This window comes from Vigna umbellata, chromosome 4 (assembly GCF_029865625.1).
Source record: "Vigna umbellata cultivar VRB3 chromosome 4, Vumbellata_1.0, whole genome shotgun sequence".
NCBI classification, from domain to species: Eukaryota; Viridiplantae; Streptophyta; class Magnoliopsida; order Fabales; family Fabaceae; genus Vigna; species Vigna umbellata.
Window position 1 is genome coordinate 16,201,109 of NC_142168.1, and position 144,179 is coordinate 16,345,287.

A 144,179-nucleotide genomic window follows, 5' to 3' on the forward strand; every position below is an offset into this window, starting at 1 on the left:
CACAGTGAAAGAAGGTATATTATTTACGTGAAAAGGGGACTTTACAAGAAGAATATTGACATGAAGAAGAAGATGACCAACATCATGCTCGTCGGACATGGTATAGGCCAAACCATTATCACCAGCAACTGGAATTTCATGCAGGGATGTACCACTTTTCGAACGGTCACGCTTGGTAAGTAATTAACTAACAAATGAACACATAATCCTGTCGAACATCCGTCATAATCCTGTTGAACACATAATTCGTTTTAGAATTGGCCTAATGAATCTTTTATTTAAAATGGATATCAACGTCTGTTAAATGAGGAGGTGTAGGAAATAGTCCATGGTGGTGTAGGGAGAAACGCTCTGCTATCCATAATGCAAATGTGCTATTTCTATTTAAACTCTCCCTGTTTGTGATATAGGGATTTAAATAAAAGGCACGTGGTTCCACGTGGCAAAATACTTTAATTACTTCTGTTGCAATTCTGTTAGAAGGTAGTAGAATTTGTTATCCCTTTTGGTTTTCAAATAAATACTCTTCTCAGAGGGAGAGGAGAGGCACGATTCTTGCCACAGAAACAACTTCTTCTTTTCAAATTCTCTGGTTCGGATTCAATTGAATCCCTAAATTCTTGAAGTTCTTCGAATAATCTCTATTCCTAGACTTCCTATATCAGTGGTATCAGCTTGGACCTTCCATCGGCACTTATGGCAGAGGCAACTCGTCTTCAAGCAGCAATGCGCGAACAAGAGGAGCGATTAGAGAACAAAATTATTTCGAAACTCGACGAACGTTTAATTGAGCTTACAGCTTCAATTCGGCAAGCAATTGAAGCATCGGTTGATCGGCGCATTTTGGAGACCTTACACCAGACCTCTGACTCTGGGAATGATGCTTCAGGGCGCAATACTAATTCTAGAGGTGCCCGCAACTCGAACTCCACCTATTCTTGTGGCACCCGTTTGGCTCGAATCGATTTTCCACGCTTTGGCGGTGATGCAATCCAACAGTGGATTTATCAGTGTGAAACGTTCTTTGCGATTGACGGCACTCCGGAAGATTTTCGTGTGAAATTAGCGGTAATCCATTTTGAAGGAAAGGCACTGCAGTGGCATACTTCTTTTATTAAGACTCTTCCAGGCGGTCACCTTCCAACTTGGACCGACTTTACTCGTATATTGATAGATCGTTTTGGTGAGATCGATGATGACCCGATGTCAGACCTTATGAAATTAAGGCAAACTGGTTCTGTGGTTGAATATCATGATCATTTTGATGTTATAACTTCTCGATTGGATCTCAGTGACAACCATTTGTTGAGTTGTTTCTTAGGCGGTTTGAAGAAGGATATTCAACTGACTGTCAAAATGTTTCAACCCCAGGATTTAAGAAAGGCATTCCATTTGGCTAAATTGTATGAGTCCGCTTCTGCTTCAAGCATGCCGCCCAAATTTTCTCTTAAATCCCCGAGTGCATATACGAATACAAAGGCCATTTTGCCTACACCGAAACCTCTGAACAAACCACCTGACTCACAGACAAACCAACGACACTCTAATAAGAAACTCACTCCTGCTTTTATGACTGAGAGGAGATCAAAGGGCCTTTGCTATTTTTGTGAGGAACCTTACAGCCCTGCCCATGCTTTGACACATAAGAAATTGGAGATTCATGTTCTAGAGGTAAGTGACAATGAGGAGGAACTTGTCGATCAGCTTGATGATACACACGAAGATGATAATCCTTCCTTGGACCCTCACATATCAGTTAATGCCTTGACTGGTATCGCAACCTTCAACACTATGAGGGTGACTGGTTACTTTAAGAAGAAACCCCTGCATATACTCATTGACAGCGGCAGTACCCATAATTTCTTGGATGAGTCAGTAGCTAAACAATTGGGCTATCCGCTGACTGCTATTTCCCCTTTAAGTGTAGCAGTGGCTGATGGGGCTCGAGTAAACATCACTGCTATTGCTAAACATTTTCCTTGGACAATGCACAATAGGGAATTTACCTCAGATATGCTTCTAATTCCTTTAGGATGCTGTGATGTGGTATTAGGAATTGAATGGTTGGTTACCCTTGGAGACATTACTTGGAATTTTGATAAGTTGACTATGCAATTTTTTGTCCAGGGCAAGAGGATGGTTTTGAGAGGTACTACTGACAGTGGGCTGAAAACTGCTAGAAAAAGACAGTTGCAGAAAACAATTACTGGTGGTGTTCATTTATCCCTATTGCAATTGTGTGACCAGGATAACGATGTTCTCTTCCACTCCTTGACTACACATGCGGACTGCCAGCCCATTCCTAACTCTATAGAGGCATTATTGTTGCAATTTGATGATATTTTTCAAGAACCTACCACTCTGCCTCCTACACGACCTGGTCATGATCACAAAATTCCCTTGGTTACAGGCGCCAATCCTATCAACAAGCGGCCCTATAGGTATGCTAAACAGCAGAAGGATATTATTGATAAATTGGTGCAAGACTCTCTTAAATCTGGTATCATACAGCAAAGTAGCAGCCCTTTTGCTAGCCCTGTTGTTTTGGTTGGAAAAAAAGATGGCTCTTGGAGACTTTGTGTAGATTACCGAGACCTTAATAAACAAACCATTAAGGATAGATTTCCTATTCCTTTAGTGGATGATCTGTTAGATGAGTTACATGGTTCTATGGTGTTTTCTAAAATTGATTTACGGTCCGGATATAATCAAGTACGAATGGAGGATGGTGATATTCATAAAACTGCATTTAAGACCCACGGAGGTCACTTTGAGTATTTAGTTATGCCATTTGGCTTAACTAATGCTCCAGCCACCTTCCAAGGTCTCATGAATGATGTTTTCAAGGATTATTTGCGACACTTTCTTTTGGTGTTCTTTGATGATATATTAATATACAGCAAGGATCTTCCACATCACCTTTCGCATTTGCATAGCGTATTATTGACTATGCGCCAAAATTCTTTGTATGCTAAGAAATCCAAATGCTACTTTGGTGTAGAACGAGTTGAGTATTTAGGCCATTTTATCACAAAGGAGGGTGTATCCACCGACCCTGCAAAAATCTTGGCTGTCCAGAATTGGCCTATTCCAACGTCCTTGAAACAGTTGAGAGGATTTTTGGGACTTGCCGGATACTATCGACGCTTTGTTCGGGGGTATGGTAGTATTGCACGACCATTGACTAATATGTTGAAGAAAGATAGTTTCTATTGGTCTGAGGAGGCCAAGGCTGCATTTCAATCTCTCAAGGATTGTTTGACCCAATCTCCAGTATTAGCATTACCTAATTTTTCTAAGGTGTTTGTGGTTGAGGTGGATGCTTCAGGTTCGGGAATTGGTGCTGTCCTGATGCAAGATCACCACCCAATTGCTTTTATTAGCCGGATTCTCAATATCCAACAACAATCACTTTCCACCTATGAAAAAGAATTGCTAGCAGTGGTTTTCGCAGTCCAAAAATGGAGGCATTATTTGTTGAATAGACACTTTGTTATCCGCACAGACCATAGAAGCTTGCAGTATATATTGAGTCAAAGATTGACTACAGCATTCCAACAGAAATGGCTGGTGAAGTTAATGGAATTTGATTTTACAATTGAATTCAAACAAGGCAGGGAAAATGTAGCAGCCGATGCTTTATCTAGACAAGAAATTGTGGACTGCCAAGCTATCACAAATCTCATCCCTGAAAGCAACATGTTGACTAGAATTATAGCTTCTTGGCATAATGATGTGAGCATTCAAAAACTGCTCCAGGAATTACAAAAAGATACTTCCTCACATAAACATTATACTTGGACTCAAAATGAACTTAGAAGGAAAGGCAGATTGGTTGTAGGGAAAGATGGTGCCTTGAGAAATGAGTTATTGCATTGGGTACTTGCAGGTTCTACTAGTGGCCACTCTGGTAGGGATGCTACATTAAAACGGTTGAAATCAGTAGTATATTGGCGGGGTATGACCAAAGATGTTAGTCGGTTTGTACTAACATGTGAGATCTGTCAAAAATGCAAATATGACACATCTGCTTCTCCAGGTTTGCTGCAACCCTTACCAATACCAGAGAGGATATGGCAGCATATCACCATGGATTTTATTGAAGGTTTACCACCATCCAACGGTAAACAAGTTATATATGTGGTGGTGGACAGATTAAGTAAAGCTGCTCACTTCATGTCCTTAAAACATCCTTATAGTGCTACTGAAGTTGCTCAATCCTTCTTGGACAACGTGTTCAAATTGCATGGTTTTCCAGATTCTATCACCAGTGACCGAGACCCCATCTTTGTTAGTCAATTTTGGAAGGATTTGATGTCACTACAGGGAGTTCAATTGCACCTTTCATCCTCTTATCATCCCCAAACCGATGGCCAATCTGAAGTTGTGAATCGATGTTTGGAGACGTTCTTACGTTGTATGTGTTGTGATACTTCCCATGAGTGGGCTAAATGGCTTCCTTTAGCCGAATGGTGGTACAATACCACTCATCATACGGCCATAAAGTGCAGTCCTTATGAGGTGATGTTTGGACAACCCCCTCCACTTTACCTTCCTTATTTACCAGGGGAGTCAAAGGTGGAAATCATTGACAGAAGTTTGCAGAAAAGAGAGGAGGCCTTAAAACTAGTCAAATTTCACATGAAAAGGGCGCAAGATAGAATGAAGCAATTGGCTGATAAGAAGAGGAGTGACCGATCCTATGATATTGGTGATTTTGTGTATGTGAAGCTCCATCCATACCGCCAAATTTCTGTGGCATTTAGATCTAACGCCAAATTAGCACCTAAATATTTTGGCCCATTTCAAATAGTGGATCAGATTGGAGCAGTGGCTTATAAGCTCAGGCTTCCGCAGGGGTCAAAAATTCATGATGTTTTTCACATTTCGCAGCTTAGAAGAAAGGTGGGTCACGCACCTAGTTCCAACTCCCTTCCTGCAGAATTTGACGGTGTTATGGGGGGTAAAGAACCTGAGGAAATTCTGGATCGAACAACTGTGAAGCGGGGCAACAAAGCTGTAACCAAAGTCTTAGTGAAGTGGAAGCACCAATTGTTAGAAGATGCCACTTGGGAATACTTCTTTGATTTGAAGAAGAAATATCCGAATTTTAATCCTTGAGGTCAAGGATTTTTTTGAAGGCAGGGGAATTGATATAGGGATTTAAATAAAAGGCATGTGGTTCCACGTGGCAAAATACTTTAATTACTTCTGTTGCAATTCTGTTAGAAGGTAGTAGAATTTGTTATCCCTTTTGGTTTTCAAATAAATACTCTTCTCAGAGGGAGAGGAGAGGCACGATTCTTGCCACAGAAACAACTTCTTCTTTTCAAATTCTCTGGTTCGGATTCAATTGAATCCCTAAATTCTTGAAGTTCTTCGAATAATCTCTATTCCTAGACTTCCTATATCAGTTTGCTATTACATTCACTTATATCCCCTTTTCTAACTTAATTTACTTAAATAACTTTTAGTTTCCTTTCTAAAAAACTTCGGAATATTCACCACCTCGAATATCTTTTATAATATGGTATTTCATGTTCCAACAAAATGGTTAAATAACTAATTTAGTCTATGTCACTTTTACTTATAGGGGTAAAAAGTTATATAATTACGTTTTACTGTTAAGTTATCTTAGCTATTTTTCCATTAAAATATATTTTTATGGATCAATTTAACAATAAATCAAATTCTATTTTTTTATTAAAAAATATAATTAATATTAAAGAGCAATATAATTTTTTTACGTATTTAAAAACCAAATTTTATTTTTGGATATTTTAACAATTGAATTAACAAACTATAAAATACACAAAAGTTATGAAGTATATAATGTTTGGGGTTTAAATTTTTTGAATAAAAATATATATTTGCTAATAAAAAATAAAGGGTAAGAAAGTGTAAATTTTGCTGTCTTTTTCATATTTCTAAAATATACCTCTATCACTCATGTTTTCACCTTTTTATTTTTTATTTTGTCTATAACAACTCATGAACTTCAAGATCTATTTCTGTCCCAATAGATCTAACTCCACCTTAAAGAAGAAAAAACATGTTTTGTATGTGAAAAATCAGGTCTTCATGCACTTTAGTGTAAATATAGAGGTCCTCATGCACCTTAGTGCAGAGATAAAGTAAGAAACGATGATTATCTTACCGCAAATATAGCTAAAGGGAAAGATACCATTGTTGCGGTCATTTCACAAAAAAATCTTGTGATCAATGTGAGCAAAATGAGTGGTAGACTCTGATGCTACTAGACACATATGTTTAAACAAAAGTATTTTTACCTCCTACATTATTGCGGGAGATCGAGAAGAACATGTGTATCTCAATTATTCTAAGACAGCTCTTGTCTTTGGAAAATGAAAAGTTATTCTAAATCTCCCATGAGAAGACTATGAACTTGAGTGATTACATGTGCCATTAATCGGAGTTAATCTAATCGTTGTAGTACTATTGGGAAAAGTTGGGGTTAAAGTGCCATTTGAATCTGGCAAAATTGTTCTGACAAAGAATAACGTGTTTTTGGGGAATGGATATTGTGATGAAGGTGTATATGTACTCAACATTTATGAAATTGTTAACGAATATTGTTCTTCTACTTATATTGTTTATTCATATAATTGTCGCATGCTAAATTAAGACATGTAAATTTCTAATATGTTATGAAATTGCAACGACTAGGATTAATTAGTTTGCATGATAAACAAAGTAGTAAATGTGATATATGTGTGGAATCTAAAATAATAAAGAAAAATTGTCATTTTGTAAAACGTGAAACTGAACTTCTAGGACTAATTCATATTGATCTAGCTGGTTTAAAACAAATCATATCTAGAGGTGGTAGAAATTATGATGGAAACCTTATTCATGCAAGTTAAAGGAGACTCCATGGATATGATGTACTAGATGCAAAAGCATATAAAGATGAAGGAAATGGAGTTTGATGAGTAGTTTGAATGTGTATCTTGGAGGAGCTTGGGCCAACCATAAAAAAAGGTTAGGAGAGTCAAGAAGAAAACTATCCTAATGAACATCGAAAGGGAAAGCTACAATATTGAAAAAAATTCTCTATATAATTTTCAAGTTGAATTTACAAAGCTTGGGTACTCCTATTTATAAAATGGAGGAGTTAACCCAAGTAAAGAAAGGTCAATGAATCTAAAAGCTTCAAGAACCTTATTCAAGAAAGAAGATGCATGCACCTTTGAAGGTTTCTTAGCCTCTAAGAAATGTTCTAGGGGTTAGTTAAGGCCCAAGCAAGATCAAGAACACCTTAGTTTGCATAGTCATTTAAGAATCAAGTTAAAAAAGTCAAAACTGTAGATTATGCAGAAAGCTATATGTTTTAATCGATTATGTAAATCACATTATTAAATAAATCATAAAATTATTCTTTTTTCAGGATGTTGTCTGTTGTAGTCAATTATAGAATTTACATAATCGATTAAATCAGAGACTGATCAACAAAATGGCTAAAATAAAAGCCCAAATGAAATGTAAGTTTGGCCTAAATACAAGACCTAAAGAAAAGACTTATTTACACATTTACAAAGCTTAAGAAAAGGGAAGAAAAACTAATACACTATCTTCCACAAAAGAAGAGTTATTTGAAATTCTTCTTTCTCTTCCATTCTCCTAGCCCTAGCTCATGTTGTGGCTCTTTGGATGAGATTCGATCAAATTATTTTCTAGTGTTTATAGATGATTATTCTAGATACACCAAACTGTACTTAATTGAACACAAGGATAAAACCTTTTATGTGTTTTTAACTTACAAAGTGGAAGTAGAAAATCAATTGAATTTAGATAAAGGTGACGAATATGTATTATTCAATGACTATTGCATTAAAGAATGCATTATTCATGAAGTAACGTCACCATATTCACACACAAGTATAATGGAGTAGCTGAAGGAGAAAACATAACACTTAAAAAAATTATGAATGCAATGCTTATTAATTTTAATGCACCTGATAATCTTTGTTGATAAGCCTTCTTACTACAAGTTTTTTGTAGAATAGGATAACTCATAAGAAAACTTGTAAAACTCCCTATGAGTTTTGGAAATATTATCAACCTAATCTTAAATATCTAAGAGTGTGGAAATGCCTAATTAAGGAAATTTTACCCAATCCTAAGAAAAGGAAAATAGGTTCTAAAACTTCATATTCTATGTTCTTAGGAAATGCATAACATAGTGTTTCCTATAGGTTTATTATTCTTAAAAGTGGTGTAATTGAGCATAATGGAGACAAAAAATTTTGAGTTCTTAGGACATATGTTTCCTTTAAAGGTTAGTAAGACACCTGAACAACTTGTAAATATTAATAGTGATCCTATGTGTAAAAATTTGAGAAGAAGTAAAAGAGAGAAGAAGAAAACTTCCTTGGGAGATGATTTTTATACTTATCTAGTTTAAAATGATCCAACAAGTTTTTAAGAAGCAACCAATGTTTTTGATGCAACACATTAAGATAAGATCATTAGGACTGAAATTGATCAATTAAGAAAAATAATACTTAGACCTTAGTAGATTTGCCTATAAAGGATCAAAATTCATTGGTTTCAAGTGGATCTTTAAGAAAATCTTGATGGTTCAATAGAGAAATATAAGGTAAGATTAGTAGCAAAGGGCTTTACTAAACAACTTAACATGGATTATTTTATTACTTTTGTCCTTGTGACTAGGATTTCCTTTATTTGAGTATTGTTGGCTTTAGTAGCTATCCATAAGTTAGTGATATACCAAATGAATGATAAAACCACTTTTTTAAATGGTGAATTATAGGAGAAAAAAATTATATGACTCAACTTCAAGGATGTGTTTTACTAAGTCAAGAGAATAAGGTCTACAAACTTTTAAAATCTTTGTATTGGTTGAAATAAACACAAATAATGACATGAAAAATTTATTATGTGTTAATTTGTGATGGTTTTTCACCTAATGATGTTGATAAATGTGTGTAATCTAAGTTTGAAAATGGTAAATGTGTCGTTATCTGTTTCTATGTGGATGACATGTTAATCTTTGGTACATGCATTGATATAATCTCTAGAATTAAATTGTTTCTAGGGTCTGAATTTGAAATGAAAGACAAGGGTGAAACCAATGTGATTTTAAGAGTTAGAATCAGAAGGAAGGGAGATGGTATATTATTATTCGAAGTACACTATATTGAGAAAATTCTCAAGAAGTTTAGATATTATGACTTCAAACCAGTGAGTAGCCATCATGATTCTAATTCTAAATTAAAGAAAATATAGGAGAATATATTTCTCAACCTCAATATGCCAGATAATTGATAACTTACTATATTTAATTAGTTTTTCTAAACCTGATATTGCTTGTGCAGTAGGTAGAATGAGTAGGTACACTTAATGATTTATGAGATTCTTAAGAGGTTCATTAGACTATGTCATCGAATATAGTGGATTTCTCATTGTACTAGAAGGATACAATGATGCTAACAGGATCTCAGATGAAACAAAATCAACTAGTGGTTGTGTATTCACACTTAGGGGTGGTGTGATTACATGGATATCAGTTAGACAAACAATTATTGCAAGATCGATAGTGTAATCTAAGTTTGTTGCTCTCGAAATGGTTGGTAGTGAAGATGAGCGATTGAAAACCTCCTTAGCTAACATTCCAATAGAAATGAAACCAACCACATATGTGTCAATATACTGTGATTTCCAATTGAAAATAATTATATCTAAAAATAAGAACTACAATGGCAAGAAGAACAGACATATTCAATTGAGACATACAATTTTACCATCATGCCACTTCCTATACTGGTTTTGGATCCAACTAGTATAGAAAAGCTTCTCATATTTATAAAATTGTCATCGCGTCACTTTCTATACTTGGTAAATTATAATTGGTATAAAAAAGATTTTCTACACTAGTTGCAAAACTCTCTTCCTTACATGTGTGGTTTGTTCCTTCATTATCGGTGAAGATATTTGCAAGCAAAGCTTCACTATCGAGCAATTTCCATTGGTAATGATTATCTTCTCCAAACTATGCAAATTTGTTGCACACGTCTCGGAGGCTTTAGCTGCAAGATTCGATTTTAGTTTTTCACAAATGATGGGTTGTTGCAAATGTTTCTCTTGTATTAAGGGAAATGTTGTAACCCTCTAGCTTGTGACCATGCAAAACAAGTTTTACCTTCTCTATAAATTGATCTTTTTTTTTTTCTCTTTCAGAAAAACAACTTTGCACTTTCAATCTCTCTCTCACGTTTTCTCTTAATCTCTTTTTTCTTTTCTTTCTTTCTTTATTATCTTGGGTTTATTTATTTACTCTTTTATGAGTTCCTTGATAATTTTTTAGCTCCTAAAAAAATTGGAAAATTCTTGTTATATAATGGGAGGCTTGAGTACCACACCTAGATAAGCCCTTAAGGGCAGTGAGTAAACCTGTCTCGCGAAACCCTTTTATTCTTGATTTCGTCAACTATAATAATATGTAATATAGTAAGGTAAGGAATGAAAGAAATTAATCAAAATATCTTTATACTACTTCATCTCATGTAACATACTACATCTATTAACTTATTGAGTTTTACTTTACAGATTACCACCGTAAGATACAAAAGAGTATTATTTTGGCTCATAGCTCCTCACTCACTAGTGCAGAAATAACGTTTAACGTCATGCGTTTAATGTCTAGCAAAAGAAAATCCAACTTAAAAAATGACCGATAACAATTTTGTAAATAAAACGACATTATAGAAGTTTGTTAGAGAGGTCTCTGACGTCAAATAAGGTATAGACATCGGCTCCCCCAGGGTCAGACGTCAAATGGTCTGCATACATAACTGAAATACTTTCATAAGTGGGCTTCCCCTCCACGGACATAAAAAAGGTTCAAGAATACCTCATTTTAAGCGCCAATATTAATTTTTTTACAACATAGACGTAGCCCCCAGATCAAATGTCAAATCCTCTGTCAGAAGCTGCAAAATCAGAATTGAAAGGTCATTTTTTCAGACTAAACATTGGACACAGAAGGGACCGACGTCTAATACACATTAAATGTCGAATCCCCTTCCTCGGACGTCAAGAAGCTACGAAAACACCCCAAAAGTGGCGTCAAAACGGACATTCTTAGCAATTAGACGACAATGGTAAATGGGAACTGACGTCAAATGCCCTCTTAAACCCCCGAAACTTAGATGAAAACCACACTTTCTTTCACGTTTTCATTTCGTTCGCATTGGCCATTGTTGCTACAAGGTATGTTTGATTGATTTCTTCTAAATAATTTATTTTGCATCGATTAACTTTAGTTTGCATCAATTAAATTTCATTTGCACAAATTTAATTTCATTTACCCCGATTAAATTTCGTTTGCCTTGATTAATTTTGGCTTATGATGCAGTTTTGTGCACGAGTTGACGGATCTCAGCGGCGACATTTAGTTCCTAATCCCCATTGCTTGAAACTCATAGTATATACAATTTTGTGGTGTGCTAGAATCGTTTTCTGTATTTCAGCTGTGGTAATATTATAAAAACAAATTAATTTTTTTTAAATGGACGTCGGTTTAGAGAGGTCTGACGTCAAAATTGACGTCCGGGAAAGGGGATCTGACGTCAAAATTGACGGCTCCCAATAAGATGTTGGATCTGAATTAAACGTTGAATGTAAAAAATAACATACGTTAAAAGCATTTTTTTACAGTAGTGGCTAACCCATACAAGTATTTTTTTTGTAAAATATCCACTCTTGGCTATCCCAACAAATATTATTTAATAAGTATTCACTTTTGGTTAAAAATCGAGTATTATTTACCAATAAATCACTCCTAGCTAAAACAAAAATTGTTTGAGTTGTTATAAATAAACTAAGATAGGATTACAACAGAATGAGATAAGATTTTCACATTTTTAGACCCATCCTTGATGTCAAAATTCACCCTCATCCTAAATGGAACAAATATGAAATTTTTATCTCATCCTCATCATCAACCTCGTCCTCATCCTCACAAGTGAATACATATGTACTTGTGCTTGTACCTATCCATTAACGTTCCAAATATTTCTTAAATGTTTTTTTCTTATGCAAAAAAAATAATACAAAAAAGGTACATGATATTATCAAGTATTCAATGTTAAAATGATACATATTTTCTTTTCTTCAATGTCAACCTATCAAGAAAAAATTATAATTGTGTAAAGATAAAATAAGAGTATCGAATAACAATTGGATAATTATAAAATAATTATATAAAAGAGTCAAAATTATCAAATGTGTATCTTATAAATAAGTTATGAAACTAAGAACCAAAGAAAATTTGATATAAATATTCTAGTTTTCTTAATAAATTAAAGGTATTTAAATAATTTAAAACATGGACAAGTATGAGAAAGAGGATGAGTATTAGAATGCAAGTTTTAATAATTCTTCCCCATCTCCTCTTTCTCCTTCTCCACATTCTTCTGTTTTTTTATTATTTTCTTCTTCTCTTTTTCTTCTTCTTTTCTTTTTACTTATTTCCCAAAACATTTTGGCACCATTTTATTGACAAATTTATCGAAGTACCAATGAATTTTAAAAAATACAATATCATCATATTTACCAACAGATTTTAGAAAAGTCAATTACAAACAGATTTTTAAAAAATTTATCAACAAACTTACCAATGAATTTTAAAAAAATCCGTTAGTAACAAATTTATTGATAAATTTTACCACAATATGATGAAGCCTAAAGCGAGAACTTTGACGCTAATTTTTTAAATTACCGAGAGATTTTACCAATGGTTCAATTAACAATAGATATTTTTATTGTAATTAAAATTCTAAAATTTGATAGTAAAATTTTCAATAAATTTTGTTTTACTAACAAATTTTTTAGTTAATAAAATTTATCGGTAGATGTTCTACTAACAATTGTTTTTTTGTTAGTAAAATTTCATCGATAGTATGATTTTTTTTATAGTGTGTGTTCTAGTAATATTGTGTCACTTAAGCAATATTATGTCTCTATCAAGTGACTTTTACATGAAATTGATATGATCTTTTTAGTGTATATATGTTGTGTATATGTGTAAATAATATATTATTAAATAAGGATGATTGACCTGTATATGGATTTGAAAGGATAAATTTTATTGGATTAACAATGTTGAATTATAATTGATTAAGTCACTTTTTCTTGTTTTGCATTGATAACTACAAAGTAAATGAACAAATATGTCTTCCTTCAACAATAGTTTAAGTCAATTAGAATAATATATTAAGTGATGCAAGAAAAATTTCTAACCATGAACCTAGTCGGTCTACAAATATGACTGGTGTATTTATAGAGTTGAATGTACCCTGAAAGACTCTTCTACTCCACAAGCGTATATACCTGATACTTGTCCTCTAAACCTTCTTTGTCTTCTCAAAACTCGTCTTCTGAAGGATGTCCGGGCGGAGTGCCTGCAGAATATTCTCTGACACTCAAGTCAATACTCTAGTATGAGATTCTAGTCAAAAGTATGAATAATAAGAAAAGTGAACTCAAAGCTTGAATAAAAAAATATTTACAAGAATACTTTACCAATCATGGGCCCTATCTTGGTGGGCCTCAATCTTACTTGCAACCATTTTTGGCAAAGTTATGCGATTTGCTAACATCTTCAACAAGCAGGGATAAGTACTGGTAGTTGGCACTTGGCTCTAGCGAAGAGCGTGTTTAGACTTTGATTGAGGAAACACATTATTCGGTATTCGACCATCAACATCTGTTATATGACATTGAACTTACTCCTTTGGGATGCAAGCCTTAATTAGTATTTAATAAACAACTTAACTTTTACAAAATATTTGGTATTAGATATGTGAACTCCACTAACTACAATGTACCAGTACTTAATACTCGATATAAAAGATCTTATTTATGTCTAGTTAATCAATTGTATTAAGATAGTAATTGATAAGGTTTAAGGATTTTTTAGTCAAGTACAAATGACATTCAACTCATTGTAATCCTTAATTTTAAAAATTTGACAATGATGATCCAAATCTTAGATTGAATTATTTTAGTGCTAATATTTGATAGATCATAATTAATATAATTCCATTAGAAAATATTTGTTTATTATTGTTTATCCATTGTGTAATTGTACTTAGATTCATTATAAATTTGTTGTACTTGAAATTTAATTATTATGTTTGATATGATTGGACTAAACCATAATAAATATAATTATTATAAAATTGTAAATTTATCTAATTCTAATTAATTTAATTTTTTTATGATTGTTTTAGTTGTTTATTATTATTATTTTAATATACATAGAGTTGTCAATTTAACCCATGATATGGATTAGTCCTAACCCACTATTAAAAAAGTTGTATTTTAGGAAGTCCTTCAAGTAGGTAAAAAAAAGTCTCAACCTCTAAAATTCTCTCTTAAGTGGATTAGGGTCAGAATTAAGGTGTGTTTAACCCACTATAAAACTTTAATTAACTTTTAAAAATAATATCATTTAGGAAAATTCTTTTTCACCTCTTATACCTATATTCCTATAATTATGAAAATTTTTGTTCTGTCTTTTTTGGATTATATAATTTTAAAGTAATAAATGATTTTCAGATTATATATTTTCAAAATTATTTATTTTTCATAAAAAAATATTTTGAATTGCATAAAGTAAGAAACGATTTACGGATGACACAATTTATAAACTATATTTTTAACCTTATTCAATTTCTGGAAGTTACTTAAAGTTTTCGAATTGTATAATCATGCATTCCATAAGCTTTTTGAATCATGCTATCTGGACTCTATTCAAAAGCTTTTTGCACAATCCGAAATCATTTTCAAGCATGGGAAATTAAATATTCAAGAGGGTGCCGGACGAAAATATACAGGTGTAGAAAGAATTTATATTCAATTATTTATTTTATCAGATTAATCAAATTTAGATTATTCAGATGACAAGTTAATTAAGTCAGGTTTTTCAAATTACGAATTTATATTAAATTAAATTATTTTATCATAAAAACTATTTTTATTTTGGATAAATGACATAAATATAGTTAACTTTTAAGTAAATAAATAATATGAATAATTTTTGTAATTATTATTATAACAGATTATAATTTTATATTACTTATTATTAAATTTTATCGTAACAATATTATATTAAAAATTAAATTTTAAATACATTTATAAATATTAAAATATATTTCAATTTAAATTAAATATCTATATAATGTTAATTATACGACCATAATTTTCTGTCTTACTCCTTTTTACTTATTCAATTTATTTCAATTTATTAGTATATTTAAATTTACCTCTTGGATCAAAGTTCAGATACTTTTTTTTTCTAACTCCTACCATAAAGTCATGGTTGTGATTTTTTTTACCAACTTTAAAATTGTCCACAATCTTTCTTTTCAACTCACGAATAAATAACTCAATTTTTTTAACCTGTATAAGTCATTCTCGTAACTTAAAGAAAAAGTAAAATCTTTTACATAGAATTACAATGTATTTACAAATTAAAAACACTTAAATTTATAATAAATTAGGAGTTAATTATATTTTTTATTTAAAAATGAATATCTTTTTTTTTAAAATGCTTATAGATGGCCTAGCTTATAGGACTTTTGTAGATATTTTGGTTTTGTGAACTTTTTTTATAGGAGACTTTTTGGTCCTGTAGATTTTTCTGGCCCCAATCCATTGAGTCAAAGCCAAACCATGTAGATGATTACTCCCTCCACCAGCATAGGTTGCTCCCTACACCTCCCAATTCCCATTTTGCCCTACAGTAAAAAGTTTTTTAGAGTTTATGTAAATCAAGATCCAACCCCCTCACTTTTTTAAAACCCTAATTTTGCAGCCTCCACTCCCTCACTTTTCTCTTTCCACGATTTGTTTTATTTTTAACAATTTTTTTATACATAAAAAATATTACAAAAATTATTAAATTATGTAAAATCTACACAAATAAACATTTACAATGTTCAGAAATTAAAATCTAAAAAAAAATTAATAAACTAAAGAAAAAGTTGAAACGAGGAGGCTTGAACGGATGTGAGAAATATGTTCAGCCTTCAACGGATCTCGACATCTGCGGACGGATCTCAAGATTCGTTGAAGGCTGAATGGATTTTCCACATCCGTTCAAGCCTTCGCGAAATATGTTCAATCCTTCGTGTTTCTCTTCTTCCTCTTATACAACACACCACATACATCAGCACATATACAAGAAGAAAAAAAAAAGAAGTTTTAACCACAAAAATGTGCAAGAGAAGAAAAAATAAAGAGAAAAAGGGAGGGGTGGGGGCTCTGTGTGTACGAAGAAGAGAAGAAGAGAAAAAGTGAGGGGTGGAATTTGAGTGTAATTAAAGAAAGAAAAAAGTGAGGAGGTGGAACTGCAGAATTAGGGTTTTAAAAAGGTAAATAAAAGTTAAAAAATTTTAACATAAGATATTTTTTAAATAAGAAAAAAAATCTAAGGAGGTGTAAGGATTGGGATGGTGGGAAAGTAATTCTCAACCATGTGAAGGAGAAGATGAAGATGGTAACAAGTTTTGGTGATAATTCTATACAGATTTAGGATTTACTTATTAGTTTTTGTTAAATTTTTTAGACGTTTATTTTAATTAAATATAATTATATTTTGGATAAAATATATTTTATAAACTCTTCGTTGAGTAAATTCTTCTTTTATACAAACTTATATACTATCGTATTTATTTTAGTCAGTGTAGTTTATATAGGGTTTTATATCTATTTTGTCTTATATTTTTATCATAATAACGTTGTTTAATATTATCAGTCCCTATTCAACAAATTTGAACATAAAAGTTTGTTTCACATTAGATTGATTGAGTCTAACGTTTAAAAAGAATGACTTTAAAGTCAACTTCATCTCTTTAAAGTTTAAACAGAGACATTCAAACATGCTATTACACATTCTAGAAGAGACGGAAGGTATCAAATAACATATGCTGTTAAACGTGGTGCAAATTGCTTTCTGAATGTTAAAAAAATGTTAGAAAATATGAGGAAAAGTAATGTATTTATAGAAAAACTGTTTTATTTTAGTAGAATTGAAAAAAATATTATTTATTTTTAATATGCGTACAATAATCTTAACCTGTCACCATCATGGAGTGGAAAAATAATTTTTCAACATGTATAGAAATTAAAAGTATAGTTAACTTTTCTGTAGGTTATAACAACATTTTTATAAGCACTAACATAGCACAAAACTAAATGGTAGATTTCTGCGCACATGCTACATTGATGAGCAAGATCTTCTTTTCTTTTCAAACCTTTGCCAACCAAATAATAGACCTAACTTTTCTTTAATTATGTACACTTCAGCTTTGTATTATCTTGCATATATTTATGTTGTGTTTTTTTTTCTTTTACTTTAGTGATGATATTGAATCAAAGAAGATAATATGAATTTGAGTATGTCGCATGTTAGTTTGTATATTAATACCTGAAATGTGAAAATCATAACTAACTTGAATTATTGGATTAAAATTGTTGATTTTAAATAATAGAAGACTAAATTACATGAAAAAAGTGAAATATAAAGTTGTATTGTATTCTATTCCTTTTATCTGTTAAAAGAGTATAACTAATATCTTATCTTAGTTACTGACACACACAGAGTATCTCACTAACACCTTATGCAAATAATCGCAAATATCAGTGATATGTATTGCCCAAATGCCCTCTCATTATTTTTATCAATAAATCTGATAGAAAGTTCAGCAGTGTCCAAGAAGAGAACAACCACACATGACTTCATCATCAAATATTATATATATTATTAAAATATGATTCTTAAACTTTTTAAAAAGACTTTCAGGTCACCCTCTTAATTATTTTTATATTAGTGATACTCAAAATTGATGGCTAACATAGTCAGAGGACTTTGAATAAAACCGAATGAAGTAGGTATTTTTTACAACATTTTTTTTAATCCACATTTTTGTTTGTGTAGTTAAGAATAAATATAAAAGAAAAATGATTGAAAAAAAAAAGTAAATCTTTAAAGCAATACGTTGATTTGAAAATTATGCATTATTAATTGATTTAGTATTTGGGATTTTAACCGATATGAGTACAAATAAAAAGATAAAACAATTTTTTAAAATGATTTATTGTTATTAATATTATAATTATTATTATTATTATTACATGTGTTCGTGATTTATCTTAAATCTCGCTGAATTAGTTAATAAGACAATCGATGCATGTTAACGACACAGTCATGTAAAAAAGCCATATCAATTAAACATTTTCCAAATAGTTTTGGTAGACATATATATTATAATTCAAAATCATTGATTAAACAACTTTTTTTATATATTGATTGATTTACGTGCTTGATTTTTTTTTAATAAATATAAAAGAAACATTTTTAAACATAATTGATGTATAATCATTAACATCTAAAAGGAAGAAGTTGTTACTTTAAGTATTTCATATTAGTCAATAACTATTCTTCATCGTTGTATCACATGGCTAGCATTTTTTTTTGGCTGAAGCAAGAACTTTATTAGCAGAATTATTAAAAAAAAATTTCCTGAAGTGTATGGACATGACAACTATAATTAGGCATGACTAAAACTGTGTCTTCATAAATGTCTGTAACTTTCCGTGCGCCTTCTGTTTGGTTTCTCATAATGTTTTTTTAGTTTTTCCTTGCACATGCAATGTACTTGTGAAACGAGTTTTTAATTTTATTTTTATGTTTAATTGTTATTCTCACCGCTGTCTTCTTTTGAAAAGTTACCCAAATTTAAACACTAAAAAAAAAACACGTTTTAAATATTACGTAAACTACTGGTGGGTGGGAAACATGTCTAAGTAAGCATATACTTGATGAGTCTATAAATAACTTGAACTTCTGCTTATCTGAACTCAACTCACTCATAGTTATAAAAAATCAAAGAAAAACATGGCTAGGGTTTGTTCTTTGTTTCACACATTGGTGTTTGTTTGTTTCCTTTTATTTGCTTCTGAAAGCCTTGTCTTCTCTAGGACATTGGAAAAAAGACCCCCCCTTGTCCCAGGACTATCGTGGAATTACTATTTTCCTTTAGCATGTCCGACTCTTGAATGGATTGTAAGTAACAATTTGGAGAAAGCATTCAAGAAGGACAGTGGATTAGCTCCTGGCATACTTCGACTCTTCTTCCATGACTGCTTTGCCAATGTAAGACTTTAGATTTTTATAAAGTTTCATCAAATATTTGATAAAGAAACTATTCAATTGATGCTTGAATTTGGACTGAACCAGGGTTGTGACGCGTCCATATTGTTGAATGCACCTGATGGAAACGATGAAAAGAGTCACCCTGCTAACATTGGTATAAGGCAAGAGGCTCTTCTCGCCATTGAAGAGCTTCGACGTGTCATTTACAAGCAGTGTCTGCCAGTTGTTTCTTGTTCAGACATCCTTGTCGTTGCAGCACGTGAAGCTGTTCGCCAAGTAATTTTCATTCACTGTTTCTTAAACTTTTTTTCATTTAGTTTTATTTATTCGATTTCTTTCGATATTAATGTCTATATTAGTAGTTTTGCACCATGTTTTCTTTCTTTTTCTGTTTTGTACCTCTTTCGCAATGAACAAGTCCTTCTGTTTGGTTCATTTTGGTTGCTTTCGATTTGATACAGATGGGAGGCCCAGATTTTGATGTGCCTCTGGGAAGGAAAGACAGCCTCACGTTCGACCTAGACGGACCCAACAACCTCCCGCCGCCATTCTTCCGAACCGAACAGCTGCTGGGAGTCTTCGGCCAGCGAAACTTCGACGCCACCGACGTTGTTGCCCTCTCTGGAGCCCACACGTACGGCAGGGCTCACTGCTCCTCTCTGGTCAACAGAACCATCGAATCTGACCCACCCATCGACCCGGACTTCAAGAACAAGTTGGTGGCAACGTGTCCCACTTCCCAGTCCTCGAACATTGTGAACCTGGACGCGCGCACCCCGACCAAGTTCGACAACATGTACTTCATCAACCTGCTGAACCGGCAGGGTGTGTTCACCTCGGACCAGGACCTCGCGAGCCACCCCCAGACGAAGGAGATCGTGAACCTGTTCGCCTCCAACCAGAAGGAGTTCTTCGATAGTTTCGCGGACGCGTTTGTGAAGGTGAGCCAGATCGACGTCATCACCAGCCGTCAAGGGAAAGGAGAGATTCGCGACAGGTGCTTCGTCGCCAATAAGAAGGTTTCGCTGGAGGCTGTGGCGGAGGAAATGGTGGAGCTGGTGGAGGCCATCTGAGAGAACTTGTTCTTGTCGTGTTGAGTTTTCCAAGGTTACGTTGGATTGTGTAATAAAATGTTGATGATGCTTTTATTTTTTTCTATCTTCTTCTTTCCTTTGCTGTTTCAATGCAAATTAGTCACATAACATAACAGTGCACAAGTAGAAGAATAAGAAAAAGAAAAATGTTACACTGGTACGTCATTCTTTATCACTGTAACATGTAACAATATTTTATAATAATTTGGTCCCTTTCAAATAGAACTTAAAAAAACAGTGACAACATAATCTATTATAAAAAAGATATTATAAAAAGTTGTTAAAAATATCTAGATTTTAATTTTTTTGATAACAAGATCTATATAACGATTTTGTTAACCTATTTGAATTTGAAAAATGTATTTTTAACAACTTTTTTATAACAGTCTATGTGGTAACTTGTGATTGGTCCGTTTCAAATGTACTGACCAATAGAAACGTGACACATAAAAGTTGTCAAAAAAGGTTGTTAACATATCAGGGTCCTTTGAATTTATTTTTAGAAACAAACCAATCGCGAATCACTATATAGACGTTGTAAAAAAGTTGTAAAAAAAATTGTTAAAAAACATTTTTCTTTCGATAATGACAGATGTTGATATGCGATTGGGACATTTATAATAAATTTTCAAAAAGTAAAATTTGATTTGGTTCGGAAAGGAAAAATTGTTTCCCAATTTTTCAAAAGGCATTTCAAAAAAGCAGGTCTTCTTCTTCCTCTCGTGATTTAAAAGCTCTCTCTTTCTTGCTCTTCTCTCTCAGTCGTTTCTCTCTCTTGTTTGTCTCTCTCTCTCTCTCTTTTATCTTTCTTTCTTACATGCCACTGTCACGTCCACTCTTGCTTCTCCATCATCACTGCATTTCGTCATGCGTCGAAGGTTGTCGTCTACTCATCTCTCTCTCGTCATTTCCCTCCTTTCTTCCTCTTGCAATTTCCTATTGGTTTTTCACCATCATCTACCTTGTTGCATTTTGCTTCTCTCGTGTTCTCGACCAATGATGTTTTTGGGTGAAAAAAAAGGGTCTTCTATAGTGTTGAGGTGATGGGTTATATTTTCTGTTAGATGAATGGGTTTTCTAAGAACTTATTAGATGATTTTGTACATGTTGTTTTACTCTATTTTATGTTGGTTTGTAAAGGTTGTTGGTGATGAATTTTTTGTATATATTATTGTAGGAGATTTTGTTGGCATTGGTGAAAGTTGTGATTTTGTTCTTTACTCGAGTGTTGTTATTGTCAATATAAATAAATGGAGCCATCTGATAACAATGTAAGTGCAAATAGAGTAATTTTAGTTTTGTGTATTATTGACAATATCAATGTTCAAGTAGGACACTAGAGGAACAAATTAAAGCTTGAGTAAGAGACCTAGAGGAACAAATGGATTATATACATAGTCGCTTCGACCAACAAGGATCGTCTTAGATTTGATAGTATTGTCTTTCTTATTGTGTAATGTTTTTTTATTAATAAATGAAGTACTTTTTTATTATTGTAATGATTTTTTAATATTGTAATGTTTTTTTACTAATGAATGAATTACGTTTTTCGATTTGGTATCCATTATGTTAAATTCTTCAACTAGGAATGAATGATTTATAACATAATATTGAGCTAATTGAATTGAACCACCTTTTGGGCTTTGGCCTCTACAATTGAATGAAATAAGGTGTCTTTTAATGCACTAAACACCACTAATGATGAGGCAACTCACTCATCCAAGGAAAAAATTCAAAAAAATCACTTAAAAACAAAGTCTAGGCACCCTATGGAGCCCAATTATCTGGCTAAGGAGTCATGTTCAACTTTTTATACAACTCCCTAAAATGTCTCTGGTAATCGATTACCAAGACCCTGTAATTGATTACTTGAGACATTTTGGAGAGTTATACAGAAAGTTAAACATGGCTCCCCAGCCAATATATCTAGGCTCCCTAGGATTGCTTGGACTTTGTTTTGAGTGATTTTTCAATTTTTTTCACATTACACATTAACTTTTTACTCAATAACATGTTGATTAGAAATATATGGATTTGTATTAACATTGTCAATAATTATTGCAATCAATTTTCATTGAGTTAACTTTACAATGATCTTCATTTAGTATTGTCAACCTCATTTAAAAAAAACATTTAATACACACTAGTACAAAAACAGTGTATAACGTCACGTGTTCAACGTTCGACCACTGAATAACCAACGTTAAAAATGAGCGATGACATTTTTGTAAATAAATGCAATTATTAAACGTTGTTTAGAATTGTAATTTGACGTAAAATGATATAAAACGTCGAATGACTTTTAAATTCGACGTCAAAAGGTTAGTGAATTCAATAAAAATTTGAGCGGGAGATTGAAAGTTCATTCACTTTATCTTAGCGCGCGATACCCTCTTCTCTACTCAAACTTTTGTCGAACAAAGTTTGACGAACATCATATGTAATCTTTCTTTCATTTGATACAAATGCATGTTAATTAATTATTTTATGTATGATTTTTGTTTGTTTTAACCGATTATTTTCGTGCTCTTGTCCTTCATAGGCGCATTCTACTTTCTCTCTCACTGTGACGAAACTTTATTCCGACGAACCCACCTTTTGAAGGTTAGTTTTCGTTTTCATTTTTGTTTTGAAGAATTTATTTGTTGAACTTGTTTGTTGTGTTTTTTTGTTGAACTTGTTTATTGTTGTTGTTGTTTAGTTGAACTTGTTTGTTGTTGTTGTTTGATTGAACTTGTTTGTTGTTGGTTATTATTGTTTGTTGTTGATACTACACTATATGTTCATAGTCCATACTTTATAAAATACCAAAAATGTTCATAGTTCATGCTTTATAAAATACCAAAAACTTAAATTTATTGTTTTTCTACTTTTCAGGTTTCGTAGAGTTGTAAAAAAGGATCACAATTAATTAAAAAAAATTATTTTTTTATTAATGTCGAATATTGACAAAATTCGACGTTAATGTCGTATATTAACAAAATTCGATGTTAATGTTGTATATTAACAAAATTCGACGTTAATTTAACATCGATTTTTTTAAATTCGACGTTAATTTAACGTCGAATAAAAATTCGACATAAATTTAATGTCTCCTGATATGACGTCGTTCACAAATTCACCATTAAAAGCCCAAAATATTCGACGTTGTATGCAATTTTTGTACTAGTGACCATATATCACTGTTGTTTGGGACCATATCTAACATAGGAAGTTTTTAGTACACGACTCTTGTAACGTACATGTCGTCCTTCTTTCATGCACTTGTACATCCATTTAAATTCTATAATTTTCTCTCCGAAATAAAACTCACCCCTCGAGTCAACCTATTATCTAACACATAACTCATTCAAGAGACTCCTATCAATCTTAACATTGTCATGCAACTCTAAAATTCAACCAAATGGTGTCTTTTGAATAAAGTTCCTTTGCTCCGGAGTCAATATTCGATTCAAAGTACTAACTAACTTTGCTTTGAAACAATATCACATATACAAATTACATAAAAAATAAATTGATCACGTCATAACAATGCAAAAATGAAATAATAAAAGAGGAAACATGAGGGGAAAGAAAAAACGAGAAAGGGAAAAAAATAATAGGAAAAGGGATAGCAGAAATACCTTGCTTCCATCACTATAGTCACAAAAGGTTTCCATTTCACAACCCATAACCTAAGTAAGTGAAAAAGAGAGAGGTGTTTCAGCTGTGAATGTTGAATAAAAAACAAATCGTCCCAGCGAAGAAGGACAAAGTCTTAATGTTAATGATGGTAGAAGAAATGGGAAATGGGTAACCAGATAAGATAATGGTCTGAGAAAAAAACGAGAGAAAAGAAAAAAAAGAAAAGAAGAAAAACGAAAATTAAAATAGAAGAAAGAACGAAAATTAAAACCCTGAAATCTTATATGCCTTTTCACCATAAGAAATCAAACAAATTAATAGATTTTTGACACATGACCATTATAAAAAAATTGTTAACAAAAAGTTATTAACATATCATTTTGTAAATAAAATATACTAGGGAGTGAGAAATCGTGATTACGTGATTGAAAAAAATTGGAAAGGAAGAGAAAGCCGGAGATGAAAGGGAATCCACTTTTCAAATATAAAGAAAATTGGATGGATGTATTTAAATACAGGGGAGAGTTTTTAAGGAATGAAAATATTAAAGTGAAAATATTTCAAAATAAAGTTTATGTTATTAATGATGGTATAGAAATGAGGAATAAAAAGGTATTTTAATAAAATTATTAAATTCAGTTTTATTCTTATAATTAAAAATAATATAAAATATAATATAATTATTATTAGTATTAATATTATTATTATTAGTTTTAGTATTATTATTATCATTATTATTAATATAATAATAATAAAAAAAAATATTGCTGGTGTTAATTATAGAATTAAATCTATTAAAATAATAATAATAATAATAATAATAATAATTATTATTATTATTACTATTATTATGTTTTTAATAGTGTTAATTCAGTAATAACTTTTTATTTATTATTATTATTATTATTATTATTATTATTATTTCCATCAAATGAAAATAGAAGGGTTAAGAGTGTGGTTGACCAAACACACTTATTTAAATTTTTTCAATTTATGTATTCAATAAAATATAAAATTTTAGTTTAAGTTCGTATTTGTTTATATTCTATCTTTATTACTATATTACTTTGTTAATTGATGTTTGGCATATTACACTTTTTTATTAATTTCTCACCTTGGTTTTTTATCATAATAATTAATATAGCTTTTATTATTAGAAAAAGAAAATAAATAAATATTACTCTTCAATAATTTACATTGTATAACTGGCCCTTGAATTTAATAAAACAATAAATATTTTATTATATGTCAATAGAGAAAAAAGAAAGATATATTTAGCTTTTCAATGATTTAGACTGTGTAACAGGTATTTTAATTTATTAAAAAAAATACGTGAATAGTAAAACTGAAGAAGACAACATCACATAATTAAATTAATTTTTTAATTAAGAAAATACTTTTGTTAAAAATATTAAGAAAAAAAACAGTTTGCAGTAAAAAATGTAAAAGTTCAAGTGACATGTTTTTCCTTCCTAATATCTTTAAAATGAAGGAATGGGAATAATGAAGCCTTTCTCAAATTCATCTTTCGAGATTATTTCAAATCTCTTAAAGGAAACATTAAATAAGCCATCTTAGAACTGTTTATTGGCTTTTCACTAATTGGATTGTTTCAAATATTTTGTCTAAATATTATTATTACTAAGATACTACTTTTATACAATCTACAAAATCAAAATTGAAATTTATATAATCATATTATGAATGTATATAAGTCTGAGATTTAAGACCAAGGGCTCTCATGTGTCATGAGTACAAGTTTGAAATCAAGAATGATTGTGGAGTATATATAAAATAACAACAATATCTCATCGTTTTAGGAAAATTCTTGAAAATAACACTATAATATCAAGCAATTTGGAAGTAATTAAAATTGATATGATTGAAAAAATATATAATACCTTCAAGGTTGAAAAAAGAGATCCCAATTTTCAAACAAACAATCTTCCACTATTTGTTCTAAGTCGTTTGATCACACAAAAGTCAACAAACTCAATTTTTTTCACTAATGTAATATTGAGAACAATCCAAAGAGAATTAGAATGGGACCTAAACACTAATACCGTTAAAATGACCTAAACTAATCAGCATTTTCTTACTTCTACAATCCAATAACAAAACCTACAATAGCTAATTAACTATGCAACAAACTCCAAAATTAAATCTAGATATAAAAGCAACCGAACCTAAATGCTAAATGTCTGGAATATAGAAATGAGCCAAAGAATCCTAATTCTATGCATGATTTGAAAATTACAATGTCAATGCAATGAATATTACGTAACAAATTAAGGTGGAAATAGATTTTTAATAAAATTAGGGTTAATTTCTTCTTTTTAGCTAAATAAATTTGGTTTTTAAAGAATTATTTTTTTACCTTTAAAAAAATTAAGAAAATAAAAATAAAAATTTCATTTCACTTATATAGGTTTTATTTTCGAATATGATATGTTAACGATTTTTTTTAACATTTTTTATAATAGATTATGTGTCACTATTTTATTAGTTCGAATATTTAATGTAAAAAAGTGATAGTTGAGAAAAAATTGTTAAAAAAACATCTAAATTTTATTTTCATCTTTTTGTTATTTACTCCTTTTTCATTTTCTTCTTTTTTCAGTAATGTTCTTGGTCAAAGGAGTAGCTGGTCAACCATTGAGAAGCAGCATGAAACACTGTCGCTTGGGCTTTGAGATTTATTGGGACACTGTCGTTTTGGCTAGTCTGATTCCTTTGGGGGTCATGCTCAAGTGTTCATTTGCAAATTCGAAAACCCATGTGCTAGGGTTTCACGAGAACGAAAGAGGTAGAGAAAGTTCCATGGCTCGTGCGATTCTGGACCCAGAAGCTTAAAGACGAACAAGAGGCACGTGTAGGGTGATGAATCGGCAAAAAGAAAGAAGATGATTGGAGGGCTAATAGGCGTGGTTCGCAAACGGGAGAGAAAAAGCGTTGAATCGTGAAGAGCAAAAGCGTCGAAGGTTTTCCATTCCTTTTACCCCTTTCCGTTTTTCTTTGGTTCTGACCCTATAAAAGGGCTTGTAATAATTTTCTGAACGGTGGAATGGAATGTAGAGAGAGATGTACAGAGTTCGGTATTGTTGGGAGTAGAGTTAGTTTCAGTTTCTGACTTTTGGAGTTAGCATAGCTAGGGTTCGTCCGATTCAATTTCCTTTCGATTCGTCTTTCTCAGTTCCTAGTAGTTGTTTTAGCTTTTGGTAGTGTAGAAACATTATTCTTGGTTGTTGGATTTCGCTGAGGTGCTCGCAGGGTGACAGATCGTGAGATTTCTTTGCTATCACATTTTAATGAATTCTGAGTTTCCTTTTAGTGTTATTGTCCAATTTTACAATTCTGTTATTCGAATTCTTGCATGAGTTTATTTTTCTAGCACTTATATTCTTTGATTCTGGAATTTATTGTTAAAATTTGATGATTACTTTTGTTTCTTGTATCTTTAGTTTGGGTTTCTTACGTTGATTTTGTCCATTTCAGTTTCTTTTATGATTTTTGTCTGTGATGAATTAGGTTTTAGGATTGATTCATGGTTTCTGTCTTGTTGGTTTGAATTATACAGGATAATAATGGTGTTTGTAGAATAGGAAATTACTTTTACTTGTACTCATAATAGATATTAGTATTTGATGCTGGTTAAAAGCATTTGATGCTGGTTAAAAGCATAAATTTGAGTTGGATTTGCCTTGGTTTGTTGAATTAAGTGAGGATTACTAACTTTAAGTTCTGAAAATGAACTAAAAGACCCCAAAGTGGGCTTAATTCCACATAATGTCCTTCTGAATAGTAATCAAGACTCTTTGCACCAATCCTTTGTGAATCTGATTCAGATTTTTGTTTTTATCCTATAATTCTTTGTTTGTTCATTCATTTTAGGTGTTTTTGCTGAATTGATCTTAATTTTAGATTGTGATTCTTATATTTTCAACTTTTAGGTCCTGTTACTAGCTTATGCCCTAGTTGATGGTTACTAAGGTTCTTCCCACTGCAACAGTCCACAACAAAAGGGAGTATATGGGTCCAGCTATGTATATGGGTTTAGAAATATCAGTTCTTTCGCCTCTAACTTACCAATTTATATTGTGACTTAATTTTTACATTTTTTATATTTGAAGTTATGCAGCGGGGTATATAATAAAGGGAAGCTTCAAGACATAGTCAAACATAGATTAGGATAAAAGCAAAGCACCAATAATTGAACGAAATTTTTTCCTTTTGTCCGTTGGAAGAATTTGATCCGTGTATGAGCTATAATATATGCTTTTAATAAGTTCTGCTACTAGCTACCATTAATGTCTCTAAGTGTTTTTGTTCTCCGACACATGATGAATAAAAACTTTGTTCGGTGTGCATGGCTATCATCCATCATGATAGCATATATTGGAAGAGAGAGAGGGCTGAATAGAAAATGGAAAAGTAATGAAAAAAATTGTAGTGTGTGATTGTAAATAGAAAATACAGTTTGTACACTAAAAGGATTATGTGTTGCCTTTATGAATGTTACAGATTCTAGATTGCATAACCTGTCGAGGACATATTATACTCAGATTATATTGTCTGTAGTTGAAGCAAAGATGAGGATTATGATAAAGGGCGGTGTTTGGAAAAACACCGAAGATGAAATCCTGAAAGCGGCTGTTATGAAATATGGTAAGAATCAGTGGGCTCGAATCTCTTCGCTCCTTGTTCGCAAATCTGCCAAGCAATGCAAAGCTCGCTGGTACGAGTGGCTTGATCCCTCCATAAAGAAGGTACCTCTCATCTCAATTTCCTACTTCTTTTTGTATATTATATCCAAAGTTTAGGAGAAGTTTAATTCAAGTTTATCCTTTTTTGTTACTCTGTAAAAAATGGGTAGTGGTTGTAATATTTTGCTCAGTGGTATTACTCTTACACTTTTAAGCTTTCTTATATGATGTGAAACCTACATCCTACTAATTTTCCATTATGTTAGTTACAAGCTATTTTTAATTGATTTTTTCCATCTACAGCTTTTGTCTTCCACATTTTAGATTTTACTATCTGGCTTTTCGCTAATAAGGAGTGATTTTTTCAATTTGATGCTTTGTGTGTAGACTGAGTGGACTAGAGAAGAGGATGAGAAGTTACTTCATCTTGCTAAGCTCATGCCCACTCAGTGGAGAACAATTGCTCCAATTGTAGGTCGTACACCTTCTCAGTGTCTTGAGCGGTATGAGAAGCTCCTTGATGCAGCCTGTGTAAAAGATGAGAACTATGAGCCTGGTGATGATCCTCGAAAATTGCGTCCTGGGGAGATTGATCCAAACCCTGAGTCAAAACCTGCACGGCCTGATCCTGTTGATATGGATGAGGATGAAAAGGAGATGCTTTCTGAAGCACGAGCCCGATTAGCCAACACAAAGGGAAAGAAAGCAAAAAGGAAAGCTAGGGAGAAACAGCTTGAGGAAGCAAGGAGGCTTGCTTCCCTACAAAAGAAGAGGGAATTGAAGGCGGCTGGAATTGATATCAGGCAGCGAAAGAGAAAAAGGAAAGGAATAGACTACAATGCAGAAATTCCATTTGAGAAAAGGCCTCCTCCAGGATTTTTCGATGTTGCAGATGAAGATAGACCAGTGGAACAGCCCAAGTTCCCTACTACGATTGAAGAACTTGAGGGGAAAAGGAGGGTTGATATTGAGGCACAATTAAGAAAGCAGGACATTGCAAAAAATAAAATTGCACAAAGGCAAGATGCCCCATCTGCCATATTGCATGCCAACAAATTGAATGATCCAGAGACAGTAAGAAAGAGGTTAAAATTGATGCTTCCACCACCCCAGATATCTGATCAAGAATTGGATGAAATTGCTAAGTTGGGTTATGCTAGTGACCTTGCAGGGAGTCAGGAACTTACTGAAGGTAGTGGTGCTACACGTGCTCTTCTGGCTAATTATGCACAGACACCCGGTCAAGGAGTGACTCCTTTGCGAACCCCTCAGAGAACACCATCTGGTAAAGGAGATGCTATTATGATGGAAGCTGAAAATCTTGCCAGGTTGAGGGAGTCTCAAACACCATTGTTGGGAGGAGAGAATCCGGAGTTGCATCCTTCAGATTTTTCTGGTGTCACTCCTAAGAAAAAAGACATTCAGACTCCAAATCCAATGCTGACCCCATCTGCAACTCCTGGAGGTGCAGGTCTCACTCCAAGAATTGGTATGACACCAACAAGAGATGGCTTTTCTTTTAGCATGACACCAAAGGGGACTCCTTTGAGGGATGAACTACGTATTAATGAGGACATGAATATGCATGAAAGCACTAAACGTGAGCTGCAGAGACAGGCTGATATGAGAAGAAGTCTGCGTTCTGGTTTAGGAAGCCTTCCTCAGCCCAAGAATGAGTACCAAATAGTGATGGAACCAGTCACAGAAGATGCCGAAGAGCCTGAGGAGAAGATTGAAGAGGATATGTCTGACAGGATAGCTAGAGAAAAAGCAGAAGAAGAGGCAAGACAGCAGGCATTACTTAGAAAACGATCAAAGGTCCTTCAACGGGAACTTCCTAGGCCCCCTGCTGCTTCATTGGAGCTTATAAGAAATTCCTTAATTAGATCTGATGGGGACAAGAGTTCCTTTGTTCCACCAACCTCTATTGAGCAGGCTGATGAGATGATTAGAAAGGAGCTTCTAACTTTACTGGAGCATGACAATGCTAAGTATCCGCTTGATGATAAAGTGAATAAGGAGAAAAAGAAAGGAGTCAAGCGATCTGCAGATTTGTCTGCGGTCCCTGTGATAGAAGATTTTGAGGAAGATGAAATGAAAGATGTATGTCCTGACTTGTTTCTTTTTCCTTTCCCTTTTTGATGACATCTCATTTTCTTCTGTTGATGGGAAGTAACTTGCTCAACTTACACTCTTTATTACGCACAAGATTTGACTTCTGTGTTGAAAATTACCTCCTTTTTTATTAAGATTCAGTGACTATAATGACTTTATATTTTTATTACTCAATTTTTTAATTATGTTTCCCCTTCCATCATAAACCTCCCAAAATATTCCACTGACTAATGAAATAGAAATAATTTAGATCTGTCAATGTTCCATCACTTTTTTAATTTTCCATTTTGATCAATTCATATGTCTTAATTCTTCTTATTGTGATAGTTATCACTGAGTTGATAATTATTTAGAGGAAGGTATAGTAATTGAAAACATAATACTATGAAACCCCAGTGAATATTTTGAAACAAACAATTCCACACGATTGTTGTAATGTATTCTTTTTTTATTCTGTAATGTCATTGTATAAGAAAAGAGCTTGTGAATTGGATCTTAAATGTTCAGATTTTTGTTACAATCCTTCCTTTACTTAAGTTGGATTTAGTGCATTTTTATCTGAATTTTTGTTCATGTTTTCAGATATTGTCAGATCAGATTCATTGAGTCATATGTAATTGTCCAAGTTCTGCCCTTGCATTTTACCACAATTGGCACTGCAATAAAATTTATCATGTAATGCATATTGTGTTTTATTTTGATAAAGCATTGGCTATGTCTAATGAGCTGTAAATTTTCCTGCTCCTATATAATTATGATTATGATATCATTGGAAAAAGTATTTATTTGTCTTTCTGTTTATTTATGGTAGGCTGATAAGTTGATAAAGGAAGAAGTCCAATATCTTTGTGCCGCAATGGGACATGAAAATGAGCCCCTTGAAGAATTTATTGAAGCACATCGAACCTGCCTCAATGATCTTATGTACTTTCCTACCCGTAATGCATATGGTCTCTCCAGTGTTGCTGGGAACATGGAAAAACTAGCTGCTTTGCAAAATGAATTTGAGAATGTGAGAAAGAAATTGGATGATGATAAGGAGAAGATGGTACGGCTTGAGAAGAAGGTGACTGTTATCACACAAGGCTACGAGGTATGTGATGCTACATTTCTGTTTCTTGCTGAGCTGCTACATTAAACATGAAGTCTCGTGTTTTGCTTTCAAAGCTTGTATTAATTGTATCACTAATTTTTTAGAATCTTATTGGTTTTATTACCTCTGGAAAGTTAGTTTTTTGAATTTCTCATTTGTGTTTTGGCCATAAATAAGCCAAACTGAAAAGTGTTTCATAACGATAGTGGGAAATCAACTCGTTAGTGGAATACTCCTACGTTTCACAATGGTGGGAATTGAGAGAGAACACGAAGAAAGCAGGATTCTGTGCTTTGGTTTTTGCTATTGGACAAAATAAATGTTTTTTTTATATGTAATTCTAGATACACGTTACCTGAGTGTTTGCACATTCAATCTTGTATATATTTTAATTTGGCTATTGCATTTTCAGATGAGAGCAAAGAAAAGTATCTGGCCGCAAATTGAGGCCACTTTCAAGCATATGGATATAGCTGCAACCGAGTTAGAATGCTTTAAAGCTTTGCAAAATCAGGAGCAGTTAGCAGCATCCCACAGGATAAACAATTTGTGGAGTGAAGTACAGAAGCAAAAGGAACTTGAAAAAACTTTGCAAAACAGGTACGGGAGTCTAATTGAAGAGCTGGAGAAGATGCAAAATATCATAAACCAATGCAGATTAAAGGCAGAGCAGCAAAAAGAAATTGAAGCAAACAATGCTCATGCTGAGACTAATGAGACCAAAGTCGATGAAACTGATGTGCAGGATACAGGGAGTATTGTACCTCACTCAGCAGAGGATGGAAATGCTCAAGCAAAAACAGTCGAGTCATCACATGATGGAACTTCTGACCAGCAAGTTGGGATTATGCAAGACCAGTCGACTTCTAGCCCCAGCCATGACATGAATGTGGATTCTGATAACATGCATACAATACATGACAGTGATGCTAAATTAGCAAATGCTTCACCAGCTGCTGAGAATGTTGTTGAAAAAGTGGAAGGTAGTAGCCCTACTGATGGTTATACTGAGAATGGGGAGAACGTGTCAGAAATGGGTGCTTCAATGGAAATAAATAGCCCCAATCAAGATGTAGTTGCGAATGCTGTAACCACAGGTGAGAGCAGCATGGAAGAAACCAATGCTGTCACGGAGGAGGCAAATTAGGCTGGACACTTTGTAGCTGTTCTGAAAGTTAAGAGGGAGAGACATTAGGATGGGTAGTTTTTCGGTTCAGATTTCAGTGGATGTTTAACTGAATAGATTGCATGGAGAGTGAGTCTTGCTACTTTTTTTGAAGGCATATGAAGATATCCATTCCTAGTTGAAGTTTGGAACATGTTATGATTCTGACATAAAGCTATGAGCATTGAGATATTTGCTCTCCCTTTTTTTTGTTCTTTCAATAGTTGTCCCCTTTTTAGTGGATGTCGGCACTTTTATAAGAATGTTAAAGGATTTTATATCAATTAATTAGACCTTAGAGCTAGTTCCTATTGGAACCTGTGTACTGTTAAATTATTCATGGGTATCTGTAGGCAAAAATAATCATATATAATGTTTAAAATATGAATTGAAATGTTTATGGTATAAGCACTAAAATGATGTTAGGAACCTATAGATCCTACATACTCTTTTCCTTTCTGCCTATCAAAGGTAAATTTATCAGTTCCACTAGCCCTTTCCTTTCCCTGTATTTCCTCCCCTTTTTACTAACAACATTGATATCCTTTACCAACACCATTTTCCATTGATACAACCTCTTCTTGATAGTACAATTCCTCCCAGATTGTTTTTTCTTTGAATATAACATGAGTAGTATAGATTTACAATTACCATAGTGTTTGCAACCTTTCCATATAGCCACTATTTCTACAACGATGTTCAACCAAACACCATTTTCTTCCAAGCATGTAACATATTCCTTTCCACAACTTCTAATCTAGTTTCTTATATGCAAAAAATCAATATTCTCACCTACCTCCTCTTGGTTCTCCTTTCTAACCCTCTAATATTATAGTCTAGAGGTTAAAAGTAGTAATTTTTCAAATTTAAAAGATTAAAAAATTGCAAACTAAAATAAAGCTAATTTATTTTATATATGATTCTGAAGATGATTATCACATTAAACACAACATATGTGATAAAAATATGGACTTAGGCTTACATAATAATATAGTCCGTGTATTTGTTGTTTTTATTTAGTTTGTTTGTTTGCTTTAATTAAGTTCTATTTTATGTTAAATTGATTTAATTTGATCATTTGCATGATATTTATATAAAAGACGTTAACAAAATCATTGTAGTGTTTTTTTAACTTTTTTGTACTTTTTTTAACAATAAGATTTTTTCTTCATTCTTGAATTCTATTAGAGATGATTCTTTCATAGATATTTTGCTAATCCGTCTCTATATAAGGAATTTCTATGGAAGGTATGACAGAATAATTAATAACTAATTAACATTCTTGTAGTGACATGTAAAGAACTTTAATTTATAAATTTAACTAAATTATATTTAATTTTGTAATTATAATAATATATCTGTATGAAATTTTAGATATTATTTATAGTTAACTACACAAAAAAATATTTAGCAATACATGTTAAACAATATTTTTTATTATATTGTATAATAAAAGTTTAATATACACACAAAATATAACATAATAATATCTATAATAACTATATAATTAATATTAAAATGACATAATGGATAAAAATATTATGTAGTCAGAAGTTGAATTACGATATTTTGTTTGTCACGTTACTTGGATTATTTTTATATATACCCACAGACTAACTTCTTTTAAGAATATATTTTATCTCTGAGAGTGATTTCTTTCTACACGTGTAAAATTATTCTCAATTTATACGATAAAAGAAATGAATTTTCTCTATGTTAGTTCATTAATGAAATTGTTTTTTTTTATAAAAAGAAAACTAAAAAGACTTCGAATTTCCTTTTCATTATTTCTTTTGCTCTTAAGTAAAGAATAGTTTTATTTTCTTCCCAATACTTCCAATTTGCTTAGAAGAAAATTTGGCCATTTGTGTTATGCAGACTGACTTTGGCTTCCCGTGATCTTTAGGAACCCTATTGAAGACTTTTTTTTTTCTTCAAGAAAAGGGAATGATAGGCATTGCAATCACTGTCAAAACTATATACTTCCAATAAAAAAATAACATAGAAGCGTATCAACATCAATATTCGAATAAACTGTCTGATATAAAAAACTAAAACAGATTTTAAAGATACTTTATTCTTAATAATCATTAAAAAACAATAGGATATCCATAATTATTTTTTCATGAGAAATTAAACATTATATATAAACATTCAATTAGATGAATGACCACAAAACTTTTATTTTATTCTAACAGATTCATCAAATAAATAACCATTATTAATATAAAATTTATTATTATAATAAATTTATCAAATAATAATTATTATAAAAATATTTTTCTTATCAACTTAACTATTTCCTTTGTAAATGTACTTACTACAATTAGATATTACTGTTGAAAAAGATATTTTGATATTATAATTAAAGAATACAATTCCATTATATTTCCTCAAATTATCTGATGGGATGATTATGAGTTGAAATATTCCAAAGGTCTATATATATGTATATTTAACCGATATAAACGCTTGATTATTGTTTTATTATGATTTTATTTATTGGTGTTTTTATAATTATTAAGTGATGTGTGTTCCTACTTCTATAAATAATTCAGATGATTTAATCTCTAAAGGAAAAGAAAGAATATAATGGCTAAGTCCAGTTGTTGCAGTTGTTTAAATTCCATGTTCTTGATTTCTTCCATTCTATTTAGTTCTTACTTGATTTGGTGTGAGGCAGAAGGCAATCCGGCAGTAGTGAATGGATTATCATATTCCTCCTATTCCGAAAGCTGTCCCAAGCTTGAAAGCATTGTCATAAAGCATCTCAGAAATGTGTTCAAGCAAGCTCATTGGCAAGCTCCAGCCTTACTCGTCATTTTCTTCCATGATTGTTTTGTTCAGGTGACTTCTGTTTAGGGTTTAGGCTTCTTACCCTTTTATCATCCTTAACCTTCTAAAACACATCATTTCATTCTATATATATATATATATATATATATATATATATATATATATATATATATATATATATATATATATATATATATATATATATATATGGAGTTTGCTTACGTGCGTGCGTACGCCTGTTTTTAGTTGATACATTTTAGCAATGTGTAGATTATGGATTCTAAGTTTTAAGGTTAAAGGTATTTTAATAATTTTCATTCTCAAAACTAACAAAAAGAAACCCCCAACCCTTACTCACCTCCCTCATTCCTCTCAGCCCTCTTTCTTTAAAATATATCAACTAAAAACAGACGTACCCACGTTAGCAAACCCATATATATATATATATATATATATATATATATATATATATATATATATATATATATATATATAATATTAGAGTTAGAGTTAGAGTTTATTATAGCTAAATTTGTTATTTGTTGGGTCTTTTTATTTTACGTGTTATCAAATCATCTATTAATATATACTTTACATTGAGTATATATAAAATTAATTTAGTAATTTTAGTTTAAAAAGTTAATTTTGTGAGATTAAATTAGGATTAACATTTATTTAAACTAAATCAATTTTTTTTTTCAAACATTTTTTATATTCCAAGAATGATTAAAATTTGTTGATATTTGAAGGGATGTGATGGATCTTTGCTACTGGATGGTAATCCAGGTGAAAGGGATCATCCACTGAATAGAGGCATAAGCTCTAAGGCTGTGCAGACCATTGATGAACTAAGAGAAGTTGTTCACAACCTGTGTGGAAGGATAGTTTCATGTGCAGATATCACTGTCTTGGCAGCTCGTGATGCTGTTTTTCTTGTAATCTCATCATCTCTATTAATTAGTTACTTTTTTTATACCCTTTTTCTTTCCATGATAAAAAAATATGCTACCTTATGATATATTTAGAATTACCCTAAATTTTAATTGCCTCAAATAATATAAGTTCTAGATTGCTTTCAATTTATATTCTTATATTCTTAATAATTTTCAATTGGTTTCTAATGACCCTATATGGACTTTTACTATTTCCTTTCTTTATTTTTTTCTCTTTCTATATAATATTGAAATGGACTTTTTTTACATGACTTCCTATCAATATGAACACTTTTGCCATTCTACTTTTAGTATCTTTAGAAGAGTTTTCTAATAATAAATTTTTAAAAGAAAAGTAAGAAAAAACTTAAAATTAACTTTCTTTATAAATTACAACTATTTTAGAAATATACAATAAAAATATTTACATCACTTATAATTGTCAATACAAAATAATACGATTCCACTTCAACTTAAAATAATTTTCTTACGATTATTTACCTTCATCATTTTTACTTTTAAGGAAAAACTTTCAAACTCTTATATTTAAGTTTTTAAAAACTCATATTTAAATTTTTAATATAAACTATTATTAAAAAATAAATTTTAAGTATAATTTAATCAGTAATTTGTAAGATACTTTTTGTATCAATTTATACATTATATATTATTTTATATATGGTTGATACGATACTTTCAATAATTATTTTATAATTTATTTATAAAAGAATATATATTTTTTTTATTTTTTATATTTAGTAGTCTTACAGAAGAATTCATCTAATCATGTTCGAATTTTTTTACAGCCTGGAGGTCCCTATTTCAATGTGCCACTTGGAAGACAAGACAGTCTAAACTTCAGCATTGAAGAAACAAACAATCTTCCATTACCCTACAACATCACCGATGTCACACTCAAAACATTTGAGTCCAAAAACTTGGATGTTACAGATGTGGTTGCCTTATCAGGTGCACACTATTGGTCGTGCCCACTGTCATACATTCTACAACAGGGTTTCTCCTCAAGATCCACCATGGACAAAACCTTAGCTAAACTCCTTAATTCTACTTGCCCTACCACATACTCACATAACACTTTTCGTTTGGACTTCAGAACCCCCAAAACCTTCGATAACAAATACTACATTAACTTGATGAATCACCAAGGTTTGTTCACTTCCGACCAAGACTTGTTCAAAGACAAGAGGACAAAAGGGTTGGTAGAGGCCTTTGCACTTAATCAAACCTTCTTCTTCCACAAATTCATTCATGCTTTTGTAAAGATGAGCCAATTGGATGTGTTGACTCAAAATTATGCTTTTGTAAAGATGAGCCAATTGGATGTGTTGACTCAAAATCAAGGTGAAATTCGTGCGAAATGTAATCTGATAAATGATGAGAGATCTATGGTGAAGTCTATTGTGGATGAGATTGTACAATTACCCAATTGATTTTATGTTCGTTCCATAGTTTGTTATATATTAGTGTTGTTGTTTGCTTATTGTGTCGGTTATAGGGCTGAGTCATTAAGTACCTTCACAATTTGTCCTTCTTCGCCGTCTAGTCTTGCTCCTTGGGTCTCTTGTCACCTAGTTCGGCTGGGGTGTACCTGTTAAAGATACTCCGATGCCAAAGTCAGTAATTGAACCTTTCGGTTATCTAATACGACAATAACAGTAATAAATGCACATTAATTGCCTCTACCTACCTTTTACCTTTGACTTATATTTATAGTTTTTGGGCATGGGCTTAGGATTGACGATATTTTAATCTGGGCCCAATCCCGATCCAATACCCTTAAACATGATTTACCTTAATCTCCTTAACATTAATCATTTGGGCTTAGGAAGCCGGTCGCCCGGCCGACCACTTTGTCTTCCTTATTGGCCGTCAGGTCATGTGGAGTTTGTGAGCTGTGACGACCGTCCGATCATATGGTACATTAGGCCCCTCAAGCCCTAGTCAACAAAGGTGACGTTGGGTTTTAATAGCCGTCAGGTGTTTCTCGGAGGTCGAACGTTCCTATTGGTTTTGAAAATGGTGTTTGGGCGGGAGAACACGTGTCACAAGTGCACGCGAACACCTTCTTAGGTAGTGGGAACGTCGCTTGATCTAGACCGTTGATCATGGTTGATCTTAACGGCTGTGGTGAAGCGACGATTTTCGAAAATTTGTCTATAAATAGGGATGCCATGGATTGTCATTTTCACTCTTCATTCTTCCTTTCTCCCAACTGTTCGGTGTATTCTTTTTCCAAGGTAACTTAATAATGTCTGCAGTTAGTATTTCTTCGTCTGAGGAGTCGGCGGGCCAAGGTGGCAAGGGTGGGGTAGGTGGCGACGCTCGGTCTTCTACCTCAGTGTCGTCTTCTTTCCTCGAGAAGTCTGAGAGGGAAGTAGATTCAAGACCAGAGTCATCATTCTACGGGGGAGAGAGGTTCATAAATGGAATGTCCCTCTTTCTACTGAAGGGCGACGTTCGTATTGACCAGTGGTTGGCCACGCACCAAAGGGTATGGATGGGCTTCCCACGACGTTGGTACCTTTCGATCTGACTACAGTACTCGGGAGGAGCTTCAGTGGTGGGCCGACCGGTCACATATAGTATGCGACATGGAGGACGCTCGCTTGATCCGCCTTGGGGGTGAGTCATCGGAACGAGCGAGTCTTTCAGGGAAAAAGAACCAGTGAAGAAGATTTCTTCTCTGTGTACACCTACATGTTTAATCGGCTGTTCCTCCGGGTGCCGTTCACAACTTTCCAAGCGGTCGTCCTCCGTGACTTAAACGTTGCCCCCTATCAACTTCATCCAATGGCTGGGCAGCCATTCAAGCCTTTGTAATGATCTGTGCCGCTATGGAAATTACTCCGTTCGTGGCGATTTTCATTCATTATTTCAATGTCCAATCATTAATGAGACGAAGATGAGTGCGCTTTCTGCTGTCCATAGACGAACCCTGCTCAAATCGTATAGTGAATCATTCAAGAATTTTAAGACACGATATTTTAAAGTAATAATAAGAGACGCCGGTCAGTCCGAATTCCATGACGAAGCGGGTCTCCCTTGGTTCCCATTTTATTGGACAAGGGACCCTCGAAAAATAAACTCATGGGCAGTGGGTCGCATGACCCGACAAGAGCTGGAGGCCGTGAGAATCATCAATACCCTACCTGTCACCTTAGTGCCCGTGACTTTGTTGAGTGTCTTGGTCATGAGGATTTTGACCAGATGGCGTTCGGTATGGTGTTCGGTCTTGTTGTTTAACTTAGCTAAATTTTTGTTTTCTTTTCAAGCTACATGTCTCTACCGGTGCCACACAAAACTAGTTTCAGTTCCTCCCACAAATGTCAGGGGGAGAGCAGTTCCAAGGCTCGAGATCCCCGAACGGCTTCATTAAGTCACGTGTCCGCGTTTATCAAGATCCGTTCGGTGGTTCTCTTTACCGAACAAGCGACGGTGGCTATTGCACAACCTACTATGGTAGTTGACCTGGAGCCTTGTACTAGGACCGCTCCGACCGCCATGGCCGTTCCTTCCAAGAGGAACTATCGAGAGGGAAGCTCGCTGCACCCCATTCCCGCTAGTGTTTTCGATCCGAAGTTTCATGTGAGCTCTCACATGAATTTCCTCTCAGCGTGCTGTTGACAAGTTTATGAACATCGAAAAATGGCGCCAAAAACTTGTTTAACCCTCGACAAGTGTGACCGAATCGGATCAAGTAATAAACTCGGTAAGACCAAGTATCGTTTCCCAAGAGACTCAAGGCCTAGACACTTATGTGATTAATTAATTAATTAAGACTTGAGAACAAAATGTTATAGGTTTTAAATGCAAAAGACTGAAAAGTAAATATGGATGCATATGATGATCAATGGCAAGGAGAAACAAAAGCGTGAGTTGAATTATATGGATGAATATGTTGTTGGGGTTTATCAAGTTAATCTTTTCCACTCTCTTGTATTTAGGAATTCATCAATCTTTTCATTAATGTTAATGCTACTTTCTAAATTACTTTAAACCCGATCTCTCGGCGAATAAAGCTTAATCATAATCACTAGTTTACAATCTCTTGTCTCCCTAGCAATTAATCATGCATTATAGTGAACAAAAGCTTAAAGACAACCAACTATCATACTCCTATCTCTAGGTTGGTAATATACTGTTGGGAGAGATTCCCTAGATCTAGACTTCCTCGTACGTCTCAATATCGACAAAATCAATAATCATGACATCGAATGAGTTAAACTATGTATGCTTTGAGCAAAGAAGAAAAACCCTAACTATTAATGAAAGAAAGCATGTATCATATAAATGATCTTGAAGAACAAATTCCATACAAGAGAGTTTCTAAAGATTTACATTGATTCCCTAACAACAAAATAAGCTTAGTTCACCATATTCATGGTGAAACTAGATGAAATACAATGGAAGAATGAAAGATAAAACTCGAGAAAGCTGAGAAAGGAGCCTTAGCATCCAAAATCCTCCTCCAAGAGGGGTGAAAAGAGAGTGATTGTGCTTCGTCCTAGCCAAAGATACTAACCCTAGGACTAGAGCTGTCAATATATTTTTTAGCCCCAAGGCCAGCCCTGGCCTTTCCTATCATTTAGCCCATTTTTTTGACCCATGTATCAGGGGGCTTTTCTAAAGCCCCTGATCCCAAAAGCCCCATAAAATGGGGTTATGATTAAATTAGGGTCGGGTTAGCCCCGTAGCCCCAACAACGTATTTTTTCTTTTGACCCTGAATTATTCTCTGTTCAAACACTTGCTTAAGAGCTAGCAACCGCAACATAGGTAGACAACAGTACAAAGTCGACAGAAGACTGCGACGCATAGTGGACGACAACACAAAGTAGAGTCAACAACAGCTCTTGACGACAACGGTGGTACAGACGACGAAGAAGAATCAAGGTTAGCTTCTTTCAAATACTTTCGTGTTTTTTCTAAAGATTGTTGTGTCCCATTTCATCAATGATTCATAAGCTACCAAATCACTTTTGGAGACCCTTACAGATTCCTTTTCTGAGAATTTCATTTTCCCTTTTTTTATCTAAGCAAGTAACAAAATTGTATGTATAGATATATAAATATATAGTCTCTCCCATCAAAGTGCTAATTGTTGATTATGTTTTGAGAATTTTCAAACAAATGGTGTCAGAAATTGTGGCTTTTAAATAAAAATTGTTAACTGGTTCCCATAAAGTTTTCTTGGATATTGATTTTGTTTGATAACAGAAAATGCTAAGACAAAGGTCAAGGGTTTAATTTTTTTTTGTTGAAGGAAAATATGTAAAAATTTGTTTGTATGCGTAGCATTCTTCATTTGCAACTTTGGTGCATGGATATTAGGAAACCAAGTGTCATACAAAATGGACCCACCATTATCTCAGTTGCCCCTTTAGGATTTTGGTGAAAAAAAATTTCTTCTCAGCTCCCTTCTTTGAGAGGCAGGAATTCAATGTAGTGGATCATAAAATGTATAAATATAATCTCTTAAATGTTCTTATTAATCCTTGTCAGTAAATTGTGTTTGATATGTTATGAGTGTGAAGTGATAAACACTTTTGATATCTTAGGACGGTAATATCTTAGATGATATCCAAATATCATTTTCAGATGGAAAAAAACCAGATTGTGTAATGATATTTACATAACTTTATGAGGGGGTGAGTAGTGGTTAACCTTGAAATTGGCTAGAGAATATAGGTTAAAATGAAAAGTTGATGTGTCATTTTCATTAGGGAAGAGTTATATGACACTACATTATAACCATTTGAGTGAACACTGCATTATAACTTATAATTTATAACATTGACCGGTCTCTTTATTCCATGATATGCATCATATAGATATAGTATTTTCCTTTTTAAGAAGATAACTTTCACAAGAAAACAAATTTAAGCTTCAAGAAGAAGTATTCTTTTTATTCAATGTAACTTTTATCATTTCTCAATTTCAAATTCAATAAATTTAGTAATTTTTTCCTTCATGTTATTATATTGTTAATTTTCTATTGTTCTCCTTTGGTTGGTTTTGTTTTTTAAATATTGTGTTTGTTGATTACCTATAAGTTTTAAACGCGGACAACCAATACACTGCTTGTTTTATTAACAGGTATTGCACATTTGATTGCTACTCCACGTGATAAAAACATAACGGGTAAATGTTACTAATGATCCATTTTGTTTTATCTGCCTTTTGTTTTATTTTTGTTTTTTTGTTTTATTGAACTCCTACAGTCTACATTCTGAGTATTGAATGGGTGGGATCCTCTTTTTTTCTTATTAAGATAACATTCTTTTTTTGTTTGAATTTTCATATTAGGTATTATGCTTTATGTTGTTGTCTTTTCATATATGGATAAATAATTTTAATATCATACTTTAATATGTTGTTGTCTTTTCATATTATGCTTTATGTTGTTAGCTATAATGATATTAATAGTGATTTTGTGACCTTTAAACTTAGTTGGTTCATATTTAATAACAGGATTTGGATCTATTTTGGGATCTTTTGTCTTCCCCTTTTTCTGCCTTAAATTTGCCTCTTAAATATGGACCACTTTAAGAGTAACCCTGTAACTTTGGTTGATGATCTTGCATCTGAAACTCCTGGTCCATCTGGAAGTGCTACCACAAATAAAAAAGAAGTTTCAAATATTTGGAATTTTTTCACAAAAATAGGAAAAGATGAGGATGGCATTGAAAAGGCTGCATGTAAGTATTGTGGAAATAACTACAAAGTTGGAAAACACCCTGTTACTAAAAATAATTATGGAACTTCACATTTAAGTCGACATGTCAATGCGTGTAGAAGTATTGCAAACTTAGATACGAATATGAATCTTTACCAAGAAGGAAAGTTTGGGACACGAAAAATCAATCAAAAGATTCATCGTAAGTTACTTGCAAGAGCCATAATTAAACATAGTCTCCCTTATAACTTTGTTGAATATGAAGGAATCAGGGAGTGGATAAAATACATTAATCCGAATGTTGACATGAAATGTAGGAACACTACTGTATCAGATGTTGAAAAGGAATACACTGAACAAAAGGATAAAGTTAAGCAAATCATGTCTAAGATTCCTAATAGAATTTGTTTAATCTCTGATGTTTGGACTGCAGTTACTTCTGAGGGATATATTTGCCTAACTGCACACTTTGTTGATGAAAACTGGAAATTGACAAGTAAGATTCTTAACTTCTGTCGAATGAAACCACCACATACAGGTGTTGAACTAGAAAGTGTTGTGTTTGATTGCCTAAAGCAATGGGGTATTGATAAGAAAATTTTCTCAATTACCCTGGACAATGCTTCTGCCAATAATAATTTGCAAGACATTTTAAAAAGCCATCTTTGTGTTCATAGAAATTTATTATGTGATGGTGAATTTTTCCATGTACGATGTTGTGCTCACACTCTTAATTTGATAGTTCAAGATGGTTTAAAGGTGATTGACAGAGCACTCCATAGTATTAGAGAGAGTATTAAGTATGTTAAATCATCAGATGGAAGAACTCTCAAATTCAAAGAATGTGTTAGTGATGTTGGCATAAATATGAGTATGGGTTTGAGATTAGATGTGACTACAAGATGGAATTCAACCTATTTAATGCTGGAAAGTGCAATCAAATATAAGAAAGCTTTTGAAATTCTCAAAGTGGTTGGTAGAAATTATAAAAATTGTCCATCTTTTGAGGAATGGAATAGGGGGGAGAAAATATGTCAATTCTTAGAACCATTTTATGAGATTACAAACATGATGTCTGGTTCATCTTACCCCACTTCAAACTTGTATTTTATGCAAATTTGGAAAATTCAGCTTATCATTGAAGAGAATTTGTTGAATGAAGATCTCACCTTAAAGGATATGGCTTGGAATATGAAAGAAAAGTTTCAAAAGTATTGGAAGGAGTATAGTATTGGGTTATCTTTTGGAGCTATTCTTGACCCACGACTAAAAGTTGATTTTATAACATATTGTTATAAAAAATTGGATCCTCTAACCTATGTAGAGAAAACAAAGAAAGTGTTAGAGAAGTTCAAGAGGTTATTTAAAGAATATGTAAAGAATTTTTCTATCCCTGGTGTTTCGCTTTCTCAATCACCTACTGAATCCATCTTGATGTCTCAATCCAATACTGAAGGGAAAAAGTTTAAGAGATCAAGGATTATTTCGGTAAGCATTTTATGTCTAGTGTTCATTTTTTTTTCCAGTTTTTCTAGTTTCGTTTTGATAATTAATATGTAATGCATTGTAGGATTTTAAAATGTATCAAAATGAATCAAAATCTATTGTTGGAAAGAACGAGATAGATGTTTATTTAGATGAACCAACAATAGATGATGATGAAGACAGTGAAGATTTTGATGTGCTCAAATATTGGAAGACTAATGAGAAAAAATTTGCCATATTGTCTATACTGGCTCGAGATGTATTTAGTATTCCCATTACTACAGTGGCATCAGAGTAAGCTTTTAGCAAAGGTGGGCGTGTACTTTCAAAATATAGAAGCTCCATTCTTCCTGAGCATGTGCAAATGTTGATTTGTACTCAAAATTGGCTATATGGATTTTCTGATAATCCTAGCGGTGAGTGTATATGTTATTATTTTTAAAATTACTTTATATTAAAATGATTAATTATATAGACTAGTTGTTTGATTGTATTTCAATTGCTTGTGATAGATGAAATTGTTGAAGATATTTTTGGTCATGAGAGAATTGATGAGTCTAACCTTTTAGAAGATGTTGAAAGTCTTCAACATTGAATAAAGGATGTTTCATTTGACTTTGTCTCAGGTACTTCCCTTTCACTCATTTCCTTTTCTCCATGTTGTCACTGATTTGGGCTTTCCAAAAATCAATGAGTCACTCTATGATTAACTGCGTTTGATTGTTTTTGAAGTGAGAATGGTTTGTGAGGGTTTTGGTTCCTCCTGAAATTCTCTTGCTGTAATGATTTATCTATGCAAATATTTATATTTTATGATGCCCTCATAAAAATATCCAAAGAAGTTGAAAATGCAAAAGAATAAAATTGAAAGTTGGTATAGGGGAAGAGATTAAATGCTCTAAGATATCCCCGCATTTGGTGTAGGATTCAACTTCTATGGATAATGCAAATATTTATATTTTATGACTGCTGGAAGTTCATTTTAAGCTAATCTTGATTTAATATTGCATTATTCTAAAGCTGGAGATGGCTTTTAAAGGAGAGTTTGAAGAAGCCTCAAAAACTTCAAACATCAAGTTCTGTTGCTTGTTGGTTTACCATTTACTTGCATGGATGTGAATATATGTGGTGTTACAGCGCACATACTTCTTAATGGGACTTTATTGATTGAGTTTCTATTAGTTGTTTTCACTAAACTACAATTCATCTATTAATTTTTAATATTGCTCTGTCCTAACAGACAGTATGTTTCAAAATATACCAACACATTCTCACATGGGTAGAAGAGCAAACTTATTGGATAACTTTTCAGTTTCTCAATTTGGGATTTGAACTGGAACTCTACTATGTTCATGATTATTGCATGGTATACTGGTATACTTATGTTGTGTTGATAAAGCTTGCGGAGAAGAGACATCTCTAGATGTCAATGAGCAATGACTCTGGTGTTGTCTTCTACTGAATCTGACAAATGGAACATTGTTTATTTTTATCTTAGTAGTAATTGATGGATGAAACATGGTGATGTTTTTCTCTTGGTACTAACTGGCTGCTCCATGATATCCATGTACCAAGAAAGGATGCAGGATTGATTTGACTAGATTTTTTATTCTTTGGTGCCTGCATAATGCCTTGTGTGAGTGATCTGTTTGGTATAATTTGATATGATGATTTTATATTTTTGTACATAAATTTTTGTAAAAAAAGGCCCATGGGCTGGCCCATACCCATAGGACTTTGGGGGCTTTTAGCCCTGGGGGCTTTTTCAATAAATGATTTTTTTTGGCCCTGTGGGCTTTTTTGGCCCCAACCCACATGGGCTAGGGCTAAATCTTGTTAATGGGGCTGACTTGACAGTTCTACCTAGGACGTCTTAAAACTTATATACTATTGTAAAAAACAAAAAAGTAGGCCCAACCCAAAACAATGCCGCTCAGCGGTAAACTGCCCCTCAGCGGTATCAGTGCATCACGATTCTTCCCCTCAGCTTCTTTGTTGCCCCTCAGCGGTAGTAACGTGTATTCAGAAATGCCGCTCAGCGGTAAAATGACGCTGAGCGTTACTTGCGACTTCACTTCTTTTGCACTGTTTGTGTCCTTTTCTGATTCCATCTCTATCCCTTTTCACTTCTTTCATCAATTTCATCTAAAAACCTGCAAAAATAAGAGAATCAAGCATAAAACCTGTCCAACTCTATTATTTCCAATAATTCAACAAAATCATGACTTCAAGCTAATTTCTAAGGCATAAAGGTTGTAATTGAAGTCAATCTTAAGTATAAAAATAACAGTTTTTCAATTGTTATCACTTGCTGTCGTTGAGCCGATGTTCGAGGAGGACCTGATCGACGCCGCACTAGAGCTAACCGCCCAAGGGGCGATGTTGACTTGGTGCGCTTGCGAGCTTGCCAATCGCAGGGGAGCCCACGAGCTATTGATAACAGTTGAAAAACTGTTATTTCTATTCTTAAAATTGACCTCAATTACAACCTTTATGCTTTAGAAATTAGCTTGAACTCATGATTTTCTTGAAATATTGAAAATAATAGAGTTGGACAGGTTTTATGCTTGATTCTCTTGTTTTTGCAGATTTTTAGATGGAATTGATGAAAGAAGTCAAAAGGGATAGAGAAGGAATCAGAAAAGGACACAAACAGTGCAAAAAGAAGTGACAGCCGCAAACACCGCTCAGGGGAATTTTCCCCCTAAGCGGCATTATTTTGGGGTTGGACCTATTTTTCTGTATTTTTTAGAAAAGTATATAAGCTTTAGGACGACCTAGGGTTTGTATCTTTGGCTGGAGAGTACGCACAACACACTCTTTCCACCCCTTTGGAGGAAGATTTGGATGCTAAGGCTTCCTACTCAACTTTCTAGGGTTTATTCTTTCATTCTTTCATTATTGTTCATCTAGTTTCACCATGAATATGGTGAATTAAACCTTTTATGGTTGTTGGGGAATCAATGTAATCTTGTGCTTCAGAATCTGGGGAAATTCTCCCAACAGCAGTATAAACCTAGACATAGGAGTATGATGGTTGGTTGCCTTTAAGCTTCTGTGCTTCAGAATTAATTATTAGGGATGCTAGGAATTGTATGAACTCGTAATTAAGGATAGACTTTCTTCACCGAGATATCGGGATTTAGGTAATTTAGAGGTGGCATTAGCATTGATGTAAAAGAATGATGAATTCCTAAATATATGAGAGTGCATAAGATGAAATTGATTACCCCAACAACATACTCACCCATATATTCGTTCTAAGTGTTTGTGTTTTCTCTCCATTGATCAAAACTCATGCATACATGTTTACTTTTTGTCTTTTGCATTTGAAACTTAAAACAATTTGTTCACAAGTCTTGAATAATCAACAAATCATATAACTAACTAGGCCGTGAGTCCTTAGGGAAACGATACTTGGTCTTACCGAGTTTATTACTTGATACGATTCGGTCACACTTGCCGAGGGTTAAACAAGTTTTTGGCGCCGTTTTTCGGTGTTCATAAATTTGTTATCAAGTTTTTGGCGCCGTTGCCGGGGACTCGTGGTTTAACTAGTTTATTTGTGTGATTATTGATTATGTTTGACTTGAATTTTGAATTTTGAAATTTGAATTTCTGTTTTTATTTTTCTGGTTTTTATTTTATTTTATTTTATTTTCGGTTTTTATTTTATTTTATTTTATTTTATTTTTCTGTTTTTATTTTTTCTGTTTTTATTTTATGTTATTTTCTGTTTTTATTTTATCTTCTTATCTTTCTATCTTTTATCTTCTTTTATTTTTATATCTTCTTTATTTTTTTCATGCTAGCAAATTTTTTCTAGGGATTTTGTTTTCTTGTGTATGCAAGAAGCAATTCGAGTTAGAAGCAAGAAAACCTCGGAACCTCTTCTTGAAGGCTTAGACGAGAGTAGACAGAGGAGAAGAATCCGTACATCTAGAGAACTTTTTCCTCCTCCGGAAGATCTTTTACAACCTTCACCATAAGGTTCTCACCATAGCATTGAGGAGATGGAGAATAATAATAATGTTAGACGAACTCTTGCAGATTACACCAATGTGGCTGGCCCTCAACATTTTAACACCATAGCAAGACGGAGGGTAAATGCAGCTAACATGGAGGTGAAATCGGCGTTGATCCAGTTGGTTAAGAGTAATCAATTTAATGGGTTGTCACATGAAAGCCCATATGAGCACCTCCCAACTTTTAAACAAATATGCAATACAATAAAGATAAATGGGGTGCATGACGAAGCAATCAAACTTAGCTTGTTTTCTTTCTCATTGGGAGGCAATGCTAAGCCTTGGTTAAACTCTTTTCCAGAAGGAAGCTTTACAGAGTGGGAAGCTGTGGTGGCCAAATTTTTGAATAAATACTTCCCACAATCCAAAGTAAACAAAGGAAAGCAAGAGATATCATCTTTCAGGCAAGGCATGGAGGAATCACTAGGTCATGCATGGGACAGATACAAAAGCCTATTAAGAAAGACTCCCACGCATGAGTTTGACGAAGTGGAAGTAGTCCTATTCTTCCTTGGAGGACTTGGTTCACAAACCAAGTTGATGCTAGATGCCTCAGCTGGAGAAAATATTAAATGGAAAACTCTAGGGGAAGCAACATAAATAATTGAAAATATGGCTACTAATGACAATGAGCTTAACAGTGAAAGAGGAGCTCCTATTCAACAAAAAGGAGTTCTACAGTTGCAATCCAATGATGCCTTGTTAGCTCAGAACAAGTTAATAACTCAACAACTGGAGAATCTCACGAAGACACTTACACAACTACCAAAAGAGTTAAAGACTATTGCACAGGTTCAACAACAGATGTGTGAACTATGTGGAGGTGACCATATCAATGGTCAATGCGCTTTGTCAGTGGAAGCTTTAGAGGATGTTAACTTCATGGCCAATCAGTTTCCATACCGACAGAGAAATTTTAATCAAGGGTGGAAACCACACCCAAGCATTGGTCAAGGACAAAGTGGGCAAGTTGGACAAGTAGGGCAATTTAACAAGCAACAACAACAACCAACCTTATGGCAACAAATGTCTATACTTAATGAAAGATCAATAAGGATGGAATAAACTCTTCATCAATTAATACAGAAAACTGAATCCACTCAAAAGAGCACTGAAGCTGCTATTAAGAACTTGGAGATTCAGGTGGGTCAAATTACCAAGCAGTTGGAAGAAAGGCCTGACAAGAATTTTGGAGCTAATACCAAAGTTAACCCTAGGGAAGAGTGTAAGGTGTTAGAATCAGTTGAGTTAGAAAAAGAGAAAGAAAAAGAAGAGAGAATAGAGAAAGAAAAAGAAAAAAGGAGATAGAAGAGATAGGAGAGATAGAGAGTGAAGACATGCTTCCTTGTCCAACAGATTATGAGAAACAATTTGATCTTACAAAGATATTCAAGATGTTGAACAGTGACGTACCTTTGAAGGAGATATTACAGCAAATTGAAGTTTATACAAAGCCTGAAGAAGAAGTCTCTACAAGGAAAAGATGTAGAGAAGATGAGACAAAAGAGTATAAAGCTGTTAAAAAGAAGCCACTCCCTCCAAAAGCAAAAGACCCAGGAGGCTTCTCCATTCCATGTGTCATAGGGAAGAAAAAGATAAAGCAGGCTTTACTTGATTTAGGATCAAGTGTTAACTTGATGTCTTATTCCTTACTTGAGCAGATTGGTGATCTTAATGTGAAGCCTATAAAGATGAATTTATTAAATAGTGCTTTTTTATAGTAGATAACGCTTAAAAAATACTATATCTATATGAGTGTTATCTATTAATAGATAGCACTTCTAAAAACATTATTTAAAAAAACGATATCCATTGTCAGACATAATAACGCTTATTTTAAAAAATGATATCTATTGTCATATACAATAGATAACGCTTCTTTAAAAAACGGTATCTATTGGTCTAAATAAAAAAAATATTTTTTTAATAAAATATTTCAAAAAACATAAAATATTTTTTCAAAAGAAAATATAAAATATTAGTTTTGTTGCGTACAAACCTACACTATCCATTGGTTTTATTATATTGGAAAATTATAAAATAGGCTTAATACCTGATGGAAGACCATCTAAGACATACATTGGACCTCTTACTAGAGTCATGGCTAAGAGAGTTCAAGAGGAAGAAGGATCACTTAATATTTTGCTTCTATGGAAGGTGAATTATCTTAAACCTTCTTCTCTTAATTAAGCATGTTTACTTTGTTTTGTAGGATTAAATAAATTGGAGGGAGCAGCTGCCAACATGGCATTTGGCACGTGAAAGGAAGGCCTGGTTGGAGAAGCTTGCTGCCAAAGTCATATGCGCCCAGCCAAAACCCCAAAATAGCCCAGCGTTGGATGAGAAGATGCTTCAAACACGTGAGGAGCTGACCTGGAGCAAGGCATGGGATTTGCTGGAAGGATTTGGCGTTGCTGTTAGGCTTCCCATTTGAAATTAGGCGGGATTTCATTTAAGAAAAGAGACCCATCTTCACTTATAAATAGGAGGGTTTCTTCCTTGTATGGGTACTTTAGAGCTATGCCCAAATGCTGAGAAATATATTCCAGTCTTGCATTCTGCTCTTGAGTCAAAATTGCTTGCTAACTCTTCATTTTCTCTGAAGCTTCCTTCCATTATATGAAGGATTTCTGAGCTGAGAGGCTTCACTCATTTTACCTTGCTTCATTCAAACATCTCCATCACCATTTACTCCATCAATTCCGCTGCACACCAACACATCTACCACACCTCTGATCTGGGAGCTTCAGGCCACTGGTTTCCTTTGGAATTTGGCTCCATCAAGTGGTATCCAGAGCTTAGGTTCTCCACACACCAAGGAGCTAAGCATTTCTTCTCATTCTGCAATTTAATTCTGCTAAATTCCATCTCTGTTTCTGTTTCAGTTTTAATTCTGTTTCAGTTTTTGTTCTTTTAATTCTGCTTCTGTAATTTTGTTCCAGCCTTTAATTCTGTGTTCTTATAGTGTTTTATGTCCATTTTTCATTTTAAATGGTGAATCATTTCTTGTTTGAGTCAATTCCAGCTTTGAACTTTAAATTCTGTTTTGTCTAAAGTCTTGTGCAAACTACTGTTGCTGTTTTATCGTTGTCACTGTTTTGAAATTGTTTCTGTTGAGTTCTGTGCTTACCAGTGCTATACAAGCTGTTTGTTACCATTAGAGGCAGTGATGAGTTGATCTAGCCTTGGTAATATAGGCTAACTGGTTTTAAAATTCTGTTTAAATCTGATGCAGAATTTTGTTTGTTGTTCTAAATCATCAAATTTGTTTTCAGCTGGATTTGGTTGATTCTAAAGCTTGATACAACATTGTTTAGTGTTGTTGAATGATGCTAAGAGTGTCTCCAACCATAACAAGCAATGAAATGCAATTTGCATAGCTTGGTTGTGCATAGACACTAGTCATTTGCTATTTCAGATTTAAATTTGGTTTATCACTGTGCCAATTTTCATTGCATAGTTTAATCTGAGTTTGGTCATGCTAATCATCTTTAATTCCAGCTTAGATCTGTGTATTCACATTTCCTAGAGTCTTTTCCTTGCTGATTCAAACTTTGATTCCATAAAACTGAATTTGGTTGGTTATTTTGGTGCCATTTTACTGCATAAGTGGTACAGCAGTGGGGAATTTCGAAAATCTGCTATTTCCTTGCTGTTTTATAGCTTGAGCAAGTTTCAATTGATGGTTCAAAGTTGCTAGTACTGTTCATTTGGTCAAAACATGACTTATATGCAAATTTGCATTTGAAACCATCAATTTTTGAGTGAAAATGGAAGTGAAACAATGATTTCGAATTATAGGCAGTTCCTAAGTTGTTTTAAGGTTTGAACATGTTCAAAATCATCATTAAAAATTGTTGAAACTGTCCAAACAAAGATTGAAACATTTCCATATAGTTTTGGATCTCAAACCACCAAATTCAGTTTAATTTTTCTGGTGCAGTTCTATTTTCCAGCTGCTGTTTGGTAATTTTGATGCAAAAATTCATTACTAGATTGTGAAAAAGCTGGTTCTATGATTAAAAAGGAAATAGATGACTCAAAGAAGTAATATAACTGTGCAATCCAGATTACAGGCCCTGAAAAAAAATCAAAATTCAAAAATCTGAAAGTCATTGGGGCATTTTATCAAACAGTTTTGAAAATTATCAAACAGTTTGCATTTGGAATCATTTCTGAACTGTGTTTGCGTTTTTAATTGCTTTCTTAATCTGTTCTAGCACCTTTGGTAGGTTCCTTTTGTGTACTTGCTGTTTTTTCCATACCTAGTTCATTTGTTTACCACATTTTTGGCTTCCAAAATTGTCAATTATTGCTGGAAATTGGTGTGGAAAACTAGTGCAGAATGGTAAATCTGGCTTGGTTTGTTTGAGTGGATTTAAAGTATTGTGATAGCTGTTGTGAAGCATCCAGTTGCAGAAACCTTTACTTATAATGGTAGCATACTAGGAAGTGAGGGGAAAGCTGAAATGAAAAGTAATTAGGAGCTCTTGAGTAGATGCAACTCTGCTGTCCAGCAGCTGCAGAATACATTACAGCAGCATAATTTGCCACCAGAATTTGTACAACTTGCATACTGTTTTTGAGATACACTTGGCAGCAGCTGAAGATTGAAGTCCACACTGTTTTTACACATTTAATTGAGCTTGTTTGAGTATCACGGAACCTTGTAGTTTTTTTTTTAATTATATTTCTGTTTTTGTGCCAAGTGACTTGGGAAAATGCTTTTGAAGCAATTCCAAGCTCACAATTGAACATTGTAATACTCCAATTTCGTTTTTTTTAGTGTGAAAGTGTGTCAAGGGGCTCCAAGTGTCACTTGCACTTTCACTTAGGGCCGTCTAGCATTTACATTCTTGCATCTTTATTGCTTTCCTTAAATGTCTTGGGTAATCCTTTTGTTTTTAGGTCTCCGTGGTATTTAGGATAGCATAGCATATAGTAAACCTTTCTTTGGTTTGTAGGTTCATAACATTTAAAAAGAATTTGAAGAATTTCTACTTAGAAACTAAAGTAAAAGAACATTCTAAGGAAACTCTGGCTAAGGAAGAACTTGGTTTCTAAGCTTGTCCATTTGTGACTCACCTCTTCTTCCTGGGAGCTACTTAGAAACATCTTTCACTTCTAGAATCTCTTAGAAATTTTTCACCAAAAACAAAGAAAGTTTGTGAAAATTTTTTTTTCATTCATTACTTGTCAAACATTTTGAAAACCTTTTGAAAATTTTCCTTTGACAAGAATGAGTCAATCAAGTGTGCAAGGAAGTTTGAAACCCAATAGTGAAATGTCTTTAAGGGAAGAATTTGAGCAAAGATTTGAACAAAGGGATAAAGAGATTAGTGAGCTCAAAGATATGATTAGTCAACTTTTGATTAATCAAGATAAAAAGAAAGAGAGGTCTTCCCATAGGAGAAGAGAAGAATCATCATCTTCTCCAAGTGAAATTGAGCAAAATAGTAGTCATCACAATGATGACCACTACCAAATGCCTCCTAGAAGACAACATAGAGTTAGAGAGCATTACCCAAGAGAGCCTAAGATTGATCTTCCTTCCTTTCATGGAAAAGATGATGTAGAAGAATACCTAGAGTGGGAAATGAAAGTTGAGCAATTGTTTGAGTGCCACCAAATAGATGATGAACGGAGAGTCACCATGGCTTCTCTAAGCTTTCAAGGTTATGCCTTAATTTGGTGGATAGCCTTAGTCAAGGACCATAGGCTAAGACACTTACCTCCCATTAGGTATTGGAATGAAATGAGAGCTGCCTTGAGGAGGAGGCATGTACCAGCCTACTATGATAGGGAGATAATGGATAAACTCCATAAACTCCAACAAAGGAACATGAGTGTTGAGGAATATAGACAAAAAATGGAATTACTCATGTTGAGGGCTGGGATAAGAGAGGAACCAAGAATCACAATTGCTAGGTTCCAAAGTGGACTCAACTATGACATAAGAGATAGGGTTGAACTTATACCCTACAATGATCTCAATGAGTTAGTCCAACTTTGTGTGAGGGTAGAGCAGCAACTCAAAAGAAAAAGCTCTACTAAGAAAGATTACCCTCATAGTTACAAGAAAGAATATAAGAGGGAGGGTAGTCTAATTAAGCCAAGATATGAAGAATCTAGAGAGAGGGAGAAAGGGAAAGAAAGAGCCAAAGAACCTCCAAAAGATAATAAAAGTAAGGAAACCAAATGCTTTAAATGTGGGGAAAGAGGGCACTATTCATCTGAGTGTCGAAATAGAAGGTCAACTTACATTCTTGAACATGAAAGTGAAAGTGAGGGTTCTTCATGTAGTGAGTCTGAAACATCCACTTCTGAAGAAGAAGAAACTCTACCTTGTGATGGAGATTTACTCATGGTGAGAAGACTCCTTGAGAGCAAACATGTAGAACTAGAACAGTCACAAAGAGAGAACCTATTCCACACAAGATGCAAAGTTTTAGAAAAGACATGTTCAATGATAGTGGATAGTGGCTCTTGTTGCAACTGTTGTAGTTCTAGAATGGTAGAGAAGCTTGGCTTAACCACTACTCCTCATCCTAAACCTTACAAACTTCAATGGATCAAAGAGGATGATGGAATAGTAGTTAAAGAACAAGTAAGTGTACCCATTTCCATTGGCAAATATGAAGATCAAATTGTTTGTGATATAGTACCAATGGAAGCTGGGCACATATTACTTGGAAGACCTTGGCAATATGATAAACAAGCTTTACATGATGGAGTCACCAACAAAATCACCATTCAACACAAGGGAAAAAAAATTATTTTGTGTCCTCTTACACCTTCACAAGTAAGAGAGGACCAAATAATTCTTAAGAAGAAGTTGGATGGAGAAAAGAAAAAAGAAAATAAGAAAGAAAGAAAGAATTTGGTAACCCATGCCTCAGCCCATGAAGTTGTCCAACCTCAAACCTTGAATATTTCCAAAAATCTTTTTCTTGGACAACCTCATTTCCTTCTTTATTGCAAAGAGGCCTTTGTTTCAATCACTCATGAACTTGGTTCTCTACCAAAGGGGTTGCAAAAACTTTTAAAGGAATTTGATGATATATTTCCCAAAGAGGTACCAAGTGGATTACCACCTTTGAGGGGAATAGAACATCAAATAGATTTGGTGCCTGGGGCAAGCCTACCCAATAGGTCAGCCTATAGAACCAACCCTATGGAAACAAAAGAAATAGAGAAACAAGTTAATGACTTGTTGAACAAAGGGTGGATCCAAAAGAGTTTAAGTCCCTGTGCTGTGCCTGTGTTGTTGGTCCCTAAAAAGGATGGGTCTTGGAGAATGTGTACAGATTGTAGGGCCATCAACAACATAACTGTCAAGTATAGGCACCCCATTCCTAGGCTAGATGACATGTTGGATGAATTACATGGAGCAAATCTCTTCACCAAAATTGATCTTAAAAGTGGATACCATCAAATAAGAATTCATGAAGGAGATGAATGGAAAACTGCTTTCAAGACCAAGTTTGGTTTATATGAATGGTTAGTCATGCCCTTTGGCTTGACCAATGCTCCAAGTACATTCATGAGATTAATGAATCATGTGCTTAGGGAATGCATAGGCAGATTTGTAGTGGTCTACTTTGATGACATCTTAATCTCTAGTCAAAGTCTTCAAGAGCATCTTAGACATATCAAGGAAGTCTTGCTTCTTCTTAGAGAACACCACCTCTTTGCCAACTTTGACAAATGTACTTTTTGTCAAGAAAGTGTGATTTTCCTTGGTTTCAAAGTTGGAAAAGAAGGTGTGCATGTTGATCCAGAGAAGATCAAGGCTATACAAGAATGGCCAACCCCTAAAAATATAGGAGAAGTAAGAAGCTTTCATGGGCTAGCTAGTTTTTATAGGAGATTTGTGAAAGACTTTTCCACCATAGCTGCTCCTTTAAATGAGTTAGTCAAGAAAGATGTTCCTTTTCTTTGGGGTGATAAGCAAGAGTTGTCTTTTGAGACTTTGAAACATAAGTTAACTCATGCACCCATTCTCGTTTTACCTGATTTTTCCAAAGCCTTTGAATTATAATGTGATGCATCTGGGATAGGTATAGGAGCTGTTTTAATACAAGGAGGACATCCCGTAGCTTACCTTAGGGGACCTACCTTGAACTATCCTACCTATGACAAAGAGTTGTATGCCCTCATTAGAGCTTGTCAACACCCAATTTCGTCCGGATTGACTAATAGAGTGTAAAATAAAAAATAAAAATAAAACATTAAAAAGAAAAAGAGCGTTCGTCCTCCACCGTTCGTCCTTTGCTTTATTCGACCGTTCGTCCGTCTTTACCACTAGGACGTTCGGTCTTCAGTCTACCGTTCGGTCTTCATTTGAACGTTCGACCTTGGTGAAGTTATTCTCATTTGAACGCTCGGTCATCCATGATCAGCCTTCAGCCATTCTCATTGACGTTCGGCAATCTTTACCATTTAGCGTTCCACCTTTAGATCGCTCGTCCTATACCGTTCGTCCATTCCTGACCATAAGCGATTGTCCTGCACCGTGCGCGTTCGTTTCTACAAGCGTTCGTCCTCTATCCTACGTGAGCGTTCGTCATCGATTGTGAATTCAACCGTTCGTTCTGTATTAACATTCGTCCTATTGGGGAGTGAGCGTCGATAGGTAGCTTTTGGTCTTGATGATGTATATTCTCATAAAGCAATCTCGAGCGTTCGGTCTTGTTGGATTGATGATTGTGGGCGTTCGTCCTTAAATTGGTAACTCTTAAGCGTTCGACCTAGATCAGAACTCTTACCTTGTGAACGTTCGGTCTGAACGTTCGTTCATTTTATGTGAACGGTCGTTCACGGTCGTTCGTTTTCGGCATCGACCGAGCGTCCAAAAGTGGTGGTGGCTGCATTTTTAATTCGTCTGAGCTGTACAGCAAAGATTCCCACCTGCAGATTTTGTCTGAAGTGAAAGCGATTGACAACATGGGTTTCTGAAAAAGAGAATATTTTTGGCTAACACCTTCACCTTTGTCTGCCACGGGTGCCCATGTGGTGCCTGTACAGATTCCATCTGTAAAGTCTGGCGAACACTACAACAGACACAGGGGTCCTCTTGGGGGATTGATCATCTCACATTTTTCGAACTCAACAAGATGATCTCCCATGACCATCATCATACACACACGACCATTCAGGGGCACTGATCCCTCTCTACTATCACCCCTTCTTCATCTTTTTCCTCCCAGCCAACATCATCATTTTCACCTTACCACAACCATCATAATACCACCTTCTACATCAATTTTCATCTCCAACACCATAGATCTCCAACACTGGACCTCCAATACTGCGTGATCACGGCCTAGCCTCAAACTTCCATTATCCATCACCCAATCTTCATCCATTCCAAACAACCCAAACACAGCTATTAGGGACTGCCCATCCTCCATATTCACCCACTACCACAACCATCTTGACACGGCCAAACACCCATCCTCCATATTCACACACAGCCCAGATCATCACCTTCATCTCCAACACACCTCACGGCCACCTTTCTTCATCCTTATACCATTTCATGGCAGCACCTTAATCTTCATCCCTTTCTTCTTCGTATCATCATCCATCCCCTACTACACTTTATCCCTTGGCCAAACAGCCTATCACCTTCATCGTCATTCACACACCCTTCAGCATCCACCCGTAATCGTGAAGATTGAACCGAACCTCCATCACCATCAGCTTCGCGTAACCACGTTCCTATCACCATCACCCCAACCCATCTCAACACCCAAAACATAAAAACACACGGTTCACACACAGAACTTCCATTACCATTATCAAACCATGACCCATTCATGAACACGACTCAGTTCAACATCTTGTTCCACTTTACCCTCCAACCATATTTCGCTTTCACTCCCAATTCCTCACCTCCCACAGCATCCATCATTCACCTCTGACCAAAAACCTCTGCCTCTATCACGTGTTCTAACACAATGATCATTCACACACCCGTAACCACCCCAACATCACCCAGCAAAAATCCCAAGGGCCACTTCCACGCAAGGGCAGAGGCATTCCCGGTCACGGCGTTGTGGTGTGGCGGTGTTGCGGCGGTGAGCGGCAGCACCGGCGAGGAGTCACGATTCGTGGTGGTGAACCTGGGAAAGTGTGAACCCCATTCGAAGGAGGGAGGTAGAGGAGGGAGGGCTTGGCGCGGCAACTGGCAGGATCTAAGGCAGCCATCGGCGCACTGGCGGCTGCCGGTCTTGGCGGAGGTGGCGGCGCACGTGTAGAAGAAGCAAACCCCTCCTTGGGTTGCCGTTTTCGAACGGAGAAGAGGGAGAGAAGGTGGTGGCGCCGCGACCGGCAGTGGATCCAGTGGCGTTTGGTGTCGCCGGCGAGACTATGGGATGAAGTGGGTGTTTGAGTGGTGGAGCGAGTATGTGAGGGAGAGACTTGGATCTTGGAGGTTGAGTGCAAGTGATAAAATGAGAGGAAGGAAGAAGAACCCCTAATGAGTTTCTGAGTAAAGAAGCTTTGGGGCCTAGGCCAAGAATTACGTAGCGCACCCCCACTGCCCACTCGCACCCCTGTTCCGTTTTGGGCTTCAGCCCATTCTGTTTCTGCAAACAAAAATAAAAGAAGAATTGGGCCTGTGCACACTATTTCGGGATGCACCTCCAATTTCATGTTTACACCCCTAGCAGATCCAAAGTTGAAGAAGAAGAGTTTTGGGCTCAAACCAAAGAGCTTCAATTCTTTCCACACCTCTGGTTTTTATCTCTACACTTTTATGCTTATTGGTTGCTTTGTTTTATGCTCTTTAATGTTTTTTTGCTTTTACTTGATTGTTTTCTTTTCATATTATTGTATGTGGCTATGTATGCATCTTATGTTTTGCCGGGTTTGTTCATAAAAAAAAATCTAATAAATATGAAAAAAAATTAAAATTAAAAGACAAAACAAAAAGGAAAATACAAAATAAAAATATAAATTAAAAATTACAAAAATATGTTTTAAAGGGGTTAGGCACATGTGTGATCGCACGCATTGTCCTTGTGCTAAAACCTTTTCTTCTTCTTTTCTCAAATAATAATAAAATATGTTTAAAGGGTTTAGGCACATGTGTGATCGCACGCATCGTCCTTGTGCTAAAAACCTTTTCTCTTTCTTAATTAAAATTACAAAAAAATATGTTTTAAAGGTTTAGGCACATGTGTGATCGCACGCATCGTCCTTGTGCTAAAAACATTTTCTCTTTCTTTATAATAAAATTACAAAAATATGTTTTAAAGGTTTAGGCACATGTGTGATCGCACGCATCGTCCTTATGCTAAAAACCTTTTCTCTTAAATAAATAAAATTACAAAATATGTTTTATAGGTTAAGCACATGTGTGATCGCACGCATTGTCCTTGTGCTAAAAACCTTTTCTCTTTCCTAAATACAAAAAATTCAAAAAAATATAAAATCTTCAAAGACTAAAAAAAAACATGCATATTTTCAAACAACAAACAAATTGCTACCCAGAACTACGTGATCCTTGATTCTCCATCAAGAGTGGAGATACGTAGGAGCAAGGCCAGCCCTTGTCAGGTTCACTTTCCCAAAAATCCAAATTTATCCATAATCATTTCATCAAACAAATCTTTCAATCAATTTCTCAAACAAATCTCTCAAACATTTTTAAAAAGAACTACGTAACCCTGATTTCTCATTCTGAATGAGAATACGTAGGAGCGAGGTCAATCCTCGTCGGGCCCGAAAAGCTAAAAAATATATTTTGTTTATTTAGAATTTTATTTTAGGGGATAGTTAAACATTTTGAAAACCACATCATATTCACGTATTTAGTTAAAGGTACTGCCTTAGGGCAGGCGTTGTGGGGTGCTAACACCTTCCCCACGCGTAACCGACTCCCGAACCCAGAATCTGGTTTTCGTGGACCGTGCTTTATCGTTTTATGGTTTTTCCGTAGTTTTCCATAATAAACTATGGTGGCGACTCCAAAATCTCTTTTCCGTTTTCCTTTTTTGGATCGTCGTCCCGTCGCGATTCCGGTTGCGACAGAGCTTTAAAAACTTGGGAACATTACTTGGTTACTAGAGAATTCATCATCCACACTGACCATAAATCTCTCAAGTACATAAAAGGGCAAGCAAAGCTAAACAAAAGACATGCCAAGTGGGTGGAATATCTAGAGCAATTTCCCTATGTCATCAAACACAAAAAGGGGAGTACTAATGTTGTTGCGGATGCTTTATCTAGAAGACATGCATTATTAGTAACCCTAGGATCCCAAATATTAGGATTTGATGACATAAAAGAGTTGTATGAAAATGATGAAACATTTGCATCCACTTATTCATCATGTCTTAAGAAGCCTTTTGATGGATTCTATCTTTCTGAGGGGTATCTTTTTAATAAAGGAAAACTTTGTATACCCCAAGGATCCATTAGAAAACTTCTTATTAAAGAGAGTCATGGAGGAGGACTTATGGGCCATCATGGAGTTGATAAAACTCTAAACATTTTGAAAAGTAAATTTTATTGGCCACACATGAGAATAGATGTTCAAAGGCATTGTTCTAAATGCATAGCTTGTTTACAAGCTAAGTCAAAGATTATGCCTCATGGACTCTATACACCTCTTCCCATAGCTAATACCCCTTGGGAGGACATAAGCATGGACTTTGTCCTAGGATTACCAAGAACTCAAAGGGGTTATGATTCTATCTTTGTGGTAGTAGATCGTTTTGTAGGGACGCTAGACGCGGGCTGGAGACTCAACTCGAGAGGACGGTAGGAGAGAAAACGAAGATGGTGAGGGAGATCTAAGAATTCACGCTGCCGCCGCGTCCTCGCCGTCGCTGCGTCCTTGCCGTCGCTGTGTCCTCGCCGTCGTCGCGTCCTCGCGGTCGCCGCATCCTCGCGGTCGCCGCGTCCTCGCCGCTACTGCGTCCACCATCGTTTCTCTCTCGCCGCACAGGAGAAGAGGAAAGGTGCTAGGTTTTTGGGAAAAAGCTTTGGAAGAGGAGAGGCGCTACCCAGAGGCTGCACAGGAGAAGAGGAAAGGTGCTAGGTTTTTGGGGAAAAGCTTTGGAAGAGGAGAGGCGCTACCTAGAGGCTAGGTTTATCTGGATTTAAGTTCCCACAGCCCAAGCCCAATATGCCTCGGGTCTAGCTGCCAACTGAGGCAATATCTTTGCTGCATGAGGTTTATGCCTCAGTTCACCTTGGAAATCGAGTCAATATTTTCTTTAGACACCGGTTACTTAACAACCGAGGCATATAGTATTTTTAAAATTACGAGATTGCCACCGTGTTTTGATAAGCTTCGGTTCAATAAAAACCGAGACATAATCTACGAGTTAAAAACGCCTTTTTTTACTAGTGCATACTCTATCTAGAAAGGAAAAAAAAATGTGTTTTGTAAGTTTCTACAAGGAGTTAAAGTTCCAGAGGGGTATTCATCAAACATTAGGAACTTAGTATCTATGAAAGATCTAAAGCTAATATGGTTAAAGTCTCATGACTATCATGCTGTGATGGAGCATTTGTTACCGATAGACATACATTCCATTTTGCCTAAAAAGGTAAGATGAACCATAACTAAACTATGCTATTTCTTTAGAGCCATATGTAGCAAAGTGATTGACACCAGAAAATTGCAAGCACTAGAAAGAGAAATTATTGTAACTTTGTGTGAGCTTGAAATATATTTTCCACCTTCTTTCTTTGACATAATGGTTCATGTTACAATTCACTTAGTTAAGGAGACACAATATTGTGGACCGGCTTATATGAGATGGATGTATCCAATGGAGCGATATATGAAGATATTAAAGGGCTATGTCAAAAATAGAAGTCGACCAGAAGTATAATGGAACAATATATGCTTGAAGAAGCTATTGAATTTTGTATGATTACCTCTCTAATGTTGAATCAATAAGACTTCCAAATTCTCGACACTAAGTGAGAACCACAGGAGAAGGGATTTCTGAAAATACCATAGTGACCATAAACAGGAAAGATTGGGAGCAAGCTCAATTGTATATCCTACACAATGACGATGAAGTTGAGCCATATGTTGAGATACACAAATACATGATTACAAAATTAAATCCAACAAGGACTGACCATTGGATAAGTAGAGAACACAATGCAACTTTTATACAATGGCTAAAAAGTCACATTTTTGCAGAGTTAAATGTGAAATCCTCTTTAATTTCTGACAGATCGAGATTGTTAGCCGATGGTCCAAATTTTCAAGTCTTCTCTTACATTGGTTATATGATTAACGGGTGCACATTTTACACTAAAGACCGAGATGATCAAAGTACTGTGCAAAATAGTGGTGTAACTTTGGTGGCTAAATCTATGCACATCTCAGGTGCTAAAGATAGAAGTCCTATATATGCAAATATGTCGTATTTTGGGGTAATTGAACATATATGGGAGTTGAATCACACCACATTTCAAGTACTTGTATTTGGTTGTAAGTGGGTTGATAACAATAATGGAGTTCGACAAGATGAAACATGATTTATGCAAGTGAATTTTAATAAAGTGGGGTACAAAGATGAGCCATTTATTTTAGCACCACAAGCTCAACAAATTTTTTATGCCACTGATCTAGTTGATGCAATTGGTCAATTGTGTTGTTGACCAATAAAATAAACGATCCTTCCAATGATGATATAGAGGATGAATATACAAATATTGAAGATGATCCTTTGTATCAAATATCATATGATGATGATCCAATAACAGATGATATCTTGTATAGGAGAGATGATCATGACGAAGGAATTTGGATAAATCCATCATTTTGTGTCCATAAGAAACCTAAGTCTTTAAACTTCAAAACAAAGAAGAAAGGGTTGGATTTATAAAGTTTTATTCTTATATTTATCTCGTTTTACTAATGGTATCCCCTTTTTTTATCCGAATCACTTTTATTACAGGTAAATGACAACTCCTACTGAAGATGATATTCCTTCTCCCAACCAAGCTAAATGGAAGAAAGGTATAGTGATTACGAAGAAGATCGTTCAAGCTAGAAGTGAGGGAAAAAAATTAGAGGTAATGGACATTATATATTTTTTGATATATTAGATATGTTACTTTCCTAATTATTGTTCAATATCTACTTATTCATAATATTAGGTTTCATGGAATGCAAAAGGTCAACCCATTGAACCTAGTGGCACAAACTTCATCAGTTATCTTGGATCCATTGTTCGAGCAAATGTGCCTATAACTTATGATTATTAGAAAGATTCAAGTTTGGATGCCTATAAAGAGATCATTTTGAATAATATATAAGTAATGTTTACTACTTATTTTAAATGTATGTGTTATGATTTCCAAACTGTTTTTTTCTAAGTATTTTTTTGGACAACTAACTTTCAACGTAGATACATGTCGCAAGACATTTGTATTAAAAAACGCAGGGTTGTTGCTTAGGAGTTTTAGGACTTCCTTGGCCCATAAATATATAAAGGATGACAATGGACATTATTTAGAGAATCCTCCTAATCAACCTCCTGCGAAGTATGCATCCATTATTAGTGAGGACATTTGGAGACAGTTTATTGCAAAACGTATGGATAAAACTTTCAAGGTAATGTATACTATCTACATATAATATATTTATCCCTTAATTATTGAGCATATGATTTGTTTACTATCTTTCTTTTAGAAAAAAATATACAAAATAAGGAAAAAACATCAAGCTCCAAGTATCCTTATAGGGGCTCTCGTAAGGGGTATGCCCGCATAGAACAAGATATGGTAAGTCAATTCATCATTTCAGATTATGTGATTGAATTGTGAAAGTACTCTATTGGCTATTATCAACAATTAGGTTAGATCAATTGCATCCCACATTCGTGGGTAATTGGCTTGCTTGTTCGAGGTGTATGGTCACATCAACATACCTTAATTTTTATTAAGGTGACATGTATGAATACTGAAATGTATATACTTTTGGTGTAAAATAAGTATGTGATTGAATCTTTCGGGTTGTTCAAATAAGTCATGTTCTAGTGATTATTTTGCATCATCAAGTTTATACTACGTTGTTATAATGATAGGAACCACATAACTATATGGCATTTTAGAATCACTTAGTGCTTGCTGATTATATTGAGAACATAAAAGCAAGACGACCCACTAGTACAGTCAGGGGAAACGATAGCGGTTAATTTTGCCTATAGGCAGCAGTTCCCAAACCGAGGCATATCTAGGCGAGGCAAAAAGTCTAAGACTTTTGGCCTCAGTTGATGACCGAGGCATAAAATGACAGGATTTCGCCTCGGTTTAGCCTTAACCGAAGCAGTAAAATTTTTGGTTTTTTTAATTTTCTTTTTCATAGGACTTTATGCCTCGGTTCAGGGGAACCGAGGCAGTATGTCCCACCCTACGACCTCGGTTGTAGCTGGAATCGAGGCAGTAGACCTTTTTTTTATTTTTTATTTCTTATCCGTAAGACTTTCTGCTTCAGGTGTGGTCATAACCGAGGCCATAAGGGGATTTTCTACTTCGGTTATGACCTGAGCCGAGGCATATATCCTTGTTTTTTTTTAAAATGAGGTCTGTTTCTGCAACATTCCCAACTATAGAAAAATACCTGCATATATTTTTATAGCCAGAATAATCCAGAAACGTATATTTTGAATGAAAATTATATTAAAACATAAGTATATTGAATGGAATCATAAATCAACTTCTTAGAAGCATAAATCAATCCAATGTAATCATAAATCAAGTTTGAAGCATAAGTCAATGCAATGTACAAAGTTAAACTTATAATAATGTAGAAAAGCATAAAAAAACTTAGAACTTACTATATCCTAATATCTACTACATACTATTATATAAATGAATTACATATTTAGCAAGTGTTTTCCTCACAAGTTGAATTGACTTCTCTAGAATTGGAGCAGTCCTATTAAATCTCTGCATAAAACACAATGATATCAATTAGTGTATATGAAATCCAAACTATAGAGAAAATAAAATTCAAACATAAATATTACCGTTTCCCATCCACTGGTGTAATGTGTATGAATTTTGGTCATCATCCAAAACATGACGTAGTAACCACATTCATATGACCCCATTTGTCTATTACACTACAATATATCATCATAATTATAAAATGTTAAGTAACATCATTTGAATGGAACCAATTGTAACAAAGTATGGACTAAAATACCAAACCTTAAGGGCAACCCATGCAAGCTTTTTAGCTGTAGCAGTAGATCTCCCAGATAACATCATATGTGTTGCAAGGGAACTATTAAAAAAATTTGCTTTAGCATACATTTATATAACAAAGAAAGTTGAAACATTGAGGTTCTTACCAATCTACTACATGTCTAAGAGGGTTGGAAGGAGACTTGTGCAATGAACAAAACCAGACAACAATGTTCTCCGGTATGGAGATAACAAGTAGCTGCCAATGACACCTGAAATTGGTAATAACTTAATTCTCATATACCAAAATTAATAAATGAAACTTTAAAGTTAACAAACTTCACTTACCCAAGTATATAAGGGAGAAAATATATCTCCTTTCCCATTCCAAAGCAGGTGGTGATGTATGTTAGATATCATCAAATTTATTTCTTTCATGAGTCATAGAGGGGTTAATGAACCTATATACATCGTTGAACCCCTTCTTGTTACTAACATCAAACATATACCTAAAATGAAGAAATAATCTGATATAAGTAACTTGACAAAAAATAATTATATAAAAAAGTTGTCATAAACTTACATCATCCACAGTTGAATGAGTGTAATATTAATTTCTTCTCTCCCGACGCAAGCTCCCTAACATCTTGCTGATGCAAGTACAATGAGATCTGAGCTTCTCTTCCAAATGTAGTAGAATCCCAGGTATGGTCATCGGTGCATCTAAAATGATTTTAACAAGCTCGTCTAACGCACCAAGAGGGTGATCCTCAGATAAATGAGTCTTCTTCGGTGTAGGACTTCCCTCTTGACCTATCTGTTGTTACATAAAAAAATGTTTATGTTATAACGTCAATTAGAAATAAATATTAAAATTGAGAAGTATATAGTATGAGTGTTTACCGGAGGATCAGATACATCACCAACCAAATGTCTAGGCCAGGCGACAAAGGACTTAAATGCCTCTTCCACAATGAAGAACTCATCTGTAGGCACAGGAAGAACAACATTTGGTACGACAACTTCATCCACCGTGACCTTGACCTTGACCTCATCTTCTACAAGTTGTACACCATGCACTATAGTGGTTGTCTCATAAACTGTACCACGAGCCACTAACATGGTCCCAATATCAAAGAGAATATATAACTAACATGGACGAGTGTCATCCATGTCGTCCCCTAAGGCACCGGTATCTGAGCAACTTCCTTTACCGCTTCTACCTGTCAAATTAAATGTTAGGTTATCCAAAAAGTAAATTAATAAACAAAAATCATTAAGTTTACCTGTAGGGGGCACAACATGTTCCGCTACAGGAGATGGCGGAGGACGATTGCCATAATCCTCATAACGCTGCTGGAATTGGCGCTTAAATTATAATGGGCCAACAACTATGATTGGTACTTAAATTACCAAATGGGTTCATTCCATCAGTAGCTAAGCCAAACCTAAGATTTCTACATTCTCCACCAAATTGGGGGAATTCTTGATCAATATTGATTCATTGCTTTGAATCAGCTAGATGACGAAGCAACCCATCAGTTGTTCTCTCATCTGCATGCCATCTTAGGTTTTTAGCGTCTTTGGGATTAGCAAACAAATGTTTAAGTCTGGCCACGAGTGGAAGGTACCAAACTACTTGTAAAGCAGAACCATTCTTTTCTGTGTGACCACTATCTTCACCGTTGTTTTTTGACTTGTATAGTGATAACCCTCATTTTGAACACTTTATCAAAACTTCATTCTCATTCCTATATAATATGCAATCATTCGGACATACATGTATTCGTTTATACTCCATACCCATCGGACAAAGAATTTTTTTTTGCATCATAATTACGAGTGGGTAACGTATTTTCATCTGGCAGCATTTCATTTAACAACGACAACAATTCTGTAAAACTCTTATCAGTCCATCCATTGGTCGCCTATAAATTCATGAGCCTTAACCCCGCTGAAAACTGTGTGAACTTAGTTGAACCGACATACAAAGGAGTCTCTGCATCAGTACACATCGTTTCATACACATTGGCTTGGGCCAAAGCTTCTGCGCCAACATCGCGAATCATGTCCTCTAAGTTGTCTTCTTTTGGTCGATCTTCCATATCCATGGTGGAATCATATACATTTTCAGTTGGAGAGACAGTTGGAAAGTCTGTTAATTCGCCGTGCCATATCCATGTTGTATAACTTCGTATGAAACCATCACAGATAACATGTTCCCTAATATCAAATGCGTTCAACTTCCTCCCATTCAAATAGTTCACACAGGGACATCTGAACTTGATTTCATCATCACCACTTCTACTCGCATTACGTTGCACAAACTCTATAAATTCTTCTACCCCTCTCTTGTACTCAGTGCCGATGCGTGGTAAATTAATCCACCCTCGATTCATACGCATGTTTACTGAAATTGTTTACACAATTTCAATAATCTTGAATGACCACTTTGATCGTGTTTGTATTCAAGGTGTGACCCTATCCCATTAAAGAAGATTCACCTTTTTTAGTTCATTAAACATATCAATTTTAAACAACATATCTTAAATTTCACGAAATTTTGCCAGCATTTCGCATTGGTCTTCAGGTTACACGAAATGAAAGTGATTATAAATCACAATCAAATATGCACCCGAAGATCAATACAAAACACACAGGCAAATTTTCATGAAATTTAAGACATGTATATTAAAATTGATATGTTATAATAAACTATGAAAAAGTTGTTACTCTTCTTAAACTGTCCAACTGGATAATTCAAGATTCAATACTTGTAAATTATTATTACCATCTCCTATATTTTCATTTGTACAAAGTACGTTTGTTCAAAAAATCTGGAGATAGTAGATAATTTTTGTATTGAATCTTAAATGGGAAACTAAGGCTAATTGTCAACAACAGTATATATTCAAGCAAACAAATAATTACATATACAACATGCAATATATTCAAACAAACAACATATTTGAATGTATATTATATTATCTTGTATGGTAGAATTTCTCTGATATGATTGATGTCTTGAGGAGACAAAAATTTTAATTGCTGGGAAATTGCTCTCAAGGGCCTTGGAGGAGTTCTTTTCATATTTGGCAGTCTTTTGGAGTTCTTCTCATATTTTATACTTGAATAGACTCTTGAACCCAAATGTTCAACTATGCTACCATCCCAACGCAACTTAGTTTTCTTCATTTTTTTTTATCTTTGTAATAACCTATATTGTATTACTTGTGTGTGAGAATTTGATGGAGAGTTCTGTTGTCCGATTAAGTATTATTTTTTGGTTTGATCAATTAGAGAAATTGTATTGGGTAAAAATAACAGTTGAATAGTTTTAGATTTGAATTTCTATCTGTTATAGGAACTAAGTTGTGGTGTGTATGATTAACCGTGTATTTTATGGACATGGTTTTCAATTACATGTTGATAGCATTTCTGCAAAAGATTATAAGGATGATGGGATCCAAATGTGAGAAATGTATACTATAGTATATATTCAAGAATATTTTTTAAGTTAAGATAATTATATTTTAAGTGTATATGTTAATTCAGTAATATATTTATAACTTATTATTCACCTGAATGAAAATTTAAATTTATTAAGATGAACTGATCACTCAAACAATTAGCCTTCCACGTGGGCTCAAGACACCAATTTGCATATACAATCTTCATGTACTATGAGTAGGGCTTTTTCTATAAAAACAAAATATAATAAAATATGTTTGATTATTTTAAAATTAGTAGATATAACATTAAAATTATATGTAATATTGAAATTAATCATTTTTTTCCTTTTCTATCCTTACACAATTAAAAATTAATAAAATAATTGTCTTAAATGTAATTTAAATCCCAGCAAATATTATATATTATTGACCTTTCCTGTTTTTTAATAAATAAATACTTTTGCTTAGAGGAGTTGTTTTTCATCGGTATAAACAACTCCATCCCTAAAAGGCACCACAAGAAGGCACCGAAAAAAAAAACATAGCCAGCTAGAGAAGAAGCCTTCCACACAGTATATATACCAAATTTGTTCCTTTCAATAATTACATGTTTCCATAACAAATTATGAAGCAAAACGCACAGAGCAGGACACTGGAATAGTTTCAACCAACAGACCAACTCAAATTAATATTAAAGACATTTCAAAAACTTACCGTGATGCACAGTGAGGGCGCGGGAAGCAACGACTACGACGGTAGCGACCAAGGCAGCGAAGCGGCGATGATAGAGGCGACACAAATAAAATGACGCACTACAGCGGCCGCGGCGACGAAGCAACAGTGGTGGCGACACAGAAGAAGCAATGGCGTGAGGAAGCAGCAAAGAAGCAATGGCGCGAGGAAGCAACGAAGAAGCAAAAAGCTTATTTCATGTGCAAAGGAAGAAGAAGAAGCAGAATGAATCAGCAGCACAAGAAAAATGAAACACAAGCTGAAACTTTTGAACTTATTAAACGCTACTACCTTGGGAATAGTGACTTGAAGAAACTAATTTAGTAGAATATATATATATATATAAAAAGAAAAAAAATTGAATGGTAATTGAGAGTTACACTTGTGAAAGTTGTGATTACATATTATGAGTAATGTGTCAATGTGATTGATGAGTGTTGGTGTTTGGCACGATAAATATTTTTTACAGAATGCATAGGATATGTTCAATGTATTCCGGTTTACATATATTTGGTATTAAACTATTTTTGGATTGTTCAAATTTATTTGGAATTAGTTTTGACAATTAAATTATTGGTTGATAATACTTGGGTAAAATTGAAATTGGTTAATGAGTGTAATGTTGCAACTAATGTGATTTGGCATTGAAAGATAACTAATGTGCAACTCTGATGGTCTTTTATGGTGTTTCAAAACTGTTGGACTCATTGTATTGGTATACTCTAGGAAGAATGAGCTAACTTTTATATGGATTGCTTAGCTATTTTGATAAATTTTTGTCTTCTCTATTTGCTTAATGATGTTGGATTAATGAATGGTTATTATGGTATCTGATATGATATAGTGCTTAGTGGTAAAATGTGTTGCCATGTTACTTGACTTGAATTCTATTTGGTGTTTTAAGTTTGTATAGACCGCTTGTAATTTGAAATTGAATTTTGTAAATTGGCTTAGCTTAGTACATGGTATAGAATTGGTTTACGTTAGTTACATTAATGATTTGTTATATAGTTTAAAATGAGGATTAGCATAGAACAATTATTTATAAACAAGAAATCTTAGAAAGACAAGCAAAGGTTGATTTTGAAATAAAGTTTTATTTTGCTTGTTTTCTCCTTTCGAAATTTACATATAAGTGATAAATAATTTACCTCGATAACAATTGTTATCCTTCCTGGTCCACCCTACAATTACTCTAGTTTAGAAAATCACTTAAAAAAACTGAATCAATTGCAGCACCAGTAGAAATGTACCACCTGAAATTGCTTTTTTGTCCATGATATTTCCTTCAAAGTTTTATAATAGGCTGATTTCCATTCTGTTGTAACCTGAATATTATCCACATGTTGCAAAAGCCCTAACCTATCTGCAATGACAATTAGTTCCAAGTGAATGGTAGAATATGATAGGCCAACATTTGATTTAGACAGTTATGAATCTCTATTGGTTCTTGTTTAGGTTCAATGATCACAAACTAATTCAGAAGAGATGAGTAATGATCACTCCGACATTCTAAGTCAAGCTTTATGTCTCCTAGAGTATCTAGGTCGTGCTAGGGGAATGAGATTTGGAGTCGGTCATAAATATTATTTCCCGTCCAAAAAGCATCATACACACCATGAGCATGATAAATTAACTACTCAATTGGAAGACATGTCGAAAAGAATTGCACGAATGGAAAATGAGATGCTTCGAAAAAATGGCACACCAAATACTACTAAAGAATTTAATATTAATAGTGGCCAAGGAGTTGCACATTGTCATCAAATAGTTTTCCCGAGGTAAATAACTTATCTACATTACTTTCATTATTACTTTAATTTGCTTACTTTAAACTTTCATAGGAATCACATTGAAGATTGTCTTATAATTATGTTTTATAATGTAGAGGGTCTCAAGTTGAAAATTTTTACATTATCACCATCACTTTGGTTGGTTGCCCATGGAAAATTGCATAATTTTAAAAGTGATACAATACATGGCAGACTTCTACCTAAGGGACATGTCAAAGTTAGTATAAATATTGCTTTGGAGCCAAATGTATCCTTACCTATACCAATTGATGAAGATGATGATGATGACAATAGGACAAGCAATAGGTACATTTGTGGCATGACCAAAGAATTTCATACAGATTAGTGATGAGGTATGTTTATACAATTGTATTCATTCATATTTATGAACATATTTCATCTATTGCCTAACTTGTTTAATTGATGATGTTTTAGGATTCTACTCAACCTAAAAAGAAAAAGATGAATAATAAAAACGAATGTGTCACACCTAAAAAGAAATGTCAAGGGAAAATGACCATTCAATTGAGCACCAACCATCCATTTGTGCTTCTTTGGTGGCAACCTTTTTAAGTTGCATAGACATGGTTCCTCCCTTTTATTAATATTCTACAAAAGCAATGTAAAAGTATTTAGCAAAGAGAAAGAGAACTTAGTAAGTAATACTCCATGAGAGTAAGGTAGTGAGTGCTCCCTCTTCCTCTTGGATTCTCTTGGACATGGCTCTTGTTAAAGGTCCTATGTTAAGCTTAGATGGTCCTCCATCAGTCCCTCCCTCTTGAAAAAGATCTGTCCTCAGATCTTGGGAATCCTGTTGGGCATCTCCTGTGAAAGGAATTAAATCACAAATGTTAAAAGTAGGACTGACGCCATAACTTTCAAGAAGGTCTAATTGATATGCATTATCATTTATTTTCTTGACCACTTTGAAAGGACCATCACCTCTTGGGCTTAATTTGGATTTACGTTGAGAAGGAAATCTTTCCTTTCTCAAGTGAAGCCAAACTAAGTCTCCCTCTTTAAGGATTACTTGTTTTCTCCCTTTGTTGTTGTAGTCAGAATATTTTTGAGTTTGTTTTTCAATATGGGTTTTAACCTTTTCATGTAACTTTTTGATAAATTCCGCTTTAGAAATACCTTCTTTATGAAGAAAAGAAGATGAATCTGGAAGAGGAAGTAAATCAAGAGGTGTGATAGGGTTAAAACCATAAACAACCTCAAAAGGAGAAAGTTTAGTAGTCTTGTGAACTACTCTATTATAAGCAAACTCTATATAAGGTAGATGATCATCCCAATTTTTAATATTGCCCTTTAACATTACCCTTAATAGAATGGATAGAGATCTATTTACTACTTCTGTTTGCCCATCAGTTTGTGGGTGACATGTAGTAGAAAATAGTAGTTTAGTTCCTAGCTTGGCCCAAAGTGTTTTCCAAAAGTAGCTAAGGAACTTAACATCTCTATCAGAAACTATAGTTTTGGGTAAGCCATGTAATTTGACTACTTCTTTGAAGAAAAGTCTTGCTATATAGCTAGCATCATCTACTTTGTGGCAAGGTATGAAATGAGCCATTTTACTAAATCTATCAACCACCACAAAGATTGAATCAAACCCCTTTTGAGTTCTCGGTAGACCGAGGACAAAATCCATACTAATGTCCTCCCAAGGGGTGCTAGCTATTGGAAGAGGAAGATAGAGTCCATGAGGCATGATTTTAGATTTAGCTTGTAAACAAGTTATGCAACTAGAACAATGCTTTTGGACATCTATTCTCATGTGTGGCCAATAAAATTTGCTTTTTAAAGTATGAAGAGTTTTATCAACTCCATGATGGCCCATGAGTCCTCCTCCATGACTTTCCTTGATAAGAAGCTTTCGAATGGATCCTTGGGGTATGCATAGTTTTCCTTTATTAAAAAGATACCCCTCAGAAATATAGAATCCGTCGAATGGCTTCTTAAGACAAGATGCATAAGTGGATGCAAATGTAGGATCAGTTTCATAAAGTTGCTTAATGTCATCAAAACCTAGTATTTGTGATCCTAAAGTAACTAACAATGCATGACGTCTAGATAGAGCATCCGCAACAACATTAGTACTCCCCTTTTTATGTTTGATGACATATTGAAACTGCTCGAGATATTCTATCCACTTGGCATGTCTTTTGTTCATCTTTCCTTGCCCTTTAATATACTTGAGAGATTCATGGTCAGTATTGATAATAAATTCTCTAGACACCAAGTAATGCTCCCAAGTTTGCAATGCTCGAATAAGGGCATATAATTCTTTGTCATAGGTAGGATAATTCAATGTAGGTCCCCTGAGTTTTTCACTAAAATAAGCTATGGGGTGACCTTCTTGTATAAGGACAGCTCCTATTCCTACCCCAGATGCATCACATTCGACTTGAAAAGCTTTGGAAAAATCAGGTAAATGTAGAATGGGTGCATGTGTTAACTTATGCTTCAAGGTCTCAAAGGCTAGACTTTGCTTTTCATCCCACTTGAATGACACATCTTTCTTTAAAAGTTCATTGAGGGGAGACACAATAGTAGAGAAATTTTCTACAAATTGTCTATAGAAACCTGCTAGACCTAGAAAACTTCTTACTTCTCCCACTTTTTTCAAGACAGGCCACTCTTGGATAGCGTTGATTTTGCTAGGATCAACATTTACACCTTCTTTCCCAACTTTGAATCCCAGAAAAATGACACTCTCTTGACAAAAGGTACATTTGTCAAAGTTGGCAAATAAGTGATGTTGTCTAAGTAAAATCAAAACTTTTCTCACATGGTGAAGATGTTCTTTAAGACCTTTGCTATAGATTAGAATGTCATCAAAGTAGACTACAACAAAGCTACCGATGTATTCCTGAAGGACATGATTCATTAGTCGCATGAATGTACTAGGAGCATTGGTTAAGCCAAAAGGCATGACTAACCATTCATAGAGGCCAAATTTGGTCTTAAAAGCGGTTTTCCATTCATCCCCTTCTTTGATTCTTATTTGATGATATCCACTTTTAAGATCAATCTTGGTGAACATGTTTGCTCCATGTAACTCATCTAACATATCGTCCAACCGAGGAATAGGGTGCCTATACTTGACTGTAATGTTGTTGATAACCCTACAATCTGTACACATTCGCCAAGAACCATCTTTCTTTGGGACTAACAACACTGGCACGACACAAGGGCTAAGACTTTTTTGTATCCACCCTTTTTCCAATAAATCATGGACTTGCCTCTCTATCTCTTTGGTTTCTGTAGGGTTAGTCCTATAAGCTGGCCTATTGGGAAGACTAGCGCCAGGGATCAAATCAATTTGATGTTCAATTCCTCTAAGAGGTGGTAAACCACTTGGAACCTCTTTAGGAAATAAATCATCAAATTCTGTCAAAAGCTTTTGTAACCCTTTTGGAAGAGAATCAAGTGGATGATTTATGGAAACAAGTGCCTCTTTGCAATAGAGAAGAAAGTGAGGTTGTCCAAGAAAAAGATTTTTAGAATGTTTTGTTGGGACAACTACATTGGTTGAGGCACTTTCTACCAAACTGCACATAAGGCACATGACTGAGACAAAACTGGAAAAGATGAATAAAGCTGGATTTGAACTCAAACAAACAAAGTGTAACGATTAAAATGATGAAGAAACACTAAGGAACAATTGAATGAACACAAACAGCAAGCTCAAGTACAAATTAAGCCAAACATAATTAAAAAAAATTGATAAAACAGTGGCAGAGTTGACAGCACATGACAGAAACAAAAAATGAAGAAAAGAGCAACTTAGCTCGTTGAAGCACAGCGTGGACGTGCTGGCTCTTGATACCAAATGATGGAAGCAGCTTCACTCTTCAAGAATGAGCAGCTTCTCGGACCAGAGGTGGCAGCGGAATTGGAAACACAGATGTGGTTGGAGGTGCACGAAAGGTGTTTGATGAATTGTCTGGTGCGGCTTTTGGAGTGTGTAGGTAGAGGTTCTAGCTCAGACGGCCTTCCAAGGGGGAAGGAAGCTAGAGATAGGTGTGCTAAGAAGGCATAAGTCAATGAACTTGAATTGTATAAAGAGACTCTGCTGAATTGTCCAGCCAGTTCTTACTTTCAAGTTCATTGACTTGTGCCTTCTTAGCACACTTATCTCTAGCTTCCTTCCCCCTTGGAAGGCCGTCTGAGCTAGAACCTCTACCTACACACTCCAAAAACCGCACTAGACAATTCATCAAACACCTTTCATGCACCTCCAACCACATCTGTGTTTCCAATTCCGCTGCCACCTCTGGTCCGAGAAGCTGCTCATTCTTGAAGAGTGAAGCTGCTTCCATCACATGAGCTACCAATGAAAGACAAAATGCAAAAAAGAGTTACTCTTTTTCTTGATAATGGGGTGATTTATAAGTTTTTTCTTGCACCTATTAATACCGGGTAATACTTTACTTTACAACTTTATCAACAATGTATTATTTTCAAAGTTAGATGTACAAATTCTAATTTTGTTGATTCATTTCAAATTGTAGCCAACATTGGGTCTTGTTGGGAATCAATCTTAAACTGGAGATAATTCATTATCTTGACCCAGTAGCAGTGGACATTAATATGAGGCAAGATTTGAAGAAATTGTTTGACATGTAAGAATACACGTGTTGTATACTTTTACTTGACATATTCGTATACTTTTAGTTGTATTGTTTTTACTTATACATGCTTTAATTTTATTTATTCACTTGGGTTATACAAACCTATCGAGCTCAAACAGGAAACATGGTTTCAAAGTCTAAGTCAAACAATATCAAGTGGACAACAATTAAGGTACATTACTCTAGTATGTTTTGTGTAGTATAGTCTTGATTGTGATAATTAAATTGTTGAATGACCTTATGTGACATTTTAGTTCACATTATGGATGTTTATATTTTACTGGTTAGGTGAATAACTTGTATTCTTGAATGGTTGAAGACTTATTTCCTTGTTGCATGGTAATGGTTATGTTAGCATAAAGCTAAAGAGTAGAAATTTTGATGATGTCTCAAAGTCAAGTCTCAAGTGCTCTTATTGCAGGAAGATCTTCATGAAGACTTGTTTTTATATTAAAGCTTTTATAGTTTAGTAGATTTATGTATACGATGTGGTTTATATTTGATTCTATGTATTGTTTGTCTTAGGTTGCGTTAAAATTTATTTTAAATTAGAAAACCTCATTTTATACTCAAGATAATTGATTATCAATTTATAATAATCGATTATCTGTAATCAATTATGACTTACCATAATTGATTATAATGAGCAATTTTGAGAATTTTTAAGCAAGTTTTTTTACCGTTGTGCATTCATTAAATGCATAATTAATTACCATAATTGGATAATTGATTATCACATGTTAATTAGTTGACAACGAATTTTTGGAGGTATCCTTGAGTGAGATCTCTATAAATTAGATTGAGACTCTCATTCTAAAATACGAAATAAGTGTATTTTGAAAAATCTTTTCTGCAGTGTGCGGTGATATTTCTAGGGTTTTTTGAACCCTTGTGTTGTGGCTTTGAGAACTTGGTGTGTTGGCATAGAGCGAGAACTTTCACAAGGAGTGTTGTTGTTGTTGCTGAGTTAAAAGCCTATCATCCTTCGTGAAGCATTCGGAGGAGGTGTTCATCCTTTGTGAAGATTCAGAGGAGATGCTCATCCCTTGTGGGTTATAGGGGAAGTGACTTTCATCTCTTGGGGTAACAAGAGAGGTGATTTCTAAACTTTTACAAATTGTTTCTTTGTGATTGTAATTTGTAATTGTTTCTTTATGTTATAAAAGCATAACTTTTTATTAAGAGTTTAAACCTGTATATGGTATATAGTTATTTGTTATCATGCACTGAACCTGTTTGGAGTATACTAGAGTTTTGGTTCTTTTTTATGTTCAAATTATAAAAATGTTTTTTAATTTTGGAATTCTAGTGCCCAAGACAACCCAACAACAATGATTGTGGGTATTACGTGTGTCAATATATGAAGGAAATTATTACATACTATGAAGGAGGAACAATTCCAACTGATGTAAGTTATCTTTTTTGCAATAATTAATTTGTAGTAACTAATTCTATATTATTTATATTTCTTGCAATATTTTTCTAGTTGCAAATGTCAAGAATATCATGAAAGTCAAATCATCGAAGTTAGAGAAAATTGGTGTCTACATGTAATTAGTACATGCTTATATGTTATGTTAGGTGATGTACATGCTTATAAGTATTGATAGAACATATATGTTATGGTTGTATATATTATCTTATAAAGCAATGTTATGTCATGACACATACTAGAAAACTTAACAATTAAATTTTGAAATATTAGTGTACCAATAATTTATATTTATATTAATGAACATTCTTTTTGAGACATTTGTCATATTTTTCTCAATATTTTATATTTTTTTGTATATAATAGAACCAATATTTTATATTTTATTCTAAAATTAATTATTTTTTTTTAAATTTGAACCAATAAGTAACACTTCTTTAAAGAAGCGCTATCTATTGGTGGCTGAGAATAGATAACGTTTTTTTAAACAAGCACTATCTATTGTTGCTGACAGTAGATAACGCTTTTTTTAGAAGCGCTATCTATTATAGATAGTGCACGCATGGATAACGCTTAAAAAATGCTATCTATAATAAAAAAAAGCGCTATCTATGCACTCTTTTGTAGTAGTGAACAAAACGAAGTAAATATTTAAATATTCATTAACCTGAGATTGTAACTCAACATTAGAAGGAGTAGATGAAGATGATCCAATATAAGAACGAGCATGGACTCCAAAGACTTTAGATAGGCAAGGACCCAAACCTAGACCGCCAACACGTCCACAATGCTCTTGGCTTCCTAACACATGAGCCAATGAATCTGAACTTGATATTTCTTTTGATTGAGACGATGTTGTAGATTCATATGTTTGAATTTTTTTCCTACATACAACGTAATCAATGATGCCAACATTAAAAACATTGAATTTGTATAAAGAGACAAACTATCATGATTTGAAGAAAATACAAAAAGAAAAGAAGTTTGTTATGTGCAAGAAGAAAAGAAATGACAAAGAAAAGTCATTGGGGAAGGAAAAGACTGTTGGATCAACATTGGTTGTTATAACAAGTACTATCAAAGTATCCTGAGACAAAATTGACTAGGCAGTAGCAGTATGCGTTATTTAAACTTAAGATGTGTGCAAAAATAGTAGCAAGAATTGCCAACCAATAATTATATCAGTAAAGAGATACACCATGAATTGCCAACCAAGTCTGCAACTAAGCTCACGGTTAACCACCTTAATCACACATACCATGTATGAACCACTTGTATGAACTTATTCTGATTTATCATGTTAATTTAGATTAGTACTAGGTTAAGTCTTTCTTAAGTTTAAATTAAAAACTAATGTAGATTCCAATTAAACACCAAAAAATTCTGAAAGGTAAAATCTGTAGTTTCTAATATGGTGACTAAAGATACACATGACATATGGTTTTACAGTCAAAGTCCAAGAAAGAAAATAAAAAAAAACTTTGCAACTCCTAGCATGTGCACACAATATGGCTTTACCGGAAAAAGAGGTTGTCATATGTTAAGAATTATGGGTCCGACTTGGATCATGTCCTACGAAATGAATAAGATACTAACTTCACCTTATGTATACTAACTTGGTTAGGTATATAACTAAACCAATCACAGAACAAATATTGGAACTTACACCAATTTCCCTTGCCACATCACTAACAAAAGCTCCGTTGGTCTTCTTATGAGTAACTATCCAAACTTCTCCTCGGCTAACTTTGTGGCCACACTCTTTTTCCTATGAAAATTAACAAATGCTTATTAACAAATTTACTCTTCTCTCCTCGTGTAGAAGCCACATTGTATACCCTTTTGGAAAAGGTTTAATAATTAAGTGCTCATATACTTCTTCACGACTTTGCCATTTCTTAAAATTGCATTTCTGACATGGACATACTATCTTTCCCCTAACACCACTATTAGTGAATGCGAAGTCCAAGAAGGTATTCAATCCTCTCATATACTGACTTATATTTCGAGGCATGTCTATCCATGATTTGTCCATTATAACGACCTCTATTCATGCCAAGAGGATTGAAAGGTTAGAATAAGTGAGATGAATTTACAAAACTGGTTATAAATTTGAAGACTGAAATAGTTTCCCTTACTTATGGAATTGAAGAAATCAAAACTAAGTAGTTTCCCTACTTAGTTATGAAATTGTTGTCTCGAATAATTTAATATTAAGTAGTATACCTGCTTAATGTTAAAAGTAAATGACCTGCATTTTGCATAATGCAGGGGTGTATCACAGATAAACATTATCAGATATAATAATTCTTTAATGAACAATCTAATCTATTTAGCATCTAATCTAATTTAATCAATTTAATGAACAATCTAATCCTTCTATAATCTTAACTTATTAATAATTAAGCGAATGTGGTATGCACCTGGAACCTATCCAAGTTTCTTTACGAAATTGTCAACTTGGGCCTGTTCTCAGTCTAACACTATCTCTGTGCTATGAGGATCCAAGCTGCATTGAACAATAAGTTTCACGAGAATGAGTTAATGAAAGCATAAAAGTGATAATCAACTTTACAAATTTGTATTTGATAATTTAAAATTAAAAACATGTATATAATATAATTTGTAAAGAGGGTACTGGTACTATTTTTATCAGTGAAGAGTAGTATTATGGAGTATAATATAATCAATAGTTCTGAGTTGGATTAAATTGTGAGATTATTTATAATTTCAAAGACTAAATAATTCACATTATAACTTATATTTTTAATTCCCTTTCTATTTATTTATCTATTTAATTCTTTGTCTTGTTACATTATTTCTTACCCTGCTTTGTACAGAGTCCCTCAATATTTGAAGGCAATTGCATGAAGGGGATTATTGTACAAGTAGAGCAGGGCAAATAAAAAGATTTTCTAAGGTCTGTGGTGCCTTTGTAACATTGGCAGGATTTAGCCATGCATGATTTTGTAGAAATGACCAATTACATTAATTCAATAACAAACTCAAAGTTATTTGTACTCCAGAAATCACAAGTATATATTTAGGATTCTTCAAGCCAACATTTTCACATGCTATTGGTGGTTACTACAGCATAAACATATTTACGATATATTTTCCATCCTCCAAAGGGTAAAATGTCTTTTGTTGTTGCCTTCACTCAACTAGAGATAGCAGAAAACTTTGAAGCTATAGCTCTTGCAGGATCCAAGGACGTTCAAAAACTCAACCACAGAAGGTTTCATACTTTAGGTATTCTTCTTTACTTCTATTTCTCTTAAGAACATGATTTTTGGTTATTACACTTGCATTAGTTAACTAACACTTTTGTTAGTAAGTGAAGTTTCATACATTAAAAGGTTTACAAAAAATTTTCTCTTTATGAAAGAGATAGTAATAATATGACAATTTTTGTTTAACCTTAGCCAACAATAACTTGAGAATTATTTTCACTACTACTATTAACATTAAAAATAAAATTATAATATATCATTAACCATAAAAATGAATTATAATATATCATGGACGTAAAAAAAATAGAAGTTAAACCTCAACCTTCCTTGCCTCCTCTTCTTGCAGAATTAGATTAAGAGGTGCCAAAGTTTCCATAATTTCTTCGTGGGAAGGGTTTTAGGTGCTTTATCTTATCCCTATCACCCATTAATAAAATTCTTAGAAAATCTGTATAGAGAGGCAAAAGCAAACAGAGCGACGAACATAGTAATTAAATGCGGTTTACCTTGATGGTCAGTGCGAGAGTGAACACATGCCAGAGCCCCTCGATTGGAGGCATCCGGAACTCCGACGAACAATACCTTGATGGTCGACCTCGCTCAGCCCACAAATGCACCAAGTTTTCTTTCTTAAGCAATGGAAGACCAAGCCGAACCCAAACCGAAGAGTTCCACGAACAATAAGAGTTAGGGCTTGTAGGGAAGGGAGGAACAACTAGGTCTGAAGAATGTGGTGTGGGGAAGGGAGAGAACAACTAGGGTTTGAAGAATGTGATGCGAGGAAGGGAGAGAACAACTAAGGCTTGCGAGAAAATCAGATGCAGAGATGATGAAGGCATAGGGAAGAAGGGAGGGAACAAATTTAAGGCTTGAGAAAATTAGAAAAACATATGGGAAATGAAGGCACGAGGGAAGGAGCTAATTGGGGAGAATATTTATCGAAAAATTATTGTAAAAAAACTTAAATTTTAGGGGCAGAATCATAGCCGTCGGGAATTTGTCGGGGTTTTCCAAACCGCTGAAAAATAACCTTCTTAAAATATATTATTTTTGTAGTAAATAAAATTTCTTGAAGTTGATGTTTTGTACGTATATTTAGGAAGTGATGAGTGTGGTTACGAACTATATTTTTTTAATGCCTGGGTTTTGTGAATACAACCCTGGCTTTAAAAGAGTTGTAAAAAGTTACATTCAATTTCTTCCTGTGTGTATGTTAGCATAATGCAGCTGTCATTTTGTTATAGCACAAGCTTGTGCCTGTCAAGCCAGTCTTTCGATTGAAAAAGTGTTGCTTATGTTTCTTGAGAAAATTAAAATCCATAATGATTTGTGAAATGTTATATGAAACAGTTATTTTACATGTAACTTGAAATTCCTGTGACATGATTTGGATATGATCATAAACAAATATGTTATGATATTTTATTTAAGTATTTGTTATTTATGGCAACAGTGATATAAAAATCTATGACCGACATTATGAACAAAACTATCCTTTAATTAGTATTAAGAGTGGCATGTAATTGGTCATTTGTAGAAAATACCAACTTTTGATGGGATCCCCATGTGTAATTTACCATGCAAAAGAATGCATCGAAAGCTATAAATAGTTTCCCCTTATTAAAATAAACTTTTTAGTCATATATATCTTGGTAGTTGTGCATATCTTCTTGTTCCTTTCAATTAACATAAATGTAATTGTTAGGAACCTAGTTTTTCCCTTTCTTTAAGACATATATTTTACTGATAAACCCATTATTACTGTTACTACAATAAAAACACTTATTACCGAAGGGCATTTACTGACGGTCTTTAAGCCTTCGGTAATGGAATGATTACCGAAAGATTTACCGGTGGCCTAGTTTACTGTCTTTAAGCCTTTGGCCTTCGGTAATGCTCACAGTGCATTAAATTCGACATTGGAGTATTCCTTCCCCAAATTCCCCAAAATCAATTTCAGTACTCCTCCTCCTCCCTTCCTTGTTCTCTCGACCTAAACTTTCTGTGGGCGCGAGGTTGGTTTTTCCTAGCCAGTTTGAAAAGTGTGGTGGTCTGGACGGTGGCAGCGGTTCATTGGTGGGTGGGTGTCTTCCCTTCCCTTCAAAGATTCATGCATATTGGCTTCAATCAGCGTGAGGTTGGTCGCTCTAAGCCGATTTCAAGAGGTTGTTGTTGGGGACGGTGACGGTGGTTCCTTGGTGGCTGGTTTACGGGTTGGGTGGCTAGGGTTCTTCTTCTTCGTTCTATGTGTTGCGGAAGGGCTGGTGGTTCGTGGAGCTAGGTGTTAGGAGGGCTTTGTCATGAAGTTAGGTTGGCTGCTGCGTAGTGCTTTGTTGACACATTTTTGTAGTCAGGTTTGGTTTGGTATTTTGACACATTTTTTTTGAAGCACTGATAATAATATTCATGATTTATAAAATGTCCACGAAATGGTAGGTGTTAATGATGTTCAAATGTTAAAAATGATTTATAAAATGTATGGTGTTTGTGACAATTGTGGCATAAATAGAGATCTTAATGATGCTGAAATCATTTGAATGTTGACTCTGTTGTAATGGTGAATAATATATTATTATTTGAAGATGATAATGTATTATTATGTACTTTAAGTGAATGAATCAGTGTGTAAGGTATGTGTAATGGATATGGGATGATTGAAGTTATACTTTATGGTCTATATGTGCTTTTAAAGTGATTAAACCATGATGTTCACTCGACATATGAAAAAGATTGAATATAAATGTTAGAAATGTTAACTATATAAACCTAGAAAGCAAGGTCAACCTTGGTGAAAATAGGACAACCACTAAGTAATCCTAGAATCAGCAATTAAAAAGTATCCTAACAAGTTTAGAATAAAACCTAGCTAATTAAGAACTCACACTACAAAAAGTACCTAAAACTCAAAATATGATAACTTAGAACCTAAAACTAGTCCCTAGAATACACTAACCAAAACAGTAAACTAACTATCTAGACAAGTTTTAAAACAAAAAAGAAAAATAAAAATGAGGTGACCATTCCAAAATACCAAGAAAATTAAAAACGAGGTGACAATTCCAAAATACCAAGAAAATCAAAATTTAACCATTGAGCACCTAAAATTACACTAGAATAGGTGATAAATTTGAAATTAACCTAAATTAGCCCAAGAATGGGTAATCTTCATATCCTAACAAGTTTAAACTAGTAAAATGAAGCTAAGAAACATGTTAAATTGGATCAAGTACCTAAAACTCAAAATTGCACTACTTAAAACATAAAAAAGTGTACTAAATAGGTGAGAAATTGGGAATTCACCTAAAGTAAATGAAGAATGCGTATTCTACACATCCTAACAAGTTTAAAGTTGGTAAGTGAAGGTAAGAAACATGTCAAATTATATCAAGTAGCTAAATCTCAAAGTTTTGGTACTTGAAACCCAAAAAGGTGTACTAACACTAGTGTAGGAAGAGCAAATGACATCGGTTAATTTTGTTTACAGGCATCGGTTCTCCAACCGAAGCATATTCGGACGAGGTAAAAGAGGGTGGCTTTATGCTTCGATCCTAAACCGGGTTAAAAATAGATAGGATGATGCCTCGGTTCTTAGATAACCGAGGCAATTGCGTGTACTTTTTTTTTTCAAAACAGTCCACTTCTCCCTCTTCGCTGCACAGTCCAAGTAAGCTAAAGGTTATTGAATTTTCTTCCCTTTCACAGAACCAAATCTCAGAAGATACAGAACCAAATATCAGAATAACACAGAAAAATCAACTACACCAACCTTAACAAAATCGCTCCCAAAATAACAGAGAAAAAAAGTATGGGTTTTGATGCAATGAGCATTTGGGGAAGAAGAAAAGATTTGGGGAAGAAGGGAGGTTGCTCGCCACCACTGCAGGACGCCTCGCCGCCACCTCTTCGTTGCTCGCCAACGCCACCGCTGCAGGACGCCCTCGCCGCGACCTCGCCATGACCTCGCCGCAACCTCGCCGCAACCTCACTGCAACCTCGTTGCAACCTCGCCACGACCTCGCCACAACCTCGCCACCACCTCGCCGCCACCTCACCAAGGAACTCCATTCAACTCTTAGATCGGTGAACCTCCCATCATCTCTAAGGCACCATCTTCTCTGCTCGCCAAATGCCTTAGATTGGTGAGCCTCCCATCATCACCGTCGCGATACTCATCTCCACCATTGTGCCTCCCCTCCATTTTCGACGCCGACCACCATTGTGTCTCGTCCTTGCGCTGTGCCTGTCAAGTGGGAGAGGAGAAGAGAGATCGCGCCCTCTTTGTTTCTGCCAGAGGAAAGTAAAATGAAAAAGGGGAGATGAGAGTGCCAGAGGAAAGAACCGCTTCGTGTAAAATAAAAAAGCGGAGATGAGAGTAGGTCAGGTGTGACTGATTTGACCGGGGTAATAGGCATCGGTTCTACCTTCAATCGAGTCAATACGCCAAAACACAGCCTCGGTTCCACCTTTAACCGAGTTAATAGGCCAAAACACAGTTTATATGCTTCAGTCCTTACTGAATCGAGACATATAAATTCATCAAAACTACAAAATTGCCACCCCTCTCTCATAGACTTCGATTTTCCTTAAACTGAAGCCTATTGGACGAGTTAAAAAGCATAATTTTTACTAGTGTAAATAGGTGGGAAATTGAGAATTCACCTAAAGTAACCTAAGAATGTGTATTCCACACATTCTACCAACTTTAAAGTAGTGAAATGAAGTTAATAAACATGTCAAATTAGGTCAAGTACCTAAAACTCAAAATTGGATTACTTAAAACCTATAGAAGTGTACTAAATAGGTGAGAAATTTTGGTTGGTGAATTTGCTTCATATATTGAATTTTGGTTGGTGAATTTGCTTAAATTTTGGTGTTAAGAGCAACTCAAACAGTGAAATTCTGATTTGCAAGTATTTAGCCTCTGATGGTAGCTTACACAAGTCTTACTTGGTAAAACAAAGGTGCTCAAATCATGAAATTAAGTGTCCAAACTCGTTTGAGCAAAATTGTCATTCAAACCACCAATTTTTCAACACTTTTCTTATATGAGTTGTAATTTTTTTTGAATCTGTTTTGTTGTGATTATTGCACTGAATTTCATCTCAAATTGGTAGCAAAAGCTTGGTACAATTGATTAAAAAGAAGTGCACATTTTCATTGCAAGCCTATTAATTGCTTGATTTAATTTGTTGGAAAATCCTACACCTAAACTGTATGATGAAAGTCCAGTGGTGCATTCTGGTTTAGCATTTTCTAGCTTCTTAATTGTTTTTTGTCCTTCGGTAATTACCAAAGACTTTTTTCCTTCAATAAGCGACAAACGATTTACTGACGACAAAATGGTCGTCGTTAATCCGTCAATAATAGGGATTATCGACGACTTTTTGGCTGTTTTCGACGAACTAGAGCCTTCGGTAATGCCCTTCTTTTTTGTGTCAATTTTTTTTTTCAAAAAAAAATAAAATAAAAGCTAATACCATTAATAGGTAATCCTTAACTTGGGAGAATTGTTTGTTTGAGATAGTTGTGTTGGTTTTTATAGGTTGAATTGTTTGTTTGAGATAACTGTGTTGGTTTTGATAGGTTGAATTATTTCGTTTATAGAAGCAGTGAAGCCACTTACTTATTCAGTGGAAATTTTCCCTATCCCTTTTGGATAATAGATACTCTATATGGGACACACATATGTAGGGTAAAGGCTCTTTTGTTTGCAGGTGGAGTAACTATAGTTACAGCTCCTATAACACAACAAATTCATCACATAGGTGAAAAACAAGGTCATGTTCCCAAAGAAAAATTAAAATTTATTTTAAAGATAAGAAAAACATGAGTACCTTCCAAGGTGGAGTTTCTCCAAGAGGACTATGCAAGGGATTAAATGCACTCACAAACACTGGCCCTATGGTTTCAAAACAAATGGTTTTGTACATTATACTCTATTGAAACCAATAATTGTGTATCACTTTTATTGTGTGTCTTGTTTCCCTTTCCCATAATTATCTCTAGATGGCCAAGTGATACATTCTACTCTGATGAGAAAAACATGATTATTCCTACATCAAATAATGAATAGTAAACAAATGTACCTAAATAAAGTATGGGACATTTTCAGTGCTGGAAATGGATCCAAGGCTCATTGAGCTTTTAGAGGAAATGATACTTACAGCCTCTCTATATTTGTATTTGAGTATCTCTGCCCTTATTACTTTTTATTTTGCTTCTAAAGACTCAACTTGTTGCCTCTGTATATATGTGCTAAGTAAGTCATCTATACCCTTTTACTGAACAATTATCATATATTTTATGTCTTAGGTAAAATATATAATTTGGGAAGCACCATCCACCATAAGACTATCAAAGATGATATTTGGGAAGCGCCAAATGATGGTTGTAGATATTAAAGATTCTTCTGCTTGCGTTCATGTGCCAAGTGAGGAGGTTCAAATAGTGGGACAAGCTCCCGGGAATTTTATCATTTGGCCAGCCAGATTGGCAAAGCCAACTTTAGCAAGTATTGTTATTCATACTTGCCTTAATTACTTATGTATTTGTTGTATTTGGATGCATATATTATTAAACTTATTTTTTGGTCAAATATAGGACGTTTCTAATAAGACAAACGTTGTTACACCTCCACAACCACAATTGTCTCCTCTCTAAGAACTTGGTGCAGTAATAGTGACAATGGGGAATAAAACTATTGAGATGGATATGTCTCCTGAACTCACATGCAAGACTGCTGCCACCACTTTATTTGTATGTCATAGGGATATTTGTGAAGTTGTCATTGGTAATGATCTCCTCTCTACAACAGTTCTATAAGTTTGGAATTTGTAAGTAAACCTTCACAAACCATGAAACTATCATATTGTATTCATGTATTCATTCTAACATTATTTATTCATATTGAAGGTATTTGCATCTTCTCTGCATTGAGAGAAAGAATGCTACCATCTATGGATTTCTTGACCCTGCAATCATTCAAAATGTAGGAAATAAATCAGAATAGGTGCAAAAACACTTAACAAAGATGTTTAAAAAATCTGGTAAAGAGGCCTATTTAGCACCTTACTTGCATAAGTAAGTACACAATTTTTGACTTCTTGGTAACTAATTTAAAAGTTATTTTTAATTAATATTATTCTAACTTGTAGGGGTCATTCACAATTGCTAGTTATTGTTCTTGATTGTTTTTTAGAAAGCTAACACATTGTCCATCAAAAATATATTAGAGGCATAATCCTTTCTATTTTGTTCCTTCCTATATGATTATTATGATGTAATGAATGTCTACCTTTTGTAAGCCTTTGGAAGCTCATTCAATTTTCATTTGGATTCAGCATTTTTGCATTGGAAATAGGTAGGCGTTGATTCATTGGGAGGTGCACATGCCACGACTTGTGAGAGGGAACACGTGGAGTAATTCTGGAACACTGCTAAGTGGAGATAGTGATTGATTTTATTCCAGCACACGGGTGAAATTTTTAGTCAATTGGAATTGGCATTCGGTTATGTCCAGGGAGGGAAAGAAAGTTCCAAGAGGTCTTCTCTTTATATTGTGTTGATGCTTGAATCGGTGGTGATTTTGTTTTACAATTTCCAAGCTTTATTCTAACGTGCATTTAATTTGTCAACTCAACATTGCATTATAATAACTTCGATTGCATTTGGATATTTATGTATTGCATTGTTCAGTTTACTTTTTACATTCACTATGTTGTCTATTATGTTTGGTTTATTGTTTCCGTTCATTATGTTGTCTATTCTGTTCTGTTTGGCTTCTTTATCTTCCTGCATTTCCAATTTCCTCACTTGTTTTAGAGACCGTTCGGTCTCAATGTAGAATCGTTCGGTCATTTGTAGGACCGTTCAGTCTTCATGCTTTATTCCTTTATTAAAATGTTTTCAACTATGTTCGGTTGTGTTTAATTTCCATTTTTAATTTAGTTTCATTCTCCTTGCAAAAACACTTTTAAAACCCCCGCTGCGTGTTTGACCTAAGTCTCGAACCACATTTGGTCCTTGAGAGACGACGTAGGAGTCACTTCCTAGCACTATACTGCATTTTAATGCACATTAAATTTGGTGCGGATGCGACATCAGACCGTCAAAATTATGAACTAGTCCACCCATCATAACATGTCATTTTTACTCGTCATAAAAAAGTTATATATTGTTTAAATACAAATAATAATATACTATCAAGTTCCTATAATTATGGTAATACAAACATACTTCCCTAAATAGGAAATTGATGAATAATTATACTAATTATTGTAATATCACACCATAACAAAATTAATATTGTGAATCGCTAAAATCAAGAGTCATAAAGATATTTGGCAAAATATTTGATTTTGTCTAACTCTCCCTCTCAAACTGGTGGTGACATGGTCATGCGAAGTTTATCTCTTAGCAAGTTGAATCTGGAATGCGTGAGAGGTTAGTAAAACAGCCTGCAATTTGATTAATTGTAGAAACATAGGCCACTGATAAACAATTTGGCAAGTGTACCAATTGTTATTGTAATAATAAAATATTGTCCTCTGAGATTGAAATAGTTGAGTATTAGATTACTAATTCGTATAATTTTGAGCAACCAGAAATCAAGTAAAATAGTGAACATAAACAAATGACAAAAATTCAATTAAGATAAACAATGTTAGAGAATTGAATTTTTGTACGCTTTCATATAAATTCTTAACCCTTCCCAATTGATGTGCAAATTATAATTATCTACTTGAGTTTATTAAGAATTATACACCAACATTACGGCGAATGGGTTGACGTCGTGTCGGAGGCGGTTGCTAGTTGGAAAGTGTGGTGCTCTGTGCAGGCTTACGTGATGACTGACGGCGGCTACGGTTCATTTTGTTGGTGTGCGAAATTTGTGACCTAGGGTTGCTGCTATATACTGTGGAGGAATTGGCTACCAATGGTGAAGAACAACGCAGAATCTGAAAATGTAGAGTAATCTAGAAACTACATCAGATTTCCCCCTCTGTTATATTTTAAATTAATTTTGTTTTTAAATTTATTTATTTATTTTTTTATAGTTTAGATATTTTTAGGTGGTGATCTAAGTGAGACACTGGTCCTATATTTTTCAATATCACCTCCTAAATACAATTTTAATCTTTGACCATTTACTCTAAAATTTCTTTCTGAATTAATGTCCGAAATTTCAATAACAAAAGGACCTGACCGACCACCTAGATTTTAATTTGCTTGGGAAAAATTTAAGCCTAGAATTATATAATAATACATGTTGTCGTAGGGCAAACTCTCTAAGCAACAGTTTTTTATCATGCCATTTTTTTTTCTTTCCTTATAAATTCGAGCATTTTCATAAGCTTGTAATCTAAATTCCTCTAATTCATCTAATTGCAAAAGCCTTTTCTCACCTGCATTTTTTAAATTAAAATTCAGCAATTTAATAGCCCAAAATGCTTTATGCTCTAATTCAACTGGTAAATGACATGATTTTCCATACCCCCAATTGATATGGTGACATTCCAATAGGAGTTTTAAAAGTTGTACGATAAGCCCAAAGTACATCATCTAATTTTCTAGACCAATCTTTTCTAAATGAGTTCACAACTTTTTCCAAAATTCTCTTCAACTCCCTATTAGAAATTTCCACTTGTCCACTGGTTTGGGGATGGTACGGGGTAGCTATCTTGTGTCTAACACCATATTTTCCCAAAAGTGATGCAAATGTTTTATTATGAAAATGTAAACCTCCATCACTAATGATTGCTCTAGGTACCCCAAATCTAGAAAAAATATGTTTCTTGATGAAAGAACCACTACCTTAGCATCATTTCATGGTAAAGCAATAACTTCTACCCATTTAGACACATAATCCACAGCAACTAATATGTATTGGTTTGAGAAAGAAAGAGGAAAAGGTCCCATAAAATCTATAACCCAAACATAACAAATTTCTACTTCAAGTATATTGTTTAAGGGCATCTCATTTCTTTTTGAAATATTTCCTACCCTTTGACATCTATCACAATGTTTAATAAAGCTATAAGCATCTTTAAAGAGGTTAGGCCAATAAAATCCACTTTGTAAGACTTTAGAAGCTGTTTTTTCAACACTAAAATACCCCCCACAATCTGACCCGTGACAATGCCAAAGGATATTCACAAATTCATTTTCAGGGACACATCTCCTAATGATACCATCACCACGTCTTTTAAACAACAAAGGATCATCACAAAATAAGATTTAACATCATGCAGAAATTGTTTCCTTTGCTGAAAAGTAAGACCATGAGGAATTATACCACCTGCTTTAAAATTGGCAAAATCTGCAAACCATGGCAAGGTGTAATAGCTAATAATTTCTCATCTGGAAATTCCTCTGAAATAGGCCTCATATCTTGGTTCATGTCATTAAAATTCAATCTTAACAGGTGATCTGCAACACAATTTTGCTTACCTTGCTTATCTCAGATTTCTAAGATAAACTCTTGTAATAAGAGAATCCACTGAATTAATTGTCGCTTGGCATCATGCTTAGCAAACATATATCTCAAAGCAGCATGATCAATGTAAACAATAACATTAGACCCAACAAGGTAAGATCTAAATTTATCGAAAGCAAACACTACTACAAGCAATTCTTTTGCAGTCGTGGCATAATTCTTTTGAGCTTCATTCAAAACACGACTAGCATAATATATAACGTGAAACACTTTTTCTTTTCTTTGTCCTAATACAGCACCCACAACATAATCACTAGCATCACACATCAATTCAAATGGTAAAGACCCACTACAAGAAAAAAGTGTATTACATACAGCAAAAATCCGTATATAAGACCCAAAATCCGTATATATTCTGTGTTTATATACGGATTACATACGGACAAAAATCCGTATATAATACCATCGTAGCTAAGTTTACATACGGATTTATCCGTATATAAATTATATACGGAAATTATATACGGATTTATCCGTATATAAGTTATATACGGAAATATCCGTATATAAATTATATACGGAAATATCCGTATATAACTTATATACGGAAATTATATACGGATATTTCCGTATATAACTTATATACGGATAAATCCGTATATAATTTCCGTATATAACTTATATACGGATATTTCCGTATATAACTTATATACGGAAATTATATACGGATATATCCGTATATAATGGTTTAACAAGAGCTAAATAAATTCTCTGCATATAGCAGTTCCCCATGCACAATATACAAGCAGACCTGGACATTATAGTGAACATTCAGCATTGTTACAAGCAAACCTGGACATTATACATTGCACATTGACATATAAATTTAATAAGGTTTTTAGATACACTTAATCTACAAAGAAAACATTGTATATGAATACATAAATATTGTATAATGTAAATATAACTGCAACATTTGGTAAGTTCATAAACAGATTGTAGTTGTGGTTCTAAATAATAATGCATGTAATCATCATTTCCATCTTGTGGTTGCTGGTGTGGTGGTTGTTGCTGTTCTGGAGGTTGCTGTTCTGGTTGGACTATATTGTACTAAATTGGTTTGATAGATGTGGGTTGCTCAAGTCCCTAAATTGGCACGTCAAATTAATAGATGTGGGTTGCTCAAATTAATATTGTAAGTAACCCTTCAGACTTGTTATCATCTCCATATGTGTTGTTACAAATATGGCATACTTTTAAGAAGAAATCTTTCAATAATATGTATACTAATTATTTACTTAATTATTTTTGTCTTGATATGTTTATTTTTTCAACTCTGTGCAGATACATTGTAACGGCCAGATACAAAATTAATAAATATCAAATATTAAAGTCACTATTAATTTCAGAGTCAAAATTTATTTAAATCATAAGACATACATATCACCTATATTATTAACTATACCATAATTACATAAAAAGTTTCCAGTCAGGATAAATGGAGTCTGTCACACTTTATTACAATTTTATATATATATATATATATATATATATATATATATATATATATATATATATATTTACTATATTTTTCAATTAGTGAAATGAAATAGTAAATAAATGGTATTTTTATATTTACTTAAAAGACATGGTCACGGGACACAGTGGGGTAAATAAAAAAAAAATACAGTTTTGATTCCCAAGTATTGAATTTTGTTATTATCTAAAATTATATTTGACGCAACCACAACAATAAGTTAACACATAGCCTCATTCTCTTTTTGACCCTTCATTTTATTTATTTATATTTATACAACCAGTGAAATTACAACCACCAAATCCTAAAACCTGCAGTTTTTGAAATCCACCTGGCTCTATTATGTTCACATCTTGAGGTATCATTTCGTTGAAAAAATTCTTGGAGAGCATAAGGGTACTGAGGTTTTTGAGCCCCCTGAGTATTGTCAGAGGCCCAGTAACATTCCTCAACTTGTTAGTAGAAATTGATAGGAAAGACAAAGACTCTAGTTCAAGGATACTGGGAGAAATCTCTCCCTCAAGCTGATTAGATGCAAACCTCACAGCTGAAAGTGATTTGCATGCATAAAGGGTTGGTGGTAAACCACCGATAAAATAATTGTTGCCAAGATCAAGTGTAGTAAGGCTGAGGAATCCTGAGAAATTGAATGTAGGGATATTTCCCTCCAAGAGATTGACCCTTAAATTCAACACCACAAGATTAACACAGTTCATCAGAGACGGGGGCATAGTACCTGTCAAATTGTTGACATGAAGGAGTAGTCGTTCCAACTTGGAGAGTTTACCAATTTCACGGGGGATGAAACCTGTGAAATGATTGGAGTAGAGCTCCAAAACTGTGAGGTTGGTAAGGCCAACTATACCATCTTCAATTGTTCCAGTGAGTCTATTGAGGGGCAATGAGATTTCTGTGAGAGAAACAGCATCAAAAAGATCACTTGGAATAGGCCATGACAGAAAATTGAAGCCTGCTCTAAATCTCTCCAGCTTGGAACATGCTCCAAGTCCAGGCTGAATGGCACCATCAAAATCATTGGAGGAATAATCCAAGAATCTTAGAGAGGAGGAGTTACGGTCATTAATGCAAAACAGGGAAGTGGGAATATGACCTATGAAGCTGTTATTACTAACATTCAAAGACACCAAACTTCCTCCAGCTGCAGCAGCTGCCAAGTTCTCGAGCAAAGAATTTGGAAGTGTCCCGTTGAAAAAATTGCTGGACAAATCCAACTCCTGGATAGCAGCACCACTGCTATTTTTGCCACTGTTATCAATCCCAAAAGGTGGCAATTCACCAGACAGATGATTGTAGCTCAAATCAAGAACCACCAAGTGATTGAGCAATGAAAAAAGCTGGTGCTGGAGACCACCAGATAATCTCTTATGGGAGAGATTAAGGTGAGAGAGACAAGAGAGGTTTGTGAGAGAGGGGGAGATGAAGCCAGTGAGGCCTCTAGAAGGTAGCAAAAGATGTGTGACTCTAAGATCCCCATCACAAGTAATGCCTTCCCAAGCACAGCAGTCAAGAGAATCAGACCAATTGAGATAAGGAAAAGGTGGAGAGGTGGATATGTTCCCAGAGAAAGCCAAGAGGGAGAGTTTATCAATCTGACTACAAGAGGAAACATGAACAACAAACAAGGAGAAGAGGAATAAGGGGACTATGATAGAGACCATGAAGTTGGAAACCATGTAAGAATTGTAAAGGGAATATGCAGAGGAAGATGAAGATGGTGATGGCATGAGAAAAACTGAGAGAATGGAGTGTTTGAAGTGATGGTTGGTCATGAGCAGGGGATCCATGATAGACCTTCTGGTATCCAAACAGCAAGCTCATCTCAATTGGCAAAGGCCGAGATTCTAAGGTCTGATGAAGCAAAGAAGAACAAGCCATGAGCAGGGGATCCATTGAGGTAATGAAAGATTCTTTGAGCAGCATTGCAATAAGTATCAAGAGGTTTGCATAGAAATTGGCTGAGTTGTTGTACACATAATCAATATCTTGCTTGATGATGGTGAGGTGCAAAAGTTTGCCAACTAACTGCCAGTAACCAGCAGCATTACATAAAAGTTGTCCATGATTTGCCATAAGTTTAATAGAAGGATCAGAAGGAGTGTTAGTAGGTTTAGAACCAATCAAACCACTGTCATCGAGAAGTTCAAGAATATATTTTCTCTTATTCATGTGAATTCCAGATTTGGACCTTGTAATTCCAAGACCGAGAAAGTATCTTAAAGATCCTAGGTCTTTGATTTTAAATTTGGTATCTAAGATGTGCTTAAGATGATTAATTTCTGCCATATCATTGCTAATTAAAACAATATCATCCACCTAAACAAATAATGCAGTAAAAGAAGTAGAAGCAGATTTGACAAACAAAGCTTGATCTGCAGAAGATTATTCGTAATTAAGAGAAAGAAGAGTAGCAGATAAGGTACTATGCCATTCTCAACAAAGGGGAAGTAAACTAGGAGGAGGGACAAGATGAATTGGCAAAAGCTAGGCTTTTAGATGATGACATTTTCCTGGGTAAAGTTATAGATAAACCTAGTAAATTCATGAAGGGACAGATAAAGAGGACAAGGATGTTTTTTGATGAGGCAGAGAAAGCACTACAAGAAAAAATCAAATTACATACCATCAAAATCCGTATATAACACCCAAAATCCGTATATAACACTTGATTACATACGGCTTACATACGGACAAAAATCCGTATATAAAACTATCGTAGCTAAATTATATACGGATTTATCCGTATATAAATTATATACGGATATATCCGTATGTAACTTATATACGGATAAATCCGTATGTAATTTATATACGGATATATCCGTATGTAACTTATATACGGATATATCCGTATATAATATCCGTATATAATATATCAAAAAAATAATTTTCTTTTACATACGGATAAATCCGTATGTAACATAAAATAGAAAAAAAAATATTTATAAAAAACAGAAAGCTTTAAAATAAACAAAAAAAACTTACAAATATAATATTATATAAGGTTATTGCTATTAGTTTCAACTTTTAACAAATGTAAAGAATTTATAATATATAATTATGCTTAAAACAAATAATTAAAACATAAAAATTTTATTGAAAGACTTTATAAATAGAATTCAAAACAAACCAGCCCTGGTACAATATAGAATTGAATATTAACTAAACTATAATTTACACCTAAAATATAATCAAGCTCTACTCAGAAAGAAACTCTGAAACAATTGTTGCTAGCTCTGCAAATGTTGCACAAAAAATTATTGGGTGGAAGACCTTCTTCAAGCTTGATGGAATCTGAAAACAAAGGGAGGGGATAAGAAATGACATAACTATAGTAGACTTGCAAGGGAAGCAGAAAGTAGAGACATCTATATAAAAGATCCATAGACATTTCTGACCTCTTAGATTGAATCCTTTTGGCGGAACATAAACCAACTTGGGAACATATGTCATCAGGTTTCACCTACAGAACAAGATCAAACTCATTTAGGTCCAAAGAGTGAAAATGCAAATCGATAAAATTTCACAAACCAAAAACCATGTTCAATTGGATACCTACCCCTGATACCAAGAGAATCTCCAGATATATCGAAGCACATATAGTTGGACTAGCACATCTCTAATAATGAAATTAGGTACAGATGAAACAACAAAAGAAATATTGAAACACACCATAATGGAACAACATTGGCAACTGAGATCATCCTACAGTTCACAGTAGTAACATTTGTAAGCATAGCTATCTACAAATATATATTGAGTGGAAACTCACAAAAAAGTACTCACCAGCTGCTTGACAATAGCGTTGCCAACTTTAATTCCCATAAAAATATTAAATTAAATAAATTCCTACAAAAATATCAAATTAAAATATCAAAGTAATAGGAGCAAGAATTTCTGCTATGAAAGGAAAAAGAAAGTGAAGACATGAGCTGAGATTGAAGGGTAGTAGAAATGGGAGTGAGAGGTCATGATGAATACTGTGACAAATAAGTTATTAGAGCAATTACAATGGTTGCAAGAACATGGCAATACACCACAAACACCCTTGGGTTCGTTCCTGCTGAGAAAACAAGTATCTGTGAAAGTGGCAACTTTGAATGAAACTTTATTCCAATTGAAAAGTTAACAACGAGTAGTCTTTAATTAAAAAACAATAATTACAGTCAAACCAATATTGGAAAAAAAGTAATAAAGTCATTTAATTGCAAATGAAATCTATAACTTTTAACATATTAATAACACATTGTTAAAGGAGAAAAGAATTAAAATGTATAATCAAACATTTTATCTAAAAAGAAAGAGAAATGCAACTATTCCATCATGAAATACTTTTATTACTTTTATAAATAATAATACATGATTTTTTTCAAATTTTGGCCCAGAATCCTATTGAAGTTGGAATGGAGACGGTGGTACCTTATATTCACTCCCATTATCTTAATTTTCTTTGTCTATTCATTAAACTTTTAGTAGCATTCACTAGTGGAAAAATGACCTTTTATAACGTACAAAAATGATCTTTTATAACGTAGTTACTGGGGACATAGTTCTGGGCGATATAATAAGTCTACGCATTTTATAACGTAGCAGAAATTTACGTTATAATATGTTCAACATATTATAACGTAGTTGTTGAAATACGACATAATATGCACAGTTTAGTATGACAAATTTTCATCTATATGTTATAATAGGATGGAAGGTTTTATAACGTAGAAGTTTTTGTACGTAATAATATGTTACGTATATATTGTTGTACGTTATAATATGTGATCGACTATCATAACATACATTATTTAGTACGTTATAATATATGTTTTTTTTTAAAAAAAAATAATTATTACATTTGACATCCAATAAAATTATAATAATATTCCTGTATTATAATCTCATCCAATCAATATATAAACAAATTTAAGAAAATTAACAAAATAGAATTCATTTCAAATATTAAATAGTCTAATATTTAATAGATCATTTATACATGAAACTATATATTAAATCCAACTGTTAAATTAATGTACATACACTATTGAATTGTAACCAAATTTCTACTAACACTTAAAATTTCTACAAACACTTAAAATTTCTACAAACACTTAAAATTTCTACAAACACTTAAAATAAAAGAAGCTCAATTTCTTCTGATGTCTTCAATGTCTGCAACTTTCAGGAGATGAATGATTAAAGATCTACAAATAAAATAATAGAATTAAAAAAGTAAAATAAAAAAAGTAAGTACAATTAGATATAAAAACAATCAAATTTTTTTAAATTATTTATTTCCAATCAAAGACTCTTTATCTTTTACAAAATGAAAAAAAAATACAAAAAGAAATGAGAATACGAAATAATTTGTCTGGAATAAAATATCAACCTCATGTCATTTCAAGAAAAGAAAAAAGACTAGTAAATTACACAAATGATGACAAATCCATAAAAATAAAGTAAGAAGTGGATAAGTTTAAAACAAACATTTGAGGCATTTCCTTATAATTCATCGAGCAATGATATTAAAATCCATATAATTTGAGGCATTTTCTTATCTAAACTGGTACAAATTAATTTATTGATTTCATTAATTACTCAATCCAAGGATACCCTTTAGCCAGAACTCATTGACCACTGCAATCAAAGAACTTTTGAATTATTCTATATACATAAACCAGAAAAAATATGGATGCCCAAAAAATAAACAACTTAGATTAGAATTAATTACCTGCTTTGAATATATCAAGATTTTGTCAAATTCTCTCCTCTCTGCAAAAGCTGCAACAACTTTTGGTGTTGCTCTAGCTTTGATATAAATTTTCAAAGCAAGGTCATTATCCACCGTCTGCATATATGCAAGCCTCGTAAAAATTAGGAAAAGCAAAGGAACAGATCATGGGTTTCTTTAAAAGGAATGGACAATTTGGATTTTCCTTCCCCAGACCATCAATAAAATAAAATTAATAAATATGTCCAAATGAAAAACAAATAACACATTAAATTTCTGTCAAGACCTTCACAAGGTCACCAAGCTCCTCACTGCATTCAAGTTTATCCTCTGCCAGCCAATTTTCCAAAAGATTCTTTTTGTTCTGATTTACAACAACTCGTCACAGTTCCAGTGACTCAAAAGCATTAAGCTTTCCCATGGTTAACAGAGTTCCAAAGTATTGCAACAGTGGTGGTGTTTGCCCAGCTTGCACTCTGAAAGCAAATTAACAAACGCAACTCAAGAACACAGGATAAAAAACATATTCATATATTAATGTGATTATGAATACCCTAAATTTGGTAACAAAACCAAGACATATTAATGTAACAACATTTTCATGCATAAAAGACCTGAAATTTAGCAACAGTATCAGGAGTTCGAAGTACTCCTTGGGGTGATTGTGCAGCAAGCTCTGCAGCTTCCTTATACTTGGTCTGAGCAAATAATTCTTGAAAACGCTTAACAACCTGAGAGAAAAAACACAAACAAAACAATAACAATAGGTAAAAATAAATGAACTTTAAAATTGAAAAGAAAACTCATTCTTCCCTCTCTACTATCAAACAACCTACGAAGAAAAAAATTATGGTTGGGGAAAAATTTATGCCCTAATAACTCCAGTTACTGATCTCTGAATCAGAAGTTACAGTTGCCATGTTCATATTTCACATCAACATTTTTTTTAGCACATACTTTTAATGAAGATTCCCTTAGGCCTCAAGTAATTACACCTTACAAACTGTTACCTGTTCATTCCGGTATTCTGTCAAAAAATAAAAACATATATACAAGCAAATGCTACAAGCATGTGCTTCTTTTCCAATTGGCAGGCTATCTTTAAGAACTGATGCCTGGCAAGGAGATTGATGAATCATCGAGGATGAAGGAGAGAAGAGAAGAGAACAGAGTAGCATTGCAGTGATAGGAAAATTTATAATGCAGGGAGATCTGTATCACAACAACTGCAAAAGGAAAACTCCTCAAGCGAGCATTTGAGCAAAAAACCAAGGCCCAAACGACAACCATTGCAATTCCACTCAATATGCTAAGAAACCGCTCTCTCACCACACAAAAACCAAAACAAAACCACACAACATTGACATTTTCGTTTTCATATTATACACATCACCTACAAAACATTCTATCAAACGGCCATAACTTCCCAAATCAACTCGGGATCAAAAGAAGGTAACCTCGCGAGAGAACAACCTTCGAACTTCGTCTCGTCTGTTACCATCATCGGACACTCCGTCGAAACCGAGGTCGGCGAGGTCTCACCCTTCCAAATCCCATCCTCCTCCTCTCTCTCGTGCTAACACCGCTGATTTCCACATCAATCCAAACACAATCTCCACCATTCTAGGACAAATTAGTGAAATTAATAGAAGAAAAACATAACAAATTAGAAAAAAACAAATAGTAGAAGAAATTTTAGCGATTTCGAAGTATGAATCATAAAACCTACTTGGTCAGACTTCGGAGATTTCGACGAAGAGGCAGCGGAGGCAGAAGCAGTCTCCGAAGGTTCTATAACTACTTGGTCAGCCGTAGGAACAGTGATTTCAGTTCGCTGGCCTTCGCCTTCCCTTAACCTAGCTCTCCTTCTCTCTATAGCCTAAACCACAACCACAATCGCGAGGAAGGAGGAGTGTTCTCGGAGCCGGGAAAAGCATGGGCGCGGAGCAGTGTTCTCAGAGTGTTTGGAGGGAGGAGTGCCGATAAATTAAAGATGAGAGGGAACGAGTCTTTTGGAGGTTCAGAGACGCGGAAGAGAGGAATGAGACGAGAGGGAAAGTTGAAATCAAATTAGGGAAATGTCAAAAATTCGAAGGAGATATTATAACAGATTTTTAAAATTACGTTATAATATGTTTTAAACTTATTTACAAGTTTACCAACGTTTCAATTTTATAACTGATTTTCAAAATTACGTTATAATATGTCTTAAATTTATTTACAAGTTTGCCACCGCGTTTTATATTATAACTGATTTACAAAACTACGTTATAATATGTCCTATTATGATGGATAATTTTTATCTGTTATAATAGGTCCGTTATAAAATGTCATTTTTCCACTAGTGATTAGCAAAAAGGATGAACAAGAAAAAAATTAATAAAATACAACTTCATTATTTTTATTTTAATATTGTAGGTTTAATTCATTATTTTTCTAGTTCGTAAAAATAGCATAATTTTTCCTCTTTTTTACAATCATCTTTTTATCAACCTCCAAAAGAAACAAAAGAACATGTGTCAAAATAATTGGGCTAACAATGGCCCATAAAGACAGATAAACAACAAAAGAAAAGTTATTCTCATATTCAAATATCATTATTTACATGAGTTATTCATAATTCTTACCATATCAGGTAATTCTCTAATAGATGAGATTTCCATACGAAAGCCAATTTTGCAATCAAAAGAGCTAGAAGTAATATCCTGGAAGAAAAGTTAACAGTCAGCTTAAAGTTGATAAGCTTTGGTACTTTAATTTTCAACTAGTTCATGAAGATTTGTGTTACAAGTGATCCCTAACCAATACATGCAGATTTGGCCATGGACATGTATTTTTCCCAATTCATTGTACCTGCTGGTTAGCAACAAGGCCAGGGCACTTTTAGTTACTTTTATTTGATATTCTCCCTGTATATAGCCTGTAATCATATGTCACATTGAAGAAAATTGAACTTGTTTATGCATATCTAAGCATACCCTGCACCTTGGTCGATTATGAAATCACATAAGCAAACCAATTGTCATGTCCATTAGCAGGAATTGAGATCATCAAATCATTAAAATCTCCAAAATTAGGATTCAAAATCTCATAGATACAAATTAACTTATGAATCACTATGGTAAATTTCTTGTCTTATTAGTAAAATACAGCAGGGTACAAAAAAGAGTATGAATACTAGTAATGAAAGGTTACTTTGCCAAATTAGCTTCTAGGATAAAGTTTTCTTTTGTTTCTTCATTAATTTCTCATTCATGAAAAACACAAATCTCTACTTTCTTTCTCATGGAATGCTAACAACAGGTGGGTTTCACTTCCAAGCATGGTATACTTTTACTTGTAACAACAATGGTCAACTCATTAGGAAATAGTTACCAATATAACAGTAAAAACCTGAAGTGCCAATAAATACCACAAATAAGGCTAGCCACTGAACATGTTAACTCCACATAAAACTCCTTACCTGCATATCGTGTTTGCAAATAAGGATGAATCCATCGACTTGGTCAATTGCACAAAGTTAGGCTCCTGAATGCCCACTAATTAATCCATTAAGACCTAAGAACATGTCCAAACCAGGTCAGAGAGAATGATGAACAAAACAACATAACAAAAACCTCGTGAGAAAACAAATATCACCGAAACATACCTTACTACCACTTCGAATGTTTTCAAAATGCAACACCCTCGCCTCAATCGATATCTGGTAACAATGGAACAACGTCTTCCGAACTACACCACATATCGTTACGTGCAATAGGAAGAAAGAAGAAACAAATTAGGGTTTTCGAGTTTTGCAATTTTAGGGATTTATGAATCAAAGAAGAAAGGGATTACTTACTAGATGAAGGAACTTTGTTAGCGTGACCGTGAGTGCAAAAAGAACGAAGCGTGATGGTCATAAAAGAGTATTTTCCTCTGGGATAAGTTTTCCATGATCTAAGGCATTTGCTCGTTGGTGATAGAGGTAGGAGCAAGGGTTGAGGTTCTGGCTGAAGAGCATAGCCATGGAAATGTGAGGAACTTCTAGAACCTTCGAGAGCCTCTACGCTAAGAGGTTCCTCCCAGCTCCAGGCTTCCCTATCATCACCCATTACACTCCACGCTTCGGCTTGCAACCCTGTGTGTCAAGCATGCCGTGTGTCGCACACTCCTCTTCTCGTCATCCTTGTAGTAGCACTATGCAACGGCCGTCGATCCAAACCCTCGGTTAGACCGGAGCACGAGGGCCCTCAACGGCACCGCGATCCCATTCCCTTTCTCGAAACCTCATTAACGAAAAACACGTGACAATGGTTTGTGATCGAAAGGGAAAGAGAAGAGAGGGAAAGCTCAGAGCGAAAGAGATGAGAGAGAAAGCTCAGAGCAAAAGAGATGAGAGGGAAAGCTGGGAATGGCTCGAGAACTTTTCAATTAATTCTCAGGCTATTAGGTTTTCACTTAGGGTTAAATTTTTAATTTTTTATTATTTTTTAACATCCGTACATAATATCCGTATGTAATAGTTTTATTATATACAGATTTAGATCCGTATGTAATAATTGGTATGTAAATGGCCTTTTTCTTGTAGTGAAGGAGTTGCAGAGCTAAACCCTGCTAGCAGGTGGCCAGTGTGGGCATCCACAAAGTCAGTTCAACTAACATGCACACTAACTACAACAAAATCTATCTAAGGGTAATCTAAAAATCCACTAAGTTGTCTAAAACAATTTTTAATGTTCATCTAACACAACTAAGAAGTACTTCTTTTGGTGAAATTCAAATCAATTTTAGAATGAAAAGCCAAACAATTTAAACTACTACTAAACTAAGTGAGTGAAATCTATCAATTTAAGACACTACACTAATAATGGTCTAAAAACAACTAATTAGCACAGGAAGTGTTGATCATCAATATCATCAAGACTAACGTCACAAAGTTGTGGTGATGCCAAGTTTTTCTAAATTTTATCTAAAATAGAGTGGCACTTCTAAATTACTTCTAAACATTTAACAGTGGTAGACCTTGGTGGAACATCCTTCAACACCACAGAACCAGATTTGGAGCTAAGACTATCTCTTCCAGCTGCTTCCATTGAAAACAGTGGCAAGTTCTAGTAATTGTAATGCTTTTGTTTACAACTATGATTTGAAAAAACACATGAACAATACATGCATCGTTTCAAGAGTTGAAACCCTTCACAATGGCGTTTGAGAGGTTTGTTATGGCTGGTTATACACCTAATTACGCTTAGTTATATATATGTTTAGGGTTAGTTAGTACAATCTAATGAATGTGTATACCCATTCCCTGCTCAACCCTTCTATAATCCCTTATACCCCTATACCACCATTATTCTTCCCAAATAATTTACCCTTAAACTCACTATGACCCCTGGAATCATCTCCACCCTAAAACCAACTATATTTCCTAGTTACAATATTCCTTGCATGTTCCCTGCACATGCCGAACCCTTTCTTATTATCTTTCTTTCCCAACATAACCACGATGAGAAACTAAGCCCTTCACACATTATTTCATTCATGCTACCCAACCCGAGGCACTCTCACTATTAAGTCCTTCACCTGCAACCTACCAACCTCTCCCTCTCTTCCACTCATACTCCTTTTCCACAACACCTACACCCACCACCTCCTTTCTCCATAATTATTCTACCAATCGACTCTCATTCCCTTCAATGTTCACACCTCACTCAACCCAAAAACCCTTCATCCTATACACTATTCTCATTCGCTCATTCTCGTTGTTCTTACCTAGCTTACACCACTATCTCTCACTCATATCAACTCACGTAGCTCTTCGTTTAACCCAAGGCCCTTCCACAATCACTCTACCCTTCTTTCCTTTTTCTTCCAACTATGTGATATATATATATAACCTAACCAGTACTTGATACAAAGAACTTATGCATGAAACCAACTTCTTCCTTTACTACCAACTTATTGCAATACTAAAATTTGATACAGAACATTCTAGCACTGCATTAAATATTTACAGGCCCAGCCACTTGACAAGGAAAGAGACTTAGTCACTGTGACACTAAAGAAGAAAGAATCGTACCAGTCTATACAATTCAAATACAAAACAACATATTGTTTACCAAACGAAGCAAAATAACACAATACAAATCATTTTTCTGCATCTAACAAACTTTAAAGGCAAACGAACTCACTCACATTCGCAACTCCAGATGCTATATGTCTCACTCCATAAAACCAGTACGAATCTACTTAACCCGCCACACAGTAGCCTCAATCGATGCTTCCAAACACTCCAACCACGGCTTGCGACCCGAACCATAGATGTGACAAATAAAACACACAAAAATGAGATTAGGGTTCACGATTTTCACCATTAAACAATTACTAAGCATTACAATTTACTTACCAGATGAAGCTACTCTTTCAGCGCCCAACTACGGCACTGCACCGAACAATGAGGCCCAACGACAGTGTTTGATGAAGGATTGATGAAGGTCACAGTTCGAAACAAAGAGACGACGAAGAACCAAAGCCACACCGAAGAGGGATGGAGACAACAACAACCAGACCGAAAGGGCTCGAAAGAAGGGATGCGACAGGGTTCGAGAGAGATAAGAATGCACCAGGGTTCAAGAGAAAACAAAGCACCAGGTTCGAAAGAGAGGAAAGCTCGAGCTGAGAGTCAACATAGGGTTCCAGCTTCCGCGTAATTAGAAATACATTTTTCTAAAATTATTTCCCAAATCCGTATATAATATCTGCAGATAAAATTTGGTTCCAACTACATACGGATAATACAGGTTATATACAGATCCTATCCTTGGGTAATTTTCCCCCCACCCCGCGCCAACATTATATACGGATATTATATACGGATAATCCGTATATAAAATTCCGTATATAATATCCGTATATAACGCCTTTCTTTAACATCCGTACATAATTTCCGTATATAATGCCCGCTTTACATACAACTCTAGATCCGTATATAATGTTCCGTATCTAATTCCATTATTTCTTGTAGTGACCAATTAGGGGCTGTAATTATAGGAGCAGAAATAAGTTGTTTCTTTATGGTTAAGAATGCTTGCATACATGCCTCATCCAACACAAAAGGAGCTTCTTTTTCAAGAAGATTAGTCATCGGCTTTACTATCTTGGAAAAATCTTTAATAAACTGCCAAAAAAACCTACATGACCTAAAAAACTTCTTACCCCTTTTACATTCACTAGAGGAGGTAATTGTTCAATTACTTCTACCTTTGCTCTATCTATCTCAATACCTTTAGAAGAAATGTGATGACCAAGACAAACACCTTCTCTCACCATAAAATGAAAATTTTCCCAATTTAACACTAAATTAGTTTCTTGGCATCTTTGTAATACTAAGGTCAGATTAGATAAGCAAGAGTCAAATGAAGAGCCAAAAACAGAAAAATCATCCATGAATATCTCAATGTAATTTTCAATCAAATTAGAAACAATGGAAAACATACACCTTTGAAAAGTTGCAGGTGCATTGCAGAGACCGAATGAGATCCTCCTGTAGGCAAAGACTCCATAAGAACATGTAAATGTTGTCTTCTCTTGATCTTCAGGAGCTACTGCTATTTGATTGTAACCAGAATAACCATCTAAAAAAAATAATATGCATGTCCTGCCAATTTTTCTAGCATTTGATCTATAAAAGGAAGTGGAAAATGGTCCTTTCTTGTGGCTTGATTCAATCTTTTATAGTCAATACATACCCGCCACCCTGTGACTTTTCTTGTAGGAATGAGTTCATTATTTTCATTTTTCATTATTGTCATCCCTCCTTTCTTGGGTACAACTTGAACAGGACTCACCCACTCACTATCAGGGATTGGATACATAGTGCCCGCATCCAACAATTTAATTACCTCTTTCCTTACCACTTCCTTCATAATAGGGTTGAGTCTTCGTTGTGGTTGATGTACAGGTTTAAAATCCTCTTCCAAATAAATTTTATGCATACACATATTAGGACTAATACCTTGCAAATCTTCAATTTTCCAACCTATTGCAGATTTATGGTCTCTCAAAACCCTTAAAAGTTTATCTTCCTCAGTGGTAGTAAGTTCACTGCTCACAATTATGGGATTTAGCTTTTGCTCATCCAAGAACATGTATTTAAGGTGAGAGGAAAGTTGTTTCAATTCTATCTTGGATGTCTCTTCTCCTCTGCCCTCACTCTTGTGTAGATCTTTTATTCCTCTCTTGGAATTGAATATTGGCTTGCGAACTTCTAATTGATGACCACACTTCACCACCTCTTCATCAGTCATTTTTTTATTCAACTCCTTTGCTTCCATTTCTGACAGTAGAGCTCTCTCTAATGGATTCTTCCTCACATGACAGTGTATCTCCTCCTACACAAGAGACTCAATTATTTCAGCCTTGAAATAATCTGCTTTGTCTAATTTATGGTTCACTACTTCATTTATAGAAAATGTTACTTTTTCATCTACTACTCTTAACATCAATTCACCTTGTTCTACATCTATCAGTGCTCTTCCTGTGGCTAAAAATGGTCTTCCCAATATAATTGGGACTTTAGCTTCTTCCTCCATGTCAAGAACCACAAAATCAGCTGGAAAGATAAATTTATCCACCTTCACTAAGACATCTTCCACAATTCCATAAGGATAAGTCATTGAACGGTATGCCAATTGTAGAGTTATCATAGTAGGCTTCACTTCTCCAATACCTAGCCTTTTAAAAATGGATAAAGGCATCGAATTGATACTTGCTCCAAGGTCACACAATGCCTTACCCACCGTTATATTTCCAATCTCACATGGAATGACAAAGCTTCCTGAATCCTTCAACTTAGGAGGTAATTTTTGTTGAATTATTGCACTGCACTCCTCTGTGAGCATAATTGTTTCCTCTTCTTGAAGCTTCCTTTTCTTTGACAACAAGTCTTTCATGAATTTAGCATAACTTGGCATTTGCTCCAATGCTTTAGCAAATGGAATATTAATGTGGAACTTCTTAAAGACATCAAGAAATCTTGTAAATTGCTTCGCTTGTTCTTGCTTCTTCAACCTTTGAGGGAATGGAATTGTAGGGACATACTCACGCATTTTACTCCCACTCTCTTGATTTTTTTTCTCCCTCATTCGTCTCCTCACATTTTCTCTCAACTTCATGTTTCTCACTCTCTTCTACTGTTTCATCAACTCTTTTATTTTTCTCTCTCTCCATCTCACTCCTTTTTTCATTCTCTAACACTCTTCCACTTCTCAATTGAATTGCCTTACATTGTTCCCTTGGATTTGGTATAGTGTCACTAGGAAATGTTCCAGGAGATCTCTCTGAGAGCTGTCTTGAAAGTTGACCAATTTGATTCTCCAAATTTCTGATTGAAGCCTCCTGGTTCTTGAAGTTAGTCCTTGTTTCATTCATGAAATTAGAAGTTTGCTTCACAAAGGTAGAAGTTTGCATAGTTAGCTTCTCTAATGCATTTTCCAACGTAGACATCTTGTTTCCTTGATTGTTAGGTTGTGTTTGATATTGATATGGAGGCTTGGTTGATTAGATTGGATTGGATTGCTCCAAGGTCTATTTGGTTGGTGCCTCCAATTTGAGTTAAGGTTGGTAGAAAACTGATTCTGTTGTTGTCCCACTACATTCATATGTGTCTCTTATTGAGTGGACTGACATTCACCATTTTGATGCATTCCTCCACAAAAGTCACACACTGGAGATATTGTATTAACATTATTTACTTGCATATTTCCCAACTTTTGAGTCAAATCAGTGAGCTGTTGTGTTAACAACTTGTTTTGGGATAGGATAGCATCCAAAGTATTAACCTCCAACACTCCAACTTTTCTATTTTGACGATGAAACTGCATATTCACTATGTTGTTTGCCATTAGCTCAAGAGTCTCCAAAGCTTCTTCTGGTGTTTTGAGATTGAATGATCCTCCACTTGCTGCATCCCAAATTGCTTTAAAAGAGGGTGAAAGACCATTATAAAATATATGCACCTGTAACCAAACTGGTAGAGCATGATGTGGACACTTCCTAATTAGCTCCTTATATCTTTCCCATGCCTCATATAAGGATTTAGTGTCTTGCTGCACAAAAGTAGTAATCTCGTTTCTCATTTTGTAGCCATATCCTCCCATGTAAAAATACTCCCTTGAGGTTGTGATTGAAGCCAGCTTTTAGCCTTATCCTGTAGTGAGAAGGGAAACAGCCTTAAACAAATTGTATCATCTGAAACTCCATTAATTTTCAAGGTATCACATATTGCTAGAAAATTCTCTGATGAGAGGGTCGCACCTCCCAACAAAAGTTTTGCATATTAGAATGCAGTATAGTACTAGGAAGTGACTCCTAGGTCGTCTCTCAAGGACCAATTTGGGTTCAATCTCAGATAAACACGTAGGGGGGTTTGTAAAAAATGTTTTTGGTTGCGGATAAAATTAAATAAGACACTAATGCAAACGGAAACGTAAAAACGGTCTCAATCACAAAATTAAAGCGGTTGGTTACTTAAGCTAACATCATAATTAAATTTACACAACTGAACCTAATAGACAACATTAAAGTGAAAAGTGCTTCAACCAATTTAAAATGCAACATTGAGCTAAACAATTAAATGCACATCGAAAATAAAGTCACCAATTTGAAAGTTGAATGCCCCGCTCCATATCTCCCAAATTATTAAATCTCCAGATCAACGTGTGCACACTACATTCACCAACCCGTGAGCTCACCATGTGCCATTCTGCAAGGTATTAATTCCTACAATCAATGTGGGGTAGCCTTTCTCATCCAGCAGCACTTCAATTCAACTTTCTCCTCTTCCCAAAATCATATTACTCCCTTGCCTTTATCCACATCTCCGTGCACCTACTCCTATCAAATCAGCATCACATTAAAATAAAATAAACTTGCATAAAAGCCTTTAAAGGTGCTACTCCAGATTTAAGCCTAATTTTTCCCACACGTCCACGTGCACACCAAGTGTTTCATTCTTAACTTGACACCACATTTTTTTTGCTCCATGAATTCCCTGGCACACCTCCAAGCCGTGACACCAAATCAAATCACCATGCACACCATTTTCTTTCCAACCGTGGCACTTCACTCCTCCAACACGTGAAAAGAATTCAGCTCTCTCTTCCAAACCGTGACAGCTCCACTTTTTCGTGCACACTTCTCCATTCCCTCTTTGCTTCGTGCTTCACCATCTCTTCACACTACATTCTCTTTATCAACCCGTGAGCTGCTTCTCGGGCTTCTATGTTCTTCATAACCAATCACCCAACTTACCTCCTTAGCTCCACGTCCGTGCCTCACTTCCAGCCCCTTCCATCCAATCTCAATCACCGCTTCATATGCACACCACTCTTCCACCTAACACGCTCCTTCAAAATGGAAAGAAGAAAGTTCATTCACGGACGGAGCACTCCAGGACTGCTTCCAGCTCCTTCTCTCCATTCTAGCATCAGCGTGGCTACTGCTTACTTCCTTAGCTCCACATCCGTGCACACCATTCTGTTCCAGCTCAACAACGTGACTTTGCTGGACCGAAAACTTCAGTCAGAGATGCGCACAACCAACTAAAATGGGCACGAGAAATCAACAAAAACAATCAACGTTCTCTTCCTTCTTCAGTTGAAATTAGTGTTCCCAGCCAAAAACAAACAGAATCATTTTTTTGTGTCCCGTGGACGTTCAAGGCCAAGGGCTAAAAACCAAAAAGAACGAGAGCTTCCCTAGGCACCGAATGTGTTTTCATAGTTCAAGAAGAAGAAAATTGTGTTCATTCATTATCAAAACAGTGTTTCCAATGTCAGGAATTCAAAATCCCCCCGCCTCCCCGAACAAGAACCGAGAGCAGAGAAAACTAAAAACAGTAGCCTCAAAACAAAGTGCCGAAAAAGTCCTCCCACTCAAGTGGCGGCTAGGGCTTTTCAAGAGCCGTGGGTCACCTTTAATAAGGGTGGGGTCCACACAAAAGAAAAACCTAGGTCTAAATCACTAACTTCTAATTTTTGGGTCTACTCTAATTTATCAAAAATTGACCCAAAATATAAGAGTTGATACAGAAATTTTAAACTACTGAATTACAATTTAATTAATTCAAAAATGTCTGTCTGGAGAGTCCTGAATTTATTTGGCATTCTTCCTGATGTCCCAAAATGTATTTCCGAAATTTTCCTGCATTTCAAAATTTGCGCTTAATCAGCTCAGAAAATCCAAATTAGCACAATTACAAATTTCCGACCAAATTAAGCGGCATTCGGAAAACTGGGAAATAACAAACAATTAAACACAATTCCCTGGTTTATTTGAGTGCAATAAACTAAATCTAATTCAAGAAATAACGATTCATCAAAATAGACCACACTTAGTCTTTTGCACTCCTGGGCAAAACTAAAACGAAAACCAGGGAACTACTCAAACATCAGGGAGCTGACACAGACTCGAAAGACAGACAACAAAGACTCCAAAACAGAAACACAGTTGCACAATTCTCACAAAATTCTGGACGGTAAAAGGTATAGGCAGAATCCAACACAGAGTCAACAAAAGCAGATACTCAAAGAATCATCCAAACAATTCAGTACAAGGAAAGCAGTCAATCAGTTCAAGAGATGAATCAACAGCAACAGAGCCTCACAGATGCACACAATCAGTGTTTCTCTCAAGTGTTTAAGGTAATTCAATGTCACTCAATGCACTCAATGCACTCAAGAAAGCAAACAACAACAGACTTGGCAAGCCTCTAATATCAACACTCAAACACATATGCATGTTCAAATCAAAAGGTCTTTTCATGGTTGTAATGGGGCCAAGGACAAGGGAGGATATATCTAGATAAGAAGCTACAAACCATAAGGAACAGAGGAGCAATGGGGAACAAGTGTAAACACATACAAACACACCCACAACCTCTAATTCCATCCTCTTCTTGACTCCATTATTCACAATTATTCACATTTTTTTTTTCACTATTTTTCTGCTTTCTTTTTTTTTTTTCATCCTGTCTCTTTTCTTTTCTCTCTTTTCAAAACAAAACTGTAAAAGACAAGATACACATATATTTACCAAAGCAAAACAAGAATAGGAACCAACTAGCCAACTCATCAGAAACCCCCAAGAGACCACACTTGTTCCCAAAACACTTCCAAAGCTCCAAAATTCCCTAAGGTTAAGGTAATCATGGTTTTTTCACTTAGGGCTAGTGTATGAGCATTCAAAACAAAGAAATGGGGGAAAGTATAAGCTCAAAAAAAAAAAAAAAAAAGGGTTTTCAAAGGATTAGAACAAGGTAAGCTTATTTGGCTAAAGAGGCTCAAAAACAAAGCTGCCTTTATCACTTCCAAACATGCATATCAATCAAGAGTTATCAACAAGAGTCAAACCAAGGCATATGTGCAAGCAATCAAGAGACATATCACACACAAGAAAGAACATCAAGTGGCTCAAATTCTCACACAGGGCATTTGTGTCACAATCAATTCAACTCTCAAACATCATGATCATCTTCCAAGCAAAGAAAAGCAAGGAATCCAAAATCTCAGAGTATCAATGAAGTGAAGGAAAACTGACAACCTAACCACAATCCAGAATTTACGAAAAGTATGCAAAACTGTACACAAGACACAACAAACTACATAAAAACCGAAACATGAACAAAGAAACAACCTCCCTTAATAGACCACACTTAAACGACACAATGTCCTCAGTGTGTCACAATCAGTAGATCAAACAATCAGAACAATCATCAGATATCGACAAAGTGCAATAAAAGTGAGGAGGGAAGGAGAAGAGAAACTCCCTGAGTCAGATGGGAGGATAGGTGGGGTGGACCAAAGACGTCTCCTCCACCACTACATCCACTAAAGAAGGGTTGCTGAGGAAAGGCTTCAGTCTATGCCCGTTCACCTTGAAGCTTTTAGCTGTAGATGGACCTTGGATCTCTACTGCACCATAAGGATAAACATTAGTCACAACAAAAGGTCCAGTCCATTTTGATCTCAACTTACCACCCATGAGGCCCAGTCTAGAGTTATACAACAAAACCTGTTGGCCAACCTCGAAGTCCTTTCTAACAATAGAACTATCATGAAACTTCTTTGTCCTTTCCTTGTAGAACTTCGAGTTCTCATATGCCTCCAATCGGATCTCATCCAATTCATTCAGTTGCAACTTTCTTTCCTCTCCAGCTTGGTCCATGGAGAAGTTGCAAATCTTCACAGCCCAATATGCCCGATGCTCAATCTCGACCGGTAGGTGACATGCTTTTCCGAAGACAACCCGGTAAGGAGACATCCCTATCGGTGCTTTGTAAGCTGTCCTGTGAGCCCAAAGAGCATCGTCCAACCTATTGCTCCAATCTTTCCTGTTGGGCTGGACAATCTTCTCCAAAATCCTCTTAATCTCCCTATTGGAGATCTCAGCCTGCCCATTTGTTTGGGGGTGGTAAGGTGTAGAAACTCTGTGCGTCACCCCATATTTCTTGAGCAAGGCTTGCATGGATCTGTTGCAAAAATGGGTTCCTTGATCACTAACAATTGCTCTAGGCACTCCAAACCTGCAAAAGAGGTGAGATCTAACAAAATCTACAACAACCCGAGCATCATTAGTCCTGGTGGCTCTAGCTTCCACCCATTTTGAAACATAATCCACAGCAAGGAGAATATAACAGAAACCAAAAGAAACAGGAAAAGGACCCATGAAATCTACACCCCATACATCAAACACCTCACAGAACAACATAGGTTGTTGAGGCATCTCTTGTCTCTGTGAAATTGAGCCTCCTGCTCTCTGACAAGGCTCACAAGTGCTGCAGATCTTCTCCGCATCTTTGAAGATGGAAGGCCAATAAAAACCACAGTCTAGCACCCTGCGAGCTGTTCTCTGTATCCCCAGATGACCACCAGGTGAGGAGGCATGACAAAACTGCAGGACCGAGTCAATCTCATGGTCCGGAATGCATCTCCTAGTAACCTGGTCACTGCACAACTTCCACAGATATGGGTCATCCCAAACATAATACTTAGCATCACTCTTAATTTTAGCAATCTGAGCACGTGATGCTAAGGGAGGAAAAACAGAAGCAACCAAATAATTTACAATGTGTGCAAACCAAGGAGTGGGGTGAGAGTAAGAAATCATCAACAAACTCTCGTCAGGAAAGGTATCCTGTATGGGCAACACATCAGCTTCATTCCCAGCTTTTTCAATCCGGCTTAGGTGGTCTGCAACCAAATTTCGTGCTCCACTCCGGTCTTCAATTTGCAAGTCAAACTCTTGGAGCAGTAGCATCCACCTGATCAATCTAGGCTTTGACTCCGCCTTTTTCAACAGAAACTTTAGAGCTGCATGGTCAGTATACACAATAACAGGTGATCCAAGCAAATATGACCTAAACTTATCAAGGGCAAAAACAATTGCCAACAACTCTTTTTCAGTGGTGGTATAATTTGCCTGGGCAACATCCAAAGTGCGTGAAGCATAGTAGATCACTCTCGGCAGCTTGTCAATTTTCTGTGTCAAGACAGCCCCTAATGCATAATTAGACGCATCACACATGAGCTCAAATGGGGCTGTCCAATCCGGTGCCTGAATGATAGGGGCGGTGGTCAAAGCTTCCTTCAGGCAATCAAACGCCTGCTTGCATCTGTCATCAAAAGAGAAGTCAATATCTTTCTGCAGCAGTCTGGACAAAGGAAGCGCCTTCTTGCTGAAATCTTTGATGAAGCGCCTGTAGAAACCTGCATGTCCAAGAAAAGATCGCACCTCTCGCACGCAAGAGGGGTAAGGCAACTGCGAAATCACAGATATCTTAGCAGGGTCTACCTCTATTCCCTTTTCAGAAATGATATGCCCTAGAACCAAACCTTGTCCAACCATGAAGTGACATTTCTCAAAATTGAGAACAAGGTTTGTTTCTATGCATCTTTTCAAAACTTTTTCCAGACTGTCTAAACATGCATCAAAGGAGGATCCGTACACAGTAAAATCATCCATAAACACCTCTATGCAATTCTCAAGAAAGTCGCTAAAAATGCTAAGCATGCACCGCTGGAAGGTACCAGGGGCATTGCATAGACCAAAGGGCATCCTCCTATAGGCAAAAGTGCCAAAGGGACAGGTGAATGTGGTTTTTTCTTGATCCTCAGGAGCAATATTTATTTGAAAGTAACCAGAAAAACCATCAAGAAAACAATAATGAGATTTACCTGCCAGGCGCTCCAGCATCTGATCAATGAATGGCAGGGGGAAATGATCTTTCCTGGTTGCTTGGTTGAGCCTCCTATAGTCAATGCAGACTCTCCAACTATTCTGCACTCTAGTTGGGATGAGCTCATCCCTCTCATTCTTCACCACAGTGAGGCCAGTTTTCTTGGGCACAACATGAATGGGGCTAACCCACTGACTGTCTGAAATAGGGTAGATGATCCCAGCTTGCAAAAGCTTGGTCACCTCCTTCTTGATGACGTCCATGATCACGGGGTTTTGCCTTCTTTGTGGCTGTCTCACTGGCCTTGCCCCATCTTCCAAAAGAATTCTATGCATGCATGTGGATGGGCTAATACCAGGTATGTCAGCCAAACTCCAACCAATGGCCTTCTTGTGCTTCCTCAACACACCAAGCAACTTCTCCTCTTGAACAGAATCAAGGGAGGTGGAAATGATCACCGGTTTCTTCTCATCATCCTCCAAGTACACGTACTTGAGGTTATCTGGGAGCTGTTTCAACTCAGGAGTAGGTGCCTGCAAGTCAGATTCATTTGTACTTCCTACAAAGTGGTTAGTGCATTCTGACTCCAAAGAATTCACAGGTAAAGGCGGAACACCTATCTCATCAAGCTCCAAATCCATATCCATGACAATTACATTATCAACATCATCCATATCAAAAACATCATCAACATCATGGATATCAAAGTTCTCTTCAAAATCAACATCATTCTCAAATTCAGATTCAATGCATGTATGTAGAGAAGATAGAAAAGAATGCTCTTTCTTATGCAAAGAATCAAAATCATCAACAACATATTTATCAATAATGTCATCCAATGCATCGATCTTAAACAGAGAATGGTCCTCAGCTGGAAATTTCATTGCATCAAGGATATTAAAATGAACAACAATATCAGCAAATTCCATAGACAAAGTTCCAGCATACACATCAATCTTAGTTCGGGCAGTTTTCAAGAATGGCCTGCCTAAGATAATGGGAGCGGATCCATGAGAGAATCCCTCCTCCATTTCCAAAACATAAAAGTCAGCAGGAAAAATCAATTCACCAACCCTAACCAAGACATCCTCTATGAAACCTGCTGGGTGGGTAACACTCCTATTAGCCAACTGAATGACCACACCCGTGGTTTGCAAAGGACCCAGAGACAAAGAAGCATATATAGATAAAGGCATGACATTAACAGAAGCACCCAAATCAAGCATGGCATTTTCAAATTTATTGTTTCCAATCACACAAGGAATGCAAAATATACCTGGGTCCTTGCACTTTTCAGGGATGTGCGGGACCGACTTACCAATAAGCGCAGATACATTCCTTCCCATGCTAATTCTCTCATTTCCCTTCATCTTCCTCTTGTGTGTGCACAGCTCCTTCAAGAATTTGGCATACTTCGGTATCTGCTTGATGGCATCAAGTAGAGGTATGTTCACCTCTACCTTCCTGAAGGTCTCCAGAATTTCCTTATCCACATCTTCCATCTTTTTGCTAGGAAGTGCCCGTGAAGGGAATGGTAGAGGGATAGGTCGGTCAACCAATGGAGAAGGTGCGGCAGCGGTGGTGGTGGAAGAGGGAGAAGATCCACTTGAAGAAGAACCACCGGCTGGAGAAGAAGATTCACCCACCTCAAATGCCTTGCTCGGACCGTCATGGTCGTTCTTTCTAGGACAAGTAGCAGGCATGGGTGTAGGTGTAGAAGCGGGCTCTGAAGGCACAAAAATCTGCTTCCCTGATCTAAGGGTTATGGCACTCACATTCCTTGGGTTCTGCACAGTCTGGGATGGTAACTTATCTTAATTCTGAGACTGCGCCTGGTTTATCTGAGTAGCCATCTGACCCATCTGGTTAGTGAGACTCTGTATGGAAGCTCTAGTCTCCTGCTGAAACTGCAGGTTTTGCATAGTCATCTGTCTCACTAACTCTTCCAATGAAGGTTCAGACGAAGTGGAAGGTTGGGCAACTGGCTGGGTAGGTGCCTCTTGTTGCTGCTGTTGTTGTTGCCTCTGGTGTTGTTGCATTGGTGGAGGCACATATCTGTTAGGTGCTCCAGCATTCTGGAAAGGTGGTGCCTGCTGTTGATGCTGTGGCGCATTGTTCCATCTCAGATTGGGGTGATTCCTCCACCCTGGGTTGTACCTGTTGCTGGATAAGTCATGATTTTGCTGTTGTTGCTGCCTGTTGTTGTAGATGTTCGTAGCATAAGCCTGAGGCGCATCAGAGGCAGCAGAGTGCTGCAAAGAAGGACAAGCATCTGTATAGTGGTCACTGGAAGGACAAATAGCACATAGTCGTGCAACAGATGCAGACGGAGCTGCAGATCTCTGGTTGGTAGTCAACTGTGTCACCATCTTCGTAAGAGAGTCAATCTTTCCTTCCAACTTGCTTTCAACAGCTGATAAAGACTGGGCAACAACATCATGTACGCCCCTCACCACAATGGCATCATTCCTGGTGCTAAACTGCTGGGAGTTGGAGGCCATCTTCTCAATCAATTGCCTGGCCTCAGCAGGTGTGGTGTCTCCAATAGCTCCACCATTGGCAGCATCAATCATACCACGGTCCATGTTGTTCAAACCCTCATAGAAATACTGGACAAGGAGATGCTCAGGTATCTGATGGTGGGGACAACTAGCACAAAGTGTCTTGAATCTCTCCCAATACTCATATAAGTTCTCTCCACCAAGCTGCCTAATCCCAGTTATGTCCTTTCTGATAGCTGTGGTCCGGGCTGCTGGGAAAAATTTATCTAAGAACAGCCTCTTCAGATCATCCCAGCTAGTGACGGATCTAGGCGCCAAACCATACAACCAATCCTTAGCAACATTTTCCAATGAATGAGGGAATGCTTTCAAGAAGATGTGCTCTTCAGGAACATCATGTGGTTTCATACTAGAACAGACAATGTGGAATTCCTTCAAATGCTTATGAGGACTGTCACCTGCAAGACCATGAAACTTGGGCAACAAATGGATCAGTCCAGTCTTGAGAACAAATGGAACGTCCTCATCAGGATATTGGATGCACAAGCTTTCGATATCGAAATCAGGTGCAGCCATCTCCCTAAAAGTCCTCTCGCGAGGTGGAGGTTGTGCCATATTGTTCTCAGTGTGAAAAACAACAGAATCAGAATCAGAATCACGTGCAGATGCAACAGATGCAGTAGATGCAGTATGCACAAAGTACTCAGCAGTGGGATGCACAGTATCCAATGGAACAGACTCAAAAACAGACTCTAAAGATAAATTTCTAGAATGCCTGGCTAACCTATGAAAAGTTCTATCAATCTCAGGATCAAAGGGTGGTATAGGCCCAGGGTTTCCCCTAGTCATGCACTAAGTCACAACACCCTAAAATCATGAAACGATATCACAAAAATTTTGAACACACAAAACAACCTAAACAAACAAATCACACACACTCAAACAAACAAGTCAAAACACGACACACAAACAACACATTATCAACACAAAAGACCTAAAACTGAACCGTTGGTCCCCGGCAACGGCGCCATTTTGATGAGAGGGTCGCACCTCCCAACAAAAGTTTTGCATATTAGAATGCAGTATAGTACTAGGAAGTGACTCCTAGGTCGTCTCTCAAGGACCAATTTGGGTTCAATCTCAGATCAACACGTAGGGGGGTTTGTAAAAAATGTTTTTGGTTGCGGATAAAATTAAATAAGACACTAATGCAAACGGAAACGTAAAAACGGTCTCAATCACAAAATTAAAGCGGTTGGTTACTTAAGCTAACATCATAATTAAATTTACACAACTGAACCTAATAGACAACATTAAAGTGAAAAGTGCTTCAACCAATTTAAAATGCAACATTGAGCTAAACAATTAAATGCACATCGAAAATAAAGTCACCAATTTGAAAGTTGAATGCCCCGCTCCATATCTCCCAAATTATTAAATCTCCAGATCAACGTGTGCACACTACATTCACCAACCCGTGAGCTCACCATGTGCCATTCTGCAAGGTATTAATTCCTACAATCAATGTGGGGTAGCCTTTCTCATCCAGCAGCACTTCAATTCAACTTTCTCCTCTTCCCAAAATCATATTACTCCCTTGCCTTTATCCACATCTCCGTGCACCTACTCCTATCAAATCAGCATCACATTAAAATAAAATAAACTTGCATAAAAGCCTTTAAAGGTGCTACTCCAGATTTAAGCCTAATTTTTCCCACACGTCCACGTGCACACCAAGTGTTTCATTCTTAACTTGACACCACATTTTTTTTGCTCCATGAATTCCCTGGCACACCTCCAAGCCGTGACACCAAATCAAATCACCATGCACACCATTTTCTTTCCAACCGTGGCACTTCACTCCTCCAACACGTGAAAAGAATTCAGCTCTCTCTTCCAAACCGTGACAGCTCCACTTTTTCGTGCACACTTCTCCATTCCCTCTTTGCTTCGTGCTTCACCATCTCTTCACACTACATTCTCTTTATCAACCCGTGAGCTGCTTCTCGGGCTTCTATGTTCTTCATAACCAATCACCCAACTTACCTCCTTAGCTCCACGTCCGTGCCTCACTTCCAGCCCCTTCCATCCAATCTCAATCACCGCTTCATATGCACACCACTCTTCCACCTAACACGCTCCTTCAAAATGGAAAGAAGAAAGTTCATTCACGGACGGAGCACTCCAGGACTGCTTCCAGCTCCTTCTCTCCATTCTAGCATCAGCGTGGCTACTGCTTACTTCCTTAGCTCCACATCCGTGCACACCATTCTGTTCCAGCTCAACAACGTGACTTTGCTGGACCGAAAACTTCAGTCAGAGATGCGCACAACCAACTAAAATGGGCACGAGAAATCAACAAAAACAATCAACGTTCTCTTCCTTCTTCAGTTGAAATTAGTGTTCCCAGCCAAAAACAAACAGAATCATTTTTTTGTGTCCCGTGGACGTTCAAGGCCAAGGGCTAAAAACCAAAAAGAACGAGAGCTTCCCTAGGCACCGAATGTGTTTTCATAGTTCAAGAAGAAGAAAATTGTGTTCATTCATTATCAAAACAGTGTTTCCAATGTCAGGAATTCAAAATCCCCCCGCCTCCCCGAACAAGAACCGAGAGCAGAGAAAACTAAAAACAGTAGCCTCAAAACAAAGTGCCGAAAAAGTCCTCCCACTCAAGTGGCGGCTAGGGCTTTTCAACAGCCGTGGGTCACCTTTAATAAGGGTGGGGTCCACACAAAAGAAAAACCTAGGTCTAAATCACTAACTTCTAATTTTTGGGTCTACTCTAATTTATCAAAAATTGACCCAAAATATAAGAGTTGATACAGAAATTTTAAACTACTGAATTACAATTTAATTAATTCAAAAATGTCTGTCTGGAGAGTCCTGAATTTATTTGGCATTCTTCCTGATGTCCCAAAATGTATTTCCGAAATTTTCCTGCATTTCAAAATTTGCGCTTAATCAGCTCAGAAAATCCAAATTAGCACAATTACAAATTTCCGACCAAATTAAGCGGCATTCGGAAAACTGGGAAATAACAAACAATTAAACACAATTCCCTGGTTTATTTGAGTGCAATAAACTAAATCTAATTCAAGAAATAACGATTCATCATTCTCCAAGTGAGAATTAGGATCTTTTGAAATTGCACCTCCAAATTGATTCTGTTGAATGACTTGCAACAATGCAGGCTTGATTTCGAAATTGTTGGCTTGAATAAGAGGTCTCACAATGCTCCCTTGATAACTATTAGGATTTAACATTAAATAGTCACAAAGAGTCTTTCTAACAGGTTGTTGGTCTGCCATTGTTAATGCCTCATTTTCTTGTTCAATTAATCTTTGTTCTTGTCTTCTTTCTCTCTTTCTTCTTCTTGCACTACTTCTATTTCTTCTAGCAATGCGTTCAATTTCTGAATCGAAAAGCAATTCTTCTGGGGCAACAGTACCTCGCATAAACAACTAAAAAAACACAAAATACTGCAACAGAAATTATGTGACAATAAAATAGAAAATAAAAAAAATCAAAAATAAAAACAAGAAATTTAAAACAAAAAACACAAAATAAAGTTCGTTTAACTCCCTAAAATCTACAACTCAAATCTTAAGCCAATTAGATCACTAATATCAATTGTAATCAATCCCCGGCAGCGGCGCCAAAAACTTGATAAACAATTTGGCAAGTGTACCAATTGTTATTGTAGTAATAAAATATTGTCCTCTGAGATTGAAATAGTTGAGTACTAGATTACTAATTCGTATAATTTTGAGCAACCAGAAATCAAGTAAAATAGTGAACATAAACAAATGACAAAAATTCAATTAAGATAAACAATGTTAGAGAATTGAATTTTTGTACGCTTTAATATAAATTCTTAACCCTTCCCAATTGATGTGCAAATTATAATTATCTACTTGAGTTTATTAAGAGCTTGTTTACCCCTAATCCCTTAGATAGGCAAACGTATTCATCAAATTCTAACCCCCAATCCCTTAGGCCAGTTATAAAATTTAATGAAATTATGGATATCAAATCTCAATTACAAACTGATTAGTTATGCCCAATTTCCTAATTGTGACAATTTCTAATCTGCTCTATTTACAATCGCAAGCAATTCCCAATTTCCCAATTGTGAAACTGCTCATAGAGAAAAACATTCAAAACATAAATAGAACACTAAGATAAATTAAAATTAACGACACATCAATTGAAAAGGTTCAGAAGTTATAATCAAAGTACTACATCAATTCTCTAATAAAAGGAAATTAGTTCTGCATACTGGAATAAAATCACCAAAAACCCTAGGGAAAAGAAGAAGAAATTTGCGTTCTGGATCCTCCGCTTGTCCATGCGTTCCCGTCTCCAAATTAGTGGCCTTCATCCGTGCGTTCCCTTCTCCAAATTAGTGGAATTGGTCTATTACTTCCCTCAGTAACTGTCCCTTTTTATTTTTCTGCTTTTTTCTTTAATCTTTAATTCCACGTAATATTAGAGGTGGATTACTGCTCTGACCGTTTCCACAGTTCATGGAAAAATCCAGAATCTGGGTGTGAACCTCTCTGGTTTCCATTTCGCACACCTTACTTAAATCCACAGGTTGTGGAAAAAACCGCAGCTCAGTTATGGAGCTCTCTGGTTTTGAGTCTACATCTCCTGAAGCAAATCCACAGGTTGGGAAAAAAAACCATAGCTTAGTTGTGGAGCTCTCTGGTTTCACCTCTACATCTTAAGCACTTATTCTTCCTGACTTGTGATTTTAACCCTCACAAAACACCTATTTACAAGAAAAAAACACAAAATCCAATTGTATGATCCGAAACAACTATAATGCTTAATGAAATGATTCAATTAATATAATTATGCAAGTAAATGTCCTAAACTAAACTACTAATGCAACTACATTTTATTTACCTATCAGCCACAAAACATGATTTTGTAAGAATTGATCACACATAGTGTGTACATCTATCTTAATGTGTTTAGATTGTGCGTGCATGACTGTATTAGAAGCAATTGACTTAGCACTTAGCTTATCATATCACAAAATTGGTTTTCTGGGCATTTATAGTTTTAGGCCTGTCAGTAGAGATTCAATCTAAGCTACTTCAATAGCAAGATCAGTCAAGGCTCTGTATTCTGATTATGTTCTTGATCATGATACTACTTTTTATTTTCTTGAAGACTAGGAAATAAGAGTTTCTCTAATAAACACACATTGTCCTGCCATGAATTTTTTATCATCAGTACTAGTTGCCCAATCGGCAACAGAATACCCTATTATGTCAAGATCATTTGAAGTTTTTATGTCCAAACATAGGTTCATATTGCCTTGAAGATATCTTAGTATTCTTTTCATTATTTGTCAATGATCCATGGTAGGTGTGCTCATGTAATGATTGGCTTTGTTGACAGCAAAAACAATGTTTGATCTTGTGTGGGTCAAATATTGTAATGCACATATGGCTTGTCTGTACAAAGTAGTATTGGTCATAAGTTCCCCTTTTATAGTGAATTTTCTACCAACCACCATTGGTGTTGGACAAGCAGGAACTTTCTCCATTTTGAACTTCTTCAAAATATCTTTTATTACTTAGTTTGCCTTAGGTACATTCCACTATCATTCCTTTGTACTTCAATGCCAAGAAAGTAGTGTATATGTCCTAAGTCTTTCAGTGAGAAAATAACGCTCAATTGATTGATGAATGTCTCTAAATACTGGTGGTTGCTTTTTATTACAATAATGTCATCAACATAAATGAGAAAAAACGTGATATAGTTTGTACCTCTAAGAATGAATAGAGAAAAATCACTTTCGGTGTTTTGGAAACCCCAATTCAGAAGTGTGTCTCTTAGTTGATCAAACTAAGCCCTTGGTGCCTACTCTAAACCATATATGGCCTTGAACAATCTACGTATATGATTTGGTTTGGTTGAGTCTATCTAGCCTTCAGGTTGACGTATAATTTTTTTTTCCTTTAGATTTCCATTTAGGAAGGCGTTGTTTATGTCAAGTTGCCTAACATCCCAATTGAAATATACTGAAATGATTAATATGATTATGCCTTCTGTTTGCTTAAAACCACTTGCAACAAGTTCTGCTTTCCTTATTTAGATAGAATCATCTGCTTTATACTTGGTTTTGAAGACCCATTTTGAGTCTATCACTACAAAAAAGAAGGGCATTACCGAAGGCCAGAAGCCCTCGGAAACAGCCCAAAACCGTCGGTAAAAGGTAATTACCGAAGGCTTATCGACGGCCAAAGAGCCCTCGGTAAATCCCTTGTCGCTAACATTTACCGAGGGCTTTCGCCCTTCGGTAATTACCGAGGGCCAAAAGCCTTCGGTAATTACCGAGGGCCAAAAGCCTTCGGTAATTACCGAGGGCCTAAAGCCTTCGGTAATTACCGAGGGCCAAAAGCCTTCGGTAATTTCCGAAGGGCGAAAAAAAAAACAGGGCGTTGGGCTGCTGCAGAATGTGATGCATATATATTTATATATTCTGGGTGATTGATTGGTGTAGCAACCAATACAAAAGCTACTTGGTTGGTGGACATCTCACTAAAACATGAGATAAGGCAGCTGCATTTGGTTCTGGACATCTCACTCATATCATTTCTTATCATTACGGCAAGAACAATGATTACTGCCAACACCTCCCAACACATTAAAATTACACAAACAAAACTCTAAATTATGGAGACCATATGAAATAGAACAGAAATGAACAGTAATATCAACTTTCTTACACCAATTTAAACTTGTTCAAGCTTTCCAATAGCACAGAAAAAGCATAAACCGAAAACCAACCCTTATTATTGCCAATTATGCAGTAAAATAAACCATCACACCACCAAAATAAACATTCAAAGTAAGTGAGGTTACAAGATGCAGAATTCAAATTACAAATTACATCAGCAAGTTTGATATATGATCAAGAACTTATTTGATAAGATAACTCATGCAGATTTCAAATTACTCACAAAGGCAATGTTCCAAACCTAATTTTACTTCATATATTCAACTCAATCATCCAAACTTTGATTCAGAAATTGAAACAGGTTGCAAACCAGGTATTTGACTCAAACATACCACTCAAAAATTGCTCAAATAAGCAAAATGACAGTATAGATGGCTACCAATGGTCTAAATGCTACAACCAGAATTTTAACACTTTAAACATTAAGCAAATATAAAGCAGATCGCCCAACTGCTAAGTGCCAAAATCACAATTTGGGAAGAATTGATGTACAAGATACCAAGATGAAACCAAAGAGTTACAAGTGGATGTTACATGTGGATGTTGCTTCTAAATGGAGTTGCAAAACAGAACGTTCAACAACTGTGCTGTGAAAGTTCCCACAACCTGTGGAGTAATCTGTGGATTCACGTAAGAAAACAGAATTAAAGCAGAGAAGAACACAGGCAGAGTGGGGAGTTTTCCATGGGCTGTGAAAGCTTCCAGGAGCAGTTATTGAGCAGTTATTGATCTCTTTTATGACTGATTGATCCTAGCTTTTTAGGTTCTACATACTCAAAATTTAAAGATGTTTAAACACAAACAGTTTGAAAACATCTTGCAATGTGAATTCACTGGTTCAAGTAACTTTATTTGATGATTTTAATTGTCTTTAAACTCTAAAATGAGTTATAAACATCCTGCAACTCAAAATCACTACTCCACTTCTATTTTAACTCAAAAAGTGATGGTTTAGAAAGCATAAACCCAAAATCAACCCTTGCTATTCCAAATCAGTTGTGGATACTTTTGCATCAAGGAAAGCACATCAAATAAGCTATGAAGTGCATTTCCACAGCTTTACTGCTTAAACCATATGATTGCACACTTTTCAACTTATCACCATGCTAGCTTTGCTTTAAATCACTAATTCGAGTTTAATTTCACCTAGTTGATATTTTCCAGCTTGATTCAGTGTTAATACTTATTTCAAAGTTGTTTGCATTGTTGTTTGGTCCTTTGTTTCACTAAAACAAAGTTTGGGGTGTGAGGTTGCTAATTTTCCTGCATAATGGGCTGTTAGGAGGTCATATTATGATCTATGTTTTTTCTGTACCAATTCCCAACTTAAACAAATCTAATTTCATAATATAAAGTTGCTGGAATTGATTAATTGGCCTTAGAGCAACTTGTGCGCGTTTTCACATCTCAAAAATCCATTCTAAGTTCATTTTTGGTATAAATGGATGTTGTGAAGTCTGATTTTAATTTTACATTGCAAGTAGACTTGGTTGGATTGAGTAAAAGCCTAGAATCAACAAAGTTAAATTTCCAGATAAAGTTTGCAGATTCCCTTAGTCACTTGCCACTTGCCATCTTGTGTTAGACTTGCTTACCTCAATTTACACACATGTCCTAGTTTAACCCTTTAGTGGCTCAGTCATTGTTGATAAGGATCATTTACTCCATTTTTTTCTCTATCTTGAACCAATCAACAACCTGCTTTTGCCAACAACAGTGGCAAAAGTAAACAAATTAATAGTGGTAGCGTGGCTGAGACCTTTGGTTCAATTAACCTTGCTAATAATGACTTGTTAGAGAAGGGGCCTTAGCGTAAACAAAAAATTTTTGTAAACAAGTGAAGACAAGTCCACTGCACCTTCCATGCTTACACATGCATGATTGTTGTGTCAAAGGCAAGAGGGGCACGTCCCCCCACTCTCTCTCTTTTTTCTTTAATAATTTATTTTATTTATGTTTTTTTTTCATCCTTTGTGTCTGTCTTTGACTCTCTGCTCTTCCTCTCTGTTTAGTTTTTTTCCTCTACAAATTAACACTCTTTGTTCCCTTTCTCCCTCACTTCCTCATCCCTAAACTCACCCTTCCAATTAAAGGAACTGAACTATTGTACAAAGGCCTTACATTAACTAAAATTACTTAGGTCCTAAAACAATTAAGGCACGTTGGAAATAACTCAATTAGCAAAAAGACATTGGTTCCTAGCAACTAAGCAACTGAATTTGGTCCTCATAGCAACTGGAACAGTGGTCTGAACAATCTGACCAGGGCAACCTACGTTGTCAACATTGCTCAATTATTCACTTTCCAAACACAATGTTCAGACAAGAATCCTAAAGGTTCAAACTTCAGAGAGAAATCATCCTTTCAGAAAAGAAGAGTTCCCTCCAATCACCCATCATTTTAGTTTTGTTGTGGTCAAGTCAAGTACAGCATCCTTACAGAAATATCAACAATGCAAACAAGTTCATGCATATTTGTAAGAACAGGGCAACAACCAATTACATGGACACATTGCACACAACTAGGGAAGAACAAGGCAATCAATTTATTCAAGTAGCGTTCTAAAACAGAGAACTTACCTCGCACTCCAGAACACCCAATTCAATGGAAGCCAAGCCACACCGCGAGCTCTCAACCCAACAGCCAACCTTGGGCTTCACCGCAACGACCTCCTGACGCTAATCACCACGAATCACCACCCCACTCGCCGCACAAGCCTGACGCCCACGACCACGAACCACCACCCCACCCGCAAGACCCACAACGACACGACCCACAGCGACACGACGAACCGTACGCACACAATGCCACCGGACAGGGAGAGGGATAGGGAGAGAATGAACGAAAGCAAGCGAAAGGGAATGCAGACGGAGTGAATGGGAAGGTCGATGGGGAGGGAGGGCCGAAATCGCAGCTCTTATCGGTAGAGGGGAAGGAGGGCTTTGTTTGACAAAATTGGGGGCGAACCCCAATCATTGATTTTAATTGCTCGACGCTCTTACCGAAGGTTCCAAACCCTCGCTAAGATCTTTTTGACCGTCGGAAATGTCATTTCGTCTAGGCCGTCGGTGCTTCACTTTTTGCCCCTCGGTAAATCACTTTTACCGACGGTAGACAGGCCTTCGGAAAAATACCCTCGGTAATTCGCGCTTTTCTTGTAGTGTATGATGTTTTCTTGACCCTTGAATGGTATTAATGTCCAAGTTTGATTACACATTAGAGCCTTGATTAGATCTTCCTTGATGTTTCTTGGTGGTTTGTCATCTTCACAAACCATCCTATGTACGGTTTCTTAGGCTTGTAAGTTCTAGTTTTGCTTCTGGTCACCATCCAATGAGTGTTGGTGTTAGGTTGATTCCTTTCCGTTTCAGTTTGAGTGTTGATCTCTACTAACTCTGCTGATGTTGAACCTTCTTATTGAATTTCTCTTGGTGTATCAGTAAAAGATTCACCAAGATCTCCTTCATTTGTAACATTGTTTGTAGGACTATCACTTGTGATTTCTTCCTGATGACTTGTAGTATTGTTGTCTGGTTCAAGAGTATTGTTGGCAGTGGTACCTAGAGAGTAATATGGAAGCACAATTGACATAGGTTTAGCTAATTCTTTTAAAGAATTTCTTGTATCAATGAAACCTTCATGAAAGGGGAAGTGATTCTCATTGAAAATCACATGTCTTAAGATGGAAATTCACCTAGTAGGGTTAATGCATTTGTATCCTTTGTATGAGTTACTGTAACCAAGAAACACACACCTAGTTGTATGAAACTGAAGTTTATTGTATGGTTTAAGACAAGGATAACAGGCACAACCAAAAGGTTTCAAGTTTCCATAGTCAGGTTCTTTCTTGTAAATCAGGGAGTATGGATTTTTGTTTGGATTTATTGATGATGGTAGTCTATTGATAAGATAAACAACAATAGAGAAAGCTTCCCACCAGTAGTGTTTTCTCTCAGCCCTAGCATTTTGTAGAGAGGTGTAGGGACAAGACATTCTAAAAACAATTTATGATTCTGAGGGAATCGTTTAGATACGTTTAAATTCACCACCTCCATCACATTGAATGACTTTAGTTTTTCTATTAAACTGATTTTAAGCCATAGCTTTAAAAATAGTGAAGGCAGGTATAATTTTCAAATTTTTTCTTTAAAGGGAAAATCTATGTGAATCTACTAAAATCATCAATAAAATGAACATAATATTTGAACTCAAATGGAGACAAAATTGAGGTAGGACCCCAAATATTAGTATGAATTAAATGTAAAATTTCATTAGCATGTGAGGAAGAGCTTTTAAAAGGCAACATATGCAATTTTCCAAAGTGACAAGCTTCTAAAAAAATGTGAATGAATCATGATGTTTTCACTATCTTTAGGGTATTATTTTATATATTTTAATTTAAGGTATTTTTTCTTTTTCTTAGTTGTAGCCACTACCATTTGCAAAAAATTCATCATAGGTATTTTTTTAAGAAATACATAAATAATTTTTTTTTATAAATTTCATTTACAAGTTTAAAATAAAGAAAAAACACATATGAACTTCTACAAATTAGTTTATATATTAACTTCTATAAATTTTATACGAATTCACGAACACTTAGCATTAAATGATATGATTTTAATTATATATACTATGGATTGATATAAAACCTTCGACTGAGGCAGTTTAAATAGCTCACGGTATTATTAAAACAACTGTCATTAGTCACAGTAAGTAAATTAAATTATTAAAATTGACATGTACAATCTTAAGATTTGTCCAAAATATAATTAAGGTAATATATATACAAGTTACTTGATATTACAATGGTGAACCTGTTGACAACGATAAATCAATCACGACAAAGATTATATATATTTTTTAAAATTGTTTTAAAACAAAAACCAATGTGCTATTAGGTTGTTTAGCCCGTAATATGGTTTCCTATTAATTAAATTAATGATACCATTACCAGATATATAATGTTTCCAATTAATTATTTTTCTTCTATAAACAAATCTATGTGGCCATTTTGGAAGTTTAAACAAAAAATGAGTGAGAATCTTACAGAAGATATAGGTAGTTAATATAGTGGGCATTTTTGTTTTAAAAAAAACATTTTGAAAGAAAATTATAATATGCAAACTATTAAAACAATATGTGCATATTATGGCACGTATATATTGGGCAAATATAAACAACAAAAAAGTAGTCGAAAACATGTAGAAATGGTCTCCAAATATTTATTTATCTATTTATCAATGTATACAGAATAAATAGACTTATTATTATAACGTTGCTTTGACAGAAAGAGACCCATGCATGGCACTGAAGAAATCCCAATAGAAAACGAACACGCTAATTAAATTTGTGAACTTTAGTTATGAATAGGTGGGTTATGAATAGGTGGATTATCTGTTGGTGGTGCATAATCCACTGAAACTAGATCTCTTTCATGATCTTTAAGTTTCTGTTCTTTCTCAAGATTGTCATGACCAAGATGAGTAGCATGAACTCCAAAAGGGTTTGTTCTTAGACCTTTTGCATGCACTATATGAACATAAACAAGATTAGGTTAGAGAAGCCTTGATCATATAATAGAGAAGTAAATAAAAGAAAAAAGTAAATTATACCTCCATTAGATAATGATGAAAAGTAGAATATAACCATGAATGCTATTAGAAGGAAAAGTTTTGATAAAGGTTTCATGTTTGTCTTAAAATACTAACTCAAAATTTAATTATATATAGAGTATATAGATTTATGCTTTGGATAAGCTTTGGTACATCTTGCATATATGGCAGACACCAATAAATTACAAAGTTCTCAATCCAAGAAACTAATAGTGTTGTCTTTATAGGGTTGGCAACTGCCCGCTCTATTATTATGCCACCAAAAACTGTGTACGTATTACTTGCAACAATTTATAGCACGTGTTATTAAATGATATCTCAGTCCCAAAAGCCAGAAATAAATTAATTTTATTATTAGAGAAAATTTTTAAAAGCAATATATATATATATATATATATATATATATATATGACAAGTTAATGCCTTCAGAGGTATACATGACAATTAGGATATAATTTCTTTGTAAATATTTCGAATAAATTTGTATTCACACAACAAATTTGGTAACAAATTAGTGCATGCCTCTTTGTAAATATTTCGAATAAATTTGTATTCACACAACAAATTTGGTAACAAATTAGTGCATGCCTCTTCAAAAATCTGACAAATAAAACAGTACACCACGACCTTATATAAGGTAAGAATCTTTTGGATTGGAAAATAATAATTTACTTGTGAATAAAAAGTAAATAATAATTTATGATTGGAATTGTTGAGTTTGGAAATAAAAAGAGACTTAAAAAGTGAGTTTTAGCGTATAAATTATTCTTGAATATTCTAATATTTATTTGTACAGCTGAAATTAAAGTTTTATTAGTTCAAATTGCAAATTAAAGCCCAAAATCATATTTTCTTTCATAAATATTGTATAGATGGGCCAATAGACAGACTTTACCCTTGTATCTCTTAAAATTCCTACATACACTCCTGTTTCTAAAATAGGCCAACAATCAAGCCAAAACACTAAGCCTTTTCTCCTACACCCCTAAATTTTCCTACCCATACCCCTCCTACCACTAACTGGTCAGACTTCACCAGATCATGTCACGTGACAATCCACCATTAACAAATTGAACCACCCAGATGATGCCACACTACAAGAAAAATGGCAATTATATATAGATTATTATATACGGATTTTCATTCGTATATAATAGGGATGTTATATACGGATCTGTGGAGTCGTACATACAGAAAAATCCGTATATAATGGGGTAAAATGTTATATACAGATTATCCGTATATAATATCGGCGGGTAAAATTGACGCGTGTTAGCGAGAACTTTTCCAAGGATAGGTTCGTATGTAAGACCGTATGTAAGTTGACAAACTATTTATCCGTTGATTTTTTATACAGATATGGAGATAATTAATAATTAAAAAATAAAACTAAATAATATAGAACCTGACTCTTGTATCACTTTTCTCCCTCCCTCCCTCAAGCCAAGTTTCTCCCCTTCTTGAGCCCTAACTATTCGTCCTTCTCCACTCCTACCTATGCCTCCTTCTCGTCATTAATCTTCCTTACTCACTACAACCTTCTCCCTCGTTGAGGCTTATTCTCCCTCATGGAGCGTTCTTCTCTATGCTACTGCTCCTCTGTCGAACGCAGTGAAAGGCTCTTCTATCGAACACACTAAAGGGCATGGAAGCGTTTTCCCTAAATGTGGTTGTGCGTCATTGCCAAAACAATCTCGTTCAGCAAACACTGTAGGACGACCTCCGTGGTTAGTTGAAACCTTCATCTGGTAAGTAATCCAAATTTCCTTCATTTTCATAGTATCTATAATGTTACATTGACCGATTATTGTTCTTGTTTCTTTGGAGGTTGGAAATCCCGATTTGTGAAACCCTAGGTTGGTTTGTTCCCGTTGGAAGAGATAAGGTGGAGCTCCAATTGCCTTCTGCACCTGGTAGGTTTTTATTCGTTAGACTTGGGTTTGTGTTTATTAGATATGATTGAAAATGGGTATTGTCTTCTCATGATGACCGTCTATTTTAGTACAATTGTTTGTTGTGTGTCTCGGTTGTTAGTGGAAATGATGTGGTTTAGTACATGTTTTATAACCTATTATATTGTGTTAGTACCACGTCTTGACCCAAGATCTTCCATTGAGTTATATTGTGTGCGCTCTGATGAATTAGTCTGACCATTAAGACTTGTTGGCATTATATAAGGGTCTTTAGGCATAGGAAGCAAATCAGATATTGGCATATTGGAAATTATGGTTGATCCTGGCATAGACATTCCTTTAGCAAGACCACCTTTAGGTACCAAGGTTATACAATCATCTCCTAAAGATGTTTGAGACAAAAAGAAACAAACATTCATGAATTTGATGTAGTAGTAAAAAGAAATATGACATAACCTCCTTTTTAAATCCAACACCCATATAGGAAATATTAGAAGATCGCTCCAACTGTTCCTCTGATATTGTTTAGGAGTCATTTCATTTAAGTATTAAAAGTTCAATTCTCCAATGTCGACCCATAGTGAAGAAATAATTGAGTGTAGAGGTTCAATCCATAAGTGTTGACTGTATTGTTAGAATATTAGGAAAAGATTTTAACATCTTTCACCGCTGGACCATATCATACCACACTATCCTTCTATGGTAAAGCCTCATGTCTCATTAAACTTTAGTCAATATATTTCCCCTAAAATGTAGCATAAGAAGAATGTAAGTGTCAATTATAAGAAACTAAAATTTTAGCACTTTGTTGTTTTGTTAACCATGAAAACTTATAAAAAAATATGACCGAAATAAGTACTTTTAATATGCAATGTACTTCCAAAAGGTATTCTCAGAGTAGTGTTAAGAAACTAGAATGCATGAATAATAAACACTACTAAAATATATAAACTGACTGGTAAAGAAATGCACAACTAGCTAAGACTTGGAGCACTCAACTTTCATGCTGAAGAACCACTTTTCACAAGGTAACAACTCTCTAACTTCTGGCTTATGATAGTAGAAATCATAACTTTTTATAGAGATTTCACCCAGTTTACTATTTCAACTTCCATCATTTCCCATAGTCACATTGAAACCTATTTCTACCAAGAGAAAATCGAGAGAGCACCTCTGTATAAAAACTCATTCCTCTACATTTTCCCTTTTTACTTGCTAAAGAAAGTAAACAAATTAAATAAACATATCAATGTATATCTATATATATATATATAGATATATATATATATCTATATATATATATAGATATCTATATATATAGATATATATATATATCTATATATCTATATATATATAGATATATATATAGATATATAGATATATATATAGATATCTATATATATATATATATAGATATATATATATATCTATATATATATATATATATATATATAGATATATATATATATATATATATATATATATATATATATATATATATATAAAATATGAGAGAGAGATATATAGAGTTAGAGTAAAGATGTTACAGAAGAGGAGTTGAATTGATTTATTAGTTAGGTTTAGAATGAGAAGTGGTGGGAAGGAAAATATTGGTAGAAAAGAGGTAAACAGGAAGTGATATGGATTTGGATTGAAAATGATGAGTTAGGTATAATGGAGATAGTTATTACAATTAGAGTAGTGTTAAGATAAAGATACGTTGGTGTGTTTAGTTCTCATCTTTATCTTCTTTTTCTCTCATCCCATCAAACTATAAAAAATAAATAAATAAAAATTAATACTATGTTGTTATATGATATCTCAAAGTAAAGAAAAGAGCCTGAGTAATGATTCCTCAAGATAATGCATCCATCTTAAAGTCAAAGAAGTCCTCTGGTTCAGAAGACTCTAGCTTGCTTCCTTCAGATCTTCCTTCCTTTGTTCATTCATTATAAGGAACTTTTTCTTGTAGAGTAGTGCTAACAAATTAAGTATGCTCTCAAGAGGTGTCCTGTTATGGCTATTGTTGTTGTTGTTGAGGTACTGGTGTTGGAATTTACTAAGTTTTTTTTATGGTGGTGTTAGTTGTTATGGTTGTGGTTGCTCTTCTACCACTATAACTACACTAGATTCCCCCATTTAAAAGGGTCTGTCTCCAGGCCAAGCCATTTGGTTCAGAACATGAAACTTTGAAATCTCCTCAATTATGACATCTGTTATGTCCAACAAGTATCCTCTTTTGATGTAGTATATGAATTGGGCTTAAGCAATGGTGAAGCTAGGTACATGGGAGCTAGGGGTCACATTAGAAATGAGAAAGGTGACCCATATTTGTGATAGTTTTCATGTTTTCCCTTTGGAAGTCTTTGAGGTTGTCCAGACCTCCCTAGCTTAGTGTCACTCCTCTTATGAAATCCTTGAACAGTTCTGTCGCAACCGGCATCGCGACGGGACGACGATCCAAAAAAGGAAACGCGGGTTTTAAAAAGAGATTTGGAGTCGCCACCATAGTTTATTATGGGAAACTACGGGAAAACCATAAAACGATAAAGCATGGTCCACGAAAACCAAAGATTGGGTTCGGGAGTCGGTTACGCGTGGGGAAGGTGTTAGCACCCCACAACGCCTGCCCTAAGGCAGTACCTTTAACTAAATGCACGAATATGATGTGATTTTCAAAATGTTTAACTATCCCTTAAAATAAAATTCTAAAATAGACAAAACATATTTTTTTAGTTTTTTGGGCCCGACAAGGATTAACCTTGCTCCTACGTATTCTCATTCAAAATGAGAAATCAGGGTTACGTAGTTCTTTTAGAAAACTGCTTGAAAATTTGTTTTGAAAATTGTTTAGAAAATTTTGTTTGGAAAATGATTATGGATAAATTTGGATTTTTGGGAAAGTGAACCTGACAAGGGCTAGCCTTGCTCCTACGTATCTCAACTTTTGATGGAGAATCAAGGATCACGTAGTTCTGGGTAGGAAGATTGTTTGTTGTTTAAAATTGTTGATGTTTTTTGGTTTTTTTTTGAAGATTTTATACCTTTTTTGTATTTTGTTTAAGAAAGAGAAAAGGTTGTTAGCACAAGAACGATGCGTGCGATCACACATGTGCATAAACCTTTAAAACATATTTTGTTAATTTTACTTAAGGAAAAGAAAAGGTTTTTAGCACAAGGACGATGCGTGCGATCACACATGTGCCTAAGCCTTTAAAACATATTTTTGGAGTTTTAATTAAGAAAGAGAAAAGGTTTTCAGCACAAGGACGATGCGTGCGATCACACATGTGCCTAAACCTTTAAAACATATTTTTGGAATTTTAATTAAGAAAGAGAAAAGGTTTTCAGCACAAGGACGATGCGTGCGATCACACATGTGCCTAAACCTTCAAAACATATTTTTGTAATTTTATTTAAGAAAGAGAAAAGGTTTTCAGCACAAGGACGATGCGTGCGATCACACATGTGCCAAAACCTTTAAAACATATTTTTTGTAATTTTAATTATGAAAGATAAAAGGTTTTCAGCACAAGGACGATGCGTGCGATCACACATGTGCCAAAACCTTTAAAACATATTTTTATAAATTCCTTTATTTAAATTGTAAATATTGCATTATTAAATATATATTTTAGGATAAGTAAATATCTAGAATAAGTAGATAGAACAAAATAAAATAATAAATAAAAATAAAAATAAAAATAAAAGAAATAAATAAGACAAATGAAATAAGATAGACAAAAATAAATGAAATAGAATAAAATAAAATAAGAAAAACAAACAAATAAAAATAACGAGCGTTGGGTGGATCATAAACGGACGTTGAGAATGAAGAGAAATAACGAGCGTTGGGGGAATTATGAACGGACGTTGGGAATGAAGTGAAATGACGAGCGTTGGGGGAATTATGAACGGACGTTGGGAATGAAGTGAAATAACGAGCGCTCGTTCGGAACGAGCGTTCGTTCCCAACGAACGGATGCTGGGAAATGGGCTGAATGACGAGCGCTCGTTCGGAACGAGCGTTCGTTCCCAACGAACAGATGCTGGGAAACGGGCTGAATGACGAGCGCTCCTTGGGACGAGCGTTCGTTGGGCGATGACGAACGGATGCTGGGAAATGGGCTGAATGACGAGCGCTCGTTTGGAACGACCGTTCGTTGGGCATTGGCGAACGGACGCTTGGAAACGAGGCTGAAGGACGAGCGCTCGTTGGAGGACGAGCGTTCGTTGGGGACGAGCGTTCGTTGGGAATTGGCGAACGAACGCTCGGAAACGGGCTGAATGACGAACGCTCGGTTGGGGACGAGCGTTCGGTGGGGAATTAGAGAACGGACGCTTGGAAACGAGGCTGAAAGACGAGCGCTCGTTGCGGACGAGCGTTCGTTGGGGAGATGGTCGCCCAAACGGTCCGTCCAAGAAGTGGCCGGACGGACGTTGGGAAACGAGGCTGAAGGACGAGCGCTCGTTGGGGGACGAGCGTTCGTTGGGGAATTGGCAAACGGACGCTGGGAAACGAGGCTGAAAGACGAGCGCTCGTTGTGGACGAGCGTTCGTTGGGAGATGGTTACCCAAACGGTCCGTCCAAGAAGTGGCTGGACGGACGTTCGGAGGGGAGGTAAATGACGAACGTTCGAAAAAGGCCGAAAAACGTGCGTTTATTATGGGCTTGGCCCACCCGGGTAATTTCTAACCTAGAATTCCCTTAGGGGTTCTGCCTGCCCATTCTCATTCACAATCAGCACATGAGAAACCCAGGGTCCCTTTCTCTGATCGGACTAGCCTAGGGCTGGGATTGCCTCCCTTGAACACCTACGCCACTACTTCTTCCAACCAGCCACCGCGCCACCACCTTCCACCCGTCTCGGCGTCGGCGGCGACCCCAAGCACCACCGGAACCACGGCCGGCCACAGCGTTCTCTCCCCCTCTCTCTCTCGCACTAGCCTAGGGTTGAGGCTTTTCCACCTTGGGCACCTCCTGCCGCCGCCTCTGCCAGAGCCGGCCACCGTCGCCTCTAGCTGGAGCGCGCTTCTTCACCGGCGCCACCAGTGTCACTTTCCTCCCTCTCCGTCTTGGTTTTCTTATTGGCTGCTATTCACTGGTTCAAATCTGATTTTGCGTGGAATTGGTTGAGGAACAGAAACGTTGAAGACTGTGGAAAACCAGAGCTCGTGCTGCTCCATGTCTTTGAAAAGGGGAGATCGAAAATGGATTTCTATAGCTTCATTATGCATTGGAATGTGTTTGTGTGCGTACGAGTATGAATCGTGAATGAAGAGTTTGTCCTGCTCTGAGTATTGATTGGGTCATGAGAAAATGATGAGTGAAGTCGAGAAATGGATTTGCTTGGAGGAGAGAAACACGATCAGAGAAGTGGAGAATCAAAGGGGTTGATGGAAGCTTGCGAGGGAGGGAGACAAAGGTTGGAGTAGGGAAATGGGTGAAGATGGTTAAGGGTAGGATGAGGCTGGGGTGGTGAAACAGAGAATGAATGGAAGGGGAGGTTAGTGAGTGGCGGACGATATCGGAGGTTTAAGATCGAAGACAACATGTAATTATACACTGGATGATGATGGAGAAACGCGGACATTCACACAACAATGCATTATCAATGAAACAACATCCAGTATGAAGCATAATACATCCAAGACTTATGACTATACGAGTGAGCAAGTCTACTTACCTCTTGGAGCTCCACTGGTTGTCGTTAGCTCCGCTAATCCGATGCCCCCTCCTCCTTCGTTCAAGCTAACCTTTGTCTTTGCAGGTGCCAACAATGGTGGACCTCAGAAGCAGTGTCCAATCCTCTTTTTCCTTTTCTTCCTCCAAACTCTCCTCTCTTTTCTCTCCAAAACCAGAATAATAATCCCCCCCGCTCTCTCTCTGTGCTTGTTTTTGTGCCTTCTTCTACGCCAAAAATCCTTGTACTGACTTCGTACGCACCCAAATCGCGTCTGCCACCCTGCTCTCCTCCAAAACGTCTCTGCCACCACCTCGGCTTTCTGCAGAAACAGTTTCTGTCCCCTCACGCTCCGCACACACATTTTTTTTTTTTAAATTATATTAATTATATTAAAATATAATATAAAAAGGTAAAACAAAACAAAAAAAAAAGAAATACTAAATAAAAGGGAGAATAAAATATGATAATTTATAAAGATAGAATAAAAACACAATAATAATAGATGACAAAAATGAATAAATAAATAAAAATAATAATAAAAAACGAAAATAAAAAAATGAAAAATAAAAATAAAAATAAAATAAACTAATAAAAAATAAATAAAAAAACAAAACATAGGAGACAATAAAGCCAAAAAAATCAATCCGGACGAAATTCGGTATTGACAGCTGCCCCTCTTTACTTAGATTTTACTAGATGATATGACAAAGTGATGTCTTCATATTATTTAGTAAAAGATAAGTAAAGATAGAAATACTAATTTCGTCTGGATTTCTAAGGAAGCAAAACGAAGTAAAATGAATACGAAACATAAGTGAAATTGCAACATAAACGACCATTGCCGAGCAGAGGGCCCAAAATCACAGAAAAACTAGAGGCGCCAGACAAGACTGGGCTTGAAACGCTGAACCAAAACCGTACTTGAGCGGAACGAGGTGTACAAACCTCGTGGAGGGTGTACAAACCGTGAACGAATGATGTGAGGTGTACTAACCTCGTGGAGGGTGTAACCCTATGGATGAATGATGTGAGGTGTACTAACCTTATGGAGGGTGTACAAACCCTGAACGAATGATGTGAGGTGTACTAACCTTGAACGAATGATGTGAGGTGTACTAACCTCGTGGAGGGTGTACAAACCCTAATGGATGAATGATGTGAGGTGTACTAACCTTGAACGAATGATGTGAGGTGTACTAACCTCGTGGAGGGTGTACAAACCCTATGGATGAATGATATGAGGTGTACTAACCTCGTGGAGGGTGTACAAACCCTATGGATGAATGATGCGAGGTGTACTAACCTCGTGGAGGGTGTACAAACCCTATGGATGAATGATATGAGGTGTACTAACCTCGTGGAGGGTGTACAAACCCTATGGATGAATGATATGAGGTGTACTAACCTCGTGGAGGGTGTACAAACCCTATGGATGAATGATATGAGGTGTACTAACCTCGTGGAGGGTGTACAAACCCTATGGATGAATGATGTGAGGTGTACTAACCTCGTGGAGGGTGTACAAACCCTATGGATGAATGATGCGAGGCGTACTAACCTCGTGGAGGGTGTACAAACCCTATGGATGAATGATGTGAGGTGTACTAACCTCGTGGAGGGTGTACACACCCTATGGATGAATGATATGAGGTGTACTAACCTCGTGGAGGGTGTACAAACCCTATGGATGAATGATGTGAGGTGTACTAACCTCGTGGAGGGTGTACAAACCCTATGGATGAATGATGCGAGGTGTACTAACCTCGTGGAGGGTGTACAAACCCTATGGATGAATGATGTGAGGTGTACTAACCTCGTGGAGGGTGTACAAACCCTATGGATGAATGGAATGAGGATCAATAGGCTCGACGAGTGCCTTGAGGTGAGCTATCGCAGAAGAAACTCTTGGATTCAGATCTTTTTTGAAGAAACATTGGTAAATACTGAGCAAAACATTAGAGAGATTTAGATATAAAGGTCTGCTAACCTTTTTCACCACATCATTTTCCCTTTACGGATTTTTGAACAATTTTCTTTGCTTTCTATGAAATGATGTTATGTTATGATGGTGCATGAATGCATATGAGCCAGTGGTTTCGTTCCCTTCTTTTGCTCTCGCTTTCTCTTTCTTGCACCTTTTTCTTTTTTTTTTTTTTTTTTTGTGAAAATTCTATGCTTGGAATCCGTTGTCAATGTTGACGTCAAACGCGATGTACGTTCGAAATGCATTCAATCAAAATAATGTCAAGAAGCAGTGGGTTCTTTGATGCAAGGAAGAGAACGTAACTAGGGGTTCAAATTCCCTCTAGCACTAGCTTGAACCTGAAAAGGTGCGGGAGATGAGTATGAAAGGTGGATGGTTGAATGACTACCTGTGGGTAACGTTAGCATTTGAATTTTTCTTACATTGGGAGGTGTTGTTAGTATCTACACATGCATGGCCCGCAAGGGCTGCCCCAACTTTGTTGCGTATAGTAAACTTGATTTGGAGAGGTGGAAAGGTTCGGGTAGGAAGGATTGCCCCAATTGGACGATTCTTGATTGACGGGGAGACTTCACATTTTTTTGTCTTTTTTTTTTCGATGTTTCATTTTCTTTCCTTCATTTTTTCTCTTTTCTTTTGAGTGATTGTGTCATTCACCACATCATTTCGTTTCAGGGTTAAAATCGTGAGAAAGATTAGGACAAACAGTCTTCAGTCAGCGTGGACTTTTATTGGCTTGTACCGTGGCTAAAGGTCAAAGGGTTTTGAAAGAAATGGATAATGAAGGCTCAAATAAGTGTTTGGCGGTTAAATTGTTTCAACAAGAATCATTTGCAAGGTGTGGAGTCAACTATCCCTAAAGATTTGAGACTTCGGGCATCCTTTTATTTTCATTGCTGTTTTTTTTTCTTTCTTTTCTTCCCCTTTTGGGTCGCTTGCTTCGTTGTCTCTGTTGTGTACTTCTTTGAGACTTTATATATTTTTTATTTCTTTTTCCTTCTTCTTTTCTTTTTCAGAAATCCCCTCCTTGATTTCGGATGCCCTTGATGTACCCTTTAGGTTGACATCGATGTGCTAATGATTCTTGTCGGGGGTGATGAAAACAAATATAATTTATGGCTCAAAAGGGGTGCAATTGGATAAACTTCTTTTAACGTTTGGATAAAGAAAAAATGGCCACACGTCACTCTGAATCTTTGCTTACCTTACTTTCTCGCGACCTTAGCCCTGGAATAAAACTCGGTAGTGGTTGACACATCGACTTCGTTGTTTTTTTTCTTTCTTTTTTTTTTATTTTTTTTTTTATTTTTTTATCTCCCAATCAACAGATTGTTGGGGATGTGTACCATGATGAACACTGCCCCAGTATTGTATTCATGACAACCCCTTGTTTTAATGGGAAATGAAAAGGTTGAGGGTTCAAGTAGTATGAATGCAGATGCTCTAGCCGGAAAAGAACGATGGTTACCCCCGAAACCTTGCATCAGGAGAAGACCCAACTTTGGTATTTTCAAAATTTATTTTGCTTTTGCTTTTCGAAAACACTACGCCCTTGACAACCTCATTGACAACGAATTCAACATGTGTCCTTTCTTTTGCTTTCTTTTTTTTTTTTTTTTTTTTTTTTTACGACACCCACCAGGACCGAGCTGAGCCGACTGAATACCCGTGATGCTTTTATTGACATTCGTTCAATTATTTTCGTTTTCATTCCTCTTTATTTACCTAAACAGCTCAGCGCGACATGCAATAATTTCAGAAAGTATGAACAAAAATTTAATATGCGGTATTTATTGAACGAAATAACACAGATTACAACAATTTAAAAGACAATGTTAATATTCGCTAACGACAACCCCTATCACAGAATCATCATACGTAGAACTTTTTGACCGCACCAGAATTAACCGGTAACGGTAATTCCTCCCCATCCATCCTTGTGAGAATTAGTGCCCCACCAGAGAATGCTTTCTTCACCACAAACGGTCCTTCATAGTTTGGGGTCCACTTGCCTCGATGATCTTTTTGGATGGGCAAAATCCTCTTCAACACCAGTTCGCCCTCATGAAACTCTCTTGGGTGCACCCTTTTGTCAAACACCTTTTTCATTCTCCTTTGATACAGCTGTCCATGACACACTGCTGTTAACCTTTTCTCTTCGATAAGGTTGAGTTGGTCGAATCGGGTTTGAACCCACTCAGCTTCCTCTAACTTAGTTTCCATTAACACGCGTAAGGAGGGAATTTCGACCTCAAATGGAAGTACCGCTTCCATCCCATACACTAGCGAGAACGGCGTGGCCCCAGTTGATGTTCGTACTGATGTGCGGTATCCGTGCAAAGCGAAAGGAAGCATTTCGTGCCAGTCCTTGTAGGTGACCACCATCTTCTGCACAATCTTCTTGATGTTCTTGTTAGCAGCCTCTACTGCCCCATTCATCTTTGGACGATAAGGAGAGGAATTATGGTGGTGAATTTTGAATTCCTCACATAACTCCGCCATCATCTGATTGTTCAGGTTGGTAGCGTTATCAGTGATGATCTTGTTAGGTAGCCCATACCTACAGATCAACTCCTTCCTTATGAATCTAACCACAACCTTTCTAGTCACGTTGGCATACGAAGCAGCCTCAACCCACTTGGTGAAATAGTCGATTGCGACTAGTATGAAGCGATGTCCATTTGACGCTTTTGGTTCTATAGCTCCGATGACATCTATTCCCCACATCGAAAATGGCCATGGTGCAGACAACACGTTCAGAGCAGTGGGTGGCACATTGATATTATCTGCATATATCTGACATTTCTCACACTTCCTCACGTGTATGCAACAATCGTTTTCCATGGTCAACCAGAAGTAACCAGCTCTTAAGATCTTCCTAGCCATCGAATGTCCATTCATGTGTGTACCAAATGTACCTTCGTGCACTTCTTTCAATATCAACTCGGCTTCCTTTGCATTCACACATCTGAGGAGAACCATGTCATGGTTTCTCTTGTATAAAACATCCCCACTTAAGATGAAACTGTCGGCCAACCTTCTTAGTGCTCTTTTATCGTTTTCAGATGCATCCTCAGGGTATTCTCGGGTTTTAAGATAACGCTTGATATCAAAGTACCAAGGCTTACCGTCTAACTCCTCCTCGATGAAGTGGCAATATGCTGGCTCTGCATGGCTTTTCATTTTGATTTTTGGTAATTCTGCATCTTGATCAACCTCAAACATTGACGACAAGGTGGCCAGTGAGTCTGCTAATTGATTATCTTCTCTAGGTATATGGTTAAATGTGATGGAATTGAAATACTCCATTAATCCCCTGATGTAAGCTTGGTAGGGAATTAATTTTGTATCCCTAGTTTCCCATTCTCCTTTCAGTTGATGGATGACCAAAGTCGAATCTCCATACACATCCAGAATTTTTGCCTTAGACTCAATTGCTGCTCGAATACCCATGGCACAGGCTTCATATTCAGCGATGTTATTTGTGCAGCTAAAACACAACCTTGCCGTCATTGGTATATACTGACGCTCTGGGGAGATAAGCACTGCCCCTATTCCATGTCCCATCACATTCGAGGCTCCGTCGAATAACACCGTCCATGCTTTTTCGTTTCGGTCTTCTTTGTTCTCTTCGAATAAAGCCATGATATCCTCATCGGGAAATTCCGGTTGCATTGGTTGATAATCATGTTAAACTGATTTTTGTCGCCTAAAACCAGAACAAACTAAGTTTCCCCACTAATGAAGTATAGGGACAACCTAGGTATCAATCCAAAGACTCGGCTAAAATTAAGCTTAAAGTGTAGAATTAATTCTTGTATTTTATTTACTAACTACTAACTCACAGGTGGGGAAACGGAATTAAAATAAAGAAAATTTAAAAGAAAACAGTAAAGAAACTAAAACTGTTTTAAAAAGAAAAGAAGAAAAATAAAATGTAAGAAAATAAAACCTAAACTAAACTATAGAATCTAAGTATAACAGAACAGAACCTAAACTAAAATGAGAACTGAATGCAATTAAAACTAACCTGTGAATGCTAACAGTTAACAGCACAAGGAAAATCAAACTAAAACTAAAACAGCGCAATAAAAACAAATCTAAAACTGAACCTAATCTATATATCATCAAATAGAAAATAAGAGCAGAAATCAGAATTGAAACAAAACAAGAACAATATAACAACACTGAAATTGAATTTAATCTGACAATTATGAAGCTTAACATCTCTCAAGAAGACCTCTTGATAAGTCATGCTCACTATGGAGTCACATTACATCCAAAACAGATGTAGAAATGCGGATATTTTCCTTCACAAATCTCAAATAAAATTCAATTCCAGATTTAAAATCACATACAAAAATAACAGAAGAAAAAGAATAAAAACACAAAACTGAATGAGTTTTTATTT

The 144,179-nt window shown here is 35.4% G+C and overlaps 4 protein-coding genes, 1 non-coding gene and 3 pseudogenes across 35 annotated transcripts; 5 read left to right on the forward strand and 3 right to left on the reverse strand.

Moving 5' to 3' along the window:
- The window catches only part of LOC124821806 (putative pectinesterase/pectinesterase inhibitor 22 pseudogene), a 959-nt pseudogene extending 776 nt beyond the window's left edge, over positions 1-183 (forward strand).
- Positions 184-18,897: 18,714 nt separating this feature from the next.
- On the forward strand, positions 18,898-20,362 carry LOC124821807 (peroxidase 12-like). The gene is made up of 3 exons (XM_047293751.2): positions 18,898-19,204; positions 19,289-19,480; positions 19,666-20,362. The coding sequence occupies exons 1-3, from the start codon at positions 18,947-18,949 to the stop codon at positions 20,275-20,277; spliced, it is 1,062 nt and encodes a 353-aa protein (XP_047149707.1). The 5' UTR covers positions 18,898-18,946; the 3' UTR covers positions 20,278-20,362.
- A 6,235-nt stretch (positions 20,363-26,597) lies between these two features.
- Positions 26,598-33,302, forward strand: LOC148199344 (cell division cycle 5-like protein). Of its 4 annotated transcripts, none has more exons than XM_088112322.1 (5): positions 26,598-26,903; positions 28,501-28,688; positions 29,013-30,728; positions 31,552-31,833; positions 32,246-33,302. In XM_088112322.1, the coding sequence occupies exons 2-5, from the start codon at positions 28,512-28,514 to the stop codon at positions 32,978-32,980; spliced, it is 2,910 nt and encodes a 969-aa protein (XP_087968448.1). In that variant the 5' UTR covers positions 26,598-26,903; positions 28,501-28,511; the 3' UTR covers positions 32,981-33,302. The 4 variants fall into 4 exon arrangements, with proteins under 4 accessions (XP_087968448.1, XP_087968445.1, XP_087968446.1 ...); XM_088112319.1 differs by having other exon boundaries at positions 26,599-27,203; positions 27,873-28,688; XM_088112320.1 differs by having other exon boundaries at positions 26,599-26,903; positions 27,873-28,688.
- Positions 33,303-35,590: 2,288 nt separating this feature from the next.
- On the forward strand, positions 35,591-38,177 carry LOC124821837 (peroxidase 12-like; annotated as a pseudogene).
- A 27,433-nt stretch (positions 38,178-65,610) lies between these two features.
- On the reverse strand, positions 65,611-82,359 carry LOC124846446 (uncharacterized). Of its 12 annotated transcripts, XM_088112474.1 has the most exons (17): positions 81,890-82,350; positions 81,706-81,800; positions 80,574-80,659; positions 79,817-79,918; positions 78,818-79,034; positions 72,619-72,906; positions 71,545-71,654; positions 71,440-71,472; positions 70,271-70,478; positions 67,391-68,514; positions 67,008-67,327; positions 66,688-66,921; positions 66,453-66,613; positions 66,272-66,376; positions 66,129-66,204; positions 65,945-66,040; positions 65,611-65,864 (listed from the first exon to the last, which is right to left on the reverse strand). In XM_088112474.1, exons 6-10 carry the CDS (start codon positions 72,665-72,667, stop codon positions 68,033-68,035), a joined length of 882 nt encoding a protein of 293 aa, XP_087968600.1. In that variant the 5' UTR covers positions 72,668-72,906; positions 78,818-79,034; positions 79,817-79,918; positions 80,574-80,659; positions 81,706-81,800; positions 81,890-82,350; the 3' UTR covers positions 65,611-65,864; positions 65,945-66,040; positions 66,129-66,204; positions 66,272-66,376; positions 66,453-66,613; positions 66,688-66,921; positions 67,008-67,327; positions 67,391-68,032. The 12 variants fall into 12 exon arrangements, 11 of the variants coding, with proteins under 11 accessions (XP_087968600.1, XP_087968605.1, XP_087968601.1 ...); XM_088112479.1 differs by lacking the exon at positions 79,817-79,918 and having other exon boundaries at positions 80,543-80,659; positions 81,700-81,800; positions 81,890-82,353; XM_088112475.1 differs by lacking the exon at positions 79,817-79,918 and having other exon boundaries at positions 80,543-80,659; positions 81,890-82,349.
- Positions 82,360-93,612: 11,253 nt separating this feature from the next.
- On the reverse strand, positions 93,613-95,145 carry LOC148199345 (receptor-like protein 2 pseudogene; annotated as a pseudogene).
- Positions 95,146-96,450: 1,305 nt separating this feature from the next.
- LOC148199346 (uncharacterized) lies at positions 96,451-103,509 on the reverse strand. Of its 17 annotated transcripts, none has more exons than XR_015786033.1 (10): positions 102,937-103,509; positions 102,745-102,827; positions 102,559-102,653; positions 101,723-101,800; positions 100,825-101,104; positions 100,569-100,718; positions 99,710-99,826; positions 99,382-99,571; positions 99,096-99,212; positions 98,290-98,568 (listed from the first exon to the last, which is right to left on the reverse strand). XR_015786033.1 is itself a non-coding variant. In XM_088113459.1 (9 exons), the coding sequence occupies exons 4-7, from the start codon at positions 101,903-101,905 to the stop codon at positions 99,478-99,480; spliced, it is 297 nt and encodes a 98-aa protein (XP_087969585.1). In that variant the 5' UTR covers positions 101,906-102,015; positions 102,559-102,653; positions 102,745-102,827; positions 102,937-103,507; the 3' UTR covers positions 98,290-98,568; positions 99,096-99,212; positions 99,382-99,477. The 17 variants fall into 17 exon arrangements, 8 of the variants coding, with proteins under 8 accessions (XP_087969585.1, XP_087969584.1, XP_087969587.1 ...); XR_015786030.1 differs by having other exon boundaries at positions 101,898-102,653; positions 102,937-103,503; XR_015786028.1 differs by having other exon boundaries at positions 101,723-102,653; positions 102,937-103,502.
- A 5,600-nt stretch (positions 103,510-109,109) lies between these two features.
- Positions 109,110-109,216, forward strand: LOC124820333 (small nucleolar RNA R71). The gene has a single exon (XR_007027355.1). It is a non-coding gene; the product is annotated as a small nucleolar RNA R71 (small nucleolar RNA).
- The last annotated feature ends 34,963 nt before the right edge of the window (positions 109,217-144,179 follow it).

What these genes read in the sequence shown, in the direction of transcription:
- LOC124821807 (XM_047293751.2), top strand. Translation starts at nt 18,947, where the DNA reads ATGGCTAGGGTTTGTTCTTTGTTTCACACATTGGTGTTTGTTTGTTTC. An exon ending in TCCATGACTGCTTTGCCAAT is followed by an intron (nt 19,205 to 19,288) that starts GTAAGACTTTAG and finishes GGACTGAACCAG; the next exon opens with GGTTGTGACGCGTCCATATT. An exon ending in CACGTGAAGCTGTTCGCCAA is followed by an intron (nt 19,481 to 19,665) that starts GTAATTTTCATT and finishes GATTTGATACAG; the next exon opens with ATGGGAGGCCCAGATTTTGA.
- LOC148199344 (XM_088112319.1), top strand. Translation starts at nt 28,431, where the DNA reads ATGAATGTTACAGATTCTAGATTGCATAACCTGTCGAGGACATATTAT. An exon ending in TTGATCCCTCCATAAAGAAG is followed by an intron (nt 28,689 to 29,012) that starts GTACCTCTCATC and finishes CTTTGTGTGTAG; the next exon opens with ACTGAGTGGACTAGAGAAGA. An exon ending in TTATCACACAAGGCTACGAG is followed by an intron (nt 31,834 to 32,245) that starts GTATGTGATGCT and finishes TTGCATTTTCAG; the next exon opens with ATGAGAGCAAAGAAAAGTAT.
- LOC124846446 (XM_088112481.1), bottom strand. Translation starts at nt 72,667, where the DNA reads ATGTCTATGCAACTTAAAAAGGTTGCCACCAAAGAAGCACAAATGGAT. An exon ending in GGATAACAATTGTTATCGAG is followed by an intron (nt 70,479 to 71,439) that starts GTAAATTATTTA and finishes ACATGAAATAAG; the next exon opens with CTTTTTGCTTCTTCGTTGCT. An exon ending in CGCCCTCACTGTGCATCACG is followed by an intron (nt 68,515 to 70,270) that starts GTAAGTTTTTGA and finishes AAACAATTTCAG; the next exon opens with TAAACATGCGTATGAATCGA.
- LOC148199346 (XM_088113458.1), bottom strand. Translation starts at nt 102,025, where the DNA reads ATGATTACAGGCTATATACAGGGAGAATATCAAATAAAAGTAACTAAA. An exon ending in TTAGAGAATTACCTGATATG is followed by an intron (nt 99,827 to 101,722) that starts GTAAGAATTATG and finishes TTTTTCTCTCAG; the next exon opens with GTTGTTAAGCGTTTTCAAGA. An exon ending in ATACTGTTGCTAAATTTCAG is followed by an intron (nt 99,572 to 99,709) that starts GTCTTTTATGCA and finishes ATTTGCTTTCAG; the next exon opens with AGTGCAAGCTGGGCAAACAC.